Source organism: Salarias fasciatus, chromosome 20, assembly GCF_902148845.1.
Source record: "Salarias fasciatus chromosome 20, fSalaFa1.1, whole genome shotgun sequence".
Lineage (NCBI taxonomy): Eukaryota > Metazoa > Chordata > Actinopteri > Blenniiformes > Blenniidae > Salarias > Salarias fasciatus.
In genome coordinates, this window is record NC_043764.1 from 13,818,506 (window position 1) to 13,961,976 (window position 143,471).

The following is a 143,471-nucleotide window of genomic DNA, read 5'->3' on the forward strand; positions in this document are numbered from 1 at the left end:
GTCGTATTTTGACTTTTGATAAGGGATTTTTTTTTTAATAAATGAGTCCTCAGTATCCTTATTGTCCTACGTTTTTATTACTTGCGTATTTTCACATTCTCTGAGAGAAAAATTTCACTTTGAAAAAGCACAAGTTGCGGATTTTGTTGGACATTGGTTCTCAACGTGTGTTTTCTGCTGCTCCTGGAACAATCCCAGGGTCACAGGGATGACTTCCTCCAGTATTGATCATTTACTTTAGTTAAAAAAAAAAAAAAAAAAATCTTGATAATGAGAGAGAAATTTTTGATTTATGATACTGAAACTCATAAAACTGCATTGAGTTTTGATGTTTGGACCACACTGAAAACCCCTGACGTTAAAACTCGGAGCTTTTCTTAGTCAAAACAAGTTAATTATCCTAAACTATTAATTTCTCAGTGCACAATAACAACAGACAGAACAATGTGCGACAGTCACTTTCCTTTATGTTGTTTCCACCACGCTGTCATACTAAGCTCATGCAGGAGGAAACGAGAGGTGTTCATAGCTGCAGGCCTGCTGGCGGCTCGCTGCGGCTGGATATTCCTCCAACAGCTGCTTAATGGGCTTCATGTTGTGCGTAATTCCTGTGGAAGAGAACTCCAACTAAGCCGAACTGTCGGTAGTGAGTCCGACGCGGCGCGGGAGCGCTCAGTCGTGCTATCATGTGTCACACAGTCTGTGAGGATCAGATTATGACTTAACGGCGCAGGTTTGCTCGGTAAAGCACCCGCCAGCCCCGAGGACTGTCTGAGCATTTCTTACTTCACAAAATCTTATCCGGGTTTTTATCAGATGGCTCCGGGAGATGATTCTGCTTGGACGGCCGGTGCTCGGGTCAGATACGGGTCAACGCATGCCTCGTCCTCGCAGCTCATTCAAAGTCATAATGATCTGGCTTCAAAAAGTCAAAGAGTTCACATAAAAATGACGCTGACCTCAAGAAAGCAGGGTTTTTCTTTTTCTTTCTTATAATGAATCACAGAAGCAATACCAGCATAAGTGTTGTGCTTACATTCAGACGTGGTCTTGCGTGTCACTTGTGGGGGCACGCAGATGGTGGAAATATTAGTAAGTGAATGCAAAGAGACCAGTGAGAGGCAATTTCAACGGACTGAAGAACCCCGTAATGACCGCTCTGTATGGAGAGCTTGGATTGCCTAGTAGAAGCTGCATAATGCATGAGGGTGAAACAACCAGAGTTTGTGGTTTCTTGGACAAGGCTGACTGACTTCCAGAATGATTTCCTGACTAAATAGAATGCTTGCTTAAAAAATGTATGGAGAAATTTGTACATTTTTTTCTGTTAAAATATGCGAGAAACAACAAACTTGATTTCTAGAGAATCTGAGTTCAACTGGAAAAAAAGGTTTTATTTTTTTGTGAAAATCAACTGAGGCTTTCCACCTTGGTGCTGCTGTACTGGATCTTCCAGCCCTTATTTTTTCCACTTGAGTCAGACCTGAAGGAGACGTGAACCTGGTAGCTCCCCGTGTCGATGCGGCCCGGCGGGGCTGAGCCACAGAACGGACCGTAGTCCTGCCCTACTGTGGAAATCTGAAGAAGGCAAACAAAGTAGTCGGAGAAAAAGGCCGGCGGTTAATTCATTGCCTCGCTGACTGATGTTAAATATGCAGGAAACCGTATGGGCATACAGTATATCACCAAAGGAGACACCGGTCAGTGACACACAGCCTCCACAAGCATGAGCAGGAATACATTGTCTTGTGCCTATTAGGACGCTGGAGTCCTTCCACTGACCTTCAGGGAGTCGTACGGGCAGGGGACATCCTGGTGTCCCTCTACGTCGAAGGGTTCCAGGAAGTCCAGGACGATCCTGGAGCCCTGGGGCAGAGCGATGGTGTGATCACACTGACTCATGGGTGGGTACGGGCTCGGGTAACCCGGACTGGTCAAAACCCCCGACGGTGACGTCAACACCTGACCAGGACACGGCACTGTGCGGGAGACACACGCACGATCAGACATCTGGAGAGCGCGCACGCCCATTTTGATACTGTTGACAACCCACTTCTACGCCCGCAGCTGCTGGGCTATAAAAAGTTTTCTGATTAGAATAAAATAATTGTTTCATGTCAATTGAAACGTTTCCTGGCTTCATAAATAATGGGATTCATTTGGCCTTGCATTAATGCACTGGTAAATGTGCAGATGTTGGTACAGACAGAAACAAATGAGCATTGTAAAGAGGCAGGGTTGCTGTAATTCATATAATTAGCACAATCTGTAGGCAGATAATCATTTTTTTTTTTGCCTATTCATTGGATGATTTGTTTTGTCACCTTTTTTCCTCTGGCAAAGAATAATAATTTAAGGCACATCAGCTGGTAATTGTGATTAATTACCAATTGTCAGCAGACTATTAGTGCTGCACACAGGTATCAATTTTTAATGCCATTTTGAAGTTGCTTTTCCCTCAGGAATCGACAGTAATTAACCTTGTCTTACTCCATCTGGCAGAGATCAAGTACTTTGTGCATCAGTCTGCCTCTTCAGCCTGAAAGTAGTCAGCACTGGCCAGCTACGACAGAATAAAATCCAATATGTAATGCGTGCCCTGTGTGAAATGTTTGAAAATTGTTTAATGAAGACACATTTCCACAGTGAATCAGGGGAATAATGAGCGTTTAAAAGGACAATTAAGTGTCACTACAGGCACAGCAATCAGATCCAATTTCCTCCTCAAAAAGTCTGAAATGACCAACAAATTTGTTTATGCCAATTCTCTCCATCAACACATCAACAAACAGCTGAAAGACTTTTATGCAAATGTCATCCACAAACACGGGAAATTATAAGTGTGGTCAGAAGTCACACACAGGTCAATGCACGCTAATGAGAAGCGCATCGCCGTATCGCCACCAATACCTGTGGAGTGTGGCTGTGCAGGAGTGCATTCACCTTGAGAAATACCACATACCCTAATTACAGTGATCAATACACAGTCGAACACGGCGTGTGCCACACTCTCGGCCGTGCCCCCTTTGCCACGCCGCTTCCCTGTGATTGTGCTCGGACGAGCGTGCCTCTTGAGCTTTGCTCTGTTTCCCTCTTACCTGTGCAGGATCTTTTGTTGTCATGGAGAAGGTGTCCCTGTCTGCATGTGCAGTAATAGCCCCCTATGTAATTATGGCAAAAGTGATCACACACTCTCTCCCCATCCACCCTGGAAAGACACTCGTTGATGTCTAGGACAGACAGACGCAGAGAAGAGCAAAGGGTTACATCGTAAACATTCAATTTTCTCTCCGTGAGCCCACTCAAAATAAAGGATGGAGAATCGTCTACACGTTTCGTAATGCCTCAGTAAGTGTCATTACTTACCCCTCTTGGTTGATTATTTGCTTAGCCTTTGCAAGTCGAGCAGACACTAATTAAGTCTAGTTTGTTTTAGTTTTAGTTTTGGCTCCACTGAGAGTGTCAGCAAACAAATGATTCATGCAAAGGTGCTGCGGCAGGGTCTGAGGCCTTATTGTGACAGACAAATCAATTATATTTCCAGTGAAAAATGTACTAATGATACAAACACACACCTGATTTAGAAGCTATTTTCTTTTTCAGTGAAATTTCCCTTAGAAAGCAACAACACAGTAGAGTATAGAAGACAAAAAAACATTATGTTATCGTTTGATTTGTGATGCTACAATTGAATTTAGGGTCAAATCACGTGTAATCTAACCTTTGACCTTTCTTTTTGTATCCTGTGTTGCACTTCACTCCAATGTCACTATTAAAACATATATGAAGGATGTAATTGGTTGGGATGGATGGCAGTAGATACTGTTTACCCCCTCTGCTCAAAACTCATACCCGACATCGTGATCCGTGTAACTTCAGCAGCAGACCAGACAAAACATGGGAAATAAATGATGTGTCGACAGCCCCAGAGTCAGAGGGAATAAACAGTTGTTGGTGGGGCAAATTATAGGCTTTTACAATAAAAGTAAGCAGTAGGACCAGAGTGAAGTCATCTAACAGCTGGATTATTTTTCTTTTGATTTTTGGAAAAAGAAATCGTAATTAAAATGAAAGCAAACAAACATGTTTGAATGATACAATGAGCTTTCGTGCTGCAACAGCTGCAGCAGCTTCATATTTCCAATGAAAAACATCTCGCACAACAGACACTATGCATTTTTTTTTTTTTGCCAATAGATTGCTCCAGCTGTAGTTGCATAGGCTGATGAGGATGCCGTCCAGCCACACTCTGAAAACCCCCGCTTCACTGCATGTAAAGTTGTTAAAATTCTGGCATTATTTCCGTGGAGACTCTCCTACCCCTTTCCAAAAATGTATCTGCCTTCTAGCAACGAATGTCACTATTTTGCATCACCTTCTGAGGTGTAAAATGCTTGGAAGCCGGTGAATCGGCCCTCGTTAGAGTAGTCACTCCTAAAGACCACTGACATGAGGTTCCCGGCCGACAGGATGATGGTGTTCCTGGGGGCGCTTTCATAGTTCTTCTCTTCCTCTCCACAGAACCGCAAGGTTTCATTCCCCTCCGCCAAAACCTGGTTTGACAAGGTCAAAGGGCTTTTTTGTTTTAGCGAGCACGCTCCTGTCTCCAGCTTAGATAATTAGGGGGCTGCAGTTTGTCTTGTGTTGTACCTGGACGTAGTCGTATTCACACTGGTCGGAGGGTTCCAAGCTGAAGTGGGTGAAGTAGAGTTTGACCCTGTGGCCGTTTGGGACCGTGATGTTCCACGCCGTGCGCTGGTCGTTCGGGTACGGCTCGGGGAAACCGGGGGAGGTGAGGCTGCCATATAAGCCTGTCATTTCCACACTCAGAGAGACATGGAGGAGGGAAAGAAGGAGAAATGCGCAAAAGTTACTGGAGAAAAAAACAATCTGTGTGATGGGAGCAGTTTCCAGGATCACAGTGTGAAATGAGCGACGCTCACCTGGTCATACTGGCTCTGCGGTCCCCAGGCAGTCGGCGCTTTGGTAGGCTCGCTCCCACCGATCTGAAGGTAAATGAACTCTGTTCTGTCCAGCTGACATTTAAGTAAACAAATGGGACAGGCGCATGATCAGTTTGTCATCATTCCCCACCTTGTTCAGTCACAGAAGTCTGTCAGACTAATATATGCCAGAACAATTTATTTTCATTCATGATCTGCGACCCCCTTTCTCTCTTTGCTATTTTTCTTACTGCATTAGCAGGGAATTGATGTTGACAATCGAAGTTCCCTTAGCGATCATTGTATGAGAACACAGTTTCCATCACCTCTGATCAGGTGAGATGTCTTGGATTTAACCTGAAACCTGAAGGAATTCGCACACAGCAGCCCTGCATTACCTGCATCGCGCTCCAGCACCCCGTGATTCTTGTTCAGACAGTGAGGCTGATCAGAGCGGACTCAAGCAGCTAATTATTTCAGACCCTGCTCTCGTGATGGCTGAGCTGTGAGCCTGTTAAACGAAAACATTGGAAAAATAAGTGCGTTACCCCCACAATATTTACCGACAGGGCCCTTTTGTTTGGACCTAATTAATGTATCAGGGATTAAAAAAAGCCCAGCATTGAATCAACAGCGCTTTCACCATTGAATGAAACCATGTTCTGCATCTGCACTTTGCCTTGTGCATTAGGGTCAGACTTCATTGTGAAAACCATTTTAATGCGGGCATTGCAGAGGATCCGTCTCTTTTGATGGAATGTGGATATTAATTTCACTCGTAAGTGACCGGGGCCTTTCAGCCAGCGGCAGTTGGACAATAAATACTTTACAATAACCAAACCTCTATTTTACCCGACACTTAAAGCCCTAATGGCCAGTATTTGAAGTGAATTACAATAATTATCCACATAAGCATCAATGTTAATTTCCCTTTACAAATGACCTTTTTTTTACGGTGCTCTTTTTCATCTATAACCTCTTTGTGTGTTGACGTTGAGCCGGTGGGATGTTGAGCCGAGTCTCTGCTCATGCAGATGTTCTCCTCTCGAAAATCATCCAGCTGCTGCTCAGGCTTTCATGAGCCGGTATGACGCACCGACATAAATGCCACCCACGACCCCTAAACATAGCGTTTCGGCAAATTCACTTTCAGCATAAAAACAATCAATAATTGCTGCGGCGCTTATGCTGCGTGCAGCTTGTGAGATATAAAGCCTCCAGGTGGTTTTCTAGAGAACTCAATGGGATCTCAAAGGTGAGAAATGAGAAATGGCCTCAGTTGTTTCTACGTACTCTCCGAGGAACTGAATCACCTGTCACAACATCCTGACAACTTTCTTATATTTGGTCCCAGCTGTATTTTTTTGCACTCCAGGCTGAAATGTATTTTTCATGGTTTTACTCATTGCAACAGAAAGAGTATCTGTTACCAGCTCAAGAGACAATATGTTGCCTTTTTAAAGATGGAATGACTGTTTTCTTTGAAATACCTGAATTTTCACACCTGTCACATTGGAATTTTACATTATTGTGTAATAAACAGTGCAACTCGGGAACTTCTGACTGTTATTTGTTGTCTCACTAACATTTTCTTTTGTCCTTGAGATATTAAGGACTGTTGTTCTACCCTCCTGTTTCTGTGTAAACATTCCTACATGTGCTATTTCTATGTTTTAATTCTGTTTTTTAAAGCAAGTGGGAATTTGAGGAGCGATTGATCGATGACAATGAGCTGATGATTCTAAAATCATCAGATCAAGCAAATAATAATAATGGAATAAATTGTTTGTATACAAAAGATTTCAATTTATCACTTGGTAGAAGTCTGGATCACTCAGTGGTGTAGTGGTTCCAACCTGTCAAAAATGATACGATCCAGGTTTGGGAGCTTTTCTGTGTGGAGTTTCCATGTTCTCCCTGCGCATGTGTTTTCTCTGGGTGTATATAAGTGTGCATTTGCTCCATGATGCACTGGTCTCCTGCCTTTAGCCTGTCTTCACTGGCTAAGTGGAGCAGACTGATGGATAAAGAGTTATTGCAATGTGCATCTGTATTTTCCCACATAAAATAAAAGTCTGTATGCTCAATGATAATATTCATAAAAACATTTAAGCATCCATTTGAATTTTCTCATTTGGATTCGCCAAAATATAAAACAAGAAATTAATTGAAGAAAAAAAAAAGCATGTGCACTTGCCACATTCACTGTATAATTTATTCATGCATTTAGTTCTGGAAGAAGTGTTTTAAGTTCAGCCTTTGCTGAGGGTGTTTCTGTATTTTAAATGTCACTGCAGTGATTGTTCATTGAAAAGCCATAGCTGTAGTAATTAGTAGTTACAAACCAAGCAGTCCTTCATATTGTGCAGCTTGTTTGCTTTATCGACTTGAAAAAGATTTTTTTTTTTTTTTTTTTTTTTTAGTCTCGGAACAGAGAAGAGTTTAGAAAGTATCTGTCGCCTATTCTGAACAGTAGGAGAGGAAACCTCCTCATTCCAAAACGGCCCACGGCTACACACTCCGCCACCATTTTCATCTTTTCCAATACAGGCTTTTTATAGCTTCTCAGCTTTATAACCTTTTCACACCCTAAGGTCATAACTTTCACATCCTAAGGCCACAACTTTAAGGTGTGAAAAACCTTTCCTTCTATTGTGGCTGGCTGTGAACCTGAGGCGGTGCCCTCGATTACAGAACACACATGAAATGAGAGAAGAAAAAGCACAATTAACACATTAAAGCTGCAATGTGAATGTAGTCAAAGGTTTGAGGAAACATAACTGCAAGCCAAAATGAAATAATTGAAAGCAAAAACAGAGAAATCATTTATTGATTTTTTTTTTTTAATTAATTAAATGCTATAAATGGCTGTGCACATAGTTCATATAAACAAGATTGTTTTCTGGTGAAACTGAGGTGAAACCGAAAACAAACAACTGGAGCAACTTTATATGTGTCTATTACAACCCTAATTGAACCTCGTCTGCAATTTATTTGCTGAAATTTAATTAGACAAAAAAAAAAGCCCTACTTAAAGCACCAATCTATGATAGAATGGCTTCAGGATACATGCGAATACTGGGTCAAGTGCGTCACGAAAAAGAGAAAAAAACCATTTGATAAACATTGAATAAATTCAGCGTTGTGTGTGTGCATGCACCATAGAAAATCAGCCCTCTCTCTCTCTCACACACACACACACACACACACACACACACACACACACACACACACAGAGCTGAGCATGCACTCAAAACGTGCAGAGACACAAGGCACAGGCTGCTTTGATTTCAGCTTGATCAAATCCTGCATGTCCATGTGCACAGGATGAGCGCTGTCCTCGCAGCGCTGCTCCACCTGCTTGCTGTGCCATGCAGTAATGAAGTGCTTCCTTATAGGAAGCCAGTCAGTCATTATAAAAAGAATAGGCCACTTCAGATCAGGAGAAATTAAGAGAGGATGGCGGCTGTTTGTACCTCCAGACTCCACTAAAGACAGGAATAGGGACGTATGGAGCTTTTATTCGGCAGTATAAGAGATGCTGGAAGGAGAAAAACACGGGGAAACTTTCCTGTTTTATATTTTACTCGTCTCTCTCTGTTGGGCTCTCAGCGACCCTAACAAGCTGCTTGTAGTTTTTCTGAGCTACAGAATCTCTCTGAACATCTTGTGCTAACGAATTATCCCACCAGACATGCTAGTACACTCTGTGAGTGTATTTACCCCCAGTATGACATCCCTCTGCCTCCTCATCCTCACTCTCATCCTCTTTCTCCTTTCTGCAATCAGAGCAGTCCCAACCACCCACAGGCTGTAAACTGTAATTAAGGACTTGAATAAGTGGGGATGTGTCAGTTGAGCTGAACACCGAGGAACAATGTGGAGTTAATCCACTGTAATTTGCTCGTCCACTGTAGTTATTTTAAAAAAAAAAAAGGAAAAAAAAAAAACCTTGACACAGTTTAAGCTTGCAAAGTACACTTACCTGCTGCAAATAACAGATAGTTTAAAAGCAACATAGGCCGAGATGTTCTTTGTGTCAGGCTCACTCTTCCTTCACTGTCCGATTTCCTGCAGACACGTCAAACGCCGCCGGCGCGAACACCAGCGTTTTAATTTTGTAGAAAGACGGGGGGGGAAAAGGGTTTTCAATACCACTGCATCTCACAGTTCCTGAGCCTGGCTGTTGTTTTCATACACATAAAGAATTGCATTCACTTGAGCCCCGAGGCCAGATGTTCACCAGCTACAAAAAAAACAGAATTGATTGAATGAGTCAATATATATTAACATTTCGCTTTGTTCTGAGAAGAGCAGCAAGTTCGGTTTAATGTTTCCATCAACACTGCCATTGTTCCCGTTCGCCGTGTGTGGGCGCAGGGAAAAAAATGGCACACAACAAAAACGCACCTGGAAATGTCTCACAGTGATTTTCTTGCTGTGAAAAAAAAAAGAAAGAAAGAAAAGCACTTCACTTTTTGCATTTTTCCATCAGATGATCACAGTGAGTTCCGTTCGGATTGGACATGCTTTGCCAAAGTTTTTTGGGAGAAAGTTACTCATGATCACACATCGTTTTGGAACATGGAGGTGAATCGTCTGGAAGCGGTGTCAACTTTGTGAAACAGGAAAGTTTCCAATCGACTGAAATTTAATCTCAAGTTGAAGTTTTAAAAGTTGAATGCATTGCTTTAAAAAAAAGAAGCCCCCTTGGTTTATTAATAATTTTGTGTGACCAAATCTCTTAAAGAATATGACTTTTGCCTTTATTTAAACTGTGGAGCATTTTTATCGTCTTCTTAGCTACTTTTCTGTTTCAAGATCAAACAAGACCGCTTTTGGAGGAAGGTAGATGAGAAATGGCAAAGAGTGCATGAATGTCTTTTCACTCCCCACCACCATCACCACCTGTCGTCAAACCATATCTATATAACAAGACATTCTTCAAGCAGGGCCAATGGAGCTTTTTAAAATAATACTTACTCATCTTCTAAAATGCACATAATATGACAACAAGCTTTTACGTGTCTCACACGCTCCGCCTCAACTTTATTGTTCATCTTGGGTCCCAGCATCCACAGGTGCTAATCACTGAGAATGCCTCCTGATGAATTGATGCTGAGCCTTTTGTGCAGGATTTCATTCCTGACGTCAGGCCCATTACTCTTTCAATTTGGACCGGCTCGGGCTCTTTTTCACAGATAACAAACATGGTCATTTCCTTGCTAATTCAAACGGGCTCGGGCTTTGGCGATTCAGCAGACTGCCATAAGGCAGTAAAGCAGTCAGTGGCGCCGATGTGAGAAAGCAATGATGAGAAATGGCACGCAGGTGCTGCTCTCGCCCCTGAATCCTCTCCTTCATTATGCTCTCCCACTGGAATCATGCTTTCCCCTTAATTACCTTCCAAACAGGTCTTTTATTTGTCTATTTATTTATAGATTTTTACAATTCTACTTCCAGATAATTCAAAAGCAGCTGAAGTTTTTAACTTTTACTCCTTCAAAAGATTTTGATATTCCTGCATGCAGGCAGACTGCTCCCAGTGAAATAGTGCTGACCAGCCGTGACTCAAAAAAACTTCAATAGCGATATTAATGGGCAGTTATTTTTTGTGTAATTGATTAAACATTTTCAGGTTTGTTAGTCATGAGAAAAATGACTGTCAGCCTGAACATTAAACATGGATTTCCAATAAGAGTAATGGCACGACTCTCTTGTAAGCAGCGGCACGGACCGTACATGCCATTAATAACCGAAAACCATCACTGTCGCCCTTAATGCTGCGGTGACATTTAGGTTCTCAATGGCTCATATCGCTTATTTTCCCTCAGTATAGAGGCCCGACCATTTGACATGAGGGAATTTCATGTTGTTAGAGCAACTGCAATCAGGTGTATTGCCATCCCACAAGGGTCCAATTGTCCTGAAAACAGTCAAAAGCAGCGGGACGACATGCTGGGAGAAAATAACATTACTTCAGATTCTCATCTGCTGCCGTGGCAACAAATCTATTACAGGTGCAAAGGCTAAGCCAAACAAGGACAGCGGCTAATGGCTAATCAAAAGAAGGGTCACCTTTGTGATTAGAGGCCTATATGGTACACACTGCAGCACTTAAACAAGATAATCAATACCGCTGTATGACAGTTTCTTCCCTTTCTGCAGACAATTTCTCTAATGACACCGTCAACACGACTGGCTCATGCTGGTGACATTTGGTAGAACAACCAAACTAATGAACTGTGATGGCAACGCCCACCGCTTTCTCACCATGATTAACATTCATTTTGATACAAACACAGCAGCACTGAGCCTCTGAAGGCCTTTACAGCCTGTCATGTCAACTCGTCACCTGTTTGCCTTACTTCGAACCAGTCACCTTTCTCATGGCGTGACCCAGAAAAAAAAAAAAGGTGAAAGACGACGACATTTTCCTACTTGAACAGTATTTCATTCACGAGAGAGAAAGTTGATCTTGGGGGTAACTGTCAGCTCGGGTGTTGGAAATGTGGTCGTCATAACGTTGCTGGATTATTTATTTATCTATTTTTCATTTTAGAAATTGTCAAGATTCATTCACTTGTTCAATGAAGCAGAAAACAATTATTCTTTACATCTTTTGCGCCGTCACCCAGTCACATCTCCCTCTCCACACGGCCTCTGCTCCTCTGCCTCCGCACTGCACGCCAACTTTGAATAAAAATTTACAGTTTGCACAGAAACTTTTGCTGAAAGTTTTTAGAATATTAAGTCAAAAACTCCTATTAATGCTGAAAAAACTCAGGATCGCTTGTGTAAACTTAATGGTGCTATCAACTTTTAAATGATTGAAACTTTCACTTTGTTTCCTGATTTCATTATAAAAAAAAACAAACACCTTAAAAAAGTGCTCAAACTTGTATATCGCTACCTCTGTGACAGCCAATGTAGACCAGTGTTTCCATGCCTCACCATATCAATGTCCTGTAATTCACATTCTTCATCTTTCACACACTGATTAAGTTCAGACAATTTAATTTAAACAACAAAATCCTTTAGCTTGAGTCCTCAGACTCTGTAAATACTCAAATGAACGGATCATAAATAAGACATTCTTCCTGTATGACTTTACAAAGTGTAAAAATTAAAAAAGATGTTTTGATTGAATATTTTTTATTGAAAGTAGCCGTACTGCTGTTCATGCAGAAGCAAACATAACGGAACAGTGAGAGCAGAACCGAAGTAAAAGCTTAAACACGTAACACATTACTTCTTGCAAATAACAGTATTAATAAGAGAGGGGAAAAATGAAAGTCATGATTTATTTATTACTGGTCTTGATATGCTGCAGTGGTGAGCAGCATCAGTCCTCTGGGAGTGTGTTTCTGTGGATTTTCTGAGTTGAGCGTGTGTGACTGTCTGTTTCTTTTTGTTTTTCCTGTGACTGATCAGAAAGCAGTCCCGGGTGCAGCCTGTCTTTTCCCAGTGGAAGCTGGGATCAGCTCCAGCACCCTGCAACCCTGAAGCACATAAAGTTGTCTTGAGTATAGCTGGATGGATGAAAAATGGAAAAAGACTGCCCAAGTAAAGTACAGCACAGCATAGCATACTTCAGTACAGCACAGTGCCATATAGTTTAGTGTAGTGTAGTCTGGTATGGAATTGTCTTACTTGATATTCAACTTTCTTTTCTATTTATTCTGTGCTCTATTGTGGGTGGAGCCAAGCTCACAGGGTTAATAAAGTGTTAAACTGTTAAACTGACTAGGGTTTTCTTCCTGAGAGAGGTAATTTCATTAAAAGTAAATCAATTGCAGTTTCGGAAATGACCTCAAGTAGACGAGTGAAAAGTAAAATAAATAAACATTTAACTTCATTGTTTTGGGGTTTGAGGTAGGAGTGAAGGCGCACAGTACATGTGTACTGATGGAAATTCAGAACTCTGTTGGCACTGTTCATCTAGCTTAGCCAAATATAGACCCCAATCTGTCTGTTGCTGTAGGTCTAGTAAGTGAAAAATTGCCCCCATCTGAAAATACACACAAAAGTATCCAAAGTTTGCAGAGCAATTTTAGGCTAAATTAAGACAACAATAGTTACACTCCACAGGGTTGTAAATATGAGTATGTATGCTCAAAAAATGAGAGATGCCATGACCAAACTGGGTTCAGCACACAGTATATTCAGTTAATAAATATGAAAATGATGCATCATAAAGCATTATGATGCCTCCACAATGCTTTATAAAACAGGTTATGAACATTAATGATGACAAGATTCCTTATATGATCTAGTATTTATTACCTTGTCATGTAAGATGTTTTATCTCAAAAACTGTGTGACTAAAACAGCCCGAATTCCTGGGTTGTATTTCATTTATGGTATGGAAATTATGTATACTGCTATAACTCATAGAAGAACTTGGCATTATTAAAAAATACAAAATTAAGACAAATAATTTGTGAGGAAAATGACTGTGTTACCTTAAACTGAGATTTTAACACGATGATCTATTCTTCTTCTTCTTCTTTCAGCATTTCACTGATCATCCACTTCCAGTAGGCTATCTTCCGTTTTCATGCCCACTGCCTTCTCTTAAGTTCACAAACATTAAACTCGAGTTTGATTCTCTCTCAGCTACACTTCAACAATAACTGGCACTCAAAATGATTTAAGGTTCAGATGAAGAACTATTCATCAATCAGTGTGCTTCTTCAACCGAGCAACTATTTGAGTGTCTTCATGCATTGCATTTTTTCGGCAACCCCCCTCATGTCATAAACATTATTATTAACTTTTTGCAATGAAAAAAAAATTGCCTGTAGTTGGCACTTCGATGCATTAAAGCATGACCGTCCGCTAAAAGCCTTTAAACCCTGTGTTTTGCTTTCATGTCAGAGACCTGGGCAGCATCCCAAAGTAGCGACACCCGGAATGAACGGGGTCACTATAGTGACCACCAGTGCGCTGCATCCCTTCCTCGAGCGGGGTGACAGCTCATTTCATGAGCCGCGGCTTTAGCACCGAGAGAGGAGAGGGGCCCCGTAATGATCAGCTTTTAGCGCTGCCACTGGGCGGCTGAATAAGCCATCAGGCATCATTAGGCCCTGCTGGGGAAAACAATCTCTTCATTCCTACTGGTGCTTCCAAACAGGGGAACTCTTTGGGAGAGATACGTCAGAGACACTTCAGTGTGTGTGCATGCTTGTATGTGTGTGTGTGTGTGTGTGTGTGTGTGTGTGTGTGTGTGTGTGTGTGTGTGTGTGTGTGTGTGTGTGTGTGTGAATGCTTGGCTCGCTTGCAGTGGGAGCCATTCAGCAGTCAAAGACTTCATATTCCTGGTGATGTAATCTCTTTATCATACGTCTGAAAAGCCCGATTCATTAAATCTGAAACATCTGCGAGTCAGTTTATGTTAACACCTGCAAGTCGTCGCTGTGCTGAATTCTTGGTTTCGAAAATGGGAAGCGGCGACCGATCAAAAACAGGAAGTCATGAAGTCGCGTAACTTTCTATTGAGGGAAGAACAGCCCTCTCTGAAAAGGCACTAATGATCTGTGAGCCGAGTGAGGCTAAACCTGGTGTGTACACAAAGAGACCGGCCTATTATTCCTACTGGGCATATCCTGCTTCCAATACACTCTCTTGTTTTTTTATTTATTTATTCTATTTTTTTAATGTATTTATTTTACCACAGGATGCCTCAGCTAGTCAACCATAGTGCATTTGTTCAGGGCTCTTGAATATAAAACTACTCAGCTAAACAAACTAATCCTGGCTTTGACAGAGATGAATAAGGCTGCAGAGAGTCCGCCGACGCCGGCTTAATAAACAACGCGTGAATATATCTGCGCAGAACTTCCATTCCCAATGTATTTCTTGTAAAATGAACCTGTCAACAGTGTTTTATACCCCTAATTCATTCCGGTACGCTACGTACATCATTGCATACTTGTCCTACGCAGCACGCCCCGTTGATGCTAACAAACTACTTAATTTACAGTTTGTTTGGTGTGAGTTATTATTTGGGTGGTGTGGTCGTGTCGGCTGAACACAGGAGGGCACAGCCTTCCTCTCAGGAGGCGGCTGCCACCGTTAACCTGCCTGTTCACACCTTCACATGAGGCGTTCAGCCGAGCGCCGGGTGTTAATTTGGCTTGTCTGGACTGACTGACGGGAGGAGGGGTGGGGGTTTAGGGACCCATTTGATGTTAACTGCTTCTAAATTCTCACTGCCGCCGGATGAAAATGAGCTCTGGCACATGGGTGAAATACAAGGACGCGGAGACGGCGATGGCGGAGCTGTCAGCTTACGGTCAGAGGGAAAAATTGGAAAAGCGCAACTTGTTTTTTTCTTCTAAAAAGACGTAGCGCATACAGTACATGAGCAGAGTTTCGTCTGTCTTTCAGAAAAAAGCATTGTCATTGAGGAGACACGTCGTCTTGAAAAACGTATTGTTTTCAAAGGCAGTGAAGGCCTCATCTGCAGGAGAGCGCTGGTAAGCTAACGGCTACTTTCTAAAATCACAGCTGATAAAACAAAGGTCAATAACTGAGTATTTCTTACATTTTTCAGTGTTATAAGACCCATAAAAAGCCCATGTAAGTGTAGTCCATTTATCATAATGTGATAACGTGCTGATATGGATTATTACATGATTTAAGTAATATTACCACTCCTTGCTGCTAAAAATGTAATAAATAGATTGAGCTTGATTTCTTGGAAATAAACGCTTTTTTATGGTTTGTACAATTTGTTAAGCAAAAGAAGTGTAGAAAATGGCATAGTTGTCATTTGAATGCAGCCCTCTCTCTAGCTCAATTGTACATAGAAAATATTTTGCAAATTTTTTACATCATTGCAAATGATTCCATTACTGACTTCATTCAACTCAGAATGTTGAGTAGTTTTACATTATTGATCATTATGGCATTATTGGTTGCTAAACTAATCACTTAGGTCCAGACTCCATTTCAGCAGTTGACAGTGAGGAAACTAAAAGCACATTTTTTGAAAAGATGCTGCAATGATTGGAATAATTTTCAAACTTTTGTCGGGAGTTGGTAAATTCTATCTTAGAAAGCAGTTACATAGATCTGGTTCAGTAGAGGTCACCATTTTTTTTTTTTTTCACAGGGAGATAAAAATAGTCCAAAACTAAATAGCTACAATCTCATGCCATATATATCACGATGAACATCCAGCCAAAATGATTTGTTGGTAAAAGTCCCAACCTGTAAAGCTTCCAAGACTCCTCCCGCACAGAAACCATGGCAGGTTGTCTTTGAAGTTGTTTTCCCTCCTATGAAATGCACCAACAATACCAAAGTTTTTCTTATTTTTAAACACATAGGGAGTCACATTTAAATTTGAATTACACAGCCAGGTCCGAGCGCTCCTTTCCCTCCTCCTTCAGATCAAAAGGAAAGCCAATAAAATGCTTGGCTTGCAGGCATCAGCTTTGATGTTCCCTCTCTGTGTGCTCATTTGATGCCACAGGCATCAAGTCAGAAGTGGACAGCACCTTTACTGACATCAAATTGTATTGTGCTCATAATCTCTCGCCCCGAGATACTGATTGGTGTCAGATACAGTTTTTAGGGGAAAAACTGCATCTTGTTCTTGACATTTACCTTTGTTTCTTTCTTTTTTTTTTAATTAAAATTGATTTTATTTGAGCCAAATATCATCAAGTAATTCTCTTACTAGTTGTGACCCCGGACATGTGGCATTTTAAAAAAGTATTTTTTTTTAATTTAGAAAAAAAAAAGTGTCGTCATGTAAGAATGAAAGACGCGATGTGATGAACTGTAATCAAGTGAGCCCACAGAAGGCTTTTGTCTGTGCAGCAATGAATCAGAGAAACACAAAGCGGAGATCCCAGGAGTTGTGAAAACCATGTAATTACATTGCTTTGAAATGCATGCTACTATAACTCACCATCAAGTCTTGTTCTTTGGGGATTTTACATTGTCTGATTCAATAAATAAAACTTAGTTGGCGCTAGACAACAAGAAGAAATGTCCAACATGTCATCACTGTGACCTTTCCAGATCCACCTGGACGTGAGTGGAGACCATAGGTGTTAACTCATGTCTCTGCATCTCTGAAAGAGGCGTCATTATGAGTCATTAAACCTCTATTCTTTGAGTTCAGTAACACATGAGAGCAGAGTGCATGAAAACTCCTCCACAGATTTGCCTTTTCTCTCATTGTGGAGGATTTCTGTGGAATCTGGAAATACATTAATGTAGTTTATTTAGGAATTCAGAAATGTTATTGACTTATTGCCCAGTGCCAAATCTCTATGTAGAAATGGGGATTAATTACTGCTGGCAGAACATTCACCAGGGATTAGTTGTGTATATTTTCTTCTTATTGACATCAGCACAGGACACCTGTTATGTCTGCTACTGTATTATAAAGATGGAAGGGAGAGAGAGAGAGAGAGAGAGAGAGAGGAAGACAGTGGTCTTCATGCTATTTGTGTTACATATTATAGGAGTATATTTGTTAAAATCTGCTTTGATGGTTTCCATGAAAAGATCAGGTTTTTAAAACAATATTACTCTGCATAGTTTTCAGGGGGTTCATGTGAGTTTTGATTGTTGGAAATATGCTGCCATTATTCACCATCCAAATCCAAAGCTGTGATGATTTCTCATGCTTTCTCCGCTCTGGCGGAGGAAATTTTTTATTTTCCTGAGCCGGCTGGAGCAGCAAGATGCTTTACCTTGCATGCAATTTACTACAGTTTTCTAATAAGGACTGTGCACCTTGGCTGAAAGTCAGTATTTGATTGTAGCTGGCACCCACTCCACGCTTTCCTGGGTAAATGATTTAAAAAAAAAAAAAAAAAATCACATATCACAAAGGTCGCACATGCCAGAAGGGCTATGAGAGTGTGTCGTAATTGTAGTGTGACTGATGGAGAACTCAGCAGCCGGTGGCCAGTTCCAGATCTTGTTTGCTGCAAGAATCATAAACTTGGCTTGATAGGGTCACATGGGGAACACTTCATTATCTCCGCGTGTAACAGAAGCCTGAGCGCACGCTTTCTCCACCAGGTCAGATCAGCAGCGGCCAGATACAGTCTTTTTTTCCCCCCTGCATTAACAGAAAGTTCTTCATCTGTGCTGTCAAATGTATTCATGGTTACGTTACGTTGTACTGCGGTTTTCCCTCTTCCCAGACTGCTGGTACACTGTCGCTGCTAACGGCCATCGGGTGACAGCAAACGCTGAATACAGGAGAAAGCTCCCAATTTATTTAGTGCCGCGATCCGCGGACATGTTTTACAGCCTGTGATAAGTCACTGAAACAACTCGCTCAATCTGTGACCAGGAATTAATAAGGATCGCGGTTTGGCAGTTAATGAAACACGCATGTGAAACTAGCAGGCTCTCAGATCCAGCTTTGGTTGATACATGAATATTTTCACTTTATACACAGATTTAGATTTATTCTAGCTGTATTTTTTTAAGCATGGTTTTGTCAGAATTCAGTTACTGTCATTGTTTTTGTTCCATTTTTTTTTCATGGATACTTCCTCATAAGATTGGTAGAAATTCTTTGATGCATGGAGAAGTATATTTCCCCCCGTAGGTCACGTCATATTATTCTGACAAACTAGAAAGAAGGATAGATCAAATACACTGATTGATTGGCTTTAAATGAAATCAATGTGTGGGGCCACACTGTGCAATTCACGACCGCAGCTCAGTTTCTGGTGGATACAAATATATTTTGTGAAGTGTTTCAAGTCTCAAAGAAAAATACAGCCATCATATTTGCGAGAAATGTAACTCTGCATTTATATTGTAGAAGCAGGTGGAAAAAACATGACTCTATGTGTTTGTTGAACAACTTCCAAAAGCAATTTTCTGTCGTTACCATATCAAATATTCTATCCATGCTTTATTTTGACCCTGAAAGAAACAGCTACATACATAAATACATACATTGTATACATAAATAGATACATAAATAATTGATATTAAACAGACACACTGTCTCAGTGAAGTCCATCGATGGCACATGTCGGACAGGTGTGGATGATATGTACAGCTGAGGTCCACCACAGTTCATGTAGCTGGGACGGGGGGGGGGGAGAGAAGAGGTACTGGGGGGGCAATCGGGCAGAGCTTTTGTGGCACTGTTAGCAGGAGGTGAAAGTTTTCCAGAAGAAGTTTTTACAGGGGGCTTTGCGGTCACGCTGAGGCAGCGATAGCCGGTTGTACACGGCTCTCTCCTCCAGACGGGACTCCAGCGGCTCCTCCAGGTCCACGGGCGCCGCTTCCCCCGGCAGCATGTTGGTGTCCAGGGCTCCGTCCAGCAAGCCAGACACCAGCTTCAGGATCAGCTCCTTACGCTCTTTACTCAACTCCTGTCCGGTGATCAGAAAAGAGGGGAACATTTTATGTTAGAGACTAGAAAAAAGCAAATCTGAATCTTATGTTGAAGTAGAAATCAATTTTCTTTTCAGTTGCAGTGATGTGAATACAAATATAATAAATCAAATATAACATTTCTACAATTTTCAGTTCAAATTGATAGCACAAATTACTTTCACACAACAAAACATATTATTTTAAAGAAATCCAGCCGGAATAAAACAGAAGCGTCCACCGAACTGCACATAAACAATGATAATTGCCTCACCCTGTTCACATGGATGGGGCTCCTGTCCTCCACAGGAAGCACGGCAGCTGCTCTAACGCTGAACAGGACCCCCATGAGAGCTGCTAACACCACCAGGAGCTGCATGCTGTGACAGGAGAGCAGGTGAGCGACCAGAGGCTGGCAGCGAAAACAAAAAGACACACGAGTGTGCGTGGAGAGCGAAAGAGAGGAGGGAGCCTGAACAGCTCAGCCGGGGATCCAGAGGAGAGAGGTGGAGAAAGTGCAGCAGCAGCTCATAAGGTCTGGAAACCAGAGGTGTTTCTTCTGCTCCTCCACCAAAGTCCCTCACTCTTTTATACACCTCTCCCCTGGTCTGCCACTGACGTAGAGGGTGGTGGGTGTATGACGGAGGGCGGAGGGTGTATGTGTGCATGTCGTGGGTGTGTGTGTGTGTGTGTGTGTGTGCGTGAGCATGAAGGAGGGGGGAAGAGACGAGGGGGTCAGGACACAACAAATGGAAGCATTTAAAAGTTAACCTTTTTTTTTTTTTTTTTTTCCACAAATCGTGAGGTGGATGCGCTCGTTTCATTCAGGAAACATCTGCAGCCGTCAGCGTCAGCAGCCTGACACCAGATTTCTGATATCAGTTCATACGCTGGTAGGTTTGACAGACAATCCCAACAATGCACTTTACTGGCAGAAGGACAATTTCACAACTCATAAACCACCTCTAAGCAAGCCTTGACAGAGCAAATCGGCAAATTTCTCTTCAAGCAGTGACGAAGAAGTCCGAAAGAAAGACAAATTGAGCATGAGCTGTGGTATCGTTCACCATCAGCACAGGTCAGTGTTTGTTCCACTTCAGGCCACATCTGATTGCTGTCATAGTGCTTCTCTCTGCCTCCTTGACATCTGATTACAGGTGTCAAATGCTACAATTGAACGGTCTGACACTCCCTGAAGCTTGGTGAGGGGTCCTCCGGAAAGGCACATCACCAATCTGCTGCAGTAAACACAGCAGGGGCTAAAAAAAGCATAAGCAATTGTTCTCTGGCGATGTAGAGCAGTGCGTGAGACAGAGCACATCGTTCACCTCGTCTGGAGCCGTCTGCTATCCAGAAGATACAACGCCACTCAATACTACGGTTTGATTCCAGGATTGAACAACTCCACAAAAGCTCTATTCAGGCAATATTTTGGTTTTACTAAAGTTCATTCTAATATATTCAATCTAACTGAGTTTATATTCAAAATGATCAAAGTAGCTTTTTTTCACAGAAGGGAACATTAAACACTGCCTTTGCTATCTTTTCAGTTAAAATGAGTCACAAGTGGATCATTTTTACAGCTTGCATAAAAACTTGTTGCTGAATATGACTAATATGTTTTACATTTGTTGCTGAATAACACCGACGAATCCAGCTAATCAGAAGGGAACCTCCAGATCTGAGCGGCGTTGATTACAGTATGATGAGAACATTAATGCTGGTCTGAGGGGAGCCTCTTTGAAACGTCTGAGGTGGTGCCATCCAGCTCCCAGACATATGGCTGAAATAGCACAATTAGCAGTGTTTTATGGGGTTTACTGATGCGCTGCTGGCAGGGAACGTACAGAACTGGCATTCCCATACGTCTCGTTTGATATGTTCCAACGGATTTGTCACGTTCCCACAGCAGTTTTTGGGGTGTTTTCCTCTGATCTGAAGCGGGGGCCTCGAAGCCAACCCGGAGATTATCCGACTGCCGATACGGTTACACTGGCAGTTCAGTGTTGTTTGAAGAATCTACAACAACGGGCTGCCTCGGAGGAACCTGCAGTCGAGCCTGCTGCTCTCAGATTGCACTAATGTGCGTGCAAGTCTTCATTTTCTCTACATCTACCGTGGTGTGATCCAGCGCCACCTCGACATGGTGCATGAGAGGGTTCGCCGAGGAACACTGACTCACAGATAACCTCGGGACTTCACGCTGAAGTTATGTGATCCAGCCTGATCTAGACATTTCGGTCCATCCATTTAACTGCAGTGGACACATTTAAATCAGACTTATATAAGACGTCATTATTAAAGCACATAAACATCAAATTAAATATTCATGGGTTAAGGGTTATTGTTCAGGGTCATTGTTCAGTAGTCTTAATGTAAACCAGATGAGATATGTTTCATTTCCCTCATTATACAGGGAAAACAGCCTTGAAGTACTGCTTTGAGTGAAGCTCCTGGAACAGAGGAGAAAAGCTGCGGAGCACAGACTGGGCCACATGTTACAGGTTTCTCGGATTTTAATAGAAAACCAGTGAGGATTTGATGCAACTGAACAGCAACAATGTCGCAGAGACACCTCAGAGCAGAATTACTGACTGAACAATCCACTGCAGTCCAGGAGGCTTTTCATTTCAACTCAAAGAGTATGAACAAAAATGCATGTGAATGAATTCTCCTTTTCTTTTCTTTTTTTTTTTTTCATGGTGCAAAAGCAGGGACTGACTGAAACATTCCAGATTCAAGGATGCCACCCTGTGCCGGAATACTGGCAGTGCACACACAGCCTCGCTGCTCTCACTGGCACCGCTGTGCTTATGGGTGAACTGCAGTCGAAAGAAGCTAAAAGTGGGAATGTTGAACAAGACTTAGACATCTAAAGACCCAGTTGAAAGATAACAATTTACATCACTATTACCAGACAAAACTCAGATTTTGACTGAATCATGAAGCTCATCAAACAAACATAACATACATTATTCAGAGATAGATTGATTATGTTCAGAATAGAGTTCAACCCCTGGCTCGGCCCTCCACAGCACTACCTCCTGTGGAAGATTAATTACCCACAGCCCGTTACAGAGTAATGGAAAGAGATCCATTAAAATAACTTCACTCTTTCATTTTGTCCTCCAGCGCAGGTAGACTGATTTTCTTGCTCTCAAACATTGTTCTTCTGAAAGAACCATCCATCCATCTCCTGTTGTCAACCCTCTCTACTGGTTATTTTGCAATCACTGTTCAAAGGGCATGGTACAACCTGGACAAGTCGCCAGCCCGACACAGAGACAAACTGCCCGTGCAACACACACTTTCAGTCTGTTCACAGCTCTGTTATCATGAGCACCGAAATTACCGCAGAAAATGGACACATGGAGGGATTCCTGTCACAATTTAGATTCTATATCTTTTATAAGCCGTCACATAGGCAGATACTATCCCAAGGGTCAAAGCATTTAAATCCTTCTGTATGGGGAAAACAAACAAATTGTTGTAGCATCCAAGTAAATTATTTATGGACCCAAAAATCCTCCTAAAACTCTTCTTTGTTTTCTCCACATTAGCATGGAATTCCCTCCATTTAGGGTCTAAGAGCTTTTTAACAGGTAAAAATCCTACCTAAATAATGTGTTGGTGGATTCAGTGCAGCTCACTGATTTGTTGAGGGGTGTTGTGCTTGGAAAAAAACTTGTAGGGAGGTATCGGGAAAGACACTACTAATCCATCATGTAGTGGTACCAATATGGCAGATATTTGTGATCCCGTTTTATTTCTGTTGAATCCCAGTTTTAAAAAGACAGTACGATAGGTTCAGAAACTGTTCAACTGATGACAGTAGTATGAAATATACAGCCCAAATCATCTAGAACTTTCCTCAGTGTAGAGAAAATGTGAGTCTTGGGAGAGAGTGGAGCCCTCACAGACCCTGCCTCAATGGGTGGAATTTCATCTGGAGTTGCTAAAACAAACTGGATGCTCATGAAGGCTGAATCCACAGAGACGAGATGTTTGGAACATTTCTAGTGAATATCTTCAGAAGCTACGTGAAACAGTGCTTTTCACCAGGTAGCTTCCTGATGATCGGTTGTTTCAAACACTTTTTTTGCACAGTACTCCCACTAACTGCTGTTTCGAAATGCTAAAATCAGTGATTCACATCAGCCTCCGAAGTAAAGTTTAGTGAAGCCCAGAGAACTGCACCACAAGGCTGAATGTTGCCTGAGATGAGAGTAAACCATTAACCCAAGCATGACTTTGGCTTGAAAGGAGTTAGAACACAGAAATAACAGAAAAATCAGTTCATACTTCATGCTCTCATCTTGAGGGTACTGTTAGCCATTACAACTCTTCTTAAAAATAAAAAGAGTCTTATGTAAAATCATTCCGTCTATTATTTTCATGTAAACAAATGCGTCCACACACAAATATCCCTTTGGTGTTACCGATTTATTACAGTTTATAATTCTTATAAAAACAAATGCATTGCTAAGGTATGACATGTCTCCATAAAGACGCGACGTGGACTCCACTAACGGCTGGAACTCGACAAACCACACTGAAACATTGGGTTTCCCTAGTGAGAGAAATGACCGGCGTCCTGCAGTAAGACTCAACGGCAGGCCGAGTGCAGTACAAGTTACCCACCAGTGGTCGATACCCAACACTGTGAGGTATATTTGCATAAAGAATTCACACCTCAGCACACCTTCCTTTGCATTAATTTCCACACTTAGTATTTTACTTAATATGCATTTTACCATCCTAAAATCACAGCCTTAAAATTGACTTCATCATCTGTTAGTGATATTTAAAACAGGGTCATTTAGTAAACTCCTGAGGACACTGCCTGGTACACTGCGATAAAAAGGATTTGTTTTCTTCTTCGATCAGGCACTGTGGGGTTCGTGGGTAGCAGAGATCTGAATTCTGTATACGCGGTCATGACAAAAAGCAACTGAAAACTTTCCATTAAAGACAAACCGATATTGGAACATTACAAATAAATGTGCCGCAATATATTACTGACAAAGTACATATACTTTAAAATCTATGTGGTATGCAACATGTATCACGTGTAGATAAAACAAAGTGACGTAAGGTGTGATGATGGTGCTTTACCCATTCGGATGTGCGCATCACTTTGTTCATAAAAGCAGATATAACAGATTTACAGAGTAAAATTGAAAGAGAGAGAAAAAAAAGAGTAGACCACGACAATAACTTAACATCAGGATCATGTAAGTTTAGAGGAAGAATAACCAAACTTTTGGTTTGTCCGAGTAACTCAGCAATGTCCTGTCAATTGATTTCCCTGTTTTGAGTGATGCTGAACTATGATGAGGAGGTGGAGAGGTGGAGGACAGGGTTTACTGTGGGCTGAGGGTCAGGTGGAGACCGTGAGGGCCCGGCGGTGCTGGTCATGCTTCATTGAGGACCTGCCAACAACCCAAAAAAGATTTTGAGCGGAAAATAGCAGTAATGGATCTGCAAAGGTGAAGTTCTCTCTCGTACAAACTGGGTACCAATTAAACGTTTGCTCACCTTTCTTGCAAACTCTGGGAGGACGAACGACGCTTTGTGAATTTCAGGATTGTAATATTTAAGATTCATATTTTCCATTTCTTCTTGTGTCAGTGCCTTTTCGGGTTCCTTGAAATTTGTTTCCTGGTTGGAAAAGGAGTAACTTGAGATTACTTTTACGCCTCAGTGCGCAAAGAGGAGTTACTGTGCTGTAGGATGGTTTAAAAATAAACTGCAGTCCTTGGGAAAGAAAAAAAAAAGGAGTGTCTAATGGATCACAAATGGATGACAAGCTCACTTACAGGATTTTTGCTGCAGAGCATGAAGCCAATTTGGCCACTGGGGTACGTGGGGATGGTGCTGTAGGCATAGTCAACCACAGGGAATAGGGTCTTGCAGAAAGTCTGCATCTCCTTTATCAGCTCCAAATGGAGCCACTGACACTCCCCTGTAAAGACGACAAAAGGAGGAAAAACAAAGGGCATGTTGATTCTTGCCATGAGGAGATTTCATCTTAATGCAGTAACAACACAGAAATAGTTTGTTGTTCAACTGTAACTGAATGCTGTTGTCCAGTATTTAATTTCAACCTGTAACTTTTTCATGCAAAGCTCTGACGTTACCTTGAGAACAAAGAATCCCTCCACTTCTCAATGCTGCCTTCATCAGTTGATAGTAAGACTCCTTAAACAAACTCTCAGCAGGTCCTGCAACAGCAAAGAGACGTGACAATGAGCAATTGGAATCTCTTTTCACCGTTCTGATGTCTGTATTTTCTCAACTTTATATATAAAGACCTTTAAAGAATCACTGCTGCAACAAGTGCTGAACATAAATGGGCATAAATACAGAATAACAAACAAACTCCACTGTGGGGAAAAAACTTCAGCTAGTGAGTTAGTTAACTTTAACAAAGACGGAGAATATTTAATCACGAAAAAGTGGCACCTACCAACTGGGTCTGAGGAATCGGTTATAATGATGTCAAAGGCATCCTGGTTCTTTTTCATGAATTCAAAGCCATCTCCAACATGGAGGGTGAGCTTGGGGCTGAAGAATCCTTTGGCCATCCCTGGGAGGTACTTCTTTGATACGTTAATGACGTCCTGCAGAGAAGCAGAGTGGTGAGAGCCAGTCGCAGTACTGAGGGGGAAATCAGTGTTGTTCTCACCTCATCTATCTCACAGAGGACCACCGACTCCACCAGTGGGTTCTTCACCACTTCCCTCAGCACGCCTCCATCACCTCCACCAATAATTAACACCTAGGGCAGAAGAAAAATAAACAAATTGCTAAGTGTCCTGGTGCAAACATTACTCATTATACATACACAAAGCAGTTTCATGAAGTTCCAGTGTTTTGATAACTACCTTCTTGGGGCATGGGTGGCTGCACAGAGGAAGGTAGGCAATCATTTCCTGATAGGCGAACTCATCTCTCTCTGTGCACTGGATCACTCCATCCAGCACCAACACATTCCCGTAGGTTTTACTGGAAAATGATGATGCAGCAATGAATACATTAAATAAGAATAAGAAATAGGGCGTGAGGCCCACTTGAAAGCTGACACACTAAAGATAAACACCCAATGCTGCACAGGAAGCGGATTCCTAACACGTTTTCCACCAATCCTGAACAACTAACAAAATACTCCTGCAGGGATTTGTGTTGACCAGACAATGTCAGTCGATCAGGGTGTCCGGTCTGCCATGCTACAGTCTGAGCTGGCCATCTGAGCCCGGCTGAGACAACGTGAGGAGTCACATGTAGCCCCAGATGAGGAAACCAGCCTTGTGTTGCTCCCGCAGAGCTAACCGCTAGCAGCTAGCAGCTCACCTCTTGAAAACCATAACATCCTGGAATTTGGACTTCTTGTGGTAGAGGACCTCTTCCACCTGGAGGCTCATCGCCTGGCCCGGCCACAGGGTGCAGGACTCGGTGAACCACCCATCCTTGATCTGGTCCATCTCAGCTGCTCGCAGCCACAAAGTAACAGTAACGTGTTTGGAAGTTGCCACAAAGCCGTTCGCGTGCAGCTCAAAGTGCTGCCTCCGGTTATAGCGAATGGGCCGCTGCTGACGTGTCCGGCTCGCGGCCGCCTCGGCCAATAGGATTGCGGAATGGCGCCGGTTCGTGGGTAGTTTGTTTGACCTCGCACTGGCAGGCACCGCCCTGCAGCCGGAGCACACGTGAAGCTAAAACTCGACGAGTCGTCACTGCGCATGCGCAATATACAGCTTAAAAAAGCAGACATACCCGGAGCACCATGCATGCAAAAAAATATTCATTTCACAAATTCACAAATAAAAACTATGTACAGACAGTTATCTGTGTATAAAAACAATGCACACAGCAGCCCAAGAGCAAACAAATTTAGTATTTCATGTCTTTATTAAACATTTACAGCACTTCTTGTAAAAAGTGATTGAAATATCTGACTTTAGCACCTGATTGAAGTTTCCTTTATAGAAATCACTTCTGCCGAGCACATTCACAAGGGAAATCGGGACATATGACATAATATATATAGATAGATGAATCACTGCATATTTCTATTTTTAAATAGAGGATACATGCATGTACTTTGTCCATCCATTCATATTCGATGCTGCTTTCATCCTGTGCAGTGTCATGGGGTGCTGGAGTCAATCTCAACTAACTGTGGACAAGGGCAGAGTAACTCCTGGACAATAAAAAGCCTCCACCTCTGGTCTGGTTCTGCAGGTTTCCTCCTGATAAAAGGAGATTTTTAGGGTCACCAGTTAACCCTGCATGTTTTGGGACTCTGGGAGGAAACCGGACGACCCGGAGGAAGTACTTGGTTGACACAGATTTGGGAAATTACTATATTACAGTACCAGAATGCAAATGACTAAAAAGAAATTCAGTGTAAAATAAAAACCATGTAAAACCTCTCCAGTGCGTGACCTTCATTTGCCCTTAAGCAACGTGGATCGACTTCAGCTCCTCCATGTTGGATAAAGTGGTACAAAAGATGGAAGCTATATACAGAGCAGAAATGTGCATCAAGTGAATTACTAAAAAAGAAAAAAATTAATTGAATGAAAATTAAAATGAAAGGAGCTACAATGACCAATCAGTGCACATAGGTGCAATATACAATGTAAAAAAAAAGTATTGTAATAATCTGGTGTTAATAATCATTGTGACTGGAAGAATGTATCTACTCTACTGGTTCTTGTGGTGGCAAAGCTGCAACAGTCTGTTTGAACAGGTGCTCCACTGTCTGTTCAGTGTGTGATGAAGGCATGAATTCTTTATCATCAGTCTGTGATTGATCATAATCTGTTGTGAATCATGAGTATCATTCCCAGCATATCAGGCTCAGGCCTTTGCTGTGATTTTCTGTTGTTACAGCATAAAACCTTTTTATTCGATTCAGACGATTCTTTTCCAACGGTTCTAACCTCGTATAAGCAGTTCACAGAAACATAAGTATTGACAAGCAGTGTTTGAGGTCTCTGAGACAAACATTAGGTACTGTGAAAGATATAAGAAAGGTTCAATCAGATAAGCTCACAGATGAGATGACAGAACATTTGTTAATACATGAACTGGAGCTGCAATCCGATGTGCCAAATGCAGACAAAATTCTGATGACCACAGTTGCTCTTGATGCATTTAACCACAACACAACAACACAGAAGTGGTGGGAGTCACAAACAGATTGTTCCGTATGGAGAAGACAGCTGCAGGCAGGGTCACAAGATCGCTATAGAACCTAAGGCTGCAGCTTATCTTATCTTCTTCCTACAACTTGATATGTTTCCACACAATGCTGAAGCTTGAGGGGAGTTATATGGTCTTCAGGTCACAGAAGATCTTAGTGACATGTGACTTCCCAAAATAGGCTCCATCTTTCACTTGGCAGAAAATTAAATCAGATTGCAGCTGATCACAGGATGCTCGACGGACAAAACTCCAGGTTAGTGATGATACAATAGAGCATGAGATATTAATCAATAAACTGGAACAGTATGGGGGGAAAAAAGGGGGAGTTGTGCTGAGTTGGGTGAGAAGCTATCTGGAGAACAGGAAAAAGTTTGTGAAGATGGGAGAAAGCTATTCGAAATAAACAAACATCAATCAAAAATTCAGACTTCAGAATGCTGACCCAGGTCTTCACAACGAGTTGCTTAACCTCTCGATATTTATTGTTGACTGAGGAGAATTCAAAACCACACGTTAGTTTTTGTGTGAGGAATATCTGAGAAAGACATTCTTTGTTTTCAGAAGAAGAAAAAAAACTTGTCCCGAGAGCAGACAATATGCTGATTGTTTGCAAATATCCTAAGATAAAATGTTTCTAAAACAAGCAGCAAGTAAAACAACAATCGAGCTTCTTAGTAAGAAGCACTTATTGTTTATCTCAAAATAGCCGTTTTACTAAATTTAAAAATGATGCTGTCTATTTTGTATCCTGTAAAACTCCAAGAGGGAATAAAAGGCACAGAGGAAAGAATGACTGCAAGAAAACTGCAGATCTGAGGCATTCTGCAATTCTTCCATTTTACAAGTCAAATGATGCTAGTGAATCAAGATTAAATTACGTCTGTAGACTGTAATTAAATCTTTAATTTACAGATACAAAACCTGTCTGATCATTTTCATAATATTACTGAACATTGCATTACTGTATTTGGAATATTCATTTAGCAATTTGTCATTGTTATTTTTTGTTTGATATTACTTTAATTGTTTTATTTAATTTGTGTGTTTTTATTTCAATTCCTTCAAACCTAGTTTTGGATTACAGTCTGATGTGACCTTATGTAGATGATTGATTTGTTCACTGAGCCAATAAAAGACAGAAAATACTTAAATTTCTACTAAGTAAATGAGGAGATTCAAAGTATAATAAACTACAACTGAAAAACAAATTAAGTGAATATATTAGACTGTAACATAACAAAAGAATGAAATCTAAAAAAAAAAAAAAAAAACCAAAAAACTAAAGGAAGCAGAAACTGCAAAAGAAATAAATAAGTAGATTACTAACAGGTGAAACGAAAGCATACCTTAGTCACTAACAAAACAAAACACGAAAAATGTTCACAATGCGGCACCACAGCAAGAGAAAGACAGTTTGACCAGGAAAAGATGACAAAACAAAAAAAGAACAAACAGGTTATGATGTTGTGACTTCAGGATAAGAATCATCGCGTGATTCTCAGAAAGAGATCTTAACTGTGTGCGACTGTGGTGTTCAGGCATGTGGAATTTTGGCACTGCATGGCCCCACACCAGGAGCCCGAAACAAAACATTTGGACGCCTAACCAGCGTCTTTTGTGGTATTTTTTGTTGCCAAAATTATTTTTTAGACACAAATGTCGACTACTAGTCCTAAAGAAACAACACAGGAGCGGCTGAAACAAACCATGTTGGTTTGATCCCTTTTCGAGTTACTGGGTGACCGACTCCAGAGTGAAAGTCTGACGAGACAAAGCACCTGGTTTTCACCTGACTGTCGATACCCAATACCCAAACAGGCCTGATCACCCGGCCGGTCATCACGATCCTGGCTGCTGCACCCATTTTGTTTTGTCAAGGCCCAGATGCATAATATGATAAACCAATCGTTACATAAACTGGCAATAGCAGTCTCGCAAGGATTTTTCCCCAGCCATTAAATGTAGCAGCCTTCAAATAAATGGTTTTCAGTTTGACCTTTGTCTTTTCTCTAAATGAAGTCCACCATGGTCATGCTAATTTTTGAGCCTGCTGGTTTTATTCGCGCCGTCAGTGTCATGGAAAGCGCTGCTGCCTCCCCAGCAGAGCACAGCGTGAACCGAAGAGAAGGTCCCTGCTGGAAAAACACAATGGAGCTCTTCAGTTATCTCAAAAGACCTGGGTCTCCTCAAGAGGAAGCAAAAAGTCATGGACAAGCTCTGAAAGTCTCCGTGTTCAATTACAGATCAGATCATCACCATGCTGCTGGACAACAAGTCTGCTGATGCATAACCAGCTGAGACAGTTTCTGTTCCGTTTCATCCAAAAGAAGAGGAGAATGTCACCTTTTTTCCTTTTTGTTTTGTTTTCATTGGCAATTTCATGGCAATCCAAATAAAGAAAAGAAATCATTCATCAATGAGTATAAAAACAACATGAAAAATCTATTTTTTGCCACGAGAGTGCTTGAACACATACAACAAGTGCTCTCATGGAGAAAAAAAAAAAAAAAAAAGACAAGTACTTACCGTACATACAAAGAATAACCAGGAGAACATCAAACAGAGTGAAGAAAAAAAAAATCATACAGCAGCAGAGACATTTAATGAACAGCGAGCACTTCAGTGATCACAACTGACTTGTGAAACCACACTGTCATTGTTACTAGTTCCTCTTGTATAGAATGTGAGAGATTTCTGCTCCATAGTGTCTTCTAACATAAATATGATTATAATCAGTCGCAGTAACAAAAAATAACACATGAATATTTAACTTCAGAGGACTCACTCAAGTTCAAAAGCATGTTTTTCAACTGTTTAATGGCCCTTAAGCCCGGACTCGGCCCATAGATATTTACAATTTTTAACTGACTTCCGATATAATTTTTAAATTATTATATGTGGTGTGAAACATTCCGCTGCATCGCCTCCGTCACATGATTTCATCTTTATTACCCGCTTACATCTGTTCTTTCAACTTTTATCTTCTGGAGTCACATGTTCCAAACTTCTTTTATTTCATCTATTTTTGTCCTTTCCAGCTGCTCGCCGCCCATTTATTCAGTCTGGATGCTAAATGATGCTCAGAAAGTGACCGTTGATGTTATTTTCCCACAGAACTTTTACTTTGCAGTTGGACAACGCCACTCGTTTTGATCATCTTTGTGCAGCGGCCACACACACACACACACACACACACACACACACACACACGCACACACACGGTTTGTCTGAAGCGTGATTAATACGCTGCCACTGCTTTGCTGTGCCATGTGCACGGACACAAGTTGGATAAATGGTGTGAAAAAAGTCAGCAGGCTCCCGCAAAAATAGACACAATAAAATACTGCAGGGAACAAACTACAAAGACATGAAGGAGATTATCATGCTGCGCTGCAGCTTTTCCTTTCTTGAAAAGCATACACACACACACACACACTACATATATATATATATATATATATATATATATATATATATAAACATACATATATATAAAAAGCGAGGCATCTGAAGATGTAAGTGTAATCAAACATTTTCCCCCCAATTGGCTGGAATGTCTCACCAAGTGCTTTTCAAGAATAAGCGTCTCACCCCTCACTTTTCACACGCCATCTGGTAGCGGCGGCAAAAGTAACAGTCAAAACTAAATGCATTCGCTCAAACACCACTAAAACATTTAAAAAATTAAATGAAATCAAAGATTTGGCTCACTTTATCAGGTTTTTATCTTGGATTGCCGTGAAGCTCAGTGCTTGTGTCGCCACGAGGCTCATTCCCTGCAGTAGGAAACGTGCAAATTTAGGGATTTTTAATTGAAATAAAACGGAAAATGAATTTAAAGATCAAAACATTGGATAATTGTAACTATTTAATAAATGTTTATACATTTTATTTTTTCCCTCGACTGCACACCACTGATTGAAATATATTTTTGGCGGGGAATAAAGAACCAGAAAATTGTTTTCTTGATTTTCTAATTTGACAACTGACAATTTCAACTGTCAAAATAATCATCAGCTGCAGCCCTGGTGTCACATCAGTGTTTCCTAAACTCATTTGGTTCGATACTGTAAATTTGTGGTGGCGACTCAGGAGCCTCAATTATATTTCTGCTGCTTTCATGCATCAATAAAACGCGACAACAATGTTTTCCTCTAAATTGCTTTTAATCAAGCGGTTTGCGTTTCCACATATTCACAGGTTAAACAGCTGAAAAAATACACTTTGAAATTCTTTCAGAATTTAAATACTGAAGAATGGGGGAAAAAAAAAAAAGAAATAAAAAGAAAAGAGTCTACTCTTGTTTTTGAAAGATGAACATTATTTAAAAGAAGACGCCATCAAAGAGAATCTACCGTTTAGGCCAGCTGTGTCGAAATCCTCTGTGGGGAATAAAGAGGCAGGCCAAGTCAACATGAGACGAGTCATTTCAGAGAAGCAGAGAAAAAAAAAAAAACCCTGCGCCCTGAATACCATTAATTACCTGTCTGATTTCCCAGCCAGGTACGACATGCTCCGGTTTCCAGCTCCCGTGTTTTTCGGTCCCTTCGGTGTTTTCTGTTGAACAAAATATAGAATATTATGAAAGCACTTATAAGATAAACCTCATTATACTAAATGAGTAAGAAGTACCTTTTTCTTGGAGTCATGGGCCTGCCGGTTTGGATCAAACTGAGTGCTGTCTTTTGATTTGGTATCTGTAAGAGGGCAGATTTTTCAAGTTGATTTCGAAATTTGACACAAACTGTGACGGAATAAAACATGAACTGGTCTCTATTTAAAAATTAATTGGTAATAATAACTCTCAGGTATGCGTACCGGCGAAGACTTTGAGGTCTGACTGACTGTAGTCGAAGGGTTTGAAGCTGTCTGGAGTCTCCTCTGTCCTCTGGGGCGTCTCTGCAGATTTCATCAGCTTCTTGCTCGGTTTGGGAGTCGACTCTCCAGGTTCACCGGCAACACGCTCTCGTTTCTGTCCTTTCGCCGCTTCCTGATGGAGTTGGTGAGCAGCATCAGTACATGTACTAAACTCGACAAACAGCATACAATCTGACACACGCATGTGAAAATAAGTTGGTGTTTTGGAACAGCAGACGGCTTGTGTCGAAAGGCCGATTGACGTTTAATAAATTAACTTTAGTTAAAAAGCTCATTTTTACCACTTCTGCAGTGTGAACCCTCTCCATCTCATGTACAGGTGCACTACGGCGCACCGCACACACCTCAGATGCTGTAACGCCATGTTTTTACCGACTTTATTAAGTAATATAAAATGTTGGCACTGATTGCAGAGTCCAGCATCTTTTGTTACATTTGATCTCTTTTAATGTAAATGTTATGTACATTATCCGCACATTTTAAGACTGAACACACTATATGGCATGAAGTTTTCTTTCAATATACAAAAAAGAAAAAAGAAAAAAGAAACAAGATTTCCCTGCCAAACTGGAGGCTGAATGTGACGGCTCGCTGCAGCAGCCAGGACTCGCCTGCACTTGGCATGGTCCACGCCTGTTACTTTGAAAAGCTACTGCGAACATTTCCGACTGACACACGCGGCCAGATGGTGCCAACGTGCTTTTTTTGAAGCCGCCATTTCAGCTTCAAAACCAGCGAACGCTGAAGCGGTGATCAGAGCCTTTGCTCTGGTGAAGGACTGCGAGCCTCAGATAGTGAGCTGTAGCGGAAGAGGAGCGTCTTCTTCTCCTCCTGCAGAACGAACAAAGCACCCAGACTTTCATCCCAGTATTTTAAAAAAAGACGCGAAGCGCCAAGGGGACGGGTGGGAGTCGGTGCGTGGGCGTCATGACACACCCCTGAGACACGCATGCAGCTGGAAGAGGCTTCCTGGACGTTGGGTATCTGCCGTTTCCACCCAGGAGAACGGAGAAGTGTTTGATGAGTCCGGGACGAGTCTCTGATGCCGCCGCCCCATGCTGTGCTTCCTCCTTCCCAAGACGCATCATGTGACAGATACAAATATTAAAAGACTCGCTGGCGTGCTGTGGACTGACAGCGGCCGTCCGCTGGCTTATGAGTCATTATATATATGTGAAGAAAAAACCAGCAATGGGGGCCACTGCAGAGGGTGAGACTGGCTAATGACGTAGTTGGAGATTCGGTGCTGGGCTGAGGGGTGAATTCAGCAGGGGCGTCCTGCTTCCCCCAGTAGGGACACCACTGGTGCTGCTGACATGGGTGCAAATACTATTAAAAGTAGAAAGCAAGAACTGGACCGCGAGCGACTCACCGCCGCTTGCTGGCGAACCGTGGAGATGTTCTGGAGGGAGTCCTGATAGCTCTGCTTGGCCTTGTTCCTCTCCTCTGTGGAAAAAAAAATACACATTAAGATACACTTAGAAACTATTCTTTAGAAGCTTCAACAAGGAGCAAATGAATTAAGGCCCGTACCCGACTCCTTCTTCGCCTTTTCCTTCATGTCCTGCTTGGCTTTCTTCTTAGCATCCAGCTCCATCTGTTGCTGTTCAATCGTCTGCAGCTTCCACCTGTTACTGATCTGGAGAGACGCAGCAGCAGAGCAATGAGCATCGGCAGAGAGAGAGAGAGAGAGAAAGAGAGGTCAACAGCAACTCCAGCACTCCGATCACCTCGAAGATTTTAGAAGACGGGTCGAACTTGGCGTTCTTGTTGATGTGCACACCGGTGGAGGGTAAATACTGAAAAGAGAGACGAAAGAGTGAGACGTGATCAGGTAAATTAATGGGAGGCAGTAGAAGGTTATTTACGTACCATCCTGAAAGGATTCTCAAAGGACTCCACGATGCGCCGGGCCTTCGTTTGAGCTACGGAGGCAGAATCTTGGTCATCTTTTATTTCTGGTTCCTGTCAGAGGGAAGCAGGTGTTTCACCGCTGTGCACGTCCAACCAGCTGGGCACGACAAACCGCACGTTGACGTTTACCTGGAACAGCGTGATTTTGGCTGCTGCAACAAGGCCACATGTTTTCTCTGAGTCGACGTCCATTCTGTGCTCGTCCTCCGAGAAAAGCTGTCCTTGTTTGACTTGCGCTTCTGAAATAAGGAACGATAAAGTCAGCTGTGCTTTCATCTGGCGATTTTCCCAGATTTTTACATTTATACATTAATGCAGCTTTCTGAGCAGATGCATTTATTTTTCTCTCAATGCTCTCAAACTAGTGTCATTATTTTTAGGAAGACGCTGCCAAGTGGTGAAAAACGTCTTCTAAATTTGACAGAATTGTTGGAAAGTGAATTCGCAGCGATGCGTTTCTCATGTTTCCTGAAACGTGCAAATGAACTACTTCCTCCTCACTCGCTGGCAGAAGGCCCTTCGTTTCAATTTTCATGGCCCTGAACAGCCGTGATTCTGCCTGAGTCCCGCCTCTGAACTCTGCTTAATAGAGGGGGAAAAAAAATCATTTAAATTCAATTTTTTTTAAAATGGACGATTTATTGCTAACATATTTGTGGACAAAACAGTCTGGATTCAAAGTCCCTTAATTGGCTGCCTGTTGGTTTTATAATAAAAAGCTTGCCTCAGGAGTATTTATCAGAGCTTAACACACATACAGACCAGTAAACGCACAACATCTAATAGCAACTCGCCTACAGCATTAAAAACTACATAAACTTATGATTTGTTCATATTTTCTTATAATAAACAACCTTATAGTTACTTATTTGTGATAGTCTGTCTAAATTGATGTTTTAGACCTTTTTATTCTAAATTTTATTCATATTCCATATTTCCTTTGCTAGTTTCGTGACAGCAGTGTTTCTGTCTTGACAGTTTTATAGTTCATTGCTTTTTATTTTCAACATTCACCTTTGATTCTTACTGCTCTCTGTATGTTCTTCAGCCTTTTGTGAGACCAGCTATGATAACTGCTTCCTAGATATATGTTAATAATACCACAGCACTGTGAAAACGCGCTGCTTGTGTGATGCGTCACTAAGCGTGTGTTCTGCTCACCGTCAGAGGAAAACGGAGTCAGGTCGATCTCAGAGACTTTCGATGTATCGTGCGGACCAAATAACGTGACCTCTGGCTGTGAAATCACACAAGTTTACTCACTTCATATTGAACCAGACGTTTCTTTAACCACTGCAACGGAGGACTGAAAATTCAATTAGGTGTAAAGCCAACCTTCTTAATGGGGGTGAGGCCTTTCATCTTCTGAGCCACGATCTCGGCCTGCGTGAAACACGGAGAGGAAACACCGGAAACTCAAATCACAACCGACAGCGACAGGAAACGTTTATTCTGAGAGCATCGCGGCTGCCGCCGTTCCTCCTCCCTCACCTTCAGGAGGGGCATCTCCCTGGCCTGCTGCACCAGCAGATGAAGCTCGTTGACCTGCTGCCTCACCAGAGGGGGCACGGGGTTACAGCAGGCGATGATGCCCTGAGGCTCTCTGAACGAGAACGGGATCAAAGCGATAAATCCGCCGGCGCCGACGTGAGAGCAGCAGAACATTAAAAATGAATTAAAAGCCGAGCGGGCGGGAGGGGCGGGGGACACTCGTCGACTTACTTGGGCAGCTCCTCGGATATTTTACTCATCATGTGGGTGGGCAGGACGTATCTACAACCCAAAAACAATGAATTTAAGAGGTGGTTGCAAACAAAATATGGCTGAACAGCAACTCGGATGTGACAAGAGCCGGGGCGGATTTCCAAGAACAGCCTGTCCATCCGTCTCCAGACGGCCTACCCTGTGCTTTCATCTTCCTGCCTGGCCAGCTTGTCCCTCCAGGCGAACAGCAGTCTGAAGGCAGTGAGCTGCTGGGTGTTTAAAGACTTTTTCTGCTTCCTCTGCAGCTCCAAGTACGACTCCTCGGTGAATATGGGCTTCACATATTTCTGTGGAAAAGGGGAGAGAGAGAGAGAAACGTGACAGACATCGGAACATGCCGGAGACCACGGCGGGGGACTGAAAATACGGAATTAAAGGCTCTTTTCGGAGCGTGGCGGTGCGTGGAGGGAGATTTGCGCGCACCTTCAGGGAGACGTCTTTGCTTTTGTTCCAGACAGACTGCAGCAGGCCGGGCTGGCCGTGGTTGAAGTCCAGCAGCTGCACCCTCACGCAGTCGTAGATGTAGAGCAGGTAATGGGTGTCGCTCCGCGCGTACTGAACCATTTCATCAGGCAGGGGCCTAGAAGGACATTTTTACGGGTAAATTTCCACTTCAACTCCTCAAAAATCGCTTTTCGCTTCCACAGGCTTAAAAAAATATAATGCATAAAGAGAAACCGGCTCAATGCAGCTGCTGAAATAGTAAATTTAAGCGTTAAATGATCCGGGCGTGGCGCCAACGCACCGGATCCTCCAGTCGGCCAGCTGGTAGCGTTTGTCCGCGTCCACGTTGCAGAAGTGTTTGAGCAGGTGGTCGAGGGAATGCCTGGCCAGGTTGAGGGCCCGGCTCGCCTGGTGTGTGTCGAAAAGGTTGACGACGTAGAGCCCCAGGTCCCTCTGGAGCCACTCGACGTCCGAGTCGGCGCCGTGGAATACCTGAGGAGAGGAGAGACAGCACGCTCAGGGATCGATCACCCACATATTCAGCTTCACAAACTCACGAATGCATTTCTTCACAAATCAGGACAAAGCCGAGCCGCCGCCATGGCCGGAGCGAGACTCTGGACAAAATCTTCTGATCTTATTTTTTTTTTTCCAGAAATGTTTCTGTTGTTCAAGCCCACACACTTTGTTCTTTCGTCTTACAGGTGTCCAACAGAGCGTGAGTCATGGCGGCTCCCACACACCGCTGGACACTTTCCAACTTTGTCAAACACGACTCAAAACGATCTGGTTCTGAGTCCAACTTCAATTATCATCCCCAGAGAGATTTTCTTCTTTTGGCACCTAAAGTAATTTCTAAATGATGATGACTGGATGAAGAATTAAATGCAAATATTCCCTCAGGGAAATATCTAGTCCATTCTCAGTACTGAGGTTTTGGGAATATGATGACTCTGCTTCATCCAGCTTAAAAAAAAAAATCCCCAATTCCACTATTTGAACCCTTTTACTTGGAAGTAACTTAAAAGGAAAACACCACGACTAATTGTCAAAACTGCACGAGTTTAAGACTGCTATGGTTTCCAAAGAGTAAAAATCAGCTGTCAGTTTGCTTTAAACTGATTTTGTTCTATCAAGGAGTCAAAACCATATGTTTTTAAAGCTTTATACTTCTGTAAATAAATGAAATAATGTTTTAAACTAATTACAAATGTATTAAAAGTCTTTTCATGTAAACATTGTTGCTCATTCCAGTTTGTGCTGTCACTGCAGCTCTCTGGAGGATACTGCGAACAGATTTGGGTTTTCTGGCTGTGAAATTTTCCAAAAAAGGAAAGTGCAATAATTGCTTATTTCTGGGTTTTTTTACCCCAGATATATCCTCCACTTTAATTTCTATTGGACCGCGTGTTTGATGGTTCTGAGAAGCTTATCAAAGCTGCAACTTTGCGCACAATGATCCCAAGAACTCACGTGTTTTCACGACGTTTCAAGGTGTTTGGTTCAGATGCATTCAGATGTATGTTTGAGAAAACCAAGACCAATTACACTGCAGGAGATGTATTAAGTTTTAACAAAAAAAGAAAAAAAAAAAAAAAGTGCAGCACTTCACCCGGTAACAAATCAAATCATCCGTGTCATCTCATCTTCAATTTCCCACAGAGGCGGTCATGAACCAGGCCACAGCAAGGATTGATTTGCGGAGCGGTTTCATCACCTTGACAATAGACGGGTCAGTGAACGCCTCGTTCAGTATGTACAACTCGCTGCGGAGCTCCAAAGTGTCAATGATGAAGTCTTCGTCTCTGGTGGAGATCTGCATGAGGCAGGTGAGGCCGAGGAAGCTGCGGTAGGAATGATGCTGCGAGGGAAAACAAAGAGCTTGAGAAGTGAGAAAAGTCCCAAATCAAGGCACTCGATTCAAACATGGCATGTTTGATCATCTTACCTCAAGGTCCACAGCAAATTCTGACAATTTACAGAGCTTCTCATTCAGCGCCACCAGATCTTCCAGGGTATCGATGTAAGACAGTTTGGTCTCAGCTAATGGTTTGTACATCTAAAATGAATACGAAGGTAACAGATTATCCAACAATAATAATAACATATTAGAAAATCCAGTGTTTCGCTCTATTTACCTGCGGCTCTGGCTTCAACAGAAGCTTCTCTGGCACTGAAAAGTGGTCGAGTTCATACTGGTACGGATGTGCAAACCTGCAGGGGTCAAAGGCGTCAGACAGTGGCAGCTAGAAAAAGATTTTAAAAAAAACTTAAAATAACAGGTCATACATGTCGTCAACATGTTCCTGAGTTCTTTGCTGGTGAATAAAGTCAGCCAGGGCAGCGGGAACGTCAAGGTCTTCCGGCCTTTCTTTACGCATTTGCTTGTTGGTGAAATCTAAGAAACAGAAGCAAAGAAAAAAAGTAAGAGATAAGTACCGGGATAATGGCATCAGTAAGAATCAGATTTGAGGATTATGGATGAAAAAACCATCTCACAAGCAGGAAGTGGCTTTAAAGCGTTGGGCTTGATGAAGATCTTGGGAACAAAAGGTGTGTTGCTGTTGTCGATTTTTTCCTTGAATTTCAGCTGAGGTCTGGCAACATTCTTGGCGTGGAGCAACCGAAACGTCTCTGAGCGGCTTCCAGAGCTGGAACCCTGATTGATAACACGGCTTTCAGTCAGGTGTGATACTCCACAACGAAAACTCAAAGACTTAAGACCAGAGAATGGGATCTGGAGTGTAACGGTATAGGAGTTAATTCACCAACCTTGCGGTTCCAGCTGGAAACGACAATTTTGGGAGGCTGAAAGCCCACAGGCATCACAGGCTGCTGGCTCCTGTTCAACCCGTCAGCTTCATCCAGAAGAATACCCTGAAAAACCAGGTACAAGAGGTTCTCAAACATTTTCCTTCACTGCAGGAACTCGTTGAACAGCGAAGCTGTGGGTCCTACCGCTCGTTCCAGGATGACGTCGTTCGAATCCACAACCAAGTCGAACCTCTCCTCGAGTCCCGTCAGCTTGTTTCGGTCTCTCATGTGAGACCGGCAGCCATGGTGGTGCATTATCTGACTCATGCTGAACACAGGAGCACAGAGAGCAAAGAGCATTCATTTTCTGAATCAAAGCTCACTTTCACTCAGGCGGTCTGTTAGTGTTCTGCTTGTATTGGGCCAAAGAACAATTCAACATTTTTCTAAAGAGTTAATCCTCTCATGAAAAGGGAAGGAAATATCAAACCGGTACATGTTGAGAACCGGTTCCCAGTGTTTCAATTCCTTGGAATTGTTTGCCAATTTGGCAAAGGATTCCCTTATTGATCTCAACTTTGAATGAATGCCGCGTATTCAATACGCTCCGGAGCGAATCTCAACTCAGCAGCAACAGCAACATTAACAAGTCGCCTGCTGTTAAAACGGCAGGTAACTAACACTGCCTAAACGTTAGTCATTTACCTCAGCTTAAAACCTTATATTAACAACCAATAATGCTACATAAATGCCTCCTTATGCATTTTCCAAATGAGAATCGATAAGAGAATTGATAAAGCACAGAATCAAAAATGAAATCATAATAATCTGATAAATTCCCACCCCTAATCATCACTGACATATTTATGCTGCCTGGATTTATATTGATGTTTTAGAATTGTTAAAAATGCACAAATAGCGATTCAGCCTCTTTTACAAGACAGATTAACTGACAGTTCTATCAATATAATATCACTGTGCATTTTTGACAGTGATGAGAAGCCCATCTTACAAATGAGTTATTTTCTAATACATAAGGAGATGACGGGTATTCCAAATACACATGCTGAATCCTTCCAGCAGTGACAGAACAGGAAACGAAGGGTTTAAAGTTCAAAACAGTATATAACAAGTCCTAAAGCACTTTCAAATGCAGTAATATCACAACCTAGAGGAGATAGACTGAAAACCTCTCACACATGGATTGTCGGTGTGTTGAACTGTGAAGGAAAGCACTTCTGAGTAAAAACTGATGCTCAAAAACTATTTGATTTAACTGTTGAAGGTTTGGACACTCACATAAGAGGATCTAACAGGATGAAGTGGTTGTTTAAATACAAAAAAAATCTATGTATGAGAGGCTGTTATGTGATGAGTTTACATGTGTTCTTGTGCAATGATGGGCTTTCCATAAGTTTTCTATTTTTTTTTTACTATTATTGATTGTTTTGACAATCCAAAAACAAATTCCACTAAAATTGTCCACTGATGTGAGTGTATGTTTGCTTTGTGATGGACTGACAGGAAGCTGAATCAAAGATGGATGAATGCCACACAAATGATATTCTTTGACAGAGGAGTAAACACACTGTCAAAATGATCGGTTGCCTGACCTAGCTGTAGCACCAACACGCTCACCTGTGGAGGAGTTTATCTCCTTGACTTTCACAGAATTCCTGGAATCCTGGGAAGCTCCGGTAGAAATCATATTCATCTCCAGCTTGAGGCAGGACTGCAGAAGCTTTGGTGGCAGATAATACTGCACCCAATCCGTACTGCAGGAGAAAACAGGGGCCACGTTGACAGAACATTTGCTGAAGTTTCTGATGCATGTTTTTTTTTTTTATCTGTTCAGCCTTTTCATAGCTGGGGTTGTGCATTTAGCATAAATTCAGTTTTTAATCTACTGAAGGATGTTTTGGTAGGAAGCAATGACACGCATTACTTCACGTTCAAAACCTAAACAGGTAACCTTTGTTAGAAAATCAGAGAGCTTCGCTCTTTATAAGACTATATTGGTTCAAGCAGATTGCTTTTCAATGCACTTAGCTGGAATTTCGAGCTCTAAAGCTCATCTAAAGTGCTTTACTGAACAGCATTCGTTCCTCGGATGTTGTAAAGTTGCTCCAAAGCATCAAGCTCACCCACGTTGTTCACCTGGCCGCGAGCTTCAACTCAAAGCCTTTCCGTCCGGATTCTCTTACCTTAACGAAGGCGTCCACATCTTTGAAGCCGGGACACAGCTCCTCCTTTTCGTCGTCGTTGGTGTCTGTGTTGCTGTCTTTAATGTCGCTTTTATTAGCAGACTTCATGGTTTATCTCTGCTGTTATAAACATGTGAGCAGCAGGAAACTGAGGCTGTTTTTCTTCTGGGCCACAGAAACGAACGCGGGTGACACAGCGCCACCTGAAGGCGTGGAGGGGAAACGCACCCAAAGCCACCATGGGCGGGTGTCTCAAAGCAATTAAATCAGCTCAGATGAACTTAATTTAATGTCTTTGTCTAATCTGGCTATAAGGGAAAAGGGAAATCTTGAAAGACACACAGTATAACCAAGTCCAATTGACCTGATGCTTTGTGAGGGACCGTGAGGACACAAGTCGACAGTCTTCTAAATAGTAATTGTTGTGCTTATCTGGTTATTTCATTATTTTATGCTAATGCCAGTCACTGCTTAGTCCTGTATATATTAATATTTGTATTTAACCTTACCCTGTCATATTGATATATAACTTGCATGATATTTTATTCAGTCTTCTTTCTGTGTGCAGCTATGTTGCAAGGATTCCCCCCAAATAAAGTATATAATCTAATTTTAATTATCATTCTAATTCTTACAAACTACAAACAACATGTACTGGACATCATATACCCTTGTAATAAAACGGAAATATCAGAACCCCTGGCTGAATCATCCCTCCCGAAACAAATAAAATAATATAAAATAAAATAAAATAAAAATTCTGGTTCCTTTTTTTGCACAAGTTAAGCTGTTTGAGTCTGTTGGAGGATGAGCTCATTAATACCTCTAATTCTACTAGCTTTGTTGTTTTAATTCAGCCTCTCAAACAGCAAAGAAATGAAAGAATGTTATACGCAGACACACATTATTTAGACAAAACTCGGTACCAAGTTCTTCAAACTTCACAAGGACTCTTGAAACCCTACCAGAATTTAATTTTTTTATTATTTATCTGTTGGTTTTAAGAGAGCAAGACTTTTCTACTGACATTAACCTTCAAAACACCTCTTTAGCACCTCTATCAGCACTGTGTAACTGGGTTCAATATAAATAACTCACAGATTCCTCAAACACAATCCAAATGTTCAAAACTGAATTTAAGACAGTTTGAAACCCAGATTCATCAAGCCACTCCTGGATTTTTTTTTTCAATTTATTTTTTAAAGCCCTGCTCTTTGCTCTTCAAATGACACTGGGAATCTTCCATCCAGACCAAGACTCTTTAAATTCAATGCAGATTCTTTAAAATAAACTTGAACTATTCTCACTCTACTTGAGTCTTTAAACTAAACCCAGTGCTTTTCAATATGAACTGCTTTTCATTGCATCAGACACATAATATTGAATCTTAAAACTGAGCTCAGGCTGTTTAAAAAAAAACAATATTTTTTCAAAACCCTCTGCAATTTAAAATTTGCTGTAAGGACTGGTTGATCAGCATGCTAAAGCGTTAATGTTGACAGCTAAGACGGAGACAGAAACGCAGCTGAAAAGCAGCCAATGGATCTTGTCAGTCTGCATGAGCAGGTTCAGGTCGTGATTTCATTCATTACTCAGACACTGCAGACACAGCCTTTTCTCCCCTGAATTACCTCACCCAATCCCCCCCCCCCCCCCCCCCCCCCCCCCCCCCCCCCCCCCCACTGCACGCCGATGCACCAGGATGCTGATGCCATGAGGGGGCAGTATTGGTATTTACAATCTGCTGCAAGCAGGCTTCAGCATCTGCTGCATTGAGAGAAGTATTACAGACCAATCATGTCTTAGCCAATATCTCTATAAGAGCTGTTTGAACCGTGTCTGAATCCAAAGCAGCTTGCAGCCTTGAGCTCGTGATGTGACACACTGTATAAATATATCACAGATATGTCTTTACCTTTACCTGAGTGACTGCAAAGGTAAGTTCCAGGAGCCTTGGTGGTGTGACTCAGTGGTCAATAGCATGTGAAGAGCCATGGCCAAAGTATTGACACGTCGGCTCATTATGGATGATCTGTGGTGTGTAGGAAGAAACCTCTCTTTTCTTCACTTCCCCTTCCTATTGATCTCTTCACAGGGTCTTCTCTCCTCTTATTATCTTAAAAGCATCTCTGCAACACTGGCTCAATCAATATTTCACCGTAGCTTTCCGTGTCATTTCGTTATTTCTGAGGAGGGTTTCTAAACTTCAGCAGATGCATGCTCTAATAATTTCAAGACAAAAAAAAAAAAAAAACATACTTCCTCAAAGCCTCAATAAAAGTCCAGCAGCGTATGCTTGTTTTATATTATGTGTGTTTTTTTTGAAGCTATTACACCTGATGTCGATATTACAAACATTCTGCAATCTGGGATGGCAGCCCTTATCGTCTATTATAACACTGTAATTAGTATGTACAGAAAAAAAGCCTCAGTGGATATGTTCTTTATCCACTGAGCAGCACGTTACTCCTGCAATTTACTCTCATTTATATGCTTTTTCATAATATTATGCATTTTATAGCTTTGATGGTGCCCCGAGGCAGCGCTCAAATTCCTCCTGCAGTAAAAGACACTAAAACTGCTGATGCTGAAAATGACACCGTTCCACACATAATTCAAAAAAGAAGAAGAAGAAGAAGAAGAAGGAGGAGGAAAAAAAACCAGGAGAAGAACCTCAGTGAATTGTTTTTATTAACTCCCTCATTTAGAAAACACAAATGCACCAAACAATATCATACATGCACAGCTTCAGCATATCAAGATCAGCTGATGACTTTTCAATGTGAAAACGTAATGCCACGATCTCACGGAGATCACCCGCACGTTAAAATACCGAGGCGTCGCAACAGAAAGGCCAAGCGTTGTCACCCAGAGATCAAATGGTCAGTCTTTACGGATTTTTTTTTTTTTTTAATAAATTCAATGAAACTTGTTTTGTGATCAATTTTAGTCTTTTTTTTTTTGGGTCAGAAAACCATAAAGGTGTATCAGTATAAAAAGGGAAGAGATACTATGCGTGTTGTCGGCTGTGCGCTGGCTGGCTACCTTGTAACAGGTAGTGTTTGTGTCATTGCACCAAAAGGCTGTGTGTGATAGCAGCTGCTGAGAAATGTCTCTGCTCATGTATTTTTCAGATTCTGGGTTTGACTGAGAATTACAATTGGAACTAGGACACCGCGGTTCGGTCTCCCAGTCGGGGGCTTCGAATCACAACAGAACGCATACAGTGGGTAGAGGATACTGTACTGAGGGAGAACGTGAGAGAATCTCTTGAATTGGCGCCCGCTTCTGATTAAAAACCAACACTTGACCTTTGTGCAGAATAATTGGAAGAAAATCAGGTACCATATCAAACATAAAAAAGAGAAAACAAAGTCGAAATTAAAACATCTCCACAGTACCAATACGTTACAAAACAAATCGGTCGGCAATGCTTCTAAGTCCCCAAGACACAGGGGCATGAACTGTGCGACTCTTGTCTTTTTTCAGTTCATATAGTCGTAAAATGAGCCAGAAAGATGCATTTCCTGTGTAAACATCAATGACACTCTGTGATGAGAGGATGTGGACAGGTTAAACCACATGTAAAGCCACACGAAACGCAACAGGATTAAAAGACAGCTCTCAGGTAGTTATCAACACTCAGTGGGGCAAGAAAAGGTTTTTTATCTTAACATTTAATACAAATTTGAACCAGTGAGATGCACCTGTTGTGGCTTTGGGTTCATTTTTTCTTTTTTTCTTTTTCCTGCCCGTTCCTTTGCTCTGTCAATCCAGGGCAGTTTCAAAGAAAAGCCGACGTTTTCAACTTCTACCTTGATCACAGCCGTTGGCTTTCTTCTTCTCAGACTGTCCTTGTATTATTCTATTTGAATGTTTGCAGCGGTTCAGCCGCCCAGGGCCTTGAACCACAGGTGAGGAAAAAGTAATGTGTTTAAGCAATTTTTGTTTCTAAATAGCACCGAGGTTTCCTTGACGGATCTCGTCCATGACACAGTCGGGCGGGCTCAGCTCATAACCACACAAAACACCCACACACACACTTTTTGTGGCGTTATCTTGATGAGATTGTCCTGATTTGGTCTAAATCCTGATATATTAGTCTTGTGTTGAGTGTCATTAGTAGCATTACCCCTCTGCCCTTTCTCACTGAAGCCCCTCAGGCTTGCTCTAATTTATTAAGATGTTTTAATGTCTGCTAAATCATGGCACACTGCCGGCTTTCCATTCATCAAGTTAGACTGCTAAATAGACCCTCGTGTTGTGTGCCGCCACGTTTCCGATCTGGCCGGTGCCGCCAAGTTTAGAGCGTTTCAAAGATCGAGGGGGAAAAAAAAAACAGGCCTGAATACCTGAGCATCGTGGGTTTTATCCGAAACACATAAATAAACAATGACAACACTTAACCACATAAAAAAAGCCAATACAACAGACGAAAGAGGACAGATTCACACAGTATTAAAAAACACAGCTGACCACACACTTAGCCAAACAATGTCTTAGCTGGTGGCTCGATTTCAATTATCAGACTGGCACAATTGGCAGCGCTCTAAACCTCTTGTCCCAACTGCGATGGCTGACGATGCTCGTGATTGGCTCGGGCTGTGTGGTTCCTCAGATGGATGTAGACTTCAGCAGCAGCTATTGATCACTGTCCCTATTGATGAATCTGTCAATTTTATGTCCCAATAACTGTTCAGTCTATGAAATGTCAGGGGGGAAAAAAAGGGGACAATATGTAATAATTATTTCATCCACAGCTCAGGGAAAGGTTTTAGAGCATTCATATCGTCTGACTAGGAGTCCATCATGTTGAATTTGCTATTGTGATCATTTCAGATTGACAAATGTCTCCTTCTATCCGTTATTCAAGTGATTAATGGTCATGATTAATGGTTATGATATGAGGTCTTTTAACAAAGTTAGCAGATGAGCAAATAACTGGTTCAATAAAATAGAGCAGTGGGTATTTCACATTAATCTCATATCAAATGACTTAGATCTGCAGTCAAAAAAATTACAAAAGCTTATTGTTTTTTTTTGTTTTTTTTTTTTTGTAGATTGACTCATTTGAAAGTATCACAATTCGGAAGGACATTTTTGACAAGCTTTTCAACTGATGACTGGAATAGAAAAGCAATAACACCGTGCCTGTGCATTAACTGCGAAGCTGTTGGCAGGTCATGTAAGAAAACCATTATCTAGTGTCGGTGCTGTAAAAGACGAAAGACAGATTAAAAACAGGTCACATTATTCGGGCTTTGGATCAGTGGCACACATTTTCAGTCTTTCACTGAAAACATTTGTTTTCTTTCAGTTGGCTGTAAACACACATTGCTAATAAATTGAATAATAAAAAAAGTGAAACAAGGTCAACCGAAGCTGATTTTCTCATTTCCACATGCCTGGAAAGCCATGGTGTGAAGCAGGTGTGATGTGAATGTCGGATTGTCACCTTCAGATTACTGGAGTTGATGATGGGAGCCTCCCCTTTTCTACTGATGCTGAAAATGATGAGTGTGCGTGCACGAGAGTGTGTGTGTGACAAGCAGTACTGTCTTGATCAGGTAAACAAACACGGCACAAAGAGACCCTAGCAGGTGCTGGTGGGTGTAATTGTGAATTATGTGACAAAGTGTTTACAGCAGACAATACTATGAGGCTCCATAGGTAACATTCAGGAATGGGAGCAATCAAAATTCTAATGTTCAACTTTATGAAAAAGAGTAATTTCCCTGAAATGAAATAATCAGCATGATGTGACAATAAAGACATTCTGCTGCTCTCCCACAGGCCAGGCTGGTACAAGCTGGGCCCTATTATATTTGACAAAAATTGCAGTTTGTGACTGACCAAAAAAAACTAAAAATACTTGTATGTGTCTTTATACTGTTGTTGTCAGCATAAATATGTTTACATTTGTGGTACATCGCTATTTTGGTGGGTTGCTGTTATCATTATCGACCAAATTAACAAAAAAAAAAAAAAAACAGTTATTTTCTTGGTGTTTCGGCAGTGCAGAGTATGATGTAAAGCGGAATGACTCATAACTGGCTAAATGTCTGCTCTGCCGAGCTTTACCAAGACCTGAAGTCATATCTATTTGAGTATTTCCACATAGTGTCTTTCAAAGCTGCAGCAGCATCGCAATATATATTTCCAAATTTGTCTGGTGAAACATCCCTAATTCATAAGATTTAAAGGATTCCTTGCGGCCAGAGAGCCAACATTACTGAGATTTCCTTAAGCGTTCATATAGCAGCAGTTTGTTCACCGCCAGCTGTCGCTTTCACTGCTGCTTGAATGATCCACTCACACAGCAGCCATGAGGCGAGGTGTATGCTTCTACTCTTCTGAACACACTAGTTCTGTGGACTTCAGAAAGCAAGGATCATCGTTTTGTTCATTCTACTGTAAACAGGCTACAACTCTAAACCAGCCCACTGAAACCTACAGGAGGTCGTCCTTCTACCAACTGTTAGCCGCTCTGTGATCACATGCAGAGCAAAGCAATCTGCTTATCTGATCGCTTCAGTAACTCAGAAACTGGGACAAGAAATGCGTCGATTAAAACTTTCAATGGAGATGATCTTTTGTGATTTCATATCACAGTTTTTCGGGAAAGTGATATAACTCCCCTGTTAATAGTTTGATCTCCGACTGAGAATGGAGCAGGGGTTTTCAAAGTGTGTGTGTGTGTGTGTGTGTGTGTGTGTGGGGGGGGGGGGGGGGGGGGGGGGGGGGGGGGTGAACACCCCTCGCAGAGCTGGAACCACATTGCTCCCTTTTCAAACTCCTCAAAATGTCAAGCTGTACACATCAAGTCATAAAATCAGCATGAATACCAACTTCCTGGTATTCTTCCCATTATGAAATAGTATTATTAGTGCCTGTTGGATCCATGAGCAGTAAAACGCAAAGCTTCCCTTATAAATACAGGACAAGTCCTCAAACATAGTCTGCAACTGTTGGCTTTACACTAAAGCTTCTTATTTAAAAAAAAAAACAAAAAAAAAACACTTTATTTGATCTTCATTAAACTTCACTTTCTGTTTCATGAATAATTTTCTTGGCATGTCCCACACTTTGAAAACTGCTGGAACACAGAAGTGACAAGTTGTCACATTTGAGCAGCTGGAGCCAGTGGATATTTGGCTGTTCCTCTCAAGAAAAGAAAAGAAAGTATTCTATTAAAATAACAGTTTGAAAACAAATACTGAGCACAGGAAGACAAAACACGCAGACAGGAGTGAGCCACCGGTGCTGTTTCTGTGTGCAGGCAGATGCAATCGTTAGAAATGCAAAGTAAAGTTTAATCCATCAATCAGAAGGCTCGTCTCTTAACCGATCTGAGGCATTAAAACCTCTTGGAGCCTCACGGCACATTCAGATCTGAAAAATCAAATGATTAAAAGAAGGTAAAAAGGGTAACGCTGACACTATGAAGTGTTTTATGAGTTTCATCTGGGACACAACCAACTGTTAATGGAGCGCGTAAAGATGGAAATGGCTGCAGTATGCTCTGAAACGCTAAATATCGCTGACCAGTGTCGAGAAGTGATGGCGTTATGAAAACCTCCAAAGGCACGGGCACAGGCGGACGAGCATGTTCCTACTGTGCACTGAACAATTCAGACATTCCAAACCAAGCAAAATCTTACTGGGGGACCTCTGCATGAAACTGAGAAGGACCAAGAGTTAAAGAAAGCATGTAGCTGTTTTAGCAACATGAAGGCTGAAACTACTTTGGCACACGGATGGAAGTAAGGCATCTGTATCATTCTAAAGTTTTAAAGGAAAAAAGATCTGAGATGGAGCATTGTTTCCCAACGACAAAAGTGCCAAAACGGACCTACTTTCAAATAAAAAAAAAAAACAAAAAAAAAAACAAGAAAAGTTGGCGTTCACTGTTAATTATGCGGCAGACCGCACGTTCCACTCTTGCACCACGTCATACTTGCAAAAATAACACGGCAAATGCGGCCATCTCCAGAAAAGAGAGACAGAGACAGAAAATCCAAAAAAAAAAAAAAGGGCACTTTCACAAATCAAACGGAAAGGAAAATACCAAATACTGAAAAGCTGAAAAACAGAGCAGAGTCTCTCATTGTGTCACAACGTTGACCTGAATGTAGATATTGCGATGGTGAGGACCAGGGAGAAGGGGGAGATGTCCACACTGCGGGCTCTGGAGCCACGGGCGCTCATACCTGGAAAACAGGAGGGAAATGCAAAATGACGTCTACCTTTTTAAACGTAAGCTTGCTGCTACGTCAGCTATAGCACACGTGCGACCAGGAAGGTCGAACACATTCCAGCTGAAGATAAAACACTTGGCTTTTTGGAAAGATAAAATATGCATGGGGACGTTTCACGGGGGTGCTTAAAATGTGGCAAAACTCATTTATGCACTGGCTTCTGACTGCACTAAGTTAAAAATGTATTAAGGGAACAGGGTGTAAAGGGACCAGGAGGAGCCCAATGCAGTTTGTTCTCGTCGCTAGTTCCATCATGACACTTTATAAGTGAGCCAATTAGCTCTCGTGGATCAGCGACTTCCTTCCTACAATGACATGTCGTCCATACAAAACTCCTTCACGGACCGAGGAAATGTACATAACTGATGCAAGAGACATCCCTTCTGATGCTTCAGAAACTCCTTTCTATAAACACAGAGTACAGTTTTGCCAGCCGAAGTGTTTCCCTAACATCTTTCTTTTGCTTTGAGGTATCCAAAGACTGTTTCTCCCAAGAAAAAAAAAAAAAAAAAAAAAAAAAAAGAGGAGACGATTTTTCAAGGGAAATTTTTAAAAGAAAAGCTGGCATTGAATTCTGTCTCTCTCAAGTACTGTTTTCAGAGATTCAACACAAAACTTCAACAATGCAAAACAGCATTTAGAGGAGCCCCCCTGGAGTCCCACAGGACGGTAATAACACCAAGTAAAAGAGCAAGCCTGAGACAGAAAGATGGATTGTGCTGCATATTTCAGCAAAAATATAAACCCAGAAGAGTCCAATGAAGGGGGGGGGGGGCATTGGGGACATGAGTAATGGCGAGGCAACAGAGGACAAAATGTCCCTGTCAGATTTAAAAAGTGTTAAGTGACTTCATTTACAAAAAGCAGGTAAATAATAAAAAAATGGCGGTTCTGTGGGATGGGGGTTTTTGTCAGTAAGAACATTTCCAGCGCACAAAAGTGACCCAAACGTAGACCAGAACTTGAACTTTTCCACTTTTAACCATAAAACCAACACAGCCTGATGAAACATGCGTCTTACTCAGTTGGTGGACTCGTATGGGGTCGGAGGGCGGGCCCAGTCCGCCTTCGCTCACTATCTGGATGCGGATGATGTAGTAGTCGTCCTCGTCCTCGGGGAGGGTCAGCTCCGCCGTCGAATTGGTTGTTATGAGTGTGTTTACCTCTTTGTGTCGCTGTCTCCTGTATGACAGCTGAATGGAGAAAGAAAAAAAAAAAAAAAAAAAAAAACACGGTGGGGAAGTGACACGTTATAAATATGTATGCCTTCATCCTGAAGTCCAGGTTTTCCCTCGGCCCGCTCCCTACTGGGAATAATCACATGGCTGTGGAAGTTGAACTCACTTGATAGCCGGTAACTTCCGACTCTGATTCCATCGCCACCACAGGTTCCCAGTAAAGAGACAGCTGAGAGCCAATTAGGGTCCACTCGACATTCAGCGGCGGCTGCGCTGGCGCTGCATGATTTGAACACAATACATTTGTATATGTCAGCACAGAGACACATTAGTGTCACGCTTACACACTGCAATTATTACATTCCTCTAATAAACGGCACAACTTCCAAGAACGAAATGAGATGAAGATATTGTTTCTGCTGTCTTGACGTTTATGATTTGAGCGTGCAAACACGCTCCCGCACTTATTGACTCGCTCAGTATTGTTCCCGGCTCCATTCAAAGCCTCGTGCAGAAGCGGAGTCTGAATCACAATCGGCGTGGTTATAAATTCGAGCTTCCTGCTCAGCCGCCTCCTCTCGCTGTGACTTACGTGGTTTCTTGGTGGTCACATTGATTGCAGGCAGGAACGGGCCGGTGCCTGCTGTGTTGAAGGCGCTGACTGTTAGGAAATACTGCGTGTGTCCTGCCAAGCCGCTGACTGTGACCGAGGTTTGGTTCCAGGGCACTCTCACCTTGCCCATTGTCTCCGGTTTAGTGTCGTCCTCCCAGTAAGCCACCTGAGTGACACACAGAGCACGGCGTTTGGTCTGCAAGCAGGACGTATATGGATCCAAATAGGAGCAAGATGCGTAAAATTAACGTGTATTATTCTAACCTGGGAATCGTGTGTTTTCAAATGATCGGCTTGCATCTGGTCAAATAGACTTTGTCACATGTTTCCAACACATATGACCAAGTCCAGCTGACCTGATAGAATTCACTTTGAGATGCTGGATGTAAAGCATGTGATCCAAAGCATGATTGATTAGACAGACCTTAAACCAATCCGTACACAAAAAAAGGCACATTAAAATTATGCTGTAAAATAACAGGAAAAAATTTGGCTGTTGTGATTTCAGTCTGTTATTTTCAGGTTGCTGGGTGTCAGAGCGGGCCATTGGTAAACCCATGAAAACCAGTGGCTTTGGGCTGATTTTGGCTTGTTTACAGTTGCTGTGTTTTTATGGGTACTTTAGTTTCTTCCCAAAGTCCAGAAACGCGCTCTGGAGGCTGTCTGGTGACTGTAAATTGCTTGTAGATGTAAATGTGAGGGTCCGTATCCAGCCTTCACCCGTCGTCAGGCGGGATCAGCTCCAGCGATCCAGATTTTTAAAGCAATCCAGAAGACGGATGGATGGATGGATGATATACAGTCACGGTCCCTGTTAAATAACTCAACAAAGATAACAACAGTCCAAAAACTGTTAGAAGCCCTATTTTGCCAAAACAGGAAATTAAAACAGAAATTTACAATACATAACAAAAAAAAAATGTAATGCTAAAGCATTTTTACTTTATCACCAAAACAGTTAATCAATTATCAAAATGAACTTTTGTCTTTTTTACATCCCTTGATTAATTGATTTATTGCCTCACCGATCCAACAATACATCAACGCTGAGTGACATTTATTTATTTTTGCACTAATTAAAACCTGACAGATTAAGATCTGCTTTAAATACTTATACTACGGTTTAAGTGCCAACTGAGGACATCAATCAAAAAAAAAGTGATTTTTTTATCACTCCTCACCATTAGCCTGAATATAAATTACCCAGAATGACTTGCCCGTGTGCTTACTTACTTTTCTGTCATCATTATTCAGCGGTTGCCGGTGTCGACGCATCAAACAGACGGAAAAAGCTCACCATCACGGATGCAAATGAAGAACCAACGTGGGTTTTTATTGAGCAAAAGAATAACATCATCTCACATTAAAGCCTTTTGATCAGCCTGATTATTCTGTCAGATGCATGCAGACGAGGCAATCAGGCCGTCCCAGTTTTCACATGTGCCACATAATGAAATCAGCCGTTCTTGGATTTAAAATTCAACACTTTAATATTCCTATTTTCTTTGGAGAATAATGATTAGGGCGCAGATCGATTCCCTCGGTGCTGCGGGGTTGTTTTTCGGTTTTCTCCCGTTTCTTTTGGCATTCCTCGGTGTTCTGGCGGGCCTGGCGAACCGCCGCCGCCACACGGCTACAGATCATGACCGCAACATGAGACAGCAACGCGGACCAGCCATTTTAATTTGTTCTCTCGAAAAAGCGCTCCGACACGTTTCCCCGTCGCATCGGTACAAAGGACTGTATAATTTTTTTGTGGTAACAGTGGTCCGGCTGAGGCTGCCATCGCCATGGCGACACGGAGTTTGAGAGTGATGGCTCCGAGGTACCGACGGGGGTGATGACAAGCATTCGAATTGTGTTGTGTGTGATTTCTATTTCCATTTAAAAGAGTAAAATGTACCTCGTAGCCCAGAACCCTTTCAGGGGTGAAGGAGAGCGCCTGCCAATTCACCTCAATCTCAGAGGCTGAGACACTTCTGGCCCAAACTCCCGCTGGCATCCCACTTGGCTCTGAAAACAGACAACAGGACACTGAACGCCGCTGCCGCCCTCCAACAACACAAAGACAAGCAGAACAAATCTCTCCATTTTTTTTTTTTTACATTCATCACCGTGCGGCGTTCTCGTTGATCCCTGCTCAGATGAATCAGCGCACACAGGTGGCGTTGGTGAATCGACAAAGCACACCTCGCTACCGACTGACCCCCACTCAGAGGCGGCATAGATCTAAATGCCAACCGCTTGTTACTTTGGCTCAGCCATTCAAGAGAGAGAGAGCGAGAGAGAGAGAGAGAGAGAGAAAGAGAGAGGGGGGATGCTTTGAGACAAACTCCCAATTCTTACTCACTGCTCTCACCACTTCTCAATAAATCACATTGTCTATAATTTTCCCTGCAGGTTTCCTTGCTGTCAATAATCGCTACAGCATAATCAGGAAATAACTGAAAGAGTCGGAATGGATCTATTGTTTAAAGTATTATGAGTGCATTCACGAGTCAATATAATTCATTCATAAGGGTTTATAAAAGATATTAACGATGTTCAGTTCATAATTATTTTGCAGGGGTTCTTACAGTATTCTATGTGGTGGATATATTATGTAACAAGAGCATTGTTCATTATGTTTTATGTTGAAATTCCAGGGGTTTTAAACAGAGTTCTGGGTTGTATATCATGCTGTATTTCTCAATTCAATGATTTACTCATCAGTCAGAACCTACGATGCAGCGAGTGGAGCTGGGAAAAAAATACAAAAAAACAAAAAAAACAAAACTGGAGCTTAGGAGGGTGAGGTGGATGGAGGCCACCGTCAGCAGTGACCTGTAATAAAAAGGTTCCAGCGAGGTCGGGGGGGGAAGGGTCACAGGGCGGCAGTGAGACCATCGATGTTGTTTGTTTGACAGTTTTAGTCGTCTGTGGCAGTCCCAACAGAAAAATGGCCAAATCAGAAGACGCTTGGACAGCATCATTAGAGTTCTGAATCTACATTCCAAGCTAACAAAGCCATTTTACAAAGATCTATGTCAGTGTTAATAAAATATCTTATCATTACTGATTTTTACAATGTGTTACAGCAGTTGAAATTATTTTCATAAGTGTGAGTTTTAAATGAAATGCACCCCGGGACTTCAACTCCTTCCATATTAAACTGTTGTCACTTTGCCATGAAGTTATAAAACAGGATAAATGATGAGCCGATAACACAGCAGATCCAACACTTTTAATCATTCATGAACCTTGTTATAAGTTGATTATGCACATTTATCACCTGTTTTATAAGGATCATGGATGCATTTTAACTACTTATGAATGTGTGAATGAATGCATTACACCTCATAGGAAGCTAAAAAAAAATCAGATTTTAATAATGTAATGCCTTCACTCATGTTTCCTCACTTCAAGCTCTAATTAAAAAAAAAAAAAATCACATTTAGCCAATTTATGTTAGATCTGAAAAGCCTCACTGATGATGACTCAGAAGCTACATTTTTGTTGCTTCTTCTGAGTGCACTAATAAAATTCTAAATAATTGTAAATGACAGCATAGACATCTGTCCAATGTCTTGTGCCAAGAATGCTTTGACATTCTGAGACTATGATTGGAAAAAAATATGCAAATTTCTCAATTTTCTATGTAAAGTTACAATGGTCAAATGGCAGAAAAGAAGAAATCATTCATTATATTTCCTGTGTTTTCTCTTTTTTTCCCTCTGCTTAGTCAGCTGGAAGTGCAGCGGCTGCATTAGAACCACGATTCTGATCTTTGTCCTCTTAAAAAAAATCAGTAAAAGCTTTGCGGCGCTGCTCAGATCCCACTCGCCACGGTTCCATTACCTATCTCCGCGCTGTAGATGGTGACCACCGGGCTGAAGGGCCCCTGCCCCTTGCTGTTGTATGTGCCGACCTTGACGTGGAACGGCGAGAAGGGCGCGATGCTGTCGTTGCGGTAGACGTAGCGCGACGCGCCGGGCGCGGAGGTGGCCACGTGGGTCCAGCTGACTTCCCCGAAGGCGCGGAAGGCGATGATGTAGCCAAAGCTCTCACCATTCTGCAGTTCCTCGGGAACGGGCTGAGAGTGAAACACAAAACTATAGTGATATTAAAACATATACAAACCACTCACGTTCGCGCCACCGCCGGGCTCGCGACAATCGCCACCTCTCCTCGTGGCACCAAAAGACATGAGCGACCCTCAAATTGCTTTCGTGACCCACCTGATAAAAATAAAATGAGTATTAAAATGCCATTTAAAAATAAATCCAGTCTTATGACAGATCATCCGCGCAGCATTAGGAATGAAATGCTCCTCTGCATTTAATGAAATGAGAAAACTTAAACAATAAGATAGCTTAGCATCGAATGACTCCTTCGATTCTGACTTTAACTTGGCATTTTCTCCTTACATTAGATTTGGCAAAACAACAGTAATTCATCACAGACCGAACTGTCACGCTCAGCGGTCTGTGGTATGCATTGTTGCTGCTTTACATCCAGAGTCTAACAAGGAAATTACGACAAGTTCTCCGGCAGATTTCAATCGACCCCAAATTTATGGCACCCACGAGCCGCAGAGACGAGGAGCTTTGATTTAGCCGGAGATATTAAGCACCTCACTTGAGGATGAAGGAGCCTGACTGCAGGCGCTCTGAGTACCAGACTGGAACATAAGACTGATGACTTACCTCCCACGTGATGACCAGCTCAGATCTGCTCCCACCTCCGCCGCCCACGTCACCTGGAGCTGCATCTGGAACTGCAGCACAGAGACGGCGTCCGCATAAGACACGGCGCCAAACTGCACAGCGGAGAAAAAAAAAACACACAACCCAGATGGGTTTCGTTTTCTGTACCGGCGTCCTCGGTCCGGGTCTTCACAGACACGGGGCTGGGCTCGCCCACCCCAACGCTGTTTTTGGCCAAGACACGAAATTCGTACTCCACCCAGGCGTTGAGGTCAACCACGGTGGCTGTGAGGGTGTTCCCATCAATGATCTCAGGGACTGAAGAAAGAAAAACAAAAACAAAACACAGGAGCTATTTAGAAATCATCACTAAACACTCGAGACAAAGCAATCTGAAAAAAATACATTTGGTAATGTAGACTGCTCAGTAATGTAAAATGTGAAATCTTTGATTAGTTTTTTTCTTTATTTTCACTAAAAGGGAAGAAAAAAAAAACACAGTAACAGCTCCGCAACTATACAGAATCAAGGGAACAATATTGGTTTTAAAAGATAAAAGATTCATGCTTCTATCAACTCCTCAGAAAATCTGAAAACCAAAACCAAAAGAGGCTGTTTTTGTGATTTTCTGTCTTGTTTTGCTCTTCGTTCAATGTATTAGTATATTTCTGTACATAAACAACAAAAATATTTTGTTGGGTTAGTGCAATGACGTGGATTTTTAATTCATCCATCCATCCATGTGGATTTTTGCCTTGACTCTGCTAATTCATTTTAAATTTAAGTCACAGAACAAGAGAAAAAAAACTGTTACGCATATGTGAATGAACACAAATGAAAATAACTGATTGGTTAGTAGTTTTGGGCAAGACTGAAGTCATTTGAGGGATTTACGTAGAAAAACCGAGAACAATCTGTAAAGTTTTTCAAGTAGTTTTTCAAAGGTGGATCTTTCTGTCCTTAACGACTCAGTTAAAGTAAGATCTCCTGGTTAATTGTTGCTCGAGCTGCTCTTGAGGGACTGTTGTTGTTTGGCCATATATTTTACTGGGATGTTAGTTGCTGTGAAATGACTACGTTTTAATTGGTGATCCATAAAACACAATGGATGAGATCAAATTATAGCATAAACAACAGCTACATAACAATGGGTGAGTGATGCTGTTATGTTAACGTATTACCTTAAAACCCTGCATCAACACATCTAATGGCAGCATAAACAAAGCTTTGGAGATCACACTGACAGTTTCTCCATGTTATATGCTAAATAATACAATCGGATTGCATCGTATTGTTCACAGCTATGGATCAGAACAATAAGATCAGTTTTGCTTAACTTTCTGTCAAAATATTAATTTAAAAAAACTGTTAAAAAAGCCTGTTTGTGAATATCGTGCCTTTTATGAATGTGTTCATCAGTTCAAATGCAACTCTGAAATAAAACTAAAAACAGCAGATTTTACTTTTCTCTTGGTTTCTCCTTTGTTTTACACTGCGACACACGATATTGTGATTTATGAGAAACAATATAAGAATTTTGTTGACAGTGCAGTTATATTCTATTATTTGGGGAAAAAGGATAAAACTTTGCCTTTATGCTTTCTGTTGTGAATTTAACGTTATTACTAGAATCTTATCCTCTGAATTCATCCAGCGTTTTTCAGGAAAAAGATCCAGATGGGAGAAAATCAGCGTTTACATTCAATACAAATCTTTTCTTAATGATCACACAGAGAAATGCGATGCGTGCGCATGCATCTTCAGGGGCCACAAATCTAAATGGAAAAAAAAAAAAAAAAAAAATCAGTGAAGACATCCACACATACATATTTATAAAAGAGGGGAATAGAAATAACGGTACAATATATACAGCATATGAAAAAGACTGAGATAAATCTCCACAGAAAGTAATTAAAGTTTGAATGAAATAATATAAAAGCAGTAGGAAGGACACTTGGGTCCTCTGAGCGGCACCCTGACCTGAATCTCTTTTGTCTCCGGTCCTTCCCTTTTCTGCAGCTGACCTACACCCTGACCCCGCTGCTGAACGGGGAGGAGGAATAACACAGCTCCCCTCCAGGGACCTGCGAGTTTTTTCTGAATAACATCTTATCAGCCAAAAGATATATATATATATATATAAAAAAAAAAAAGGAAAGAAATTCCTCCTCCGAGCGCGGCGTACCTGTGTTCACCCTCTGCCAGCCCACGGTGAACGGGGTGCGGGTCTGGACGAGGTAATTGGTGATGGGGCTGCCGTTGTCTCTGCCGGGGCTCCACGCCAGCTGAGCCGTGCTGTCTGTCACCTCCTCCACCGTCACCGAGTCGGGGGGGCTGGGGGAGCCTGGCTCCATCGCAGGAACAGACACACACTGTGAGGCGTTCGCACGGGAACAGATGACACCGCCGCCGAGTGTGTGTGTGTGGATGTATACGCGCACGCTCGCAAAACCGTGCGTGGAAAATATGTGAGTGGCGCATATATTTGCATTAAAAACACATCCAGCTAAATTATAGCACAACGTGGCCCTGATATCTTGAAATCAGCATTATGTTGAGGAGCAATACTGCCCTTCACAAGGAATTAAAAGTTAATTCAAGATTTATCCCCCAGTATTCACCTGACTTGTAATCCTTCCCTTTCATGGTCCTTCTGGTAATTGATCGATGAAACAGCAGACGTGAGTAGATGCAGGGAGTCAAATTAAAAGGTATAAGATGAAAAAAAAAGGCGTCTCAGCCACCAAGAACCACAGTTTTATCGTTTATTTTCATTATCCCACCAATTAAGTGGTGTGATGTTTTACTTTCGCCTCATCTACGGTTTCCTGTTCTAATGAATGTGTCGGCTCATCAGAAATAATGGACCACTGGAGAGCCACGAGACAGACCCAAGACTAATAACGCCCCGCAGTTTGCTCACGCGCCTCACCAGCACTGAAGTGGCTTCTGATTCGAAGCGAAATATCGTAATTATTAAGGCGCTAAAAGATTATTTGGATAAACAGTCAATGCCGCCCGAAAGAAGAACGGATTTGTCTTCATGATTATGCACAATATATGCGTTGCATCCGCTAATGCGTCCGTGCATATGGATTTACGAGGCACTCTCAGCGTGCGCGTCGCACAGCAACTGCTGAAGCGTGTGTTTTTGTTTACAGGAGCCTTCAATGTACGGCCCTCATACGTTCGGCTGTAAAGATATCGATCTGTGTAAAACTCATTAGCAGCTCTTAAAAAAAAAAAACAACAAAAAACAAAAACAAGGTAAAAAAAACTAATACACTGGCCTCATTAATAAAAAAATAATGGGACGCACAATCAAGGATCAATTCCTTATCCTCTTAATTAAATTTCATTGGCTGAAGCAAGGAGGCGCTGTCAGTGTCTCCAGGGGTTTCAGATAATTTGTTATTAACATGGACAGACGGCGTATCTGGGCTTTTAATGTGAACTTAGCATCAGGAAGAAAAGAGAAGGAAAAAAATAATCTTTATATACGAAGCGCACAATATTAGTTGGACGTGACCTGAAAAGGGTAAAATGCACCGTCAGCCATGTAAGAAATGAGTTTAAACAGCAATACGTCACAAAAGTGGTGAAATGAAAAAACGATAAAGCGCACGTTAGCGCGGCGCTGGATCTCCCTACACATGACCTCCGTGGATAATGACGATGATGCAACTGTCAAACAAGCATGAGCGCCGCTGAGTGGTCTGCATGCTAATGACCGTGATGTTGCCCTTATACCGTGACCTTCTCCATCGCCACCATCACCACCCAGCGGAGCGTTTGCGAGGCATTGTGGAGTGGCAGCTAAAACATTTTCCACTGCCATTGTGAAATAAATATTAAAAAAAAAAAAAAAAAAATCCAGATAATCACTCAAGAGTCTTTGTGTCAGGAGCGATTATCATTGACCTTCAGTTCTGCGAGAGGAGAGGACCGGAGCCGGAGCCGGACTGGAAATAACACCCCGCAGGATTATTGAGCCGCCTAATATGCATGATTGTAATAATATTTCTATTGCCAATAGCCCCAATAATTACTATTACTTTGAGATCCATTGTGAACGTCCATATACTCACCAGCGATCACAGCGCTGTTTTAAAATCACATTTTCGAGCACATGTTAGTGGAGCCATCAGGGAAGGCTGGACTGCAGCCTGTTGCTTCCTCACCCGTCTCCCCAGGAATAAAACGACACAGACAGTTACGACCTTGTTTGATGAGGTGCCGAGCTTCAACAGGCTCCCCTCTCAAAAGCAACATGTGTAAATGGATATTTCAAAAACATTAAGCTTTATAAAAGTAGACATCGTCTGTTTCCAGATTTGATATGATGCCATTTGATAATCAACTTCACAACATAAGGCCATTTCTTTATAAAAAAAACAAAACGATTTGTCAGGTTTCTGTTGAATTTAAAGACAATTTAATAAAGCTCATGTATTCATTTGTGTCTATAAAATAATTTTAGATCATATTTAATTAAAATTTGATAATTTGAAAGAAAACATCCAATACATCCAATACAAATATTATGGAGAAATATTAAAGAGAGAAAAAATTGAGACCAGTATACAATTAAAAATGATATAATTTTCATTGATTTGTGTCTACAAAATGTATGCAGTCCTTCAAATGTAAATGTCCTGCATTGAGACATCTGAATGATATTTTTAACCATTTGTTTTGGTGCCAGTCCAGACAGTTTGAGTTCATATTATCATAAAACCTTAAAATAGATGTGCTAGGACCAGCAAATAATTAGAAACTGATTAATACCTTTAATTTGGCTTTGGGACAAAGCTGGAACAGTCGAAAACCAAAGATCTGGGGCTGAGTTTAGCTCTGAGCCAGGCTTCTGAACAGAGCCACGTCACCTGGATCAGCTTTTCTTATTATTTTGCTCTTTAAAAAAGGAACGCTGCTTGGCACGGACCTCAACCTTTCACTTGGTTGGCATAAAAACTTGGAATTCGTGCACAGACAAAGCCCAAACACTTCTTCGGCGGTATTGCATTTAATTATGTTGATAATAGAACAGAATACACGTTTCCTCTCCTTGCTTGTTGAATAGAACCTTGACTAATAGTATTTAAAACTGTGTTCTGGTTTGTCAATTTTCATTTAATCGCCTATACGTCTCAAAAAGACCTTGATCAATGAATTTCCTGACAAAGTGAAACACTGCTCTTTTGTTCTCACCAACGCTGAACTAATGGCTTCATTGGGCCGGCGTTCTTCCTAAAGGCAGACGGTCTTAAATCACATCCTGCAGTTTATCTATCCATGCTTGTGAGGCGAGGTGCTGGGTATGAGCAGTGGATGCACTGGACAGGCCACCAGTCCATTACAGGTCAAACTTTGAAATTAAATACGTATTGGGAATTTAGAGAACGTAAACTGTATTGTGTGTTTTTTTTTTTTTTTTTTTTTTTTTTTTGTGGATTTAACAGGAAACTAGTACAAACACTCATGCACGCACAGGGAGAATGTGCAAACTGCACACAGAACGGCCCCCTGTGAGGCGAGAGCACTGACCTCTGTTCAAGCCTCATGCTCTACACTGCATGTCACGCTGCTGTTGTAGTCTTTGACTATTGTTTCTAATCTGGGAGGTCGGAGCATGTTTCCTCGTTGGAGCCAGGTGCCTGACTTCAAACAGTTTTCTGGCTCGCTGCTCATGAAGCAGAGGGGTCACCCGGACAATGGCGGCTCAGATTGGAAGAAAAAAGCTTTAATGGACATGGGATCACTGTGTGTTGAAGGTCTGCAGTCGTCCGCAGTGATCAAGTGAAGACATTTTTTTTTTTGCTGCCCTTCATGACTGGGTTTTCTAACCAGCTTCGTGCTTTACCGCCCAGCGTTCGAAGCCGTTCGATCCAAACAAGACATCCGCCGTGAGCGGGGACTGTAAATAATGCACCATCCGAGTCGCAATCCAGCTTGTTTCCAGTCGGCACCCGCCCAATCTATTTTGCGCGCCTTGATATTGCCGCTACTTGAAAAGACTGCATCATTTCCTCTTAGACCTCGGCCAATTAGAGAGGAATGCTTATTAATGCTGCTTGCCTGAAAGATGCTCAACATGCCGAGCTGAATTACTGGCGGGTCTCCTTACAAGATAAAGATATGGATCCAACCTTTTCACAGCCTGACACCCAAATCATCCTTCACCTCATCTGACATTTAATATATTTACGTAGTGTCAATTTGCTGGGCTATTTGGCTTATTGATCTATAAGTCAGGAGCGTCCCTCCTCTCACACCGCACGCAGTGCAAACCTGCCATATCCCACAACTCGAAACAAAAGTTATTTTGCTCTTCCCGGTGTAGCTCTTAATAACTGTCTTTCTGGACCTGCGCGAGCAAACAGACGTCTAAACGCTCCCGTCAATATTCAGAATCGGTCGTTAAAAAGAGAGAGACTTAGAAAATGAACAAGCTTAAAACAAAAATCTGGTACCACAAGAAATTTGTGCGGTTTTCTTCCTCCGCAGTCGTCCTCTGAACGCAATAAAAAGGAGGTACGAGCCTCCTCTGTTTGATGTAATCAAGCCACCGAAACTGGAAATAACACACAACAAAAATACTTCCCCTGATGATATCCAGAATGGGTTTCATGAGAATATGAGTATTTAGATGACACTGCCATCTAAAACAAACCCATTTGAGCTTAAAAACGCAGAGTTGAACATTACACAAGCTAAATGTCAGCATTTTCCATGTTCACTGTGAATCATACAAGCTCTGCTTGGTGGTGCTTACAGGCTACACATCTCCTTTTAATGTGCTACATCTATTGCCCGGTTTACAGTTAAGCCCAGGTTTTTTTTTTTTGTTTTTAATTTGTCCCTTTTAAAAGCAGAATCCATTAAACAACACTGGCTGTAAGCCCCATTTTAATTAGTGGCTGCAGAGCAGAGAGGAGGTTTTCTTACCTTTCACAATCAATACCGCCACGGCTGACAGGCTCTCCACGTCCGTGTCCACCACGCAGATATATTTGCCAGCGTGGTAAAGCTGAATGTTCCTGATCATCAGATCTCCTGCTGCTCTCTATCAGGGAGGAAAGAAAGCTTTATGTAGCAGGGAAGATAACGGACCCCGTGACGGCTTATTAAAGGATGTAGCGGAGCATGTGTACGGCGCGGTAAATAGCAGCTCCCAAACATTTGTAGATCCTGCGGTTATTTAACTAAGAGCGCAGGAGAAAATCAAGAGAATATTTCTGAACATATCGGGCCGCAAAATTATAAGAATAAAGGTGAGAATTCATAAAAAAACACGATAAGCATATAAAGTTTTTGTCCTCCAAGGTTACGTTCAACATCACTGTGACCCATGAGACTCGCTGCATGCGTATACACATTTGAGCTATTACTACTTAGTTCAAAAAAGCAGTTTTAGCTTGATTGGAGAGGTTAAAATAACCTAAGAGGACACCCATAAGCAGAGAATGGTAAATTAGTTGCAAAATCAGTCTTTTGGTGTTGGCACAGAAACACGGCGGCAGATCCAATGTGGTTTAATTATGGAAATTAAATTCCCCGAAGCAGCGAAGTTAAGTTGATAATCTCTTTCGGCTGGGGACATTTGAGCATTTCTGAGGAAACAGTCCCTCTTTAGATAAGAATATTGTCAGTCAAACGCACAGTGAAAGAATAGTTCATCTCGGAGCGTGTGAGGATGCTTTTGAAAGTGATATTTGTCATTTGGGTCGCTGCCACGCTTTGATTTCTTTAAAAGACACCTCTAATAACGCGTATCCCCTTCACCGCTATAAGGGGCTGCGCGACAAGCCGTGTCAAAGCGGAATTTAAAGAGAAATCCAGACCAGCCAAAGCATTAAAAAAAGCAGATTACTTCAGAAGACTGCACCGGAGCAGGAGAAAAAGATGACAACCTGTCACAACGGCTGAGTAACTAGCACATTACCTACATGATGATTTTTATGTACTGGGTGTATTTTGACGGGGCGGCTGCTCTGTTTCCATTCACCAGAATACAATCGGAAGCGCAGAGAAGCTGAATGATCTAATAGCGTTTCCTTCCGAAGATCACATTCCCACGGCTTATTATGCCTCCAAGGAGACTTTCAGAGTCGTGAAAAGAAAAGTATCAATCCAACTGCAGCAAAAGAATCCTCTACAGTAAATCTCATCAAGAAATACAATAGTGTGGATCCGCACGCCACGGATGGCGCGACCCGATGCAGGAAGAGGTGGCGGCTGCCGATTTGACCGTAAGTCACTCACCCCGCCCACCAGCTCAAAGTGACCGTCCCCTCTGGCGATGAGCTGTCCGTTGAAGGCCCAGGAGAACGACACATCAAGGACGGGGTCGCTGGTGACCTGGCAGGGCAGCACGATGCTCTCGCCCACGATGATCTCCATGTCCACGGGCCCCTGGACGATTCTGGTTGGATCTGCACCAAACAAAAAAAAAACAAACAAAAAAACACATCCGTGAGCGCGGCTGCCAATCTTACACAGCGCATGAGATGTTTCATTGCCAGAAGATGAGCAGCCTTTTCTTTTCTTTTCTTTTTTTTTCCGAGATAGAAGCAAGCGAGTGATAAAACACTCAGTGGAACAAGACCGTGCTCGGTAACACCGTGAGTCAGAGGCAGAGCGGTGTTGTCTATATAAAGGAAGGTCTCATGAAAGTCAAATAATGTGTGATAACATGCGGCCCGCCACCACAAAATGTCATAATACTGCGGGAAGACACAGCAAGCATGATCTCCTGAGATCCCGAGAGCAATTACAATCCACTGAGGATCAGATAAAACTTCACGTAATGGCCGTCCTGCATCAAAATAAGGAACACTGCTTTAAAGCAAATCATTTGGATAAGCCTCCCGTGCTTCAAAAGTCAAGATAATAAATCTGCAGGAATCAAATAAAGAAGGCAGAACACAAAGGAAGGGGGATTTGCATTCTCACATCTTACCTCGCGCAGTCAGGGGATGAAAAGAAATCTCGTGTAAGTGTCCTCTCAGTTCTTGAGCTGGTGATAATCAATGTCTGGGTCACGGCTCCGTGTCGCAGACTGCGTCACCGGTGTGAAAAATACTCGAGTAATTAAACAAAATAACTGGCTTTGGCAGTGACAGCGGCAGAAAAATATAATCCAGGGCGTTAATAAAACCAATAAGAAAACTGGGAGAACACCCAACTATCACTCCGGTGAAAACGTGCCGCTCGACAGAAAACAGCATCTCTGCCTCGCTGAGGCTTTCACCGCTTCCACTCGGGGCACTTCCCTTTGTTGCAGTAAATTGGTTGTTTCAACCGCTCCCAGGAAAACAATGACGGAATATTTTGTCAGACACCTCCCAGGCGCATTATCGCAGCCCGTGCAGAACGTAGCCGGACAAAATAACTCGATGAAGTCAAGCGGGAAGACAAGAACTTTAAGTAATGGTGGTATTACAAAGTGAAATCGCTTCTTAAAAAAGTAGAAAAAATGGCTGAAAATGTACTGTTTTGTTGGGAATTAATTATTGAAGGAAAAAAAAAAAACTTCCAAAGTTTGACACTTCTCAGAGTTACACTCTACCTGCCTGCCAGTTATTGACTGTAGTCTTTGCGGTACAGTAGCTGTCTCCGCCGTTAATCCATACGGAGCCACAAATTCTGCTTACTAAGAGAAGTGCACAACTGTGTGCTTTCCAGCGGCGGGGCTTACCGGTAACAAGGAGCCTTCCGGTGGTACTTGACATCCCGAATCTATTCCGAGCGAAGCATGTATAGCTGCCCGCGTCAGACTTGCTCACGTTGGCAAGACGCAGCGTCCCATCTGGAGAAAGCGTGATCCTATAGGAGCGGGCAAACAGAGGCAGCAGTTCATGATTTCAGCTTCCAAGAAGGAGAAAAATAAATCCGCATATCAGACAAACAGTGATTTCTGGATGGCATCGATGTACATTATCATGCATGTCGTGCAGCCGAAGATATGCAAAAACATGCATATAATCTGAATAATTTGATTAAACAAGGAAGGCTTAAAAAAAGAGCATGACAATTTCTGCAGTTTTAAAAATAAACAGCAAGAGCTGCGGTTCGGTGCCGACCTGTCGTTGGTGTGGATCGGCAGGTTCCCCTTCTTCCACAAGATGCTGGCGATGGGATAGGCCTGGGGTTTACACTCTAAAGTCACCGTGGTTCCTGCCTTGGCTTTGAGCAAAGCTCTGAGGACGTTCCCCGTGAAGTCTGGAGGAGAGGCTGATGGGAAACAGTCAGTATAAGACTGCAGCAGACCTCTCAAGACATTTGAAGCACGTTTGATCTGCGAAAATCGTCAAATCTTAATGTAATGGAGACAGACATTTAAAACATTTGCGGTGGGAATCAAATAGATAAGTAATACAGGCGTGACTCTTGATTTTCACTACGCTTTATGTGTGTGTGTGGGGAAAAAAAAGTAAAGTGAGAAGACAATAATAGAAGTTTTAATTGGTTTTACTGTAAAAACATCAAATCTAATCTGTTCCCATCACACCATCTTCATCACAGCATCAAAGTGGAAGATATCACGAGAGGAAAAATATATTTAAATGCGTTTGACCTCGCAGAACCATCCTCACTGACCCCATTATCTGCTAATCCAGACAACCTTTAAGAATGACAGTAAGATGACCTTTACGATTCTCTGCCAACAATGATTTGAGAATTTAAGGGGAGAGATAAATGCCATCCTACCTAAAACCATTAGTTCAGCAGCAAAATATATGACGCCGTGTTTATTCTCGGCCACACACTGGTACATGCCGGCGTCAGACAGAGTCAGCACCGACACCGACAGGACTCCGTCCTCCACACGGATCCTGTCCTGTGGAGGAAAAGAAAGACAGAATGAAACAAGGCAATTATTTGCAGAGGATTTAAAGGTAGCTTTCACTTTGCAGTCTCAGTAAACACTGGATTGGGTTGGAAGCCGCTGTCAACATGCTACACAGTAATTAATCGTTCAGAGCGTAAACCACATTTTTATTCTCCAATTATGGACTCGCTCATTTTCTTACAATCATGTAAACATGTTTCAGCTTGCAGGTTCGTCTGTCTGCGATCTTTTTCCAAAAGTGATATTCCTTCTAGTGAAAACCCATCTTGTTAGATTTGTGTTGGTGTGACTAATGCGTTGTGATTTAAAAACATTTTTTTTCCCCCCATAGACATGGATCATTAAAAATAAGTGTCGGAGGTATGCAATGCAAGAGTTCTGCAATGCTTATCTTAAAAAAATCATTTTAATCCTAACATGCAGAGCACAGTCCAGATTTTGGAGGCATTAAATAAAAGAGAAACAAACACAAGAAGAGCAATAAGGCAAATGTTATCAAGGCTGGAAATTAAACAGCAGACCTGATGATTAGAGCCACAAATATGCACCAATATGACAGTCAACACCACAGTATTGCCACTGATAGACAGGATACCGATCATCCATCCTTGTTGGGGCAGTTCGACCCACGTACGGAAGAGAGAAGACAACATAACAATCCTTCCAGGAGAGACTGTACGAATGTGTGTGTGGATACTAGAGTACCTTATCTTGAGAAGACTCATGAACTTATGAACTACTTATTTTAGGAGTTGCAATATTTCACCAGTTTCACCAACGATTGAATTAGAAACAAACCAATAAAGCACACCACTCTCTTTGTTTAACACATGACACGACAATGATTCCAATGCATGTCACAGTTTACATGCATACAGGAAGGATATGGGAGTCTAACACTGAATTATCAAGCAGCCCAGCTGAAATACTGCAATTTTCAAAGTAATATTTTAATCATTAATTATTGATTATTGATTCCATCCATCCTCAATACTGTTTAATTCCATTTAGACTACCTGCCAATCTCAGGGTGCATTCTAGTCCATACCAATCCATCATGGAGCAAAAGCATGACACACACACACACACACACGCACACACTCACCCAGAGGCAATTTTAGAATCACCAACTACTCTCTATTGCGAGAAAATGTAAATTCAGAAGACAGAAATGCCCCGAGCCTGGAATCAAACTGGGCTCAGCTTGCTGTGAGGAAGCAGTGCTCACCAGTACAGCGCCGTGCTGTCCAAGAGAAATACTGCAACCTTCATGAAGAAATTCTGATCTTAAATTCTGTGATAGGCAATTTATTCCTAAAACCAGAATAAAAGATGGCCTTTAAAAATGTCTTTTTAATAATAAGGTTTCACTTGTTGTGTTTGTAGAGTAATTCAAAAGAGGTCTGCCTATAGCCTTGAGCGTTATTAAACACTGCTAAGGAAATAAATCTCAGCAGCAGGTTGAAGTCAGCCAAGTTCAAAGCTATGGATCTCCGGATATTCGAGACTGCGCGTATTCCTCCGGTGGTCTGAAGTAAGGTGCGCGGCAACAGTATATTTCACACTAGATTGAGCCCATTGTCCCTTAAATCTGAAGGAGCTTAAACATGCGGCATGAATAATGAAAAACAACCACTGAGTCCATTCAGATGAAATGGAGCAATCTCTCGGGAAGCGCACTGATCCACTCTCTAAGACTGTGTAATCTGCCAAGGTAAAGCAGAATAAGAGACAGTTACACCCGTGTCTCATCACCGGCACACCTCGGCAAGATGTTTACACTCTCCTCTCATCTCACTCTGAATTACACTTAAAAAAAAAAAAAAAAAAAGAAAGAAGAAAACGCAGCGTGTTTCGTGCCAGGATTTGCAAAAAATGAAAGGAAGAAGCAAAGCTGGAGATTAAGTCTTTAAAATGAAACACTTGAAGGTGGCAGAAGACGGGCAGTAATTTACCTCGGAGAGAAGCTGCTGGCCGTTCTTCAGCCATGTGTAAGAGGGCTTGGGCTTGCCGTTGGCTCGACACTCCCAGTACAGTCTCTCCTCTATGGCCAAGGCCGTGTCCTTCATGGTCTGGATCCACTGAGGCTTGGCTGAGGATACAGAAATATTCTCCAGTGAAATATATAGCAAAATATGACCAGAGGGGAAAATCTGCTTAAAAAAACAAAAAAAAAAAAAACAACCCTGTATTATCTCATTAAACCCTGTGCATCCGAAATAGTTCAAAGGAAATGAGGCAGATTGGCAGCTTGAATCAGCGGAAAACACAAAACGTCAGGAGAATGGGTTTGTCTTAAATAGGCTAAAGGAGAGAAGATTGAATGCAGAGCATCAGTTTCATCACTTAAATGTGTCAGCCGCCTGTGGCAACTCCAGATGAACATTAAACACTGAATTACAAAGCAGGAAGCCCTCATGACTGGTGAAGAGCAGCCGCCATCGCCATTCAACTCAGCCCGTCTCCTTAATTCTGTGCGGATAATAAACAGCACCGCCGCCTGTTCTCCCGATCCAACACACATCTCCCTGCATCTCCTATATTTACAGCTTTCCAGGAAGTTTCATGGGTGAGAGCTTATAACGAGCATGGCTCGCTCCTCAGACGCTGTCACCTCCAATCTCACAAGTGTCATTTTCTCCTTTGACAAACTCAGAAACTGAGACTTTTTTTCAATTCAATTTAAAACAATATCTTATATTTTGTCAGCCTGAACACAGATGGTAAATGGGTTTTTACTTTCCAGCTAATTTCACTGCTTTGATCCTCTTAATCTCCTTTACACTTTGCATTAATCGTCACACAGTCACTCACAGTCATTTACACTCTTACACCTCAGTGGCGATGGCTGCCATGCAAGGTGCTCACACACCATTCACACGTTCACACATCATTTAACCGAACATTTCTTGAAAAACATGCATTGAAATTGAGGAAATTATCACACGATTAAGTTTTCAAAAACCCCGTAATTAATATTTGCAGTTTAACTGTGACTCTCAGGCATCCCCAGTTACGAGTAAATAAGTGGCGGTACCGTAAAAAGCCAGCCGACCAGTGGCTGTGTTCTTTCCCATCTTGTTCTCAGCCACGCACTCGTATCCTCCAGTGTCGTCCTGTTGGAAACTGGGGATCTCCAGCACGGCGTTCGAGTACTTCATTTTGACTTTGCTGGGGAAGGGGACGCCGTTCGCCCTTCTCCAAGTGATTTCTGGGACGGGACTACAGGAGGAAGGAAGACGTCAGAAAAAAAAATCTCTGCGGGCAGCTTATAAAACTCCGGTCATCAATCATTTCATAGAGTTAAAATCTAGTGATTGCATTCTTTTTGTGAATGAATACGTTCCAAAGTGCATCTGAGGAGGTGTGAGAGAGTAGTAGACTCTGCGAGGGGGAGGGGCTCAACTTTTCACACTTGGAAAACCTCAGATTTAGACCTACTCTAATCCAACAACAAAGAAATGCTGCCGTTTATGGCTTTCAGACCAATCACAGCTTCATCCTGCAGTATAGGGAATGGAATTGTCACTGTAGCTACTGTATGGAGATTGGAAGGTTTCTCATCTGGAATGAAAGAGACCGAAAACATGCTTCCACATCAAGGAATCCAGCTTACTTCCCAAGGGCGAAACACTCCAGCGTAACTGTTGATCCCTTTGCAGCGGGCACATTGTCTGGGAAATTAACTTCTATTTTCGGCTCGTACTCGCCCATCACTCCTGTGAAGAGGCAGGCACAGGATCTTTGCTCACTCTTCCAATATTCATGACTTACAAGCAATATGGCGTGGCATTATGGACCAAACAATAGCGCCGTATAAGTAACAGACGACAGATATAAGACACATGAGCAAACACTCTCTCATGGGTAAACTCCAAGTGGTGCATCACTTAAGTGTACAGTCACCAGGGTGCAGTGAAACGCTTGCAAGGAATATTTTAAAACTCTTGTCGGAGGAATAAAGAGAATTTATGCGAAATCTTGTTTTTGTCATCCATCGAGACTTTTTTTTTTTTTTCTATCTGTTGTTTCAAAGCTTGAGTGGGCAGTTCCCAGTGCCTGATGTTTCACTGTTTACATCAGTATTCAGGGAAGACAGCCGAGATCAGGATCAGAAAAGTGACACAATGGGATTTAAATTTATGCGGCTACATGTACAGTACACTGAGTGGAAACTAACTGGTTGAGCCACCAGAACACTCAATGTAATGGTCCAGTGACGTATGACTTATGTTTAATTCATTCCACAGGCAGTCTTTATACACTCCTTCTATGAAAGCATAACAGAGAATAGAACAACGGACCACCGAGAGCAGAATTCATGTGAAAGCATAAGGGAAAAAGCTTTTAAAGGGAATGCGAATTACAAGAAAAGCAAAGTCAGCAAAGAAGAGATTTGGGTGCTTTGTTTGCTGGCCTACATTGAGGAGCGACTGTTTACTTACAGGCATTAGCACTGGGTGACTCAACCACAGCGAGGCACGGCGGGACAAAGAGCACTCACGCCGGCGCGATGATTAAAGCCACCTTCAAACGAGAGGGGCATAATACGAGGCTGCGGGGGGACGCTTTGTCACATCGCGGCCGTAAACTGCGTCTTACCGTCCGTCCTGAGGATCAGAGACGTGGGGGAGCTCTGAACCTTGCCCTTCGTCACGCTGTTCACCACCGCACAAGTGTAGTTCCCCACATCGGAGGACTCCACCTTGGAAATGTAAAGGTTTCCCGTCTGCTGGGAGACGAAACGCCGATTGTCTTGCTGAACGTAGTACGGGTATTCATTGAAGACCCACGCATACGTAAGGTCTGGAAGACAGAGAGCGAGTGTAAGGAACACAGTGCAGCACTGAGGGTAATTCAGAGGCTTGTGTCCCTGTTTGACTGGGCTGTGACAAATTGCCAGTGGATTGAGTGAAGGACTTTTCAGGGCGAACAGGGTTCAGCAATTCCCTTTGGTGAGTTGCAACGACAAACTGTTGCTTAAATTCTAAAGAACTCAGTAAGATTTGCTCATAGTTCTTGCTTATGTCTCAAACCCTTCACGGTTTACTTTTCTTGTAAATTGAAAGGTGAGAAATAAGCCCTGTGCATATCAGGATCTTCACCAGGTTCTCGCCTTCTTCCCACAGTTTCTGTGCTTTTTTTTTTTTTTGTCCTGGCTCCACTTTGCATGATGTCTGATGACAAAATGATTGCATGACTGGGCAGAGATCCCGCATTTATACCATCAAGGATGTTAAATTGTCGAGCACAACTGTGACAGTTGCACGATGTTTGTATGTTGAGACAGTCGCACCGAGGATTTGCCGATTTCCGCTGCCGAGCGTCATTTAAATCTCAATCTTTGATCCAAAACGCTGTAGGATTTTGGACAACGTTTGAGTGACATATGCAAATTGCCGAGCGCCTCCAATTAGTCAGTTCTTGTCACAGTCCATCAGGACATGAACCTCCAAGATTTTAAAAGAGCAAAAGAAACACTTGCAAAACAAAAGTACATACAATATTTAGGTCAACTTTAAGTCAACATATTTCTATTATTAGGAAGTTTTTATGATTTCTATTGAGAAAATCTTAAATCAACTTGACTAGAATCAAGTGGAACATTTATGTGTTTGACAGGATGAGCTCTGCAATTCAACTTGGCCACATAAGACTTAATTCATTTCAAGATTTTCAACACTAAAAGTTGTTCTTTAAGGCCCTGAGTAAATGTGCACTTTATGATTAAGAAAAGGCTCAATGATAAAAACAGATAAAAATCACAGAAGAGCAAAATTTCAGGAAGGTTTTCCTGGTGACTAGAAATATTTAAAGTGTAGTTATGTGTTGTGTCAGTGGGAGCTGTGATATATTTCCACTCGAATAATGAACCCGAGCACATTCTGGGGTTTAAAAGAAAGAGACTTTACCTCCTGAGGAAGTGGGTGTTCCACAAAGTAACACCACTCCTTGTCCCTCTCGGACTGACACAGCGCTTCTGGTGTGAACTTTGAAATGATCTAAGTCTGAGGGAAGGAAAAAAAAAAGGAAGATCACTGCAGGATCTCACATATCAAGGGAATGGAACAGAGCCGAGTAAAAGCTTTCAGTGAGACGCCGAGATGAGCCCATAAGAAAACTGTAATGAGAATAACACTTGGGCAATGGCTGCGACAGGGAGAGAAAGCGGCTGTGTGAAGACAGAAAAGTGCCCGTGCAGAAACGCCAAGCCGCAACCTAAATGAGGCATCGGACATTAATTTTATGACTTGGGAACGAGGCTGTTAGGAGCAGTAAATATAAGCTGCAAGAAGTAAACTGCTTGTTATGCAAACGATTAAAAGTTTAAAAAATATAATGTTTAAATTATTAAAATTATTAACAAACTGCTGCCAACTTCCACTTAATTCTACAGATTCCAAAGACTTGAGAGCTGTACATTATCCAGTATTACCAGGGCTTTTTTTTTTTTTTTTTTCTGACTTACCGTTGTTGTTTCTTTTTAAACGTAATCATACTTTTTAGAAGCACAAATCTCTGCTTTTTTATATCTTAAAAGCTTGTCAAACAAAACCAAAAATATCTGTCTGGCCAGACGTTGCCATCGAGCGACGGTGTGAAAAGATGTTTTGTTGCGATGTGCATGAAAAGAAACCATAGTGAATAGTAAATAAACAATAAGTGTTCATCTGCAATATTCAGTTGAGATGTTTCAGCACCCAATACGTGATCAGAGAGACATTTTCTAAAACTGTCAAAATACTTATTTTTTGCTGCAAAAAGCAGTGGTAATGCGGAATCATATTTGCACAGCAGCTTACTTTCCTTTAATAACAGTAGCGGTACGCCCTGCCGGAGCTTTTTCTTTCAGGCTAAGCCCTTATTAAGATATTCTTCAAACACTGATTGTGCAATTTGGTTTATTGCCTTACTCCCGAGAGCCCCTGACTGAGGTTAACAACTCAAAAGAAAGTAGCCATCCTCAGTTTGCATATGTAACCATAAGTGAATAAACAGGCACAGCACTCCAACTGCACTTTAACATTTAATGTAGCTTCACACCAATGTTGCAGCACTGATAAATACTGCAGATACCGCCCTTCCATTTTGGTGTGTGTTGGCATTATTTGCTGTTCAGAGCAATTTTTTTTTTTCTTAAACAGAAAAGAAAAAAAGTGTTACTTACAAGCAAACTGCAGACTGGCTCTCCTGCTGAGGATAGCTCCTACTGTGTTGTAGGCCATACACTGGTACATCCCGACATCCTGGTAGCGGTCCAGACTGCTTATAATGAGGTTGCCCCCAGACAGACGCCGCCGCCGATCCAGGCCCAGATTTATGAGAGTCCCATTCAGTGACCATCTGCGAGGGCAAAGACGCCATCAGTCCCTGGCAAGATGCGCACTCCCTTCTTCTTTCTACCAACCAAAAGGTGGTGTGACGGGAGGTGAGTGGAGAACACAACTCACTGTGGTAACTCACTTGGAGCAAAGATAATACACTGTATGTAGCGTGATTTGTGAGGGTGCTTGGGAATTCCTGGAGTTCTGCAAGCTGAAATGAATAATATAAACTTTGTGGTTGTCATTTTTGGTCTTGTTTTTGTGAAGTTATGAAGAGAAGTATCTTCTAAAGTGGTCCAAGGTGTCATAGATCAAATAGCTGCTGAACATCCATCTTCTGTATGTGCTGAATCCAAATTTGCCTTCGAGGTCGCTGGATTCCATCCCAGCTCTTCGTGCTGCAGGCGGAAGCCTGAGCGCCGGGTCAAAATGACTCCTCGCACAGGGAGAACATGCAAACTCCACACACAGAGGAACCCAGGTCTCACTGCAGAGCGAGAGCGTGAAGCAGTATATCACTGATCCTCGCGCTCGGGCACAACGCTGATTGATTGTTTCATGCATCGGTTTATCACACGTGTTTCATGGCTGCTGCATATTTTTTTCATCCCCGCAATCTAATAACCCATAAAACCGCAATGTCCGTAAATCAGTCATTTGTTCAGCCAACATATGTCGCAGAGACGCTGCTTATGTGTTTATGTAAAACCCTGAAATGCCGATTTCTCAGCGACGTTGTGTTTTTATTCTCTTCTTCTTTATTTAGGTCTGCCACCACTTGCTGCGGCTGCAGCAGCAGCAGCACTCCCATCTCCCCACAGGGATCATTAAATTTTAATCTTAGAGTATCATACACAAAGCTGTCCTCTGCTATTTAAGGGAAGCAGATATAAAGGTTTGAGAGCCATCTCAGATATTCTACATCAGTCTCACTGTAATCATCTCTTCTCTGTCACATTGTATTTACATAATGTGACATTACTCCACCTTTGACTTCTCATTAGGGCAAAACATTAGCACTTGGCAAGAGGTAACAAGGAGCTGATGTAACAAAGGATGCTTTTTAAACTCTTTCTCACCCTCTATTGGATTCCCACACTTAGCAGACTGTGGGAATTTGAAAAAAAAAGAAAGAAAAAAACTTGGCTTAGCAGGTTGAGATTGTGCTATCACATAAATGAAGCACCTGATAGAACTCTTAAACGCAAGGTTAATTCATTGAGTTAAACACAACGCGGCCTATTATTTGGTGAGAAAATGCTCCTTTCTCTTTTGCCACACTCTCTCTTCAAATGATATTCTGTGCATCGATGGGTTGAAGGACAGACCACTTTTCAAGAATCTGCCATCATCTTTCTCTGTGCACAGAAAATAACTATTTCTTTCTTTCGGCCATATTCTTCTCTGCTGTCTTCCTTAAATGGAAATGAAAGACGTGAAGGCCAAATAGCGAACTTTCCGAAAGCTTTCAAGTCTAACCTTCAAAATAATTTCTTAAAGGATATAACCAAGCCATTGAATGTTGATGAGTGTTTGTGGCTGCAATCTAGACGCTCGCAGCAGACGGCTGTGTCACGGAAGGTGCCGAGATTAACCTTACTCCTTCTCGACGCCATACGATGAATAATAAAGGACGACAGCGGCGAGCGATACATATGTACATTCGGGCGCCCGTTTCCATTCACCTGCACTCAGCTTCCTACCGCTGAGTGACCGTCTTCACCTCGCTCTGACCTGCTCTGAAGTGCTTTGGCTCGTCAGTGGCGGCATGAACACAGGCCAGATGATTGAATAGCAGCTGAAAAACTGAATTACTCCGCTTGAAACTCATTGTATGAGCGTATGTCGTCTGACCGCCTGACCCCCCCCCGGAGGAGCTCGAGTGTGCTGCTCGACCCTGCCGTCCACAGCCACGGGATTCAAACCTCAAGTCAAGCAAAGGGTAGATCAGTCACTTCCTGTATAGATTTGAAAAAAAGAAGAAGAAGGAAATAAAAAAAAAAAACTCATACAGAATCACCTTTAGGGCCTGCTGTGGCGAAGATGCCTTTCTATATAAGATCCGGTTTTCTCTCTCATGAGTTACTGTGTGCACACTATGAAAGTCTCATATCTCTGTGACTGACAGGAGTGGCAGAGTAAAGGAAAAGGAGGAAAAGGAAAGACAGGGGGGTGGGGGGGCAGCTGTGTGACTCCATTTACACTTCAAGAGGGAAGCCGGAGGAGTGCAGAGGGCATGCCGGGCCTAGCACAGCCCGCTTGACGAGACGCCACGTTAAACACGCTCATCGCACCTTTAATCAGCACATGGAAATACCTGGTCTTAGGTGGGGAGCGTGAAAAGCTCGAAATAATGAGCGCGCGCACTCCGCGCCGCGATCACTCGGCTCGTCTGCGCCGCCGTAATTCCAGTGTTGAACGCCAAAGACATTTGTAATCAATGCCTGTTGGTGCCAACTGGTGTCTAGCAACCTGCCTCGCTCTCGTGGCGTCTTATAAGAGGAGGCGATCATTAAGATGCTGCACGTGTCGCCCAGATACTATCTGGTGAGACAAGAGGCAGATTGGTGGTGTGCTAGTCAATATGAATTAGTAAAGCCATAATGACACCAGTGCTCCGAGTGCCTATACGTGTTTCAGTCTAATTTGGAGAAAATGAACCAGCAAGAGAATCTATTCGTTCTGTGTCAGGAAAAAACAAAATAATAATAATAAAAAAAAAAAAAAAACAATCCTGCAAATTACAGTTGTTTATGCACTCAAAAAAGGAAGCTGGTAGCAGACAGTTGCTAAAATCCACCTATATAGCACGTGTGTGCGTGCAATTTAAAATGGTTTCTATACTAGACTGTTACTGTGAACAAATGCAAACAATACTGATGATTACTGATGATTATCCTTTTAAAAAAAACACAACTTGTGTGATGTATAATGGATATATATTAAAAAAAAATCAAGCATGAGTTTCTACTCCTTGTGAATGAGTTTTCATCAGACGTTCCCACACTGTGACATGACAGCGCTCTAACCTGTACTGAGGAGGAGGCGTTCCCTTCGCATCGCAGGTCAGGGTGGCTTCTTCCTCTATGGAGTCAACGGGAATGAACAAATCACCTGGCTCCATTCTCCATCTTGGACCGTGGTACGAGCCGCTGTCCAGACAATCTGTCAGAGAGAAAATGAGCGGCCCGAGTGTGCAGACAGAAAAAAAAAAGACTGTTTTCATAGAGTCATGCTGCAGTAATACCCTGATTCTATGCTGCAAATGGTACATTTAGTCCCACAATGGGGGGAGCGCTTTTAAAGAAAGTGAATTTGGACATTATAGACAAATAAAGGTAATTTTGTACATCCTGTTTTCAGCAATTTCAGACACCTTAAAGCTTGATTCATCTGCTGTTTTAAATCCTTTGTCACACTTCATTTTTTTGGATCTTCTCTCAATAAGTTTAAGCAATGATGAGCTATAAAACAAGTATTTTAATAAATAATAATGATTTCCCTCAATTGAGGTCCAGTGTATTCATCTCAACCTAACACTGGGAGTGAAACAGCTTTTATTTCTGATAAAACTTGACTTTTTTGGTGCAAAATAGCCAAGATAATGACCTGGATCTACCGAGAACTGTTAAAACCAGTAATAAAATAAATTAAATATAAAGAACACAATGAAAACCTGTGAATCTACAACAACTCCAGTGATAGATCTGGTTTTACTTCTGCCCAATAGGAAGACTTTTGGCAGAAGATATCAGAAAAGTACGAATGTAACTTTCTTAACACTCATGACTGATTGTGTAGCAAAATACAAAATGCTTTTCAATAGTGAATGAACTAAGCCAGTAGGACAAATGTAAAAATGTTGGCATTTTCATATATTTCCGACAAAAAAGCCATTAAAAAGAAAAGCACAATCCTCAGTATTTTTTGTTTGTTTGTTGTTCTCTTGGATTTAGTTGAGTTCGGATTTTCTTTTTTCTTGGTGGATGTCGCGAACATTATGAACAAACGCCTTTATTTACTAGAAGGAAAAGCATTTGTGCTTCGTGTCAGTTATTTTCCCACTAGGAGTCAAGGAAAAGGGGCTTTAGAGAAAAGGAAAATGTCTCTGCATCAGGTTACAATCACAGTGGCGAGCGGGAGAAGATTGAAAGCATTGTGTCTCCGTAGTGAATGGAAGTCAATACAAAGGAGTGTTCCTTTAAACCCGGCCACATCCCATCATCCCCGACATGATTTTTGGCACTTCACCTATCATCTCGCAACTGTAAATGTCCAAGCGTGAAACAATCATTACTCACATAAAAAGGTGGTTTACCTGTCAGACAATCGATGATTGATAATAGCAGAAGCTGTTTCCATGGCAACGTCATCTTTGGCAGCTGAGGGTAAATGAGACTTTCATCCAATAAGCTTTGAAATGGCACTTGTGTTCTCCGGGAGAGAGAAGCTTGACCTGTTGTGATGAGAATTTAGTTGTAAAATACCAATTTTTTTTTTTTTTTCCTTTTTCTAAAGACAATTCGACTTCTTTCGTGACCTATCAGGAGGCGACACAGAGGGGACTGGATTTTGTCACTGGCTACAGTAAAACTGCTGCTTGGAAATAAGTAACTTCTTCTGATCGTTCCCACATTTGCAGTCGGTGAGGATCCCGTTCGGTGTCACTTTGTGCCCCGTGGTGTGGCCAACTCGCACCCAGAGATGTCTGAGGGTGATACCAGAGGCATATGGGAAGACATCCATGCCAATCTATTAGGGGAGCGACCAACAGCTAAGCTCATCCTTCACTTGGACGGATTCACTTTCTGGCTGCCTGAGGAGACTTGGACCTGGGAATTGGGTGCCATCCAATCAATTAGATTCACCCACAGCAGCATGTGTCTTCCCACATGCCGGGGTGAATCAAGACAGCCTGATGAGGAAGCCATTCCACCCAGGTCCATAATCAAGGGCAGGAGTCTGTCTGCTTGTAGCATGTGCTGTAAATTGCGATGCACCCGCTTCTTGCGGGGGGGGAAGACTGAGCGAGTAATGATGCAATTATGAAATGTCAAACATACACACGACGAAAAAAAAGGCAATAACACAGCAGTTAAGTGAGCAGTCACACACACGCACAAGGACAAGTACTCGGAGTTAATGCCGATTTGTGTGTATTAGTAAGGAGATGTATGAAGGAATGCACATAAAAAAAAAAAAAAACATGAAAACATGAAAAATACAAATTTCTTCAAGAGGTGTTCAAGATATATTAAGGGCAGGGACAGATAATAACACCAATCTGCTAAATGTCACACATCCCACACACACCTACACACCAAACTTGCCTTCTCGCCTTGTACAACACGTATAACAGTCGGCCTCACACACACACACACACACACACACACACACACACACACACACACACACACACACAAACGCACACACACGCACTCACACGCACTCACACGCACTCACTTTCCATTTAGAAGACATAAGCCGTGATGTGCGGCTCATTTGTGGCCTAATCCCGAGGCGGGCCTGGTTCAGAGCGCTACTTATGGAGGGTCTAATTGTTTGTCAGCTGCCTGGATGTCAAATCAGACACGTGGGGTCTCAGCCAGGATTTTCTCTCTTACCTTTCATGTGTGCTCGGCCCTTTTTTTCTTCCCCGAAAGTCTGCAAAATTGGATTGGTACGCTTCCTCTCAAGAAGAGTCCTGCATGCCATACCTCAGTGATAGGCCCACAGTGCACTGAACTGCTGGCACCTCAGGACCGAGGATTGGCGTGCGGAAGGTACAGTGGGTATTACACTACTGTCGACTTTGCGTGTTATGGTTTGCGTTTGGCGAGGGATTCTGTCAGGGACGGTAACAGCTGGGGCCATGTGTCCCTTTGTTATGTACAGATCTAAAAAGTCACGAGCAAATGCAAATTACTGACTTACAGAATTACGCCACTGTTACGAATGCGTGTCTGTGCTGCGTAGAATTGTTTGAGCACATGAAGAAAACAAATAAAGCACACGTACACATGCACGGGCGCACATTAACACACACACACTGTCAGCTTGCACTCATGGATAATGGTGGTAATGATGATGGTGAGGCAGCTTTACAGGGTGAATCACTCCAAATCAGAAGAGGGTAGCTTCCTGAACCGGCCCACCACTGGGTTAACCGGCACCAAAAAAAATAATGTATAATCACGAAATCTGCCACCTCCATCACACTCTGCCTGCTTCCAACTAACATGCTGGTTGAACAAATAGCCCAGCAGGAAGAGTGGGAGTGTACTTAGTTTGAAGGCCTGAGCTGCATTCATCACACATATTCCAGCTGACAATGTGACAGAGAAGTATGCAATTACCTAGTGAATGCAGCAAGGTAAAATTGACATGTGCACGCGTCTGCACCTTTTCTGACTGGATCTCAAGAGACAAAAAGCCCATCATCACTTAGCTATTCCTCAAGGTTTTTTTTTTTTCTTTTTTTTTTTCCTCTTAAACAGCCTCTCTGCTTCATGGACACATCATTCCAAGCATGCAAGGCTGATTTAGTTCTAAAATGCATATTGGTCTTGGCTTGTGGGGTCGATCATATATTTCAGATTGTAAGTTGGGCTGCAGTGTGGCACCACACCAGGTAGGAACCACGGGAGCAGTCAGAGGCTGGCAGTGTGTGACTAACTGCATCCTTTTATCACTTTGACAAAGAAAAGGCATGGTTGTGCTACAAAACAACTCCTCCATATTTCAAAAACAAAAAACAAAAAAACAAAAAAAAAACAAACCTCAAGTGAACGCGAACAGAAAATAAAAGAAAAGAAGCAGAGTGTTGTGGAGGAATTGGCTGTTGCTGGGAGGGCTCGTCGGGCTGCTTCTAAAACAAACAATTCTAATAAAGAGAAATGTGGCAGCAGGTATTGATGAGCCAACCAGGCCTGTTTCCATGTGAGCCTCGCGGAGCGAGGGGAAATATTTGAGGATATAAATATCAAGTGTGAATAATTTATCTCATGTGCGCGCATTAACAATTGCGGAGCGCGTCCACGAGCTTCACATAAACACATTTTTGCGCGCGCGCGCGCGCGCGCGTGTGTGTCTGGGTGTGTGTATGTGTGTCTTACCTCTTATCCTGAAATATCTAGAGACCAGGACGCAGTCCTCGCGTAGAAAAAGGCAGACTGATCCTCCATGGAAACCTCGCTGGGAAATATTTCGGTCACAATTACAAGGTCGTTCATACAGGTGAAACCGAGCCGGTGGTCAGTCACAGATAACGGGAGACGCAGGAGCCGTGGACACGCGCGTTTCATATCGCTGCTCCGCTCCTTCTCCGCCACTCTCCGCCGAAAAAAAGACATGCACACACACGCGCATATATACACACACACACACACACACGCACGCACACAACACCCACGTTGTTTGCCGTGCCGAATCACATTTGCAACATCCCCAGTTTTACGAGGCTCGACTCTCGCCCGTGTTTATGCTTTCAAATCCGACGCGCGCGCGTCTGGGGGAAGAAAAAAAAAGGAAGAAGAAGAAGAAGAAGAAGAAAAAAAAAAACAAGAAAAAAGGAGGAATCTTGCAGAGATGATTTATTATGCGCATCAAGTCAGCTCGCCCTGCGAGGAAGGGAGGAAGGAAGGAGTGGGCTGGACGGCGGAGAAGGAGGCGATGGAGCAGCCAGAGAGGCAGCAGCAGCAGCAGCTCTGGGATGGAAGGTGCGGGAGGGAGGAACGCGCACGCACCTGGCGGAGAACTGCGCCCCCGTGCGGCGGACCGCAGTACAGCCTCACAAGAGGGGGGCTCCCCGGCTCCCGAGGTATTTTTCTGAGGTTCAGTTGAAAAAGAAAAAAGCTGAGATTGGGAAACTACATAACTGGAGAAACCCTGAGCAACAAACAAACATATACACACACACACACACACACACACACACACACACACACACACACACACACACAAAACCTGCCACCGACTGACGACGGCTCTCTTTTCATGTCAGAGTTTGCATGTTCTAACTGTGTTTATGGGTTTAGTCCGGGTTCTGTGGTTTCTTCTTGCAGAACCAAAAACATGCATTTGAGTTTTTCTTGTGTAAATGTGAGTGTGTGTGACTCACCTGTGATACACCAGTGACCTGTTCATGGTGTATCCTGTCTCCACCCACCAGACAGTATGACTGACTCCATCGCCCTGCAGTCCTGAACTCGATGAAGACGATGGGAGGAGACAACCAGCTGAAGATATGGTGCAAAACAAGAACTATTTCAGCACTTAGACTCATATTTTTTTCAGTTTTCTTTTCAACAATCATATTTTGCACATACACAACACATATACACCATGTACCCACACCCACACCCACACACACACACACACACACACACACACACACACACGCACACACACACCAGTCATAGGCACAGATTTGTCACCAACATAAAAAGTGTGGAGTTCTCCGACTGAAAAGTGAAATTCACTTTCCTTTGTTCATAAAACAGAAGATGAAAACCGCTCTCCAAAGAGGTTTTCAATCACAAAGCCTAAAAGTGCTCCGCTAACCTGTGAAGAAGCTACAGGGATTTAAAGACATCAGTTTACTGCAGTTCCTTTCTCTCTCAGTGCAACAATAACAGAAGCTTAACTGTATATATGTTGTTTTTTTTAAGGGACGGACGAAACATTATCTCTAAGATACATTAGAATGAAACAAAATCTCATAAATTGTCTGGTTTGAAATTTGAATATCCAAAGATCGTTAAGCACAACATGCAACAGCCTTTCGCAATGGGCTGCACACCGGGATAATGGTTTCCTCACACAGACTAAAAACATGCATTTGAGGTTTATTGGTGACAGTAAATTGCCGGTTGGTGTGAAAAACGGTGTGTGTGAGTGTGATGGACCGGCAACCTTTCCAGGGTGAACCCTGCTGACACCCATTGCCAGCTGGGACTGGCTCCAACCCTTAAATTGGATGAAGCAGTGCAGAGGATGGATGGATATTTTAAATATTCTCTAATTACTTCTTACTGTGTGGGGAAAAGGTCTTCTTGACCACACATAATGTGGTCATGTAATGTGTTCACCAGCAGGACGTTTCAGTCTAAGCTCCTTTCATTGATTGAAAAATGAAAAATGAAAATTACTCAATCAGAAAAAGGACTTGCCTCTTTGTTCCAGGCAGAAATACTTTTTTGTGCTTAACATTTGAAGGTATTTTATTTTCTTAGGCAAAAGCAGTGCAGAATCCATCCATCCATCCATCCATCCATCCATCCATCCCCCACAATCACAAAAATGCATGTTTTTGGATTGTTGGAATTAAAGTGGAGTAACTGTAGAAAACCCATGTTTGCGCATGGAGAACAAAGAAACAGCACTCACACATTAAGAGCTATAAGTCACAGAAAATTACTTTAAATGTTTATCTTTAAGGGATTGCACATTGTTGTGTGTAAACTGAAGAGGGAATAGTAAAGAAATTGTTTCATAATTCAGGAGAGTCTTCTCCCGTTGAAGGCGAATCACTTGTCACACATCTGCTCATTAAATATGAAGGTACCGTCAGGAGTGTTGTTGTCACTGTAAACCAGGCGAAACCTGTTTTTACACTTCAGTTTTTTGAGCAGGTTAAACACAGGAGTCGATAAAGTGTTAATTGGCAAGCTTTACAGATTTTCAGTGTTTGTGTTAAAAAAGTTTCCTGACACAATCGGAGCAAGCATTGAGAGAACTGTCGATTTTCTGATGTCATTCTCAATAAGAAAGCACAGAAGAGTTTAAAAAATAGTCAGACCGTTTGTTTTGCAGAAAGCAAAGACCTGCGAAACAGACTTGTTGTCAGTGATAATGACTATATGCTATATTCAGAAGAAAAAAAAACAATTCTTAAAAAGTGACTGTTTTCATTTGGTTCCGTCATTCGGTTGATTCAGTGCATTAATGCCTGTTAATGTTATTCGTTCCACTTGAGCTTGTCTCGGCATTCGATTTAACGGGTTAATATGAAAACGTACTGCTGAATGCATCTCAGCGTCAGTATGGCGTTCACCTCTCAATCTGTCTGGAAAGAAAACACACTCCAAAACACAGGATTAATGCCATGGTTTTTTGATAATTAATCCAGCGACAAAATATGATGATTTATAGATCACTAAGGCAAATCTTAGGCTTGTGATACTTCCATCCATTCCTCACCATTTTCTTGTTTAGCTTTAACAAGCCTGGACAGGCAGAATAAAACGCACCGGACTTGAGCAGACTTAAGAGGCAGGAGTGGCTGCCAGTTATAATATGTGTGGTCGGTGAGAGCCATTAGACCTCAAGTATACATGGAGCAGAAAACCAGTATAATGAGCTGCAAGTGCCCGAAAACATCTGCAGAGTGGGGTGTTGAAATGACTCAGAAATATGTGAATGTGACTTCTTCCTTTGTGTGTGGCTGGAGTGTGCGCGCTGGCTGAGTGACATCCCTCAAAGTAGCTTTTGATTGGATGAGATTGAAGTGGTGAGGGTACAACTGAACCTGTTTTGAAATGTGCCACTCTCTCTCCACAGAGAGAAAGGAAAATACCTGGTTGCCATGGAAAAGCTGCAAAGCGGGTCTAACCTGCGGTTAAAAGCTATTTTACAGGAAGGAGATGTTTCACCTGAGCTCCTTTTGACTAATGCAAGAGCACCCTTAACAAAATCGAAGATAGCTGCAGCAACATATTAGACCAATTTCTCTCTGCAGAGATTTGGGATCAATTTTAAGATTTTGTTCTCTTTACTTTTAAGGATAACCATAACCTCAGAAAACGCCTTTAACAGGATTTCCTGCCTGAGCGTAATCTCAGACCTTTAGGTTCAAACCTACGCTCCATAATTAAATCTTTGGGGGGAACAGACTGCAACTGTTCTATCTCACCTCAGCAGTATCTTCACGTGAGACACGAAATAACACACTGAATCACACAATCTTGTTTAGATGTACGTATTGGATACTTCTAATATCATTTCATTTTGAATTGCATCCGATTTTTATGGATCTGATGTTATAAGTTGTTTTTTTTTTCTGTTTCATTGCTGTTATTTTTAATGCTTTGACATCAATGTTCATCAGTATCAAACTCTGCTTCCGTTATATGCTAAATGGACTTTCCCGATTCATACACAGTCACGGTTTTTTAAAATGAACAACTGAGCTACATATGTCCAGAAAATACTCTGTAAAAGCTCGATATCAATGGAAGTAAACTATTTCCCACAATGCAGCAGTCATCCTGCACTGCAAACACCTTGGAATGGAGGCTTTTTCAGTCTGCAGATCCTACAGTACACACAAAAAACCTCCAAGAAGCTGCAGTTTGCTTATCCTGTTGTGAAGAATCAAGATAATACCCTCAGTGAGCTCAGACTCTGGACGGCGTTGAAGCAGAGAGGTTCTCCATGAACTTCAAGGAGCAGAGTTCTAATTGATAAGCTACCATCATTCTGAACTCACGCAGGGTGAATTATGCTATCCATCTAAAGATTGCTTATTAGAAAATAGAATCAATTATATTAAAAACAGCTGGTTGCTGTTGAATGCTGGATTTTGTAGAACAGAGCTTCATTGGTCGGTTCTCTCAGTGCAGACTTGAAGGGATGAAGGGAGAATGGAGTTACTTTTAATAAGCATGGTAAATTCTCATTCTGCCACACAGATCAGCCCAAGCAGCACAACCTTTCCACACACACTTGGAATGTAGTTTCATATTTTGCCTCCTTTAATGTTTTCGTGCATTGTTTTTTTTTTTTTTTTTTTTTCGGTCTGCCTCCCGAACGTCTAAAGCTCACCTTGCTCCCGGTGTTTCTGCCGTATTGCACCATTCCTTGTCGATCCCCTCGCGGTTTCTGTTTGATTTTAGTGTCTTGTCATGTTTGTCTGGATTTCAGCTGCCTTTGTCCCTGTGTTTTTCCTATCTGGTGACCTCATGTCACTCCTGCGTCTGGTTCTTTCCCCCCTTTATTTTGAGCAAGACTCGTAAAATTTGAATGATGTTTGGGCCATATGAATGCTCACTACTAGAAGGCCAGATTGTAAAGGGGTACCTCTGACTTATTTATTGCAATGAACTCAGTGAATGTCTTTGAAATGCATTTATTGAAAAAAAAAAAAGTGTACATGAATTTATGTGTTCTATTTTTTTTTCTATTTTAAACTTAGCAAAACATTTATTTGCCTACCTCCTGACAGCACTACATAGATGTCGTACAAGGTCACAATCTGATGTGAGAGTGACTTTTTGCACCGAAACTTACTGCTATCTTGAAATATGAGATTTTCATGTGTAACAGTGTCACATCTAATCAACATATAGAGTAGTTAGAATCACATTGTCTGTTTATGAGCTTAAATCTACACAAATGTTTTGTTGTTACCTGACATGAGCTCTGTTGTGTTATGGTTTTTCTCAGTTTTGGTTTGGGTAATGGCATCTATTCAAGTTTGGGGTTTTCTTTTTGCTGAACTCCCACAGTCATTGTTGTTTCCATTGTGTATTTATTAACATGGTATTGCTGTTCTCTTGTAAGTTCATTATTAATAAGCAAAAAGCTTGTGCTTTGCTACACTCTCTGAAATGGACAACCAGAGCCATGTTGAAAGCTCACATGCACGCGTTCAATAAATGAAATATTGCCGCAGAACAAACAGTCCAATCACAGCTGCATTGATTTTAACTTTCCAGAAGTTTAAATGCAGCTTCAGGGGTGACACTTTCAAAATGCTGATTCTTCATACTCTGAAGCTGAAATCTCTTTCTGCTGTGTTTACATCAGGCAACGCGTTTTGTCTGACCGTCCTGGAAAATGGACTGTCCCCTCTTTTCTCTTCTAGAAGTTCCTTCTAATTGTGAAAGTTGTTTTCTTTCACTTACCCAAACTGAGAGCGTGAGGATAAAAGGGAGCCGTCTTCAATTGTACAGGCCTCTGAGAGGAATTTGTGTTATAAAGGAAACTTACTCCAGTTGACCACAATTGGGAGACTGCATTCACTAAGTAAAAAGAAATTGGGTTGCTGGAGGTACTGAATCGCAGAAGGCTGACGTTTCACTGTTTTTGATAAGCATCCGCTGACAGCTTTAGTTCATTGTGAGCAGACGTATTTCCCCATGACTGCAGCCAACGTGTTCCCTCCTCTAATTCTCTTCTTCGGTTTGGAATTGTACTCTTCCACTTTTTTTCAGATTAACAGCCGCCCTTCATTACTCTTCCTGTCTGTTTTTACCAGTGTAGTTATGTTACCCTTTCATTCATTACCACCTTTTTTTCCCAAAGCCACAAACACAGGTCAATATCTGTAGCGGGTTCCCAGAATCCCTATCTGTATAACTGTAGGTCCCCCAGTCACTCTGACTAATAGGAACCCCATTAAACCTGCATTGATCATCCTCATTCCAGGCCCAGGTTTCCCTAACATGGCCAGAGCCTCGTTAATAATGCTCTATACAGCAGCCATTTGACATTTCCTTTAATTATGCCTGTAATTTATTCATGCACTTGATCCTAGGAGCTTGTTGTGAAAAGCTTCCTGGAGGAATATTTTATCCTGCTCCTCCTGAGGCCCCCGGATTAACCATCTTAATAGCAACCCCCTAAAGGTAATGCTGCCTTCACAATGTGCGAGTCTATGTGTTTGGAGGGACCGCGCGCATATTTAGCCTATGCATGTGTGAGTGTGTGACAGCACCGTGCGCGTTACCTAAGATGCACGTTTTTAAGCCGCAAAAGTCATTAGGTTTTATTCCTCAACCATTCAGAGGGCTGTAAATTCTTCTGTATTACTCGCCGTCTTGTCTAATTTCAGGAGAGTGTAAAGAAAAGTGAAAAGGGATGGAAGGCGTGCGCTTATCTCACAATGCAGCGACCCTCATGTTTAACCCAGTTTTGCGGGAGGAAAAACATCACCGCTTAATTTGCTCACTCTGCAGGTTGGCTAACCGGCGGTGAAACACTGCAGTTTTTCCACAATGTGGAGTAGAAACACACACGCACACACACATATACACACACACACACACACACACACACACACACACTTCAAATGGGATTTAAGATGTTAATTATGATGCTTCCTGATCACAGAACATTGCTCAAATCTTCATTCGCACACCTGACAGAAAACCTTGGAGGGTTTTGTGTGTGTGTGTGTGTGTGTGGGGGGGGGGGGGGGACGACTGCAAAGTAAAGCTGAACGGGCCACGCACACGGGCGCACATGTGCACACACACACACACACACACTGAACGACGTTTATTCTAACCTTAATCATATCTCCTACTTTACAAGCTGTTGCCAATCTAAAACGTGTTAGATTTACAAAGTGATCGAAATCTTTTTTGCAAAGTTGTTTCTGTCTCTCAAAATAAGATATTTCCCTTTTAGATAAATGTGATTTCTGTCCCTGTAACATTATTAAAACCTGGTTGACACACACACACACACTCACACACACACACAGACAAACATGCGGGCCCTTTCGAAGATAGAATCGGGAGGCCTATTTGTCACTTGTAAAATGGAAAGTAATTTGACAATTTGTCAATTTGTCAGGACTGGAGGAAACTCTACACAGCCAACTGTATTATTTCATGAAAAATTGAGGAGCCATAGCAAGCAAATATTATGTAAACGTACATCAGCCTCACAGTTATTGCTATTCTTTTTCTCAAAGCCATTTCCTGAGTTTACTTCCTTGTTCCGATTTATAATACATTCGAACATGAAAACATCTCTCAGGATTATTGTCAATCTAAAACAACTTGGGCCTTTTCTCCCCCCCTCTCTGTTTTACTGAGACACTCTTGGTGGTTCGCTCTATTTTTCTCTTTCATATCAGGCAGCATCAGATTCTGGTTGCCTTAGTTCATTAGTTAGGCTTCTTTCAACAGCGAGGCATAGAAGACTAATGGGCCAGAATACCTTTTAGTGCATCCTGCAATTCCATGGCTGTGCTGGATCAAGAATTTACTCTCTACTACAGCTGATTAAGCCTCGGCGCTTCTAAATGGTGAGCTCCACTTTGAGATAAATCCACCTTCAGGTCAATAAAAAAAAAAAAAAAAAAAAACTCAAGAGACCTGCAATTGGAAGACAGCTCATAAGGTCTGCATAAGGCCAGTACGGTTATTTCTGTAGTAAAATGCAAGATATCTGAGCATAGATGGAGATGTATAGGGCTGCAATGCAATTATGAAAGGCAGTAGCACTACATCTGTAATCTTATTATAAAAAAAACAAAATGGCTTTTTCCTTTGCAAAAGGAAGTAATACTATTTGTTGAAAAAGAAATCATTTTTTGATGTATAATTTTCAAACAGTTTAGCAAAGAGTGAAGCTAATTAAATGTCACTGTTCAGCAGCGGTAGGAACCACATCCATTTTTTCTATTTGCGCCAGTGATCTTCAAAGTGCTGAACTGATCTCTCGTTAACTTAATCTGGGATAAGTATGTCCTTTTCATCTTTAAAAATAAATCGAGGCAAAAAGGTATTGAAGAGTGAAACTACTCACTAGATCACCGTCCGTAATATGGATTAATTTAAATGATACCATCAGCTTTAGTGTAAAGTGTACAGGTGTGCTGCGGGCTATATGCAAAGACTTAATAACAGAGATTTTAAATGACCATGAAAAAGTGACGATTTTGTATTAAAGCTAGTCAGGAGAGGCACTGTGTGTTTCACCTGTTCTCTCGAAAAGTTGAAAAACTAATGCCATTCATGTGTGTCAACAAAATTATCCGTTTTTTCTGTTGAAACATACACGATCACACACGTCTACTTTTCTTCTACTGCTTTTGAAGCTTGTTAATGAAGGTGGATCACTTATGGTTTATTTCTCTGAGAAGACACAAGTTGGACAGTGTATTAACACCAAAGCATGGAACAACATTTAAAAGTCACATCCAACCAAAAGTTCCCACTCGAGTGAGATAAAGCACACGAGGTTGAACTGAAAGGCTCAATCTCCCACACTCTGAAAACCCCTGACTTGCACACAAAAGGCGATATAACAGAGCAAAGAAACGTTGTGAATGTCGTAACGGTCAGTTGGGCTGTCAGAGGTGTTGTTTCACCTCGATGGCCATTCAGACACTATAGTCTGTAGTGTTATTAAGCAACTGTCCTGCTAAGTGTTTTTCAGGCAAGAGTCTACTTGTGACCACTGGTGCGTTTTTGTCTAAACAGTTTTCCAGCTTGTGGAAATATGGTTGTTGAGGAGTTCCCTCTGCTGCATTATATATTTTCATAGCTTAATAGAGCACCACAAATGTCAGTGAAGACAAAACAAACAAACAAACAAACAAAACAACCTCGCACACATAAATGCTTCATGCCTGTAGTTGTGTGTGTCTGCTGTAGGATCAGAACATCTCAGGTTTTAAACTGAGCTAACATACGGCAACTTAAAGAGGAACAAAGGGCCAGACTGCCTCTTACGCACTACATTACCCTTGCAGTAATTTGGGGTTTACTACTTTACTCGAGGGTCCTTTAGGAGTGTTTGTGGTGTGTAACGACACACACCGTGCATTTGAAAGTTCGCAATTTTAATGGTGCACACACATCAGAGTATCCTCCACCGCTGGCTTGTTCAGAGAGAGTCTATCTGCAGGACCTCAAAGCCTGGGCGAGATTAAAGTGCACTGACATCATGATCTCTCTGTGCCTTTACGAGCCCGGTGAAAGGTTCCTAAATCCTGAACTGGCGGCGCAGACAGAATTAGACTCGCCGCCTGTAGCCTTGCGGTGCAGAGCAGAGCAGAAAGCGTTGGGGAAGGAGCAGGTGGCGGCATTCAGAACTGCCCACGTCCCCGGTGCCAATCTCAACAGACATTTCCACTGCAGCTGATTTGGATATAAATGCTGCCAGTGGCGACACATGAAGTGAAAAAAAAAAGAAAGAAAAAGAAGCCAAATCAAAGTTGCTTTAATGCTTTCGTTTCAGCCGGCGGAGGGGGAGGGGAGGGGAGGTGTTAAGTGCGGTAGATGGTGGCAAGAGGGGGTTGTTAAAGAGAACAACTTGCCATGTGCTGCGAATTTTCAGATGGGGGAATCTGTCCTGCTCCCGTACTTCAACCCACATCATGAACTAGATTTAAATTATGCTTTTAGGCAGCCGCAGCTCTTTGTATCTGTTAGGATTGTCAGGCGTAATGTATCACATGTTTATCCCCACGTATGCGCGCGCGCTGGTTTTGGTTGTGTTGCCTATAAATATTTAAAACTGTAAAACTGTTGTTGGGCAGGCAGATGATACAAAAGTACTCTCAGCTGAATATTCATCACCTATAAATATTTTACCTCTCACTTCAACAGTTTTCCAGTCTATACATATTCTCACATGTGTGTTGTTTTCAGAGATCAGCGAGCTGCTTGGTGTTTGGCTGTCTGACATATGCAATCAATAAAGCCACTGAACCTACAAGGTCAGCCTACTTCAAATGAAATTGCCAATTTTTTCTCAAGCAAAAAGCTGCAATCTATACAATCTCACAGGAGACGACTGCAGGAATGACTTTTTCTTATAACTTCACATTTTCAGGGACCAGCCACAGACGACATGGGCAGAAAGGAAGAAAGAAAGTAAATTTTATGAGTCATGTTTCTTATTTAACATCCGGTAAGCACTCGCTTAAATGAAGCAATGCTCCTTACAAAATATTTTATCGATATTTCTTTTTTCGACTAACCTGCTTAACCCAAAAAGTGCTGCGCGGTCCTTATTGAGCCCCTCTTCCGATGAAATGTTTGCTTTCTTCATGGGAAAACGAGAATTGAGGCAGTTGGGAGTCGTGTTTGCTTTAATTTTGAGAGCATTACAGAGGCTTATATGTATTTGAACCCTTTGCAGTGAAGTGGAACAAACAGTTGGGATGTCACCGAAGTGGGCCGACTCCATCCCAGTCCTCTTTAGGGAAGACCCCCCCCAACCATGAACGCTCATCACGGGACAACCGGCTCACACACGCACATCGATGCGACTGGTATTTGATCGCACTCGATGTTCTCAAGTGTTCAATGAAAGGATTTATCCCAGGTGATTGGAATTCAAATATGTACAGGTCCAAGGTGCAGACCACTTTATGGATTTTCAATAGTCTCCTCCTAATGAATGTTTTCACTCTCTGCTTGTCGAAGACACAACGATCGACTGTGTTTTAGCACGCATTAAAAGCATTACAAATATTAGCTCAGGCAGGAAAACAGACAAAAACGGCCTTTGCTGGTTTTTAAAGATCTAAACAGTATCAAGAAAATGCAAAAAAAAACAACAAAAAAAAAACACAATTAGCCTCAAACAGCTGCTTGCAAGCAACCACTCTGCACTTCTTTAGTGTCAACTTGTACATTTTTCAAGAAACGATTCATGCAGAAATCCAGCGAAACGGCAAAGTTTTGTCATTAAGGCCGCTGCGCAGTGGCAGATCTGCTTGGCTCTCAATTTTTTATGGACGATCATTAGTCGGTTAAGGGTGAACACATCTGTTTCTGCATGCCGTTGCCAAGCCGAGCATTGTGAAGTCAAACTCCTGAATAATTCAAACTTCTCGATTAACATAAAGAATCTCCGAATGGTCAACATGCTGACTTATGGGTATGCATGGGCCACATAATCTATATTACATGTGTATGAAGATAAAGGTTCGGAGCTCTGCGAGAATGCACTGGCCTGGATTAAGTCTTTTAGTTAATACTTGTACTGTGAGATTCTCACACTGTAAATAAAGCAAATATAACACATTATGTTACAATACACAGGCTGAGCCACATGATAAAGCACACGCTCAGTAGTAAGTAGTTTCTCAGTGTTTTATTTTTACTGATACGACTGTTCACGGCTGTTGGTATTCTTCACTTCATGCTCATGAGATGCTTTCAGTTTGAGTTGCAAAGGTTTGCATCTACATAGTCTACCAATGTGGTAAATGTTAGTGTTCTCTTGCACTTGTAATACTGATTTATCTCTGTTGCAGTAATTGATAATTTCACTTTGGTTTTTATCACGAATCGTAAAAATAAATGAAGATAAAGTCGTCTTCCCCCAGATGTTTCCTGTCGTTTCTGGCTCGCCTCCCAAAGGGGAATGAAACTACACTTAATTAGCTTACAATTTTTAGTATGTTTTCTATGTATTGTTGATTTTTGAGTGAATGTGATGACAGTCCTGCAGTTATTCCTGTGAGACACTTCTCATGTCCTTACTGCTGTATTATTAAGGCCTGTTTTTCTCCATAGCAAGTCAACTTGTACCATAGATTTTTTTGCTGCAACCAGGATTCAGAACCTGGTACAATATAAAAAGCATAAATACAGCCCTTTGTCACATATTCCCAGTGTGGACTTGTATTAAAGTCGTTTAACATTTCGATTTTTCCCCCGGGTACCAGAATGTCTTGTGAGCTGCCTATAATACTGTTAAGTGGTGATGATGTAACTTCTCGTATTGCACTGCAACACAGATATTACACACATTCTCACACATTCACACCCCTGGGTCTTGAGTCAATAAATAGAGGCAGCAAGCTTTAATTGCACTTATCAGTCAACATTTACTCCCGGTCCATCTCAATTTAACACCCATTGCAAGGCCGTGATCATATCGGGCGACAGATATGAGGTAATCCACGGACAGTACGACAGAAAGCTGTGCACGGCTTGATGTTTCCAGTGCAGGCTGCACAATAGGAGCAGTCATTAAAAAGGCATGCAGGCTGAGCATTCTTCTCCAATATGTGACACGTGTTTTGTGTTGTTTTGAAGCATCCTTTCTGAAGAACGGCACTTCTCTGCACAGTGTCAAAGCCGGTCTTTCCACGCCGCCGTCTCCCGCTGTAGCACTCTTGTCAGGATGACACTTAAGGAGCTGTATCAGATGCTGCACGTGAAAACAACGGAGGATAGGCACATGATAACATTCCCAGCCTCTTTCAGGTCAGTGCAGTGCACAATTTCTTCTTCACACTGAGGAGAGTGGATCCTCTTCTGCTGTGGCTGTTCACTGATGCAGTGTAAATAAATGAATTGTGTGAATGAAGCAGTATGCAGCACTGAAACCTAGTGATGCTTTGATTATACTGTGATGTTATTTGATTCATTTTCCAACCTCATCTGAATAAAATGTGCATATTTTATTGACTATATTAATGCAGTAATGTTGGAAATGGTTCTCAACTGATTGAATACATCAAGAGATCTGGAAAAAAACATTTTTATACGCCTGAAAACTTAATTCCCCTCAAAGCTGTTCAGACATTGTTTTTTACTTTTTCATCACTAATTAGAATTTCTCATCACGGCTCTTTTAAAAATTTCCTTAAGGTTAAAGTCAGATTGAAATGCAGGCCAACTGAGTTTTGGGAAAAAAACTGGTTTTGCAACATTTTGCCAAAAATTTAAATCGACAACTTTTTGGAGTTTTTCTTTTTTCTTCTTCTTTTTCTGGAACAAATTTAAACAATTCTCTTTCTCATCTTCTTTTGCGCGTGCGCATGTGGGCGTGCGTGTGTTTTCCAAGGTTGAGGGCCGAGCCCGTCTTTTGTCATGTGTAAGGCTGCCACTTGAGTGTGAATGAAATATTCTAATAAAGGAAGCAAACTGAACCTGGTATATCAGTCTATGGCAAGAAATAACAAGAAAATAACTCAGCAGGGCTGCATATTTTGTAAATCTGTTCAAATAAAGCTGCAACAGACCAGCAGAGAAAACAGAACATTTCATCCTTCTACAGCGTGAAATAAAAGACTCTGATCCAATATCAAGAAGCAAATGAAAGCAGAAGCAGAAGCAGGTTGTGTTGCTGATGCTGATTTTAGGAATGTTATGATTACAAGAGTGAATAATGATTAGAGATTAAATATCTACAATATGAAATGAAGTCTGCTTGGTTAAACAGTTTGCATTCCCAAGCCAAACCCATTCTGTCTGAGAACAAGTAGATCAATCTAGAATAGGCAGTTTCATTAAAGTTCGTGTCAGATTGTTTTTAAGGTTTTGTAGCTCATAAGAAGTGATGCTGAAAGTCTCCTGTTTCCTTGATGTGAACAGCCATCTGAGTGATCACTAGGGGGCATTGTTACATCACAGGAGGAAAACCCCACCGACAATAAAATATACATCCATTACCATGGCAACAACATTTTCAACACCCCTACCTGAGTCTGTGGGATGTGATCGCGTGCGGCTCCACAACACGAGACACAGGTCAGAGTGAACCACCACTGGGAATGTACATATTGATAAAAAAAAAAGAAATTGCTTTGTGGCGTCAGAGTCAGCCCTTGAATGAAGAGTTTTCAATTTGAGTTGAAACCCTCTTTCTCACACCCATGTGCAACAGAATTACATACATTAAAACATAGTGAGACTCAGGCGTGGCCAGGAATCGACAGATCTCACTTATCGGAGCGAAGTGTTTGGAGCCACAGAGAAACACAACTCCAGGTCAAGACTAGAGGTCAGCGCCGCACAATGGCCTCATAATGAGTGAAAATGTGTGATCTCCTGGCAGTGCTCTGGTGTCTCTCTCAATGGGGGGGGGGCGATGTCAAGGTTCAGGACCTGGTGTTCACTGCCGGTTCGAGTGGTAATTGGAATGTAAGCTCCTTCTCTATAGCACGCCAATTAGGTTTGAACCTTGTGGGAACAGAACATGGCATGGATAACTCGACAATGAAGTGCTTCGCTTCATGGTATATGATTTTGTTGATAAAAGTTTTACCTTTTTTTTTCAATATTTTTACCATATTTGCAACCCAAAAGGAACATAAAAGTCACATCAAAGTTTGAGATGGTTAAAAGATTCACAGTGCAGTTGACACTGTGGTGCACAAAGCAGCAGTTTAGTGAAGGTTTTTGACACAATAATACAACAAAGCCCGTTATTGACAGCCGAGGCATGCCTGTAACTTTAAAATCATAAACACATAGTAGGACTGAGAACGTTTGCCAGGGAAAATCTATTTTTGACCAGAGTGTTTATGAGATGAGCCTGAGTATCCGTCGGTATGTGAGTTGATCACACAGAGCTGCTCCTCATCAGAAAGAAGCCAGGTTTGTTTAGTCTCTGACAAAATAACTGACATTTAAAGTGATGCATCTGGAACTCATAGGTTTATTAACACGAGAAATTATGTTTTGGACATGGAGTCAATCCCAGCTGACGGTAGACAGACCTAGAGTCATCGGGCCAACAGACAAATCAGAGTCACCAATTGACCTAAAATCAGTTTTTCTTTCTTTCTTTTTTAGGGAAGCCAGACAAAATCTACCTGTGCAAAAAGGGAAAGAGAAAGTTCTGGACAGAAATGCCTCCAAGCCTGGACTCAATCCGGGGATGGCTCATTATCAAGAGAGACTGTTCACATGGACTCCAGTGTATAGCCGAAAAAACCCCCAAAACATTTTCATTCAAAAAACAACAAAAACCCTGATGTCAAACAGCTGTGCCAATTAATATATTGTACCACTCAGCTAATTAACTGTTTGAGTAATCATAACACCTATAGTTACTATCCTACTAAAAATCACAAACAGCAATTATACTTAATGTGATTTAATCAGTGTTTCTTTAAAATCTTTGATTCAATTCACATATTCAGTTTCACTGGAATGACACTGCAAAACTGTAAAAAAAATGTTGTTTGTTTCTGGTTTATTTCCAGATATGTCTCTGTGTGTTGTCAGATTATTGAGACTGGAAATACAATCAAATTCCTTCGACCTTTTTTATCAACCTGCACATGTTGACTCAAGAACTGTTTGTGCCTGGAGAATGTTTGGCCTTCCTTTGCACATTCTTTCAGTCACTCGAAGAGCCACCTCAGGTGACAGGATGTTTCACCCCTCATGAAGTTAAAAAACACAACACATTTTTACGTCTTGTATGTGCTAATAATAGTGTTTACTCAGTCACAGAGCTGATTCGGCTCTGCTGCTGCTGCAGACCTGCGTGAACTCAGATGGGCGTGAACCGACACAAGCAGGCATATTTTCCACCAGTCATAATTTGAACTGGTGTTTACAACAGGAGAGGAAAGTACAAGCAGCGGCTTGTGTGCTGATTAATCTCCTGCACTATCAACTTTAGATTTGTCTTTGGCCGCACATGACAAATATATAAGAATATTAGATGCAATGTTCACACTGCAGTCATTCATCCCATTTAGAAGCTAGCAAAGGGCAATTATGTACTGTACCTCAATGAGGAGCTGTTTGTGAAAAGGCTCAACTTGTTTCTGCAGTATCATAATGATGCCTGAATGGCTACAAATACCATTAACTCAGATACTTGTTTGTTAAGGCTTTCATTCTCAAATTAAAACATTTACATTTGCTTTAAAATAAATTAGGTAAATAAGATGATTGTAGCCCATTTGACCCCAAGACTGTGATGCATCTGATTTTAAAATACACCAATACTTGCTTTAAGGAAAGAGAGGAGGGAATGACTCTTACCTTCAGTGAGAAGACTCAAACTACAGACCACACTTACTTTAGGTTACCAGTTATGTTTCTGAACCACGGGGCAGGAACCAGGAACACTGTGAGGTGAGGTGAGACTCCAGCATGTGCAGCCTCATTCAAACCTGTCACACTTTATTTATTAATCAGCACAAAGTTGTTTTGGTAGTCAAGTATGAATAATATGTTTCTTTATTAGATTTCTAACACATCTGTGCTTAAGCATTTTTTCTAACAGTTTTTTTTTTTTTTTTTGCTTTCATTCCCCACATTGGAACAAGATATGTATCTTCTACTTGAAACATTATTAAAGCTGGTTAATTTCTGTTTAAAATTCTGCAGATGGAGACATGACCAATTTCCCAAATTAAAATTAATAGAAAAAAGTTTATGTAAATATCTCAAGGCGTTAAAGACAACTTTGTGTGAAGTGCAAATAGAAAGTTCTTGTAATTGCGTATTTAATGCTTAAATAAATTGAACAAATGATCTTACCTGTTACACTTACAGTTTTAATTCATAGATTTTATCAGCTTTTATATTTCATCTTTATTACTCCATACTTAAAAAGCTCACTACTAACATAATATGTTCTATTGACATTAAAGTTCGAACCTTTTGTTATTGGTCAAAACTTATTAGTTGAGACGCGCATGATTTAACAAAAAAAGAGAGCATGCATTCAACTGAGTTCAACTCAGTTCCAACTCAGGGCCGTGGAAATCAGCAACACAGGTATGGAGTTTGTATGTTTTTCCTGTGCCCATATTGGCTTTCTCTCAGTACTGCTCTTTCCTCCGAGGGCCAAAAAACACGCATTTGAGACTAAGTGATAAACTGCCTGTGGTTATCAGTGTGTGTGATTGTCTCTCTGTGTTTGTCTTGAGATGGACTGGTCCAACTATCCAGGGTTTACAATGCTTGAGCTGGAATTGGCTCCAACAATCTCACAACCCTTAATTGGATAAAGCGGCCTAGAAGATGGACAAATGGATGGATAGATTATGGGTCGCTGAAGCTGATCTCCCCTGAGTGCGGAGGCTGGGGGAAAGAGACACCCTGGACTAGTTGCTTAGAGAGACAGACAACAACATACAACTACAGGCAACTGAGCAATCCAGTTGGGAATTGGACAACTGGACACATTTAGATTGTGGGAGTAGACAGAAAAAAAAAACATATAAGAATGAAATGTAATGAATTATTTCAACCTCTTTAAAGTATATGTACTGTATCCTGCTACTTAAAAAAATGAATAAATAAAAACGTTCTGAAAAAAACGTCTTGACTCCAGTTAATTGACAGCTCATGCGCGCACACGCACGTGGAACAAACTATCCTCCCCTCGTTTTTGTATACGCGCATATTTGACTTAAAGCCTTTGGGCGCATGCCAGTATTTATAGTCAATGACAGCAGCCATTCCACACGCGCGCCCACGCACGCGGAACTCTACGCGTCCTTTGACCTCCGCAGCTTCCAAAATAGAGGGTCGACCTTGTGGGGACTTGAGTCATAAGTTGCAGTTGTTGACGTCGCAGTTTTGGCCGTCAGTCAGAAAGGGCTTCACGCGCCGGGCGGCTGAGGTGAGAAAGCACGCGCAGACTTTGTGGGAAAACTTTGATGCGTCAGTCACGCTCACTCATAATGCGGAGGAAAAAGGTTTCAGCAGGTCCGCCTTTCTAACCCCACGAGCCTCTTCAGACGCAAGTAAAAGACGAATCCTGTCACCGTCTTTTCATCTTATGGGTGAGTTTAACAACAGAGTTTAAACAGACTGTAAACATGTAGCTTGAGAAAACTTTGAAATTTGTCCTTAAAAATAAAAACGCTTGTTGTAACAATATCACATAAAATATGACCTGCCAGTACTGGTAATGTTTGCAGTGAATGAAAAACAACAACAGTTATGAAAAGTTTATGTTAACTGTGAAAATTCTTCTAAGTTTTTATGCAAAGAAAATTATTTTTGATGAAATTGTTTGTGACTGGCGGTTCATAGAAGCAGGACATCCATGTTTCTGGTCCTGTAGTGGTCCTGCAAAGCCGGCCTATTCAGGACTGTCATGGTGAAATGGGTCAGTCTCCTGTCTTTGTTTGACCCGAGTTGACTGAAACGTGATAATTGGGGAATCCTGCGATCCTCGCTCCCTGTGGTGATGTTTGGTTTGGCTTCCAATCAATGAATTTACAGTGCACCAAGTGATAACATGAGAACAAGGTCATCTTTTAATTTGTACTTTGACAAACATTTTGTTGTGTTTGTTGTGAGCTGTCTCATGTTGGAGCTAGTAGTCTCAGATTAATCAATCAACAGTGCATTGAAGGATTGTCAAATATTTGCCTCATTAGGCTGAAGAATTGAATGCAGATCAGTAATAAAAACATTTACTATTGGAGTGATGATCTGCATTCTGCAATCTGAAAAAGTCCGAATTTTTCTTCATTGCCTTGTTCTGTGCAAACATCCCAATCTTTTTTTGAATCCAGAGAAAGTTGTTTTGACAAAAAATTCCTCATAAAATATGAATTGCACCTTCCACATCCATGAGTCAGTAGCGTTTTGTGGTTTAATAGAGGCGTAGAAAGGATGTTAAATCCTAAATGTCAGATGGTGAGTGGTTTGTCTGAGTGCACTTCTCATGAGGCAAGTGATTGGATGTGAACTGACAGGGGATTCATGCTGGAAATGTCATAATGACTTGACACCGTGAAATGGAAATCAAAACTTTCCAAAGCAAAGAGCTCCCCAGTGGCGATGAGAATGCGTAAATGTAACAAGGTCCCAGTCATTCACCTCCTGTTACAGAGGCTGTAAACACAGTTTCTCTAGGACAGGTATATCCAGCATATGTCGCAACATGCCCGGCACGCTGTCTCCTCCTGTCTCCTCTGCCTCTCAGAGAAAAATAGCAGATAATTGACTCTAAGCAACCCCTGTAATTGTATAATTGGAGCCTGTTGCATTACAGGTCAAACCATCGCTTTATCTTGAAGGAAAACTGACAGATTCTTCTGTAACACATACACTACATACGGCAAACTATTATAAGATCATTCAGGCATGTAGGCATCATATTAATGCAGTAATCTATTACAGTTGAATGCATTGAATGGATTAATAAAACCCCCAAATGCGTTGTGACAGTACAGAGTATATTTAGCTGCTGTCAGCATCTGAGCGGCTCATAGTTATCCATTAGGACCAGCCAGTGTATAGTAAGAGCCTTACCCGGCAGGGGGTGGGCTTCTCAGCCACTTAATCAGTGACGAGTTGTTAAGAGTAAAACTCCAGGCCTGCCACTTATAGTCAACAAAATTATGTTATCAATGTGAAGCCACTGCATGGAAGAACCTAACATAAACTCATGATCTCATTCAGCGGAAGAGTAACCATGATGGCAAATTGCATTTTGTTTTTACTGATGATGTGGTCACAGCTGGTGAATATATATCACCATATCCATATGTATAATTGCAATTAACATGCAGTAACATAAATACCATTTAAAAAAGGGGAGTATAAAATAAGTGGAGGATTAAATGACGCTAGATTTAAGTTCAGTCATTTTGTCCAAAGCTCTGTATTAGTTGTATGAAACAATCTTTAAATGTACAGTAATATTTCCACATAAACCCAACGTTTTAGTTGTCTGAGAGTGATAAAAGGTTAAAGAGCTGTTTGAAATTAAAAACACATGCTTAAAAGCACATGTCACTCTTCCAGAGAAGAACAAAAGTGAAAAAAAAAAATGTGGGCGTGTTTTTTAGAAGCACAATAGTCACATATTTTACATATCGGTAGTCCCAGGAAAAAAAAGCAATGATGTGGATTAACTGTTTAAGTACTGTTAAAGACGATAATCTAAGAATGTTGCATAAATGAATAAATTAAGATGCCTGGAGGCTGCTTAATCTGCTCTTGAGAATGAAGATAACAGCTGTCAAAAACACTGGGCACAGATGATCTCAGTATTTTTTTTTAACAATATAGAGCTGAATTTATTCTAATCTTTTGGTCTTAAGTTTATTAACCAGTTCCAAAAACAGCCTCCACATTCTGCGTGCCATGTGAATCATTAAGAAGACTTGTAAAGAAGAGTTTTTAGGTTTGATGAGGAATGGCAGGTGGCTTTGCTCTGTCGTTCCCATGCTCCTTCCTGCTGTGAGTTTGTGTAGCCGCTGTCTTGCTTTTTTGTGCCATAAAAGGACACACAGACTTTCCCTCCAAACTGGCTCGTGCAGTAGTTTAATGATGTTGATCAGAAGATGACCGTGAAAGAGAAGCTGAAGCTCCGATGTGTGTATTTGGTGGGTGGATTTATTACTTTGCGCCGAGGACAGATAGTCCACACTTGGAATGCTTGTGAAATATTTACAGGAGTCACTGACACAGGAACTCACTGGTTTAAAATAGAGGAGCCGCTGTCACAAACTGATTGCGTCTTCAGGCTTTTTGGCCTCTTTACGGATTTGTTGACAGATGTGTTAGCGCCCAGCCCTCACCCGCTGAGGGATTGAGATTTTTACACTGTGGAGATGTTCTGAAAAGTTCCCAGTAAATCTTTCCAGCATGGATACCAGCGCTCTTGTTTCCATGGTGTCTGGCTTTCTGCCTCTCAGCTCCGCCAGCTCCTAACAGCCGAGAGCAGAGGTCACGACCGCTCCAGCCGACAAATGTTTGGTGAAATCAACGCCTCACACAGGGGGCACAAATAACTTTGCACCCTGTCTGAATTGGAGCAATTGAAGTTTCTCCGGCGAGCGCCAGCAGAGCGCCATGATCTGGCTTTCAGGGGTGGTCACGTAAGCTGCATCCGCCCCCTCCGCACATCACTTTTAGGAGCTTTTGGACAAGTCCGGCTGACAATAGGCCGCATTCCTCCGAGTGAGTGAAGAACATGGTTTGTTGGCGCTGAAAATGCTCCTCACAGCGTTTGTGTGGACTACTGCTTTTAAACAGTGCCCTCACTGTTGAGACCCGTCTCCAGGACAGACACTCACTTTGAGCCAGAAGTGCAGAAATATGTTGTGACATCTGCAGCAGCACATCGCCTTGTTTACTGTGACAGCGTGTCCCGGCCGCCAGACGATGAAGTAAACATCCTCTCGCTGTGTGGTCACCTCCTGCGGTGTTATCATTGGATCATTGTAAGCCCGGTTTTGTTTTGCAGTTCCGGGAGCCCTGACAGAGGTGTGCAGCGTGATGAAGGCTTGATCAAAATTGGGGGCATGTCATTCTGTCAAAACTAAATCTAGCTGTGCGGCAGGCACATAATGATGAGATAGTTTCTGTGTTCGACAGCAGTGAGGAGTTTTGCTATGATGCATGGCCTCCGTGTTCGTACATGCCCCCTGCTTGAAGGCTGGGATGAGCCACATGAGCCAGAACGGCTTCTGAGAGGCCAGAAAGAGACTCTCTGAGGCAGACATGAAGCTTAGGCTCGATTTTAGAGGTAGAATCATTCAAGCCTTTTGACGTCAGTGTTCACAATTTCAAAAAGTGAAAGCTCTCATCAAACTTGCCATAGTTTTATGCGACAGCTGAAACCTGGTTTCACATGAGCTTGATTTTTTTTTTTTTTTTACATTTGCTGTCATTTTATTCAGTAATTTGAGTATCAAACTAATTTAAGTTGTAGTGTGACTCTGCTGTGATAACATTTAGAGCAAGTTTGTGAGACGACAGAGTTGACTGAAATATCTAAAGCCTTTGAATGATGGCACCTGCTTTTGTTTTTTGTTTTTTTACCTCAAGATTCAGAGTGGGATTCAGTTTTTTAGGGAACATGTTCAATTGGATGCTGTATCCTGCTTTGTTTTTGTGAAGTGGTGACGCTATTGTAAGTCACCAGTTCCAAGCTCAGAATTTGCTTAAATTTATTGATTCCAGTTATTATCAGAACCTTGGTGTGACATCTCAAAAGCGAATCCTGATGTTTTTACGTATTTATGGCTTGTTTTCAAAACAGTTTTCGTCCACCCATCGGTCCTCTATATTGTGTTTTTAGAGAAACAGCAGTAACAAATCAAGCTGTCTGAAGCTATGTTCACCTTGAAATAACCCTGAGCAGCTTCATCTGTTTATTGGAAATAAGCCTTTCAGACAAGCGGGGAGATGCCAGCTGATTATCCGGAGCTCCTGCATGGCCTGATGGCAAGAAAGATGCATATCAACACCTGCTGAACGGTACCGCTAGACTGCACCTAAAAAGAAAAACAAAAACAAACAAAAAGCAAACTATTGTGGAAGATGACTATGAGCATGGTTGTGACCCTGTCAATGGATGAAAGTTTTGTGAGTGCGTGAGGGATGAAAGCAGGCAGCTATGCGAGAGGAGGGGGCTGGAATGCACGGAGTTTTGGGGGTGATATCTATGGCACAGAAGAGAGAAATCCATGGGAATTCAGCTCATTAGCATATGAATCAAATTCCAGCAGCAGGAAAAGACAGACAGAGTTCAGAGTGCGTTGTTATGAATGCCAGGAGTAGACGAGTGAACATATTACCGCGAGTACTGAGGTCAACGATAACGGCTGTAATATTGCAGTAATTTAGATTGCTCAGGCAAAAAAGATGATATGTTTAAAGGACAAATATTAAATGACACAAACCAGAAGTGAAGCAAGCTTTTAGACTTTGAAAATATCTTCCCTACTCACGCTGTCATTGTTAGGGAAGGGAAAATGTGTCAGAGATAATATTTATAACAGAAATGTTAATTACATCATATTGTGTTTTGGCTACTCTGTGCTTGTGGGCGTTGTACTGATTTAGCAGAATTTTCCAAAGTTAATTCTGTTATCTGCGAAACGGATCACTTCTGTGATCTAGTGTTTGCTTCCCAATGACGAACCAAAACACACAGTAGTTTGATGTTTAGCAGTCTGGTCTGACAGGTACAATATTCCCTGTTCTGCTAAAGCTTGGGAGCTTTTCTGTCCAGAGTTTGTGTGTTCTTCCTATGCATGAATGGTGTTTCGCTGGATGCTACTCCATTGTCCTCCCACAGTACAACAAGCTTTTAGGGTGCATTTAAAGTCAACTGGTTACCCTAAATGACTGATATTTGTAAGTGCATTTGTGATAGTCTATTTCTCTGTGTTTTCCCTGTGATGAACCGTGCCGGGTATAAGGGTCCAGCTCCAGAGCCTCACAATCCTCATTTGAAAAAGTGAATTGTTTGACTCATACTGCTTCAAATATTAGGAATCCTTAACTTCAAACCACAGAAACGACAAAGGACTGATAAATTTGAGGGCTCTGACGAACAGCCCCAAAACTATGCCCAAGGTATGCTCAGCTGCAGGTAACCATAGCAACATGTCTTCATTCAGCGCTATACCAAACCTTATAGACGAGACGCACTTCATTATGATTTGTGGAGAAACACACCTTTTTCTGTGACAACTCATCATGAATTCAAATGCTTTTGTGTTATGGCATCTTTCACTGGCTGATTTCGTGTTATATTAATTTATTTTTTTAATCACTGCATCATATTTACCATCAACCATGGTGAGCTTTCATGTTCTCACTGCTTTTCATGTCATTCTTCATGCAAGAGACCACCAAAGAAATCATGCTGTCATTGTATCTCTATAAGTAGATTTATCAGTGTTTTATCCATGAAAAGAAAATTTAAAGCCAGGAATAACCCAATAATCTTTAAAGTATGTTGTGACCGACTTGTTTTGTGTAAATAGATGAGAGGACGAAACGTCTCTTTTCATTAACCAAAGTTCTCAGTCCAAGTTTTACCAAACAGTTGAAACGGTAAGATTTGTTTCGTAACACCAGCACTGCCTTTGTGTGAGAAATTGGGGAGTCTGATAATTGTTTTTCCACACAAGAGCCCGGGGGTGTGTTGCAGATTTACAGTAAACAGGCGGGAAGCTTGGCTGTGAACGTGAAACCTGAAGCCCTGAGTTTAATCACAGCCTGACAACATGTTCAGCGCCAGTGCTGAAACATTTACGAACCTGATTGATGTTGTTAATTGCTATGAGACTCACCTTTTTCGCTTGTTGAAATGTGTCAAGCGGAGTGTCATCTGCATACATAGCCTGATCCGGGCCACTTTGTCCCTTACAACTCCCCTTCGTCACCACCATTTTTTTTTGTTCTGGCATTTTCCTCAATGCACCAGCTCCCAAACTTCCGACCTAACACAGAAGAGCCCCTAAAACACTCCTTAATGGACCCTTTCAATTGGGCGCACAGACCAGAACAAACACTTTCATTCACAGGGTTCCAAATATGCTAATGAAGTCAGGCCTTGTCACTTTCACAGGGGTACCGCTGTCATGGGCCTGTAATAGACAGTGGTGACGCCAGCGCTCGCACAGGGTGAAGCAAGGTGCAACTCGGATGGTTCCTGTCTCAAATACAATTTAAACTTATTGAGGCAATGAATCTCTTTAAGTGCCACAAACCCTGAGCCAAAGTATTTTCTCCCAGATTAAAGAAAAGCCAAATGAAAACAAGGAGGAAGCGGCATGTTTTATCCACTGTCAGTTACGTTTTTGACTCTACTTGATCTCGATTAGGAGGTAATTGGAGATGCTGATAACGTTGTAAGAGTCACTGGTCAACTTTTTCATTGCAGATTGGAGTTTTAAAGAGCAGTTTGATTCAGTTTGTCAGCTTCATGGTAGTTAGCCCTTGTCAAAGCTTGCTGCAGATGAATTCCTTTGATGCTGCATTTTGAGGTGAGTCAGGAACCTTAATTTCCTGACATGTTGCAACAAACGCTGGGAAAGTAATTGATTGCCAACTCATCCAGAGTAGGAGGATTAGTCATTTGTTTCTTCACCAGATTCTCACAATTTTTTTTTTTTTATTTCTTTTTATTTCGTAAACACCACATAAAAGGCCTCAGGTTTTTTTTTTAAAGGGGTTTAAAGTAGATGACATCCAAAGTCTGTGAAGATTATAGATGATGCATCTTAATGTCACACGCACACACAGGCCTGAACTCCTTTCTCTTTTTCCGTCCATCTAAACAGACACTGTGGTAGAAAGATTATTCTTCATCCTCTTCTGGTCTTGCCTGAGCGGTCTGCTTGTTTTTGCATTGTGACATGCTTCAGTTTAAAGGGTGGTGTGGGAGAAGGCTTGGGGGAGTTGGAGCGTTCACGGTAATGCACGAATGCAACAAGACCCGGCAGGTTCTGTCGCGGTTTCCTCACATTTACTGTTGAGCTTATTGACGTGGTTGCTTGATTAGATTTATAAATCCAAAAGTACTTAGTCAAGTAGAAGTACTTCACACTGTGGACTGATTGCAAACCGCTTGATCCACTGAACAAAGAAAATTAAACATCTTTTGCCAACACTTGTTTCACTAATCATGTGCACACATTCCTGAGCTTAATGTTTTTAAAAGGGAAAGCTTTGTGGTAAAAAAAACAAACAAAAAAAAACAAAGAAATTCTTAATTTGTGGGTCTTGTGATAAAGAAGCTAATCTGAATTATAAAAAATGTCTAATCGCTGTTGAAATAACAAAGGAAAAAAATGTGTGAGGCTGATGAGCCTCTAAAACTGGTTGAAAGATGGATATTGCCAGGCGTGGCGACATGTCTAAGCTTTCATTTGAATTTAACTTTCATTAATAGTAGTAATAGACAAACACAGGTGTGTTACAAAATAAGTTCATGCTCAAACTTGCAGCTGTGGCAAATTGTGTCATAACACCAAAGCACTGCATTCATACAAATGGCTGTTTTGCAACAACAATTCCTCGTGTCTTGACCAACCCAGCTAAATACCACTTTAGGCATTCGAGATTATCCCATAAACTAATTAGCAGCTTAACTTGGACCGGAGAGCACAGCGTTGCTCTCTTATCTGCGTCTCTGCGACAGCGCCGAACAAAGTGCCGGGTGAAGGAAGGTGTGAAGAGGTCCTCTCGGTGTCTGCCGGGAGGAAGCAGACTGTGACTGCTCGTCTCCAAGCGGTCCCTCAGTGCTGCTCGCTGTGGAAAACTGATTAAGCTCCTGAATGCCATTCTTTGTCATTGCACTACTGCAAGGGACATTTTTCCATGGTGATTCATGTTGTTGTCTAGACTGTGTCAGTCAGTTGACTTCAATGGAAGATGCTTCTTAAGTACAAGAACACCTTTTTAAAATTAATTTTAAATCCATATTTTCTGATGAGGAAAAGATGATGTGGCAAGAGAGGGGCAAAGCATTAAATGCAAAGCCCCCTCCACTTTAAAATGTGTTTTGTGTGTTACGAAACGATTGTTGTTGATGGCGTGCCTTACGTTTGCGTGCCAGGCTGTCTCCCTTCCACTGAACTCCTCACATGTCATTACACAAACCGTTTTGTGACAGAGCACAAGCCCTCAACGGCAACTGTGCCAGTGTGGCGGCACTTTGATAAATGACACGCGACTTCCTCAAAGCACTTGTGCTCCTCTAGTAGCACTCACATCTGAACTGCTGGAACTCCTGTTGTTGCATGTGGACTGAATGAACATGACTCACTGGCCCGAAGGCCAACCAAACATTTAGATTTTCAAGTCCAACATTGATTATGGGCCAAGTGCATGTTTAAGAGGGTTAAATCTGTCACCTGTGCTTTACCAGAGTGCTAAAACAGTTATAAATACGATCGATTTGGAATTAAATTTTTATTCCCCTTCACCTTATTGTGCTTTATTGTGTTTTTATTGGAGTATTTTAACATGCGTGCTGCTACACACTTTTACTCTGAACCTGTTGCGCCTGTGTACAGTGTAAGTGTGTGCAACTCGTGCTCTTTTTTGCATAATACCGGTAGCGCAGGTTTGATGCAGACGTGATGAGTGTCAGAGAGTTGTTTGTGTGAATTCCGGACATGGCACGATTACTGGTTTGCAGAAGTGCTCGAGGGACTGAAACAATAACAAAGGCCACGTAAAAGACACCAGCAAATCATGTAATTAAAGGCTTTTAACTGTGAGGTCAAAAGGAGAGTCATAATATTGCTTCCGAAAAGAAGTGTACTGTAGGTACGTGTGTAAATCTGATGAATCGTTAACGCTTAAGTTTTTATTAAAGATAGAAATTTGGTCAAGATGTTCATATCTTTAAGATAACTATATTGCTATGTCATTAGTGAGACGCTAAAAATGAGTATTTAGATGAAAAAAAACACATTTTGTCAGAATTAAATGATATTCAGTGCATAATAACTTGGTTATTTTAAGTTCCAGTAATTTGAACAGCCTTCTCAGGAGTCACGTCTTCAGAAAAACCTGTTGCCAGTGCCTTTCTGCCTGTGGTTTTTGCTTTTATCTGTCAGCTGGAGAAACTATTTGAGATGACTGGCACCTGGATTAGCTCCCACATTAGTAAATGCACTTGAAGATTTCTCAGGCAGCTGAAAAATTTGTTTTGTTTTGATTTCGGAAGCCTCAGCCACAGCCTTTCTTGTCGACGTTGAACAGCAAAGCTTGCCACACTTTTTGTGCGTGCAGGTGTACGCCTGCTTGTGTGAAGTGACTGTTCATTGAATTGCTGGGCCGACTCTCATACAATCACTGAAGCCTTTTCTTTTTTTGGTTTCTGCCGTGAGAGTGTCATAGAATCATGAATAGGGCGCAAATGTAGCTCCTCGTGTGAGTTACTGCACATAGGTGTGCCTCGTTGGCCTTCTTTTGACTCGATTATCATCATCATCATCACACACACACACACACACACACACACACACACACACACACACACCCTCACACTCACGTAGCGTCACTTGTTCAGTTTTTTCTTTTATAACAGAGTCATTTGATGTTTTGGCTTGCCTTTTTCTGAATTTGTTTGAAATATGTTTTTAATCATCGCATGGTTTTAAGCTTTGCAAACATCAGAAACAAAAACTTGTAACTGTTGCCTAAGAAATTACATGAGGCGTGGACTCAGGAGGAAATACATCATAACAAAAAAAAAAAAAGTATGAGGCAGGGCCAGGCATCCTATCAGTATGGCATTACAGACACTAAACTGCTCGTGAACGCGTGAAGATTTACCATTGACTTTGTCGCGTTTATTTTTGAGACTATGATGATACAACGGGAACAATTAAGCTGGCCCTAAGAAGGGACCCTGAGACATCTCAGTCAACGCTTGGTCTTCCATGTCATTGAGGGAAAGTTTAGGGATCACCGGGCAGGTAAGTCATTTATCAGGAAGCGTACTTAGGATAATGACAGCTTGAATCTGACTGCTGTTTGTATGCTTTGTGAGGATGTGCAGTTAAAGAGTAAATATTTGGTCATTATGTCAGTTCCTGACAGGCGCCTGTTCCTGTAATGTGATTTAAATTATTATTCAGAAACAACTGGAGTTATTTGTGCTGGTTTACATGTCAAAAGGCTGACAGACTAAGGTTTCTGTGTATTTGAGGAGATGAATGGGCTGAGAAAATTGCGTTGTCTCAGATACACACACATCTAACCCAGAAGGGAAATTAAAATGCACAAATATACAGTAGGTACGATTTTGTTACTTTAGCTTTTGTCATGTTTTTTTATATTTACATTTTCTTTCAGTTTTACATTAACCTAATTCCCTGAAGTCAGTGAGGTAAATGTATATTTACTCAGATCAAACAAAGTATGTTTGCCCATGTGATGGCTATTGTCTTTATTTATCCTAATCTTTTCTGCATGTCTGTGTACCATGCAAAGCTTTTGAGTTGGAATCTTTGCCTCAAAGGGTTTTTTTCTGTGTTTACAGGAGCCATGCTCTTTTAAACATTGAGTAGGTCCATTTGAAGTGATGACAACTGTCTTAAGTGAAGTGCGTAATTATGTCCAGCCATTCTTCACCAGCAGAGGCTTCGGGCTGAACTTGAAGTCTGAATAGCCGCTGATGTAAGAGCAGGACGGTATGAAACATGCAGCTTTCTGGTTGATGTCATTTTTTGTACTAGAGATAAATGAACACAAAAGAAAGACGGATTTCTGAAAGAGTCCATTTTTTTCATTTAGAAATAAAGGCAGCGTATCCAGAATTATAAATGTCTGAGAATGGGTGTAGTATAGTGCGAGTGAGAGCTTACACTTACTAATGTCAGACTTTATTGTACTATTCAGTGAATGTCAACTCCTTCGCTGGCTTTATGACTTTACAAGGCTGTGCGAGCATTTCTTGCCCTCTTCTGCGTGAGCATTATGGCTCCATTATTCAGGTTAATGCACATTCTGCTGACAGCGATAATGGCGCAGTTACAAATATTGTTGTAGGTAAAGTTTCCAAATAAGCCAGAGCCAAGCACTGGACAAGCCTTAAAAAAATAATATATAAAGAAGTGTTTGATGGCAGCTAAAGTGCAGGTCAGTAAAATGTTTGGAATGAAAAGCTAACATTTTAAGCTGCATGACTTAAAAAATGGGGCCCGGCTAACTTTGCAAACTCACAGTTTGCTGTGATCTCGGAGCAATTTTAGGAACACAAAATGTTACGAACGCATCAAGTCTGACTGCACACAGTGATCTGAGAAAAATGTACTCCTGGGGACTAGTTTAGCAAAACAGTAATTCTCCATATGGAAAGTTCACTGTATCTGATTGAATGAAGAGAGAAATATGCATACTTTTTTTATTTATTTCAATAGTTTCTTTGCTCCTTACTGTGGTATGTTAGCCATTGTGCAAATCCATGCTTTGCTGTTTAGAATGTGAATGATGCCAGTTGAGTAAATCACAGGCAGATAACATCAGAGACCTCTACATAAAAGGGATGTTTTGGTTGTTTGAATAGTGGAATGAGAGATACAGGCTGAAGTGAATCGCACTCTACGTTTCTCCAGATAAGAAATTGCTTGATAAAACCTTGGAGAAAAGATGGAAAGAGAAAAAGCCAGTCACGTCTTTTATCAACACCATCACATGTCTATTTTAGACGTGTTGTGCCGAGCCTCCATCTATCAATACCCTGGAGCACTGCAGGGAAATGAAAGTACACTTTCACAAAAGATCTGCTCCTCTGGGAGAGGATGACTCTGTTCCCTTTTCAATGGAGTTAAGACACATTGCATTAAGATCATTGGGATGGAGCCGGGTGTGAATAGGCTTGCTTAGTTTGTATAAGGCGGGATGGACGGATCAAGGAAAAAGTGGGGGAGAGAGTAAGACAGAGAGAGAGAGAGGGAGAGGGGGCAAGACATGCCTGTACTTCCTCTCCACCCAGTCTTTAATGCTCATTGAGAAGCCCCGCAGTGCAGCCTTTGTCCTGGTCATTGTCGCAGGCTTACAGAGCGTCTTTGCCAAGTGAGAGGCTTTGGCGACATATGTCACTTCAGTGAGTCTCCTGTCGCTCCTTTAGCTGCTTGAGTGAAGGGGCGGGCAGGGAGGCGTGTCCGAGGCGCAACATGAGGTGGAGGAGGAAGGACATGTCAGAGATGTTAGTTCAGAGAGAGTTGTTGAAGTGATCCCCTGATGCTCCTGTACTTTTAAATGGACTTATAGTGCGGCCGCCTCGTGCCTCCTATAGAGGTGGACCTAAGATGTAAAATGACTCAAACAACTGTAAGTATCTGATAAAAAAAAAAAGGTTTGATTTTGCTAGAAGATATATCCTTGCTGTACTTCACTGTATGTGTAACTGTGTGAGAGATTTTTCCTGTTTCACTGACAGACAGTCATACATGCTGGTTTGTCTGTAGGGCACTGCTTGACTTTGAAGGAGGGGGTAGGGGTGAAAGGGAGGGTATGGCGGTCACCGTATACAGTGTGTGTTGGCAAGATTAGTCGTGTAGTAGTCACACTCTTCATGCTGGGGCCAACCATTGGCTTAGGTAACACAATCCCTGTGGATTTGTGGCTATGATCTGCCATGTGTTCGGGTAATAGATCCCTTGCCTCTAAAAACAAATGCTTACATAGGAACTCCACCTCTTTTCTTTCATGCTGTAAGGATTTTGCTTTTTAAACCACGTGAGCTTTGTTTGAGTTGTCATTAAGAGTGGCAGCTTTGCAGATCTCCACGTGCATATGAAGCTGAGTAATTTGTCCAGCCCTCGAAGGTCTCTGGGTGTGTACCAGACGGTGGATTTGTTGTTGCGCATGAATGAAAGTTGACTGGTTCGGTTGTAGCTGTGTTGTCAGGATCAACACAAATCTTGATAAAAGCTCCCATTTCTCATTCAAATGGAGGCCTGTGAGGCCTTCCATCTGACGGGGAGTTTGCAGACGCTGCTGGTCTGATCTACTTTTATTTGTGCAATAAAAATCTCAACTCCTGTCACAAAAATGTGGACATATGTCTGTAATAAACCACGATGGGTTAAATATAGTGCAAAGCGTTATCTGTTCGGGCGTGTGCACGTGTTAATCAGCCTAGCAGTACTAGAATACAGTAGTTTATAGGTTTAAGGCAACAACGTAATGTAACATTTCTCCATTGGAAGAAACCTCCTTCCAGCGTTGTTTACCTTTAGGAGATAATCACAAATTCCTATATAATACGCAACCACAATCTCTCCATTTGTTTAATTGATTCTAAATTCAAGCCACTTAATCCCGAAACTAGTCTATAACAATTACCACATGAACCTTTATCACTCAGACGAGTAGCCTTGCGTCCTTAGGAGAACCTCGAGAAGCAGTCAGCCGTTGTTAAGCAGCGTACTGTATGACTGCTGGAGCTCCCTGCCTTCATTCTCCTGATAGCAGGATTAGCTGGAGGGTGAACCCATTTGGCATTGCCAGTGCTGCTGCCACAGTCTCAGCACTGTGAGAACTAAGCCGTGAAAACACTGAGGAGCTTAGACCAATTTATAGACTGCCATCTTGGATCTAGCGATCGTAGCAGACAGCAGCTTAGCCTTTGTGCCAAGTGGGTTTACAGTAAGCATGCCATGCGATGCCACCAGCTAGGCTTTACAGTTCAAAGGGTAATCTCCAGACAAGCACTCGGGTGTGTTCTGCTACAACATCACAACAATGAGGGACAACCAAAAGCTAAATGGCTGGGGTCTTCACTGTTTCATCTCCCATCAATTATGCAGAATGGGTCTGATTATAACCCCTTAAGCTCCGGTCTTTTCATAAACGAGAATTAAATCAATTATTTGGTTTGAAGTATTTAATTTAACAATCTCAGCAAAGCATGCATGAAGAATTTATACATGAAGTGATAGAAAAAGTGTTGGTTTTCTGACTTCTTTTACAGGGGTACCCACTGATAAGCCACTACAAGTTGTTGTTGTGTATTGGCTTGTTTTTATACTGGAGGTCATTCCTTTGAGATTAAACCAGAGGCCATTATGTTTTACATGGGATCCCTCAATAAACAAGTATACCTGTATTAGAGGCTTCATGCTGTCCTACTTATGTCCTCACTTTCACTGAGCTGACAGCAATACTGGATGCAATTCTTCAACATTGCTACTCAGGGATTATTTACATGCTGCTTAGTGAATGTCCTGGAATATGTACTGCGTTTTGTAAAAGATGCATTTTAAGCCTTCACACAACTTTTTTTTTAAATTACTCAGTGTGTCTTTCAGAAGATTTGTGAACTTCAGGGACTAAACATTTGTTCTCTTTCAGGTGCCCTGTGCCTTAGCAATTGGAAGTGACGGCAGCTGATGAACACATTTTCCTCATCTCTACTGTCTCCTTTAACCAGCCGAGTGGAATGAGGTTGGAGGGGAGCCTGCAGCTTGTTCTGCTTTTGGCCTTGACCTGGAGGGCCACGGGCCTCAGAATTCCTCTGGAAGGTAGGAGTGTCATGAAACTCATCTGGATCGTGCTGACGAGTTCTCACTTGTTCTGTGTTTACATATGAAGATTTCCTGAGATGGAACGCAAAGCATGTGTGTTTCATTCTTTAAGCTGTCCTGCCCGCATGCATGTTGGGGAACCACTGCTTTAGTGTCACAGTAAAGGTTGGTTTAGGTTTGAGAATGCTTTGCAAACACGTTCTGCCGTGCTATTTTTGGGCTGTCTGCCCTTGGCACCTCATTTATGCCGTTTATGCTGTGTTGTTACCACTAAACGTCACCATATTGCTGTACTGAACTCTCTTCAGACCAACGGTGAAACCATACTGACATTTAACATTTCTGTGGTGATTTTATGTCTTTTCCTAATAGTGGAGCAGCCTCCAACCATAGTCAATCATACTTTGGGTCCCATTATTGCACTTCCCTTTGACAACACCATCACCGTGAGGTGCCAGGCCATCGGCAACCCACCACCAGAGTAAGTGAAGTCAAGTACTTTGAATTAAGACATTATTGGCTGATTGTTCGATGAAGCTTCTGAAAGATGTATAAGTGCAGAAAACATAATTCATTGATGGGTCTTTTTTTTCATAATCTGCTCCAACAGATATAGATGGACAAAAGATGGTCAAGCCTTTTTCCCTTCAAACTCCTCAAAAATCAGACCAGACCAGAAAAATGGCACTTTTGTGCTTCACAAGAAGGACCTCTTCCAATTCCAGGGAAAATACAAATGCTTTGCTTCTAACAAGCTGGGAACTTCCATGACGGAGGAGATTGAAATCCTAGTTCCCAGTCAGTATTCACATAAAAATGCTATCCAAATTGTCCTGCCATTGTCCTTTTTTCATATTGAAATGTCCTTTTGGCCTTTGTTTTAATAGGTATCCCTAAGTTTCCGAAGGAAACGCTTAATCCATTTGTTGTTAAGGAGGGAGAGCCTATCATCCTGAAGTGTAACCCTCCAGAGGGTGTGGCGCCACGTCAGATCTACTGGATGTCTCTCGGTAAGATATGAAGCACATATGCTTGCAATTTCTCTGATGAAAATTACTTAATACTAAACGTAACCTGGAGTGTTGGCGTAGACGTCAGGGACCACGCTTGTAACCAGAGGTTTGCTGGTTTCGATCCCACTGCTGGCAGGTCATCCCTGCAGCTCTCAGAGCAAGGCCCTTAACCCCCGACTGCTCCGGGTGTGTTAGTAAGGGAATCCTCTGTAAAACCTGTGCCACTGCGGTGACCCTGGAAGACAGCTGTCCAGATGTATTAATTCCCTCATTTTATTGTAGCTGCAGACTCAACCGCAGAGTGCCTCATACTTGTTGCTCCCTGTTCCATGGATGGATAGAAGGGTTTGGTGAACAGCCATCAGGGCAGTGCAGTCTTAAAAATGTTCAGTCCCTGGTTAATGGGGCATTTGCACATGTTTGTCAATGACCACTCCTAGATTCAGCAGGCTGTAAATAATTAAACCATTCAGCATGTTGCCTGACAAATCTACATGCAAATGTTTTTCTTAATTGAAGCTGCTACTCTCAGAGATGTAGAAATAGCCTGTAGGTATAGAGAGAGCTTAGGCAATCATAATATTTTGGAACATCTTCACTCTGTTTTGCTCTGCACAAGTGGGTTTGAAGGTGTGCAAAAAGCTCGTAATCTAAAGTAAAATCTTAGTCTTGTTTATCTTCTTTCACACTCAGCTGATTGTTGCATAAAAAGTGTGACACTTAAGTATTTCAGATTTTACTGAGACGTGTTTAAATTGAGGTAATTATTGATAACGAGTGTGAAGTTTCATAAGGAATTTGTTTACTTTTACTGGGTGAGCGCTTTGCATGACATAAAGATGAGAGTTTTCCTGCAGTAAATGTCCATTTCAGGAGATTCTCGTGGACAAAAGAAAGTACACAAGCTGGTGAAGCCAGCTGTGTTGGAGGAGGCAGAAGGCTGTCCTCCCAGCCCACAGGCTATCAGTTAGGACTAACAATAAGGACAGATAAAGAAGACCATACACTTGAGGCTCACAGGTTTACTTCACATCAGGACTCTTTTTCCCACCCCTGCCAGGCAAAGTGATTTACTTTGTAAAAGGTCACCTCAGCTCTGTCTGAAGTGCTCCGTCAATAGGGGCTGAGCTTTCTGTCCAACCCCTTGAAGGTTCCCAGCTGCCTCCAACAAACATGACTGATGTCAGAGAGAAAAACACTTTTTAGGTGCTGAGGAGGACAGGCCCATGGGCATGAGACGGAATAGCTTAAAACACTTGAGGGTAAAATGTGTTTTCTATTCCGTTTGGGTTTAAAATGATCAGTTTTTAAGCTGAATTTTAAATGTATTCTACTTTTATGGAATAATCTTCATCCTAAATAACACAAAACCCGCCTATAATGAGAATCTGGTACAATCTGCTCTGCATATGACCAGGAATATACAACTTTATTTGTATCAATAACCCATCTTTATTTAAATGTCATAAAACAAACACAATCAGAGCATGTTATTGTGAGTCTTCATGGAGCATAAACAAAACAACCAACATCTTCAGGCGATCCCTTCAATGAAACCCTTTGCATGTGCTGGTTAGACAGTGCATCACTGACCCAAATCTTCAATAATGACACCATATAAACCAGTCATGCTGCGATACAGCACTTACAAGTTCACCAGGGCTATAGAGGGAAACGCTGTAGGATATACCCTTTATTATCCAATCTGTGTTAGATTCCACTAGTTTGTCGTCATGTAACCTGGTTTTAAAGTTCCTGTCATCGTGTGATAATTATATTTGAAGTGAAGAGATTCTGTGACGTGTTGCAGGGCAATGTAAATGTCAGTTTCACGTTGTCCTGTTTCTAATACATATATGTTGTTTTCCAGATCTCCAACACATTGAGCAGGATGAGAGGGTTTCCATGGGAACTGATGGCAACCTGTACTTCTCTAATGCCTTGCAGAAAGACAGTCGTCCAGACTACTGTTGCTTTGCCGCCTTCCCAACGATACGCACCATCGTCCAGAAAACTGCAATGGCCGTCGTAGTCCAGAGCTGTAGGTCTATGGCAAAGTTGGTGTGGCTCAAAAAGCCACTTCTTAAGTTTATACTCAAATAGCGTGACACAGTGTATGAATATTAACACTAAATCCATTCATTCACACCGTCAAAAATCATTTGGATGTTTTTCCAGGTATTTATGCTGTTCTGCAGGGTATTGCCCTACTGCATACCACAAGACAGGCTTGTCTTGTCATGTTTATGTTCCGGGGAAGTCTGTCTTGTTATGACAGTGGATTGAGTTATATCATACATGCTCATGAAAATGAGTCATCCCTATCACTGCCTGCATTACCTTCACAGTGTTTTGTTTTCATTCCAGTAAAAACCGACAATGGATCCTCCGACAGCGGTGAAGTGGGTGAGTGACACTTCAAATCCTTCGCGGTGAAAATCCGAACATCTTTAACAAAGGAGAAGTTAGCAGAGTCCATTAGCACTTTGCTAAAAGCAAGCCGTTGAGTGCAAACCTGCGTGCAGATTAGATGAGCAGTGAGTAAAATCCTACCTATCAGTGAGGAACACTCTTCTCTGTGCTGATTGCAGCTGAAGCCCCCCCAGTGAGAATACCCAGCCTGCTGCTGCCCTCTGGTGTTCAGACATTGAAGGTGTTTCTGAAGGGAGAAGCTGTGCAGCTTGAATGTATTCCAGAAGGATAGTACGTGTGCACACTTGCAACCATGTGATTGAAACCCTCTGCATTTCGCTGATTATCATATCAATTGCGAGCATTAACATGAAGCTGTTTCATGTTGTAGTCCAACTCCGAACGTAACGTGGATGAAAATGGGAGGCAACATGATGGGCCGGGTGAAACTGAGCAACTTTCAAAGGCTGCTGAGCATTCCCGCTGTGGAAGAAAGGGATCAGGGGAAATACATGTGTACAGCTGAAAACTCTGCTGGGAAGGCCGTCCACTACTTTGATGTCATAGTGGAAGGTTAGTCAACATCATGGGATGATTATACATTTGTTCCTGGCTACATTCGCTCCTGCTTCAAAGAGAAAGCTGTTAACACAGAGATGGCATTTGTTTCAAATGAGGCAAACATGTGAGTCTTAATGTCTTCCAGAGCCACCAAAGTGGCTGACAGAGCCTCCCCGGAGCCAGCTGACCGTCAGCGGGTCTGATGTTCACATCAAGTGCTCCGTCAGTGGAAAGCCACCGCCGGTCATCACTTGGAGGAGGAATGGAGAAATTATGAGAGGTGAGTGCAAATAATTGCAGCTGCGGTTTCATTCGTCTTTCGCCACTGGCCAGGAGGACAGTGCAAGCTGCACCGGACTTCAGTCGCAGAGCCGAGAGTTCAATGTGACAAGCAGCTGTTAGTGTAACTCAAGGATACACACACACGCACAATACAACCCAATGTAATTCTATGCTCTCTAGCACATGCAAGAGCAGAAGTTCTGCTATCATTCAGTCTTTATTTATTGATAAAACACTTTTCAGACAGTTAATGTAGCTCCAAAGACTTTACAATAAAACCTCAACTATTCCGATTATGCAATAACATTAACAATTATCAACAATAATGAAGCCTTTGGAATTTTAAAAAAGATGCTATTTAATAAATGACACTGAATAAATCTTAATAGGTGCAGATGCTTTGAAAGAATATTTAGATGTTGTCATCATTCTCAGCCTGAATAACGTATTGATGGTGCCATGTTGACGATTTATTGACGTTCTGTTACGTGTGTCTCATCAGACGACGACTCGAACAGGCGAGTGCTGGAAGACACCGTGGTTCTTCATAACGTGAGGCCAGAGGACAGTTCTGTCTACCAGTGCGAAGCGTCCAACGTCCACGGCAGTCTTCTGGCCAACGTGAACATCTTGGTCATCAGTGAGTGTTGTTGGAGAGACATTAAATCTGCACAGCAGAGACACACGAGCAGGAACAATAGAAGATGTTGGCATCGACGTCCAGTGAGGATTTACCTAAACTTGTTTTAATTCTTACAGGAAATATGAATTAAGCTGATATATTTGAGAAAACGATCCCATAGTTTTGTAAGGTTTACCTGAAAATGTACAAATAGACCTCAACAAATTAGATGCAATGAAAAAGTTTCTCCATATAAGATTTGTCAAACTCCCAAATTGTAGTATTTAAAGTCTGTCATAATTTTTCATATCAATTCTTAACTCATGAAAATGTATTGATTATTCCCTCTTTAGTCTCCCAGAGGGAATACTTGCTACAGAATTGACCCATCGCTGGGCAGCCACAAAGCTCGGGGCTCAGGAAGAGCTGGTGAGGGCGGGGGGTCTTGTTCAGGGACCCTCAGCGCAGGTTTTTGGACTGTGGGAGGAAACCCACACACACTGGGAGAACAAAGATGAACTGAACATGCAAATTCCACACAGAAAGGCCCCCGGCCAGGATTTGAGTATTTATTGAGTGCCTGAATGATCATGTTAAAAAAAAAAATAAATAAATAAAAGATGATTGAAAGTCTACTGCAAATGCTAAGGAAGGCTCAAAACTGCAGAGTTTGAGCCTCTTTTCCTCCCAAATTCTTTAAAAATACATTTTCTATGATTTCATATTTTGAACACACACATCAATGGCTTGTATCATATATATCAAGATAAGGCCTGAATTTTACTCTTTATATAAAGCGGCTTTGGATAAAAGCATCTTCTCGATGAAATTTTTGGAGAATATATCCATTTTACAGATATACAGTATATATATATCTTTTATTCTTTCTGTGTAGCCACATATGGTCATGGGGCAGATCTGTAATAGGTGAAAATAACCTTCGGAGCTGCATCATATTTATCTGGTACAAAAAAGCCAGCTCCTCCTCACTTTGTACAGTTCAAATATATTGACCTGACATTCAAGGTTGTATAAGTTATGTATTTAAACCATAAATAGAACTTGTAGCTCGCGAGTCCCCATCTGGAGAAAAGGCACCTGATAGAAATGGAAGAGTGCCAGATAAACAGGGTATCACCTCTGGATCAGCTGGTTGGATTTTTTTTTATTCCTTTTTTTTTTTTTTTGCTATGAAGAATCGCTGATGCTTCTTGCTGCAGTTCTAGCTGTTTGCTGCACTTTGTTGTTTCCCACCATGCATGATATGTGGCCTTCACCACGTGGGTCTTTCTACTGCTACACACACTCCTGGTGCTCCTTCAGCCCCTCTGGTCTCCTCACAGCTCATTATCAACTCGCGGTCACTGTTTTCTTAACCAGTTAAGGTTCCTTGTCTGTTTTTTTTTATTTGCCTGCGACGTTCACTTTGAACATTTGGTTATTTTCCTTTTGGTTTAACTCCACATTTTCTTTTTATTATTTGAAATCTGAATTACGTGCTATTCCTGTTATTCTGTTCTATTCCTTATCATTTCCTTCATCTCAGCCTCAGCAAGGTGTCATCGCTTCATCAAATCGTGTTCCTGGGTGTAGCGCTCCTCATCACACATGTCCTCAGTTTGGATTTGAGCTTCTGGACTTTTAATAATTTACTCAGTCACAAATGTCAACATAATTTTGCAGAGTTATAACCCCCGCGGTGGTCTTGTCCGTCTCTGAAAACACAACTATAATTCAGTCATGTCTTCTGCTCGACATTTGACATTTAGCGGTCCCCCCCCCCCCCCCCCCCCCCCCCCCCCCCCACACCTTCCCCCCACACCCTGCTTTCAGACATGGCTCCTCTCATCCTGACAAGAGACTACCAGGAGTACGCTGTGGTGCTCGGTGAAGATGTTCACATGAACTGCAGCGTTTTCAGCTCTCCACCTTCCAGCATCTCTTGGTAAGTGTGTGAAATACGACATTTCTGATTGTTTTGGGCAGTTTTTACCATTGTCACGCATCATGTACACTCCAAATAAATAACAAAACACAACAGTGGTTGTTTGTCTCACATCACTGTGTTTGAGCTTCTGTGGTTTGATTGAAAGCAGCTTAAAGGCTTGAGTACAGCATGAACCAACACACTTACAGTATTTGGCAGCGAGTCACGCTATCAATGGCGCTCTGCTTCAGGTGTCTGCATGTCACAGAGAGATGTTGACACTTACTGTATGTCTGTTTAATGAGATAATCCTCTTCCCTTCCTTGAAACTGGGCTAATTAAATCCTATTAGCCACCACTGAAGCTCGGTTACAGTTACACAAAAGAGAAATTGGATCTCCGACGGTCCGTGACGAAGCACTTTCTCACTCTGGATCTTAAAGTCGAACTTCTGTTCCTATTTATTCACGTTTTGCTTAAATCTAATCAGCAGTTGAAAGCTTGGCTTCCTTCGATTAATTTTTTGCTTCAGCTCAGACTTCCAGGTTATTTATTCAAAAGTGAATTTGGAAATATCTGAGCATTAAAATCCATCATCTCAATATATATACAGTAGATTAAACGGTATAATATTTTGACTGAAAGTTAGTTGTGAGTGTGGGTGTGTGTGAGATACTTTCAAACATCACAGTAAATCATAGTCATAAAAGTGAAGAAAAAGAAAAAAGAGAAGTTTTCCTTTTCAAAGCACTTTATTCTGGTAACAAATGTTTTAAGTAAAAGTAATAAAACACCATTTATTTGGATGTATTCACTGTTTTAAATATATCTAATGAATGATCAAGGTATAAAACAGGTTCTGTTTACACAGAAACATTAACATTGATTGTGTTTCTATTTAATCCTCTAAGACAGCTTGATGACGAGACTCACTCATGTCTTGTTTAGAATGTGAAGGTTTTATGGGAATTTAGCATTCTTTTCTTAGTTTGTTTTGGTATTCTGTGTTATACCAAAGATAAATCAGGAACTCAGAGTGAATTAGGTGATGTAAAGTGCAGTTCTTCTATAATAATATGTATGTAGTAATAGTGCCACACTGGTGCATGACTGCTTTTGCCTAAATAGCAGGCAGTACAACATTTTTGAAACACAGGAAGTCAGGATTTGAGTGAATAACTGCAGCTTGGTGTGAGAAAACGCATGTCTAGGGTTATAATGTGAGTTCAGAGTCAAACGGCTGCTGATTGGCAGGTCTGATCTGTGATTGCTCTGCGATTTGCATGCTGTACCATGACTTTCACCCAGCAGGAACACACTGCAGCTGTTCTGTGCCTCTAACTTGAATAAATCATGTATGGAAAAAAAAAGAATGAATAGATGTTGTGATCAAGTGCAAATACTTTATTTTTTTTATTCAAGGCTTTAAAATTTCTCTCTGCAGGTCCAAAGATGACGTTGCTCTTGAGGGAGAACGGTTTTTCGCTCTGGAAAGTGAGCAGTCCCTGAAAATCATTAGCACAGAGAAAGCTGACAGTGGGAAATATGTGTGCGTCGCCAACAACACGGAGGGCACGTCGGCTGTCACCGCTGTGCTGGATGTGAAAGGTACGCCAGCCTTATTAGAGCATTCTTTAAATGGACCTAGTGTAGCAGACACTGCACACGTGGCCAGGTCCACTTTTTTTTTTAACACTTTCCAAAGGTGATATCTGCCCGGCTCGGCTGATGTCAGAGAGAAAAATCTTCTTTTTGCGTTATTCAAGAGAAATACCAACTTCAAATTAAGGCAGATTAAAGTCTATGTACTGTAACATAAAGTTGGATTGATCTCATTTTGTCATCTGTCGTATCCTGTTTAATAGTTAAAATGAAGTTGGTATGTCTTTATCAGGTCTTTTGAAACTCCTATGTGGAAAAACCTCTTAATCCTCATCATCATGAATAATAGCAGCCTCTCGTCTCATGAGATCATGTGATCTGTTTATTGGGTGCGCTCTCGTCATTCGCGTCACGTTTCATCTTCAGACCCGACCAAAATAGTCGGCCCACCTCAGGACCTGCAGGTCGTCAGCGGAACCTCAGCCCAGCTCATGTGCGAGGCCAAGTACGATAAAACTCTGCGGGGCACCTTTGAGGTTGTGTGGAAGAAAGACGGGGAGGAGATCCCACTTTTCTTTGAGGAAAATTCCAGGTAAGTGTTTGTGTTTTGATTAACTAGTTTTCAGACGTGAAACTGAGCGAAATAGATTTATTCAGCGTCTCTGCATGTTAATCACACAAAAGCAAAAGAGTATACAAGGGGATTTGTTTGTATCTTGATTGAAGACTCGGAGATGGACAGTGTTGATGTTTGATAAACTGATTGACCGCTGCAGTTTTCCTCAGGTTTTGGACGCCCTGCTGCTCTCATAAAATCAGTTTGCACTTCTGAATACTGAATAACACGTTTCTTGGATAGTAGTTATTGCAACATTTTAAAACATTTCTCCACAATTCTGTTTATCCTCAGATACTTTGTGGACGACGACATGCTGCAGATCCTGAACGTGAACCTCAGTGATCAGGGAGTTTACACCTGCATCGCTCGAACGAGCCTGGATGAAGACGCTGCCACCGCGCTGCTCACAGTACTGGGTACGACCGATTCATGCATAGTATTAACAAAAGCAGGGAATATTTAGGATGTGAACAGTCATTTAAATGGTAAAAAAAACCCAGTGCATTTCAGTTCAGATGTGTAATTCAGTGGTTTCCACAATTTAGCCTGAGCCTAACAAAGGGATTAGGGTTTAAAAAAAAAAACCAAACCGCTCATGAGTTTTAAAAAGCAGGAATACTTGAGGAGTCAGGGGGAATTTATTATTTCAACATCACACTGTCCCTTAGATTAAATTCTCATAAAAAGATAAACAAAGATGTTTTTTTTTTTTTGTTCTCATTAAAATGCACATTTTGAGAGCTAAATTAATTGGAAATGGCAAGATGATGTCATGAAATTACAAAATAAATCAGGTTCAACAATATGTTACTACCATCAAAGAACTAACTGTATAACAATGAAGATGAAAAAAAAAGGAAAAAAGGAAACAAGAAGAAAAAAAGGGGAAAAAAACTGTATAACAATAAGATTTTATAATGTGAGGACCAACACACACACACACACACACACACACACACACACACACACACACACACACACACACACACACACACACACACCTTATTTTGATTGTCAAAGTGAACTTTGCCTCTGACTGTTTAACTTCGTTGTTTGTGCTGCAGATGTTCCTGATGCTCCAACAAATTTAGAAATTTCAGAAAATGGCAATCCGCGTAACATCAGTCTGTCTTGGATTCCTGGAAGCGATCATAACAGCTCCGTAACAGGTAAATAAATATTCACCCTGAAATTCACACCAATGTAGTTAATTGAGCCCTTTTTACCAAGTCTTCTTCAGCAGTTGACGCTTGCTCTACTACATGTATGTGATTTATTTATTTTTTTTTGCATTGAGATACTTCATAGCACACTTGTTCCAGCCAACTCAAGCCACTCCAACAGAAAACTGGAGCTACTGGCTGAAAAATATTACTTAAACTTTATAGTATTCTTTCAAAGTACAGATAATTCATAGAAATCGTGGACCAACACTGACCAGCTTGGCTGCTTGAATGAAAAATGGCTCCATGAAGAGTTCTCAGTCTGTATCGTTTTAACTCTCCCGTTAAAAACAGCCTTGGATCCGTGTGTTTGTGGCATTCTAAATCATTTACTGTGAATCATTAAATGTTTTCATATCTCTTCTGTGGGAATGAGATGGAGCAGATTCTGCGGCTGTGATCATTGATGAGTGTTAACTAAAGTTCTTAAATGAGGCAAGGCTGCAAATAGCTGTGATGTCCTGATGGTCCTGGCAAGACGGCTTTGTCTCTGATTTAGACTCCAAAGATGAAAATGAGCCAATTTATCTCTGGAACCAAGTGATCATAAGAATTTACATCGACTTATAACTTCCTGGAGGCATCTTGGGTTTTTTTTTTCCTCTCTATGCATTAAAGAGATTCATTAAATTAAAGGTACGCACATGACTTTAAAGAAGTTGTGAAATTTTTGTAAAAATATAGAAACGGAATGAAATTAGTCTTTTTATAAGTTCAGACCCCAAAAACCTTCTGTGAATTCTTGAAGTTCAGTGAACATGATGAATACACTATCTCTCACGAATAGCATTTTATTTTTTCTTCCATATTCACTGTCAAGTAATTGGCTTTCTTTCTACCTTTTGAGGCATTGCTGCATTTCTTTGCACATTACCACCACCTGCTGACCTGCGCAGTAATGTAGCCTTATAGACAGATGCACAGCATTGTGCATTGCCTGCTTTGCATGGGAGCTACAAAGCAGAAAGAATAGTTCCTGGTGTCAATAACTGTAAAAAAAAAAAAAGAATTATAACCTGCAAATAAACAGATGGAAACATCAAATACACATATTTCAGAATAGAATAGTTCTTTATTGTGTTTACAGCAGTGAACTGAAGAGCCAAAAACTGAGAAGCCGTGAGACACGGCTGCCGCCGCCTTACCATGTAATGAGGATGATTTTAACTGAAGCTATAATGAGGAATGTGTCACTTAAATCCAAAGATGCATTTCATCCAAACTTATTGGAATTTTTAAAGCGGTCAAACGTTTCCAATAAAATGTTGTCTGGAAAGCAGTCTGACTGGATCGTAGAAAATGTATCTGCTTTGTTAAAAAAAAAATCGGGCCACAAAGTGACTTATTGCTACGTCACAGAGTTGAGAAAAGTACATACTCTGTCTGTATTTCAGTAAAAATCACAATACTTGTGTATAAAAAAGGATGGCTTAAGATAAGGGATACAGGGAAGTGTACCGATTTTGCTTTTTTACTCGAGTAAAGATGAGAAAGTCGATGTTCAGAAATGTGATTCAGTTCAAAAGTACAAAATACGGTAAACAATTATTTTTTACTTTGTCAATGCTTTTTTTCACATACAATATACTAACTATTGTTTGTGAGTTGGTACAGTATCTGTAGCGCTAGTAATGAAATGGATTGAAATTGAACTTCTGGTTTGGGGAATTCAATCATTACAAAATAATTGAATCATTACAAAATTTGGGGCTATTTTTGTTTTGGTGCTTTTGTCTTTTGCCCTCTCATAAAGTCACAAATTTGACTCTGTTTGAACCAGTTATGCTGGTTTCTGCTGACAATGTGCACCACGTTGCAGGAGCGCGTGCTGTAAGGCGCTTTCGTTTAAAAGATAGGATTTTAATGACTGATTAATTCAGAGAGACCAAAATAAAACCTGTTTCACCATTTGACAAAAAAAACCCCAACTCGTTACTGTTTATTTTCAGTAATATGTTTGTGACTCCGTTGCACCGCTTTTCTATAAAAAACAACAACAACAAAAAAAAGTGAAGCAATTGAAAGAGTAGAGCGGTTGTGTGGCAATGTCTAACTGTGTGAGTCTCTTTCCCACGAGCACAGAATTCGTAGTGGAGTACGAGGAGAGCAAATGGGAGCCCGGAAGGTGGAAGGAGCTGCAGAAAGTAGTCGGTAACCAGGCAACAGCCGAGCTGGCGCTACACGGACACCTTAACTACCAGTTCAGAGTGTATGCCGTTAATGCCGTGGGACCCGGACCCCCCAGTGAGCCCACGAGGAGACACGAAACACCTCCTGCTCGTGAGACTCATTTCCTTTTTTCATTAACTCTTAGTGGTTGAGCGTGTTTTGCATAATTGGATTTCAAAGACCCTTAAAATTCTCACAAACAAAGTAAATACATGATTCATGTGTTGAACAACAACATTTTATCTTTTAAAAAGCTCCTGAAAGGAACCCAGAAAACGTCAAAATCCAAGGTCACCTTCCATATCAGATGGACATAAGCTGGGAGGTAAGTTTATTTTTGTACGTCTTAGTGTTTTTTGAAAACGCTCGAAGTGCCCACGTTCTCAAAACCGTCCCCTCCGTGCTCGGTACTCCGCAGCCGCTGCTGCCCATCGAACACAACGGCCCAGGCCTTGAGTACAAGGTGAGCTACCGCAAGCTGGGGGTGGAGGACGAGTGGAGGGAGCACATGGTGAAAAGGCACTCGTTCGTCGTGAGGAACACGTCGACGTTCGTCCCCTATGAGATCAAAATTCAGAGCAGGAACAGCGACGGCTGGGGTCCGGAGCCGAAGGTGGTCACTGGGTACTCCGGAGAGGACGGTGAGTTGTGGGCATTAAATAGTAACTTTCATTCATCGCTTCTGTTTCATGTGGTTTATTTATCTATGCAGCAAGTAATAATATAATGATGGTCAATAATTTAATACCTGTCTAACAACCTATTCAAGCCAATAACAAAACGTTTTGGCAGTAATGTCATAAATTGACATTATTTGAGCACATTCCACGACGTGATATTACAGTACTTCACAGTAATGTAGTTCAGTATTATCCATGTATGCATGAGTTTGACCTTACATAACCAAACAAGCATGACTAATACTTCTCAAATTAATGAGAACGCTGTTGAGCGTGCTCATTTTGGACAAGCAAATTTCAGTCTTCAAAAAACTTCTATTTCTAAGAAAAGCTGTTCTATTTATGTACCCCGAGATTATTAACTGCAGTTACATGTAAAAATACAAAGAAGTTTATATGCTCTGTCAATAACCAGCCAATAATGTAATAACTTAGTTCATTCAGGGAAAAATCTTATTACACCATGAGCAGCTTTCCACCAGATTTCCACCATTATTACAATATTGTTTGCTACAATATTTATTATAATGTCCAAGTTGTTTTGACACCATTTTGTTTAAAACTCATGACTCACTCTAAACATTTTGTGTTACTGTTTTTCACCGTGTCCTCAGTTGTCTTTTGGCATTGTCTGCGGGAAAATGTGTCAGGTTGGGTTCCTCTCTTCTCCTCCGCCTCTTTGGTGGGGTTTTAACCTCGTCCAGGTGTCCAGTAGTGACTGCTCCTCCCTCTGTCGCTGTGTGTAGCAGGTGGCAGATAACGTCTGTAGAGGAGACGGATGTCAAACCTCCACTTTGGTATCAGAGGCTGCTGGATGTTTGACAGATCATAACAGGCGCCGTGCTGTAGGGCTGCTTCTCTTAGTACTGTCTGCTTTGCTCCCGTCTTTTCCCGACTGTCAGTGCCGTGATGTGTAGATCCCTGCTTTCTGAAAGTGAACTAGTCAAACGATACTGCTGAGGAAGTGGATTGACAAGGGTAGTTAAGGTATGGTCTGTCTTTAAATTCATGTCTTTTAATGAGGCTGTAGTCATCTGAGAGGGTTAATACTCTTCTGCCAGACAGGTACAGCACTCTTTGTTCATATGTTGACTTCTATTGTGAGGGAGTTTTAGCAGCGGTGGCCTGTTTCTGACCTTTCCTTTCTCTATCCAGTCCCGACTGCGGCGCCGCGGGACATTGCCGTGGAGGTGATCAACACCACTATTCTGAGAGTGAGCTGGACCCAGGTCCCATACGCCACAGTGCGGGGTCATCTGGGGGGCTATTATGTGAGTTTCAAAGCTCTTCATTTATATATTTATTCTTTCCTATATGTAATGGAGCTCCCTGAAGTATTTGGTGTACACATTTTTTTTTTGTCTCAGCTCCCATCATGGTATTTGTGCTGTGTAAGAATTTCACGTTCATTGAATAGAAATGCTGACTTGTTTTGAGTGTGGTGATTTCTTCAACCACAAATAACACTTTAATATTGCAATTTCTTTAACCTTGAATGAATAGTGTTTTTCATGAAGGCAATTATACTTTCACAGTCCTGGAGGTAACATTCAGATAGTTTCTAGGTTCAAGGGTCTTTACCTTTACCTGCTGCAATTAGATCTTTTCCATCTCATTATGAGAGATGTTTAACCCCCTTTTTTATGGATCCATTGTGTCATACCTAAAGACAGCTCCCGGATAAAAACACACTACTCGCACTGTTCTGTCTCTTTTGCCCTTTTTTAACAAATCTTTTAATGGGGCAGGAAAAAGCTGAGGCACAGAAACAGAAATACTCATTATGTGTGTCACAAGTGTTAATTTTCTTCTGAGCTGCTACATTCAGACAACTTAAGGGGCTCCAGGACGAGTAGTGGGATCATGCCTGTTAAAATTGGGCTAAAGATGGTGGTTTTCTTTGAAGGTATATGCCACTTAGAATGGAGCAGGGTACAACTTTCAATGGTTTTGTTTTCTGGCTCTAATGCACTTTTATTCAGCAGTGGCTGAATAATCAAATAAATTTAAACGTCACATTTTTACAATAATTTTCCTTCATAGTGTTTGATCATATATGATACGCTCATGGAACAGGCTACAATGCCAAGCCGATCGCGCTACAAGAGCCTTTTACTGTTACTGCGGTTGCTTTGACGCTGCAGCAGAGCTGCGTTGCAGCAACAGGTCTCCAGTCCTGTCACGTCACGCCAAAAACTCAACTGGGTCAACATAAACACCTCAAGGTGTGAAAGCAACTTTTCTAAGAAATTTGCATTCGGCAGACTGAAAAAGGTGACAGAGATGGATGTAACATTGCTACTCAGTTTCACCTTGTCGTTCCTTAAACATTGTGCGTCACTTTCCTGTGGCAGGTTCACTGGGTACGGGGGAAAAGTCTGCTGAATCCCAACAAGGTTTTAGACGAGCACCACGCCATGTCTTTCCCCGGGAAGAGGAGTCATGCCATTGTGCCGGGCCTTGAACCGTTCTCCGAGTACAAACTCACTGTCAACGTTTTCAACAACAAGGGCAACGGCCCCAAGAGTGATCCGGTCACCTTCAGTACTCCGGAGGGAGGTGTGGGGTGACACACACACACACACACACACGCACACACGCACACACACACATACACACACTAAACAACCCACGCATGCTCTTCTCACAAAATACACAGAAACTCACCAGAATCATTCAACCTTGCAGGCTCAGTAAAGCAAAAAAAAGATGGCAAAGAACTTTAACCTTTAACAAGGTGCTCATTCAAATACTTGGAAATTGATAAATGAAATCCAAGGATTTTATTGAAGGTGATTTCAAACCTTTTTTTTTTTACTTTACTGCCTTATATAATCCATTATGACATTCTACATGCCGTTATGAAATACTGTCCTATTAAATGATTTGAAGTTCGTAAAAGCATCCTCCAAATGTGACTGATAGATGAACTGGAGGTATTGAATTGCGACTGATGTACTGCCATGTGCATTAAATACATATTGATAGTGTACGTATATGATCAAGAGTGATTTTGCCTATCTTTTGCAGCAGAAACTGTAAAAACTCGGCATTTTCTTCATTTATTTTGCACGAGGATTTCAAAGAACTGAATATAATTTCACATAACAGCCTGGGACACTCGCTTGTAACATTTAAGGGCCGTAGAAAGCAGCACAGTTCATTTCATGCATTAACATGACTGTCGTGTCATTAGTTCCACAGCAAGTGCCCATCCTGACCGCCTCCGACCCCCATAAAGACTCCATTCGGCTGGTGTGGGGGCCACCGCTGGAGGCTAATGGCGTCCTCTCTGGTTATCACCTGCAGTACCATCTCAGTAAGTTCACCCACCGCTCCGCCGCACGCAACGACGGCTCGCATGCAGCAGACCCCTGGAGCTAACGGGAGGTCTTCTCCCTATGAAATTTTCTCTTAGCTGTAGCCGAGTGCTAAGTCTGGGGTGTGAGGCGTTGTGGGCGAAGTGTAAACACAAGTGTAGCAGAGAGCCGCAATGTGAAAGGGAGAGTGAGAAAAGGAAAGCATCCAGGCCACATGAGTGACAGAGTGGCTGTGGGATGCTCCGGTGTATGTTTGCACATACAGAAGGTCTGTGTCCTGTTTGTTTATGACATTAAAGATGTCTCTTTACTGCTTCTCTCTGCTCTTGTGTGTTATCCTAGGGGACAGTAGATGGCAGTGTTTAACACTGAACCCTGCAGTGTGGTTTGCAGCATCCCTTTTGTGAAAGCTGCTTCACACTGTGGTTTTAACCTGTGTTTCCTGTCTGAGATCCTTTTGGATTCAAAGTTTACTTAAAAAGATATGATTTAGTCCAGTGCTGTGTTTGCTTCTGGTGCATAATTATTTGGCATTTATCGCTCAGAAAGGTTGCATCTTCCCAAAAAGAAGAAGAAGAAGAAGGTTCCACTTTACTGCTTGAGGAGTTTTTAGGGCGAGCAAGTCAGCGAGGGTCTCTCATTACGATCCCTGTGTTTTCAGAGCCTACACTCTCGTTGGCTGACATTTCTGAGGTCTTTTGTGAAAAATGTGAAGGCAGAGACAGCCCTGTGCCGCCTCCACCCGCACCCACAGAGTCTGTCCAGCTCTTCAATACTCTCAGTCCCCTTCTCCTCTCTGCTTTTTCCCATATCAGATGTCAGGCTTTACACAGTTATTCCCACACAGTGCAATCTGTGGGTGTTGGAGTTTTTTTTTTTTTTTTTTTTTTTTTTTTTTTTTTTGTGGTGGTGCTCTGCTGGTCACGTAACTCGAGTGTATTTCAAGTTTTGTGGATAGAAGGTGTTCCGTTACATGTCTGTATTTGGTTCATGAAACCACCTTGCGATTATTTCAGAAATCGATTAATACCAGAAACATGAAATGCGTCTGCATGGATGCACGAGTTGTGCAAAGTGGCACAAAGGCCCAGGTTCTCACCTGCAGTTCAACAGTTTTGCAGTCATGGCTCCACTGAGGGGTGTTTCAGGCGGAGTATGCTGCACCCACAACCCACACACTTACTGTACTTTGATCTATAATGCATGTTTAGTGATATGTAATGCTTCTCCTGATTGCTGCGCTTTCGATTTCCTCCTTTAGCCGTCTTATGTTTTCCTCTTCCCTGCTTGTTTTCCCTTCCTATCACCAGCACTTTCATTTTTTTTTTTTTTTTTTTTTTTTTACCCCATTCAGGTTTTTTTTTCCCAGTTCCTCCTTCATGTCTTCTTAGTTTCCACCGCCTGCTGCTTTTCTTTTTCCTCATCTCCTTCTCCTCCTCCTCTTTTCATCCTCTGCCACTTGTTTACACTCCCCCCCTCATCCTCTTGAGCTCTCCATTTCCCCCCCTTTCATCTTCTCCCGCCCTGCTTCATAATGTATTCCTCCTCGGCTCACCTGTCACGACATGTATTCACTATATTCATGCGCATGAGCTAGCATGTCATCTCTTCATGCTTCCCCCTTCCTCCACCATTGACCCTCATTATAGTTCTGTTCCATTAATGCACAACATGACCCAGCCGCCGTGACTCTTTTTTTTGGCGTTGATCAGTTCAGGAACCATTTTGACATCTTCCTTTTCTCTCTGCAGTTAATGAGACCTCGCTGGAGGTGTTACATTCTCAAGAGGTGAACATCAGCGGGCCTGACACCACTCAGTGGCAACTTTGGGGACTAAAGGAGGGCAGCCTCTACCGATTCCACCTCAGTGCGTGCACTCAGGCTGGCTGTGGACCTGCGCAGGCTGAGGAGAGCAGGACTGTGACTGCAGAAGGTGGGTTGTCAAAATCATTGCAAATATGGTAGCGAGGCTTTTTTTTTTTTTTTTTTTGCATTGCCTTGAACCACAGTAACACACAACTGATAAGTGCAAAACAATAAATCACACAAAGTGGAATTATTCAAATATCCTGGCAATGAAAAAGGAAAACAGACACGTACCCCTCAGGTTGGCTTGCTTGTGGAGAATGTTTCACACTGCGGCAGGAAAATTAACCTGAAATGCACCCATTTCTTTTTTTTAGCAGGGAATTCTTGAAGAGCAAACGATGCAAGGAGAACAGTTATTGTCAAAGCCAATAGTGTGCAGTTGTTAGCTTATTAAGTAGAATTTTCAGGTATCTGCTCTTTATTTGAGTGTTTCTTCTCTGATGACATTACCTTTCTCCCTCATTGATGGCTGAGTGCAAAAATTTAACTGGATTGTATTAATATTTCTTATATTATTGCCCGTTTCTTTTAAAATCTGGAAAATAATTTAGTTTATGAGTCAAAACTATGATTAGGCTGCTGTATCCATACTGACAGACATGCAACTACAACAATAACTACAGTGTGTATTTGTGCATGTGCTTGTTAAAAAAAGTTATTTTTGCTTGCTTTCATTTGGTTAAATATATTTCTTTCACTTTTGCATAAGCAGAAAAGTTGAAACAGAACTTTTGCATTCACCAAAGGGCTCAGTTACATAAGTGTCTGCACCCCGACTGAAGCAAAGAACATGATTTCTTTTGCCATAAATATGAGTTTGATGCATCTTAAACCACTGCTGTCAGTAATGCTAAAATGAGGCAAAAAATGATTAAAGTTTGAATTCCTTTTGCATATTAGAGATGGTAACCTTTTACCGAAGATAGTTGGGGTTGTGCATTTCAAACAAAATGGAGTGTGTTGATATTGTTCCTAAAAATCTACAATTAATAATAATCTATAAAATGAATTTCATGAAAACAGGTGAATTAAAATATGTTTTTATTTGCTATAGCTTGAATATAAAAGGGTGCATATCCAGTTTGCCATTGGCTCTGGCTGTTAATACTCAGCAGACCTGCAGCAAAGGATCCATGTGAACCTGAAGACACGTTGAACACAGGGAGCCTTCAGTTTAGTCGAGTCACGACGTATTTAGCGTTTAATAAAACCTTCTTTTTTTTTTTTTTGAATAGCACGCTGAGCAGCATTCATCTAAAACTGGAGTGCCGTGCTTCCTTTTTAATTTCATTTTGAAGTTAAGCAGCAGAATTTCCCATTTCTTTATCGTCTAAATTAGCTTTTAAAAAAAGAAAACAACCTCCAAGAAATTACAATTGTGTGATGAATTGGACCATGCATGAGTGCATGAATTAGCTTTATGGCATCATGCCATTTTAGCAATAACTGTTCCCTGCTTATGTTTCTCACATTGTCGCCACATAGACTTAATTAAATGCTGAGGTGCAATTTAAGGATTCGTTTTGGAACCAAACATGCAAGAATGATGACTTGTGATTTTATCGGCGGAAAGAGAAAGCCAAGATGTTCAACCATTTCTTCTGCAGTTTCAGTAATATTTTAACCAATTTGGCCAGTTCACCCATTCAAAGTATGATGCATGCTTCTTTCAGCTCACGCTATCTGGGTGTTGCCATTGCAAATCATTGTTTAACTGCCTTTCACAAAACAACTAAATCAGTTAAATCAACCAATTTGTTTCATGAATATTAGTCTAAATTTGAGTAGAAGTAAATGGAAAGCCATGCAGGGCTATACCTTTCTGTGCGTTCTTCTCTGTCCGTACCTAGGAAAACTGGGACTGCACGAGAATATGCCTTTGCTACGTTTTAATAAAAGTTAGATATTCTCTCCCAGCTTTTATGCTTCTTTGGAGAGACTCTGCATCCTGTGGGTGGATGTCCGGCTTGAGAGCCGTTAGATGCATTGTTTGTAAATATGGGCGGGTGGAGGCTCGACGGGGAGATGAAACGGTTCTGTTTCAGAGAGCCGTCCTGAGGCCGTGTTAGTCACTTTGCTGTGGAGTGGATTTCTGGATGCCGGTAGTTTGGAGCAGAGGCGCCGCGGTTTTAGAAACCTTAACCTGTAGTGATGGAGTGATACCGACTAAGAGATTATGTGAGTTTTTAAGCCTTTTCAGATTTTACCTTCAGTCACGATGAGCTTTTAATTCAGATCACCACTTACTTACAATAAACCGCCTCATGCATAAAAGATTCACATCACAGACCGACGTGCCTGAACAAAAACAGACACAGATGTGAGCAGATTTGTGCAACATGTCAGGACTGTATGAAAGTGTGTCATGTGGGGAGAAGGGTTAAAGTGCAAGGCAGAAAGTGGGTTGAAAAAGGAGAAACATAAGTGGGAAAATTGAGAGGAGAGCAGCTAACAGCAATAGCAGGTAGCAAAAATATCTTTTTTTTTTCTCCATCAGGTCTCATGAGATAGCAAAGCAGCAGAGATAAAGCAGGCTGCAAACTAGACAAAAAGCACAAAGGAGCCTAAAGTCACACAAAAATAACCAGCTCCTCCAGAGATTAAATTATTTGCTCCTTGGCACAGAATTAGAACACCCAAGTTGTTATCACCAACAAATTTATGGTTGGCTTAAACTTCATGTTTCGAAAAAAAAAGTTGAATTAGGAACATAATAATCAAGGCCGACTTAATCTTCACTGTAATCAGCGCAGGACTCTGCAATCAGAACAGAACAAGCTGTTCTGTGAACAGGACATTTTTATTTTAGCAGAAGTTCAGACGAGGGCACACCATATTCACACCAGACAATGTGAGAAATAATGCAGGCAACACCATGTGCAAATGAAATGATATGTTTGCCACAGGTAATGACACATTTCTTTTCCCGATGATTGCAAATTGAGTGCCTGTGTTGAAATGGAAAATTGCTCGGTTGTTGCAAACATAATAAAAAGAAGTCAATTGATTTGACAGATTTTCCATATTCCAACTTTTTAATGGTGACGCATTTGCGTCAAGATTATGAATAAGACGTCAGTAACTGCATGTTTATTATTAAAGCTGAATCCTTCAAACTGCAGTTTAAGTAGCATCATGTCTGAAAGCTGGAGTGATGTTTGTCTCGGTATATTTAACTGTAGCACACTAAAAATGCATTGCCACTACTGTACAGATAAAGCTGAGTTGGTGGAGCCTTTAAAAGAAAAAAAAGTGGTTTGTTGGTTTACGTTGTTGGGATTTTTGGCAAGGTTTGGTCTTAATATGTGTGTGCGGTACACCCTGGACGTCACCATTCCATCACAAACCCAGAGCCAAAGAGTCGCACACACACACTCACATTCAGGGAGAACATGCACACCTAAAAAAAAAAAAAAACAAAGGCCCTCAAGCCTGGACTCAAGCTTGGAATAATGTTGCTGTGAGGCCAGAGTGCAAACCACTGCGGAATGGTGCCCTCGAGTGGCACATTCCTCCTCAATTGTTCAAATCTGAATAATGTTGAAGAAGACCGAACAACAGATTCCACCAAAGCAACAGTAATCCACTCTGAGATGATATAAGAACTGCATCAGTGCTCTGCTAACACCTATTACTGTATAGACATAGGAACTGTAAAGTGAGGTTTTATTTCTATACTAGCTAAAATTTTTTCTTATTAAAGTTTGTAACAATTGACTGGACCGTAAGATGCAGGTCTATCTTATTGAAGGGAAAAAAAACTCTATTTGTGGATCTGCTCTAAAATTGTGTTTGATTCCTCCTTGACCTTTGTGACACATCAGACTAGTTTTTTTTTTTTTTTGTAATCCTGTTGACAACTAACAAACTGCACTGAAAACAAAACCTTGTTGACAGCAAGAAACAAGTACCTGAGGCAGGTATCGACACTCGTGTTGGTGAGAATGTGTTTCTGTGTGTGTGTGTGTGTGTGTGTGTGTGTGTGCGCGCGCGTGTTCCTGGTTTTATAAACCTTAAAGCTGCCTTTCCATATATCTGTAATCTTCTGCTGTATTTCATTTTCTTTTTATCCCTCCGAAGATTTGTCCCCGACTCCAGCTGCGGCCCCTGTTCAGAGCAGTATGTATTACCGCCTGCAGCCAGCCGGCATCCGAGCAGCAGCGCAGATAGACGAGCTTGTAGGCGTGCTGGTGTAGCGAGTAGCTGGCCGTAGCCTCAGCAAAAATCTGTCCTTTATAGATGTGCAAAAAATAATTTGATTGACTCGTGAATACCGCTTCGAAGAGACAGAAAGTCTCTGTGTGAAAGCACGTTTTTTTATAAAGCGGCAGTTGAGTCTGAGCTGCAGATTTTCCGGTGCGATCTCTGCTACAGGTGCAGAGTCGACTGCAGCGCAGGTCGCACTGAGCGAGTGCAGCCGTTGCCATTAATACAGTTCTTCCCGCTTGCCCTAACAATCCTGCTTTCATGTAGTGTGTAGAGAGTGTGTGGAGCTTGCCTGTTGCACGGTGTCGCGTATCGGTCTTGACAGCACTGGAGCACAAATGTAACATCTGAGGCTTTTCTTTCATTCCAGGCCACAACTGCTCCCATTCAGTTCCCAGCTCTATCCCAGGCAATTCCACTCATCCTCCTTTAGGTATATAGCGCTCGCTCTCACATGCACAGCCAATGAGATGCCTGTGATCTCTTGACATACCTGAACTTTCAAGTAACAATAGGATTCGAGGCGCGGAGCCGCTTCAATCTATTCTGATATCTGCTCACGGTAGGGGGTGGGGGTGGGGTGTGGGGTGGGGGGGCGTTGTCAGGAAATGCCAGCTTTGCTTAGCATGGAGTGAAGACTGGATGTCACTCCCGCCCACGATCTCTATATCTACCCTTTATGAGGCAAAATCCAGCTCCACTCAATTGAGTCTGTGGCCCTGAATTGCCTTTTGAACTGTCGTCTTGAAGGGTTTCTGCTAGCTGCAGTGTTCTGAAGCTGCGGGGGATCCTATTTGCCTCTGCTAATCCTCTTTTCTTGCTTTTCTCTGTGCCTGTCTGTGTTTTCCCTTCCTCCTCGTTTCCCTCCTCCTATTTCGTCTATCAGTTCCAGCCCTGTTGAACGTAAGCTCCTATGTGAGTGACACCTTTGCCAAAATCAGCTGGACTGCCAGAGAAGAACAGCGGGGCTGGAAGCTTTATGTGGCTTATATGAATAACCGTAAGCTACTTTTGCCGTTCCCACCTCGCTAAACACTGATAGGAATTTTTAGGTTTAGGCGTCATGTTTTGGCACACTTGGAAATGTTTCATTTCAGCATCTAAAAATAGATTTTTAAGCCTCCATGACTTGCTTCCATCATTACCACGATTATTTCTAAATATATTTATGTGTAGTGCAGCAAATATCTTCACGAACTCAGGAGCCATTTTCCACAGAGCAGCAGCTTGTCCTCTTCTTCCAGCGTGAATGTTAATGGCCACTTGCTGCATGTGCGCTTCTTGTGCTTGGATGTGTAGGTGATGGTAACTGGCGGATTTCAGAGGCTATAAACTCCTCTCAGAGCTCCTACGTTATCGACGGGCTCGAACCCGGGACGGCGTACACTGTGCGCCTCATGGTCAAGAGCCTGCTTGATAACGCTAGCGTTTTCGAAGAGGTTATCCAGACGAGAGCCACAGGTGAGAGCAGGGCATGTAGTGCCCTTCAGAGGAGTTCATTGATTTTTAGTTAGAACATTTAATTGGCACCTTAACCGAGCGACTGATTGAATGTGTGAATTTATTATTTGATCGTCGCTGTTGTTTTTTCCCTTCCTCTATAATATTCTTGCAGAAGAAACAAGATGATTTAGCTGAAGGGAAATACAGTGTGTGAGCATTATTTATTTATCTTTTTTGTTCTTTTTCTCAGTCTATTAAGTTGTATGAGAAGTGCTTGAAGGGATCACCAGGCTGAAGTGTAAAGTCGATTTCTTGAGCTCAGTATCTCTCTCCGGTTCTGTTTCCCAGGTGTGGCCAGTCAGGGGAGCGACTTCTCCACTCAGCGCTGGTTCATTGGGACCATGTGTGCCGTGGCGCTGCTCACCCTCATCGCCCTCATGGCCTGCTTTGTCCGGAAAAACAAAGGCGGCAAGTATGCAGGTACGCCGCCGCCCCAGCGACAAGACATGTTCTCCATGGAAAAAGGTCAGTGGGTCTTTAAACGGGGGGGAGGGTCCCCGTGTCGTTTTGCTTGCTGAAGTGAACCAATCAATGAATGGCTGTGCTTGAAACTCAATTCCCCCACATGAGCTTGTGTGTTGATTTGGTCGAAATGCAGCACATAAACAACAAACACCGTCACCCACTGGTTTGGTGTGTGGATCAAATTCACAAACAACTTAAATTAATAAATCTGGTTCATTTCCATTTCCAAATGTAAATACATACCGTGCTTTATATTGATACAACAGTTTCTCACCAGGAAAATTCGCATATCATACATGCTAAGCTCATCTGACGACTGACAACCCTCAGCCTCACCCTCAACCCTGACCCAATGATTTTTTTATTTTTTTTTAAATGTTATGCATGCATGTGTGATACTTATGCATGCCAATACTCCCGAAGCACAGGATCATCCATGAGACGCTCGCAGGAACTGCGGCTGTACTGCATATGAAGTAGTTTTGTTTGTTAGCTTTGATTATACACCTTGTCAAGCGAGGCGAGTGGGAATCAGCCTTCTTTGTCCCACTCCCTGTCGCCCCTCACCTTTCTGGCTCCTTCGCTGCTCCTTTCTGCTCCCCTGTATCAGAGGCTTATTCAGCCCGACAATGGTTCGTACCTGCGAAGTCTTTTTGCTCTTTATTTCCTCTCAACCTGCTGCCTCACTCCCGCCATCTTCCACTGCTTTTGCTGCAGTAGCTTTTGACGTGAAGCACTGAATATTTTATCTGCTCCTTTGGATTTCCATCCAGCTCTTTTTTTTTGTGAAACCCCTCTTTTGTCTTCCTCAAAAGCAACTGGTATTTTTTTTTTGAAAAGCATACTTGCTCAAAGTCTAGCAGGTTGTGCAGATGTACAGAAGACAGTCTGTCCATGTAAATACTTGCTGTGACGCTCTTAACAGTCATTTCAGGAGCTAAAGCAGCCATCTCACTGGATCGCCAATGGAATTTGTTTAGGAGCTTCCAAAATATCTTGAAACATTTGCATGGGTTTGCTGTTTTCACACTTGTGTCATGGGAAATTGCAAACGTGTTGCTTGAATTTGAAAGGTTTTTTAATTTTTAAATAACAATCTAATATTTTTAAGTTTCCACAAATTAGAAAACAGGAAGAAAAAAAAGATTGGATTGCTATCCAGCAATTTCTGATGTATGCATCCTTGCCAGATTCATAATAAATTAGTCAGTATATCCTGCTGAAATGTGAAGCACCATGTGTTCACCCTCAACATGTTCCATCGATTCCCTGAAGAATTGGCCTTCAGCAAAGTTTAGAGGAAGCAGATTTTGCGAGGTCATTGTCATGATGAGCTGCGTTATCTCCTCAGAACAGGTGGGAGAAAGCTTATCTGGTGAACAGTGTCACAGCCGACATGCTGCCTTGTTTTCATTTTCATATGAAAGTGCAGGAAAACTCTGCGTCTGCAGGGAGACCGCACTGTATACCAACAAACACTGCCTTGTAATTAAATTAAGCCTTAATTGACTAATGTTTCTGCTGGCGGCTTTCAGCGGGGCGGATTTCTGCGGATCATTTCGCTGACGAGCGGCATGTGTCCTTCACTCGTGCAATCAAGAAATTTCAGTTGTCTTGCGTAGCTGTTGCACAGCATTGATGCATCCGTCACGATCACCCAGTAACTTTTAATTCCACCTGTCAAATGTCGAGTGACTGTTTCGTGACGTGAATGCAGTCTCCACGTGAATTCCAGATCCAAATTTCACCGGGTGTCTGTGTGACATTTTTGAAACATTCTTGCATCATTGAGGCAACATGCGCAACATCTCAGTGCAATACGATTCATCGATAATTTTATCCTTTTCTTTAATTTTATTTTCTCTCTAAAAGAAGCTGTAAGATGTTGCGGTCCAGTGAGATCACAGCTTTAATTCTATACACTGTGTAATTCCAGCTTATTTTCAGTTTACACTGAGATTGCTTAAAAGGAACAAAAGAGGGGCGCTGCACTTTAACCGATTTAACTGAATTTGAATCTTTAAAGCGGAGCGACGTGTGATTGCATCTGTGTATGAAAGTGCTGAAGTGTTTTTGTTCTGCCTGCCCTGCAGTGAAAGAGAAAGAGGATCTCCACCCCGACTTGGAGTCGCAAGAAATGAATGATGATACTTTCAATGAATACAGGTGAGCCATGCATCTGCTCTGCAGGTGAGAGCTGTAGTGCTGAGCTGTGATGAAGATATCACATTTCTCATTCCCCTGACATGCATTCTGTTGAAGCAGTATCAATCTAACCACCATATGTTTAATATTTCTTGGCTGAGAAAATGATCTTTTTTTCCCCCATGAATCACAGTGATGTTTTTCCTCTCTTACCCTGAAAGCAAACCGCGCATTCATGAGCTTTACCAGGATCAACCTGGAAGCCAGTGTTCTCGTCATTTAATGGGCTAGGTAATGACTCGGTGTAGTTAGGAGTAGTGGGGAACGCTCGGCTTAAGCTCTGTTCCCTTTAAGTTGGAATTATGTGCTTTGCGTTTGTCGTCAGATTGTGGTTGCGTGCATGTGTCTGCAGAGAGTGTGTGTGAGCCACCTTGTTCCCGTAGGCATCAGTAGACCACTTTGTGTGTTTCAGTGTGTGTTTTATATTTGTTTCCTATTCGCATTCTGCTTTTTGTGTGTGTGTGTTTCATTGAGCATATATTGGAGTGTTTCCAATTTCATCTAAAATTCTATGTGCTTGAAAACCGCTCCTGCTTGCCCCCCTCTGTGTGTGTAATGTAATTACAGCTGACTTGCAGATTCTAAGCAGTCTAAGAAGGCAGCGCCATGAAACACTGAGTCTCAATCCAAAGCTTAAGAGATGGAACAAATTTAGAGAGAGCAGATTTAGATGTAACACAATCACGATATTAATTAGACAGCAGTTGTAAAAATTTGAATCATTTGGGATTTGATGAGATCTGACTTTTTCACCCACATGGAATGATAAATGTCTTTAAAACAGAGCTGAACCAAAACCAGAGTCTCCACAGCGATTAAATCTGCTAAAACCATCAGGATGTTATTTCCAGAAGTATTAAAACAACAAATATATTCACTAAAAATGTCCCCTAAATAGTTCAAGAAGTTTGACTCTTGTCTCTACCAAAATTTGCACCTCAATTTAAGTCTCTTCAGTGAAGTTTGTACATTTTGACATTTCGTCATCAACCTCTGAACTATTTATGTTTTTTTCTGCTTTCCAACAAGCCCACAGAAATCTAACCCTTTATAGTATCAATGTTGAGATTAAAGCATGATGTGTTCCTGCATTCATGCTCATGCACAGACCCTCCAGCATCAGGAGTGCCCTCCTCTCCACCGTATCGACACTTCAGCTAATGTGTCACAGCAGAAAACTATGAAAAAAA

At 41.8% G+C, this 143,471-nt stretch overlaps 6 protein-coding genes across 18 annotated transcripts in view; 1 reads left to right on the top strand and 5 right to left on the bottom strand.

The window, feature by feature from the left end:
• Positions 1–1,410: 1,410 nt before the first annotated feature.
• On the bottom strand, positions 1,411–4,951 carry masp2 (MBL associated serine protease 2). The gene is made up of 6 exons (XM_030119589.1): positions 4,944–4,951; positions 4,651–4,873; positions 4,376–4,553; positions 3,099–3,230; positions 1,783–1,979; positions 1,411–1,578 (listed from the first exon to the last, which is right to left on the bottom strand). The coding sequence occupies exons 1-6, from the start codon at positions 4,949–4,951 to the stop codon at positions 1,411–1,413; spliced, it is 906 nt and encodes a 301-aa protein (XP_029975449.1).
• Positions 4,952–18,715: 13,764 nt separating this feature from the next.
• sst6.1 (somatostatin family member 6.1) lies at positions 18,716–19,725 on the bottom strand. The gene is made up of 2 exons (XM_030118672.1): positions 19,588–19,725; positions 18,716–19,312 (listed from the first exon to the last, which is right to left on the bottom strand). Exons 1-2 carry the CDS (start codon positions 19,690–19,692, stop codon positions 19,085–19,087), a joined length of 333 nt encoding a protein of 110 aa, XP_029974532.1. The 5' UTR covers positions 19,693–19,725; the 3' UTR covers positions 18,716–19,084.
• Positions 19,726–23,735: 4,010 nt separating this feature from the next.
• srm (spermidine synthase) lies at positions 23,736–26,857 on the bottom strand. Its single transcript, XM_030119673.1, has 8 exons — positions 26,667–26,857; positions 26,201–26,321; positions 26,002–26,094; positions 25,783–25,936; positions 25,454–25,537; positions 25,133–25,278; positions 24,852–24,974; positions 23,736–24,745 (listed from the first exon to the last, which is right to left on the bottom strand). The coding sequence occupies exons 1-8, from the start codon at positions 26,795–26,797 to the stop codon at positions 24,728–24,730; spliced, it is 870 nt and encodes a 289-aa protein (XP_029975533.1). The 5' UTR covers positions 26,798–26,857; the 3' UTR covers positions 23,736–24,727.
• A 5,808-nt stretch (positions 26,858–32,665) lies between these two features.
• On the bottom strand, positions 32,666–42,630 carry exosc10 (exosome component 10). The gene is made up of 25 exons (XM_030118158.1): positions 42,482–42,630; positions 41,916–42,052; positions 40,482–40,605; positions 40,296–40,400; positions 40,023–40,182; positions 39,813–39,921; positions 39,662–39,737; positions 39,472–39,582; positions 39,241–39,384; positions 37,825–38,015; positions 37,503–37,659; positions 37,218–37,366; positions 37,038–37,088; positions 36,807–36,918; positions 36,651–36,698; positions 36,477–36,552; positions 35,445–35,554; positions 35,274–35,366; positions 35,132–35,200; positions 34,935–35,040; positions 34,774–34,847; positions 33,342–33,513; positions 33,156–33,220; positions 33,007–33,080; positions 32,666–32,905 (listed from the first exon to the last, which is right to left on the bottom strand). The coding sequence occupies exons 1-25, from the start codon at positions 42,587–42,589 to the stop codon at positions 32,875–32,877; spliced, it is 2,652 nt and encodes an 883-aa protein (XP_029974018.1). The 5' UTR covers positions 42,590–42,630; the 3' UTR covers positions 32,666–32,874.
• Positions 42,631–44,949: 2,319 nt separating this feature from the next.
• On the bottom strand, positions 44,950–82,725 carry cntn3a.2 (contactin 3a, tandem duplicate 2). The gene is made up of 24 exons (XM_030118157.1): positions 82,511–82,725; positions 79,714–79,851; positions 78,425–78,560; positions 75,239–75,414; positions 73,983–74,078; positions 72,673–72,876; positions 71,687–71,789; positions 71,108–71,292; positions 70,026–70,162; positions 67,929–68,058; positions 67,301–67,451; positions 66,916–67,043; positions 65,481–65,650; positions 64,164–64,281; positions 59,401–59,559; positions 57,384–57,533; positions 57,216–57,286; positions 56,368–56,602; positions 54,434–54,543; positions 52,510–52,696; positions 52,084–52,196; positions 51,761–51,932; positions 50,414–50,691; positions 44,950–44,962 (listed from the first exon to the last, which is right to left on the bottom strand). The coding sequence occupies exons 2-23, from the start codon at positions 79,766–79,768 to the stop codon at positions 50,594–50,596; spliced, it is 3,084 nt and encodes a 1,027-aa protein (XP_029974017.1). The 5' UTR covers positions 79,769–79,851; positions 82,511–82,725; the 3' UTR covers positions 44,950–44,962; positions 50,414–50,593.
• Positions 82,726–100,506: 17,781 nt separating this feature from the next.
• chl1a (cell adhesion molecule L1-like a) overlaps positions 100,507–143,471 on the top strand; it is a 47,646-nt gene continuing 4,681 nt past the window's right edge. The window contains exons 1-29 of one of the 13 annotated variants that reach the window (XM_030118235.1): positions 100,507–100,635; positions 115,430–115,599; positions 115,975–116,083; positions 116,213–116,400; positions 116,490–116,612; positions 118,486–118,656; positions 118,983–119,021; positions 119,207–119,318; positions 119,419–119,600; positions 119,734–119,868; positions 120,373–120,510; positions 122,326–122,437; positions 123,864–124,027; positions 124,448–124,613; positions 124,932–125,056; positions 125,705–125,809; positions 127,946–128,143; positions 128,287–128,357; positions 128,451–128,673; positions 129,868–129,983; positions 131,067–131,271; positions 131,909–132,031; positions 133,784–133,966; positions 137,983–138,021; positions 138,479–138,541; positions 138,995–139,108; positions 139,408–139,569; positions 139,900–140,076; positions 142,170–142,242. In XM_030118235.1, the coding sequence (XP_029974095.1) occupies positions 115,518–115,599; positions 115,975–116,083; positions 116,213–116,400; positions 116,490–116,612; positions 118,486–118,656; positions 118,983–119,021; positions 119,207–119,318; positions 119,419–119,600; positions 119,734–119,868; positions 120,373–120,510; positions 122,326–122,437; positions 123,864–124,027; positions 124,448–124,613; positions 124,932–125,056; positions 125,705–125,809; positions 127,946–128,143; positions 128,287–128,357; positions 128,451–128,673; positions 129,868–129,983; positions 131,067–131,271; positions 131,909–132,031; positions 133,784–133,966; positions 137,983–138,021; positions 138,479–138,541; positions 138,995–139,108; positions 139,408–139,569; positions 139,900–140,076; positions 142,170–142,242 (3,698 nt within the window). In that variant the 5' untranslated portion in view covers positions 100,507–100,635; positions 115,430–115,517. Of the gene's footprint in view, positions 100,636–110,862; positions 111,046–113,265; positions 113,405–115,429; positions 115,600–115,974; positions 116,084–116,212; positions 116,401–116,489; positions 116,613–118,485; positions 118,657–118,982; positions 119,022–119,206; positions 119,319–119,418; positions 119,601–119,733; positions 119,869–120,372; positions 120,511–122,325; positions 122,438–123,863; positions 124,028–124,447; positions 124,614–124,931; positions 125,057–125,704; positions 125,810–127,945; positions 128,144–128,286; positions 128,358–128,450; positions 128,674–129,867; positions 129,984–131,066; positions 131,272–131,908; positions 132,032–133,783; positions 133,967–137,982; positions 138,022–138,478; positions 138,542–138,994; positions 139,109–139,407; positions 139,570–139,899; positions 140,077–142,169; positions 142,243–143,471 lie in introns of those variants that run through there. The other 12 variants (XM_030118234.1, XM_030118233.1, XM_030118237.1 and 9 more) reach the window with 12 other exon arrangements.

Coding starts and splice junctions, on each gene's coding strand:
- masp2 (XM_030119589.1), bottom strand. Junction 4,554..4,650: donor GTGAATACGACTACGTCCAG/GTACAACACAAG, acceptor TTGTCAAACCAG/GTTTTGGCGGAGGGGAATGA. Junction 3,231..4,375: donor AGCATTTTACACCTCAGAAG/GTGATGCAAAAT, acceptor TGTCTGTCCTAG/ACATCAACGAGTGTCTTTCC.
- sst6.1 (XM_030118672.1), bottom strand. CDS start 19,692: ATGCAGCTCCTGGTGGTGTTAGCAGCTCTCATGGGGGTCCTGTTCAGC. Junction 19,313..19,587: donor GCCCCATCCATGTGAACAGG/GTGAGGCAATTA, acceptor ATCACCGGACAG/GAGTTGAGTAAAGAGCGTAA.
- srm (XM_030119673.1), bottom strand. CDS start 26,797: ATGGACCAGATCAAGGATGGGTGGTTCACCGAGTCCTGCACCCTGTGG. Junction 26,095..26,200: donor GCCACCCATGCCCCAAGAAG/GTAGTTATCAAA, acceptor CTTCTGCCCTAG/GTGTTAATTATTGGTGGAGG. Junction 25,279..25,453: donor AGGGATTCTTTGTTCTCAAG/GTAACGTCAGAG, acceptor TCGTCTTTACAG/GGGAGTGTCAGTGGCTCCAT.
- exosc10 (XM_030118158.1), bottom strand. CDS start 42,589: ATGAAGTCTGCTAATAAAAGCGACATTAAAGACAGCAACACAGACACC. Junction 37,660..37,824: donor CTGGCCGACTGGAGGATCCG/GTGCGTTGGCGC, acceptor ATGTCCTTCTAG/GCCCCTGCCTGATGAAATGG. Junction 36,553..36,650: donor GCCTCACCCCCATTAAGAAG/GTTGGCTTTACA, acceptor GTGATTTCACAG/CCAGAGGTCACGTTATTTGG.
- cntn3a.2 (XM_030118157.1), bottom strand. CDS start 79,768: ATGACGTTGCCATGGAAACAGCTTCTGCTATTATCAATCATCGATTGT. Junction 71,790..72,672: donor TCTGATCCTCAGGACGGACG/GTAAGACGCAGT, acceptor GCCTCTTCACAG/GAGTGATGGGCGAGTACGAG. Junction 54,544..56,367: donor CATCTACAGCGCGGAGATAG/GTAATGGAACCG, acceptor GTCTGTTTTCAG/AGCCAAGTGGGATGCCAGCG.